This window comes from Balaenoptera physalus (genome assembly GCF_965194825.1).
Source record: "Balaenoptera physalus genome assembly, chromosome: 10".
NCBI classification, from domain to species: Eukaryota; Metazoa; Chordata; class Mammalia; order Artiodactyla; family Balaenopteridae; genus Balaenoptera; species Balaenoptera physalus.
Window position 1 is genome coordinate 32,120,071 of NC_138889.1, and position 144,179 is coordinate 32,264,249.

Genomic DNA, 144,179 nt, shown 5'->3' on the forward strand with positions numbered 1-144,179 from the left:
GACCTGGCATGTAACAGTGCTTCATAACTGTTGAATTACTGATGGGAAGACCTTTTTTTTTCAGGATCTTTCTCCCATCCCCACTCTGACCTTTGCATGGCCCCTGAGTGGCATTGTGTCCCTGGCACCTGGAGGGAGAGTTCAGCAACAAGATTTCACAGTATTGGTTTTCAATGTTCCACAAAAATATCTCTTGAACAAGGTTGATCTTCTTTTCAGAGTGTTGTCACTGCTCCCTCTCTTCTTCATAAATACGGGATGACAGATTGATCTTACCTTTGGTTGTGAAGTGAGAGTGGTGACTTGCTATTTAACCTTTTGTTTGGAACGTGGATCATTTCAGAATGAAAGGTCTGTACTTCCCAAGTGTCATTTTAATCAGAGGTGATTGTGAAATGAATGTGAATTCCATTCTCCTGTTGAGAATCCTCTAACCAGCTGCTGTGCACAATAATATCTTCTACCTCTTAGCACTTTATATTGTGTGAAGCCCTTTCGTATACAGTAATAAGAGCTCAACAAACGTTAGCTACTCTTTTTCTTTAATTCTGACAACAAAACTTGGAGGTAGTTATTAATGTCAAATTGTAAAGGCAGCTCAGACAGGTTAAGGGGATTGTTCAAGGTTAGAAGTTAGTAATTCAAGGGTAGGTATATGTATGTATATAATAATAGCTACTGTTTATTGTTGAGTGCTTGTTATATGCTAAGCAATTACTAAGAGCTTTACATGAATTATATCTTATAATTCTTGAAATGACCTCGTGAAATAGGTGCTATAATTATTCTCATTTTATATCTTCAAACATAAATGCATAAAGAAGGTAACTTGCTCAGAGTTGCACAGTCCCAGGTCCATCTGAATCTAGAGCCCACATGCTTAGCTGCTACCCTCTACTGCTTTTGTATCAGAATAAGCATGCATGTGAATGTTTGTCTGTGCACATTGTACGTTATTGTGTTTCAAAAAGCAGTAAAACACCTCATGCCGTTAGTAAGAGGCACAGCCAGAGCTGAATTGGGCCTTGTGCTCTTTATTATACCAAGGCTGCCTTTCTGATTGCTGTGGTTGCCACTTTAACCAACAGGCTCTGTGTCAACACTAGTTTTCAATTAGCTCTGATGATTGGGGCCAGGGAGAACACAGGTCACTGAAATCCAAAAATAACCCCTCAAAACTATTTTTTACAGTGTCTTGCATTCAAATATCCTGCCAAAACTGTTTAAAGTAGTCCTGGAGATGTGTCTGGCTTTACTTCATTTCCCCTCCTGTCGTTCCTGGAACAGAGGTTCAAACCGACTCCCTAATGACCAAAGCTGGACAACAGGGGGAGGCTGAGGGAGGGTGCTGGGGGAGAAAGAGACTTTAATGATATCCACATGACACTGAGTAACTGAGAAGTTTTTGGCTCCATTATTTGAATTTTTAAAAGTCTAAGAGAAAGAATGAGAGGAATGAGAGGAGAGGGGCAGGCGTGCATGTAAATGGGTGCCATGGGGCTCAATTGACCCAGGACAGGGTTTGACACTGTGTCCATGTTGACTGCATGTTTGTTGAATAGATGACTGACTGAATGAATGAACTATGGGGAATTGTTTTACCTCAGCTGACCTTTGCATGTATACAACACCTTGACTTCAATGAACATAACCCAGTCACCTGAAAGGGGGTATAGTGAACAGAAACTGCTTGAGAGTCCTAGTCATTCCTTGACTGTCTAGCATCCAATCCTCCATTCCTATTAACACCTGAAATCTCTTAGTAATCCCACACTGCATACAGTCTCAGAGTGAATAAGTGCCCTTCTCTCCAAAGGAAGACAGTGTGTCCCCTTCCTCTCTCTAATTCCCTGAGTCAGTGGCAGGCATGTGTGTTAAGTTCAGCCAATCAGACTCACTCTCTGGAATGTGAGTCTGAAGTGAGGGACATGGGGTCTCCAACTGGCTGGGGGGCATCATCTTCTCAGTAGCAGCAGATCAGCTTGTGGCTGCTGCATGATCTTAGCTCCAGACCCCAGAGCACTGTGGTGTCCACTCATGATCTCGCTCTGGGTTTCCAGTCTCCTCTTAATTCTGTGAGCCCCAGTTACTCTTCCAAAATATTTTTGGCTTAAGATTGCCAGACAATGGGCTTCCCTGGTGGCGCAGTGGTTGAGAATCTGCCTGCCAATGCAGGGGACACGGGTTCGAGCCCTGGTCTGGGAAGATCCCACATGCCGCGGAGCAACTAGGCCCGTGAGCCACAACTACTGAGCCTGCGCATCTGGAGCCTGTGCTCCGCAACAAGAGAGGCCACGATAGTGAGAGGCCCGCGCACCGCGATGAAGAGGGGCCCCTGCTTGCCGCAACTAGAGAAAGCCCTCGCACAGAAACGAAGACCCAACACAGCCAAAAATAAATATAAAAATAAATAAATTAATTAAAAAAGAAAAAAGACCTAAAGAAGAAATACATGGTGAATATTTAAAAAAAAAAAAAAAAAAAGATTGCCAGACATTTTCTGTGGATTGCAATCAAGAACTGTGACACATATGTGTGAGTACCTTGAAATGAAAGAGCAGTGAAAGAAAATGTCTATGGATTTAACCCTCACTGGTACCACAGCCATAAAAGTCAAAACACAGCACCCAGAGTCCCATCTTATTTTTTTTTAACCTTCTCGAGCAACTCTGTCAGACACATCTACTGAATTAAGCACAGCTTTGAAATCACTATACAATTCTCACACATAGAAATAGCAGGAGTTCAGCTTGGGCATCTGAGAGAATGGCTTCTATCGCTAGAAAACTGTATTGCTTCTTGACTCAGAAATTGGAAATTGTTCACTTGTAGTTCAACTTGAATATAGTTTAACAGAAAAGACTTGTTGCAGAAATCTTCTGCAAGCCTTTCTCAATCATGACCTTCCACAAATAACTCCTGTAATGTTTATGAGTGATTTGTGTTAGGGCAAGTTCAAGTGCAGATTTTGCTGGGTGAACACTCCCACCAGTCCTCTGGGACTTAAACAGGAAGCTAGAATTAGGAGAATCCCTCTTGTTAAATTGATAATACTTCCACAGGCCAGCCAGGAACCAGGTAATTGTAACAATATTTCTGGGCTAAATTCCAATCATTGCTGCTTCAAATCAGAAGGAATGGGAAAGACATCCTCAGGTTTTTAGAATTGTATTATCTGTGGTAGAGGAAAGTAGTTCAAAGAGATAATTAAGATTGCAACCAATTTTTTTTTTACCACTGGATTTAGTCTCAGTATCACTTAATGAAATTATATATTAAAAAAAAAAAAACTAATGTGTTGGACCTCCCTCCTTCCACTTCCTGTCTCCTTTCAGGTGATGGGATTATTGGACTCAGAAAACTAGATCATTGATTGTGTATAGTTGTATGTGTGGCTGGACCAAGGTCACAGTGGAGTGGAGGAGGGGAGGAGGGAAGCCAGGGAAGGTCTGAAAGGTCAAGTTCAAAGCAAGAAAGGGGACTCAAAGACGGAGATCTACACTAGTTATCAGTTTATTTCCTTTCAGCTCTAAATCCACCATTTATCACCTGCTTCTGCAGTAATGGACCTAGACCCTCATTAAGTATAATATTTCACTTTTGCAGATAGCATAAATTAGACTTTGTTCATAGAGAGCACTTGGGGTGGAAGGGTATTGCAGGAGGCAGGGCTTCTGTTTCTGGTTCTGGAGTGCTGCTGTTCTTTCTTTCTTGTTTGTATCACTTAGCTGCTAGTGATATGTATGAGGAAAATTCAGTGGCTTTCTTCCCCAGCCTCTTTCCTGGAGCTCTCAGACCTCTGTCAAGTTTGCAGCTGCTACCCTAACTCCTTCTCCATGAACCTCTCAATATGGACAACATGCACCCCAGGCCTCATGCTGCTCTGCTAGTGAGTGGGCTCCTATTCTAGACTTTTGTTTGCTGATCCCCAGCATCATCCCTCGGTACCCCAGAGAGTTGTCTCCTGCTTACCTGGTACTGGAGCAACTCAGGGAACTTCTCCATCCAGTAGATAAAAACCACACCTCAACCTCCAGCAAGGTGTAAGCCTTGGAGAGGGGACCTTCCTTCTAAGTTTGTTCTTTAGATATTCTTTCTCAGCCCTAGGGAATTCTTTAGAGTTCTCTTTACCATATTTACAGTCACTCCTCTATTAAAATGAGTAATGCTTTATATTAAACTTTACTTGTGTGGTTTCTGTCTCCTAACTAGAACCTGATTGATAAAGAATTGGTAGAGGGAGTAGTCTCACGAAGATGGGATTTGGGGATTGGATTGGTCATGCCCTTAGGCTAAAGTGTAGTGTGGAGCTCCTTGACAACAGGAAATAGGATACTAGTAATGGCATACAATGATACTATAATTACTCAAGTTATAACCTGTGCTTGATTTTGATAAAGTGCCAACTGAAACAGGTGCCTTAGGATCTCAAATGGTTGCTGCACTTGACTTTTATGGCAGTAATGATGACTACAAGGACTGTGATTTAGAACTGGTTTTTTTTCAATGCACTTCAGCATTTACAAAAAAGAAAATGGCATGCTCAGTTCCTTTGACTTCCAGCTTAAGTTATTGTCTGAGCACATCCATGACAGCTTTGAAAGGATCTCCTTTTTCTTATAGTTACGGCGCTATTATAGCTGAAAATAAAATGCAACACTTAATTATGTGGGTGGCTGAATTACAACAATAGTTTAAATTCTCAGTCTCGTCAAGTTTCTCATGTGAAATTTAGGACATTGATTAGGAAAGAATGGGATCGTGAAACTTAGAATGGGGACAACTGGTTGGACCTAGATAAAGCTGATAATCATCAGTCCCCATGTCATGCTGAGCCTCATTTCCCAAGGGAATTAATTTCCTCTTCAATATCTGAGAAGAATAGCCTACGTTTGCTTAAAAACCCTGTGATAACCTCACCTTGGGCAGAAACTTTGAAAATGGATTCTTATTCCCCTTAAAACACACCACAACCATAATCTGTTGCCATTAGATCCTTGGTCAAATCCCACCATATTCTTAGGGGCCAGGACACACTATAACCAAGGAGAAAATAGCTTGCATACCAAAGAATTGCAAGACTTTGCTATTACTATGAGTAGAAACTGAGGGGAAGATGTGCAAGAGTAAATTCTAAGGGTGTTAGACCAAGTGCAGCCCTTAGCTACAAAGACAAGGTGGAAATACTTACCATAAAGTATAGCATAGATGTACTAATAATCAAAATGCTTTGAGCCACAAGGATATTCAGCTAATTCAGCTAATTGATCATAGTGTGCCTAGGAATTAAATAGACTATAAACTATTAGTTTACTTCTTGACTCATATCATAGGAAAAAAGTCTTGATCTGGAGCCAAAACCCTGACTTGAGTCATCGCAGTGATTAATCATGGCCTTTCACTGTTTCCAGACCATAGTCAAGTCACAGACCCATAGTCTTTTGATTGAAGAAGAGGACAAGTAAACTTGATGAGGGACTCTATGCCATTGCTGCAAGTCCTACTGTAAAAAAATCCTGCAGCTATTCATTAGAGTGAGAGTGCTCTGGGGAATGATCCCCTGATCTTTGAGGGGTTATCAGACAATAGTCCTGAACTGACGCTAATTCCTGAGGACTCAAAATGCCTCTATGGTCCAACAATCAAAGTAGGGGATTATAGTGATCAAATAACAGATGGAACCTTAGTTCATATCTGACTTACAGAGGGTTCAGTTTAATCCCTAAATTCACTCTCTGACCATATGGTGAGGGTCATTTTGACAGGAGTGATGAAGTGAAAGCCCCTGGAATATCCCATCCTTACCAAGATTGTAAGCTAGAAGCAATACATCATTCCTAGGAAAATTTCAGAAATTAAAGTTGCCATCAAAGACTCGAAAATATCAGGGGTGGTGACACCTATCACATTCGTGTTTGACTCATGTTAGGCCTGTGACAAAGTCAGATAGGTCTTGGAGAATGATCAGGAACTATTATAAACTTAATTAGATGGTAACTCCAATTGCTGCTGCTGTTCCAGAGGTATTACCTCTACTGAAAAAAACTCAATGAACTCCGGCACTTGGTATACAGCTAGTGACCTGGCCAATGCCTTTATCTCCATATCAATTTACAAGAAACACAAGATGATATTTGCTTTTACCTGGCAAGGCAGGCTGTATACCTTTACAATCCTACATCAGTGCTGCATCAGTACTGCTCTGGAAGATAATACAGCCAGCAGAGATTTTGAGTGTCTTATTCCAGAAAACATTCACTGATCCTCTATATTGATGACATAAAGCTCATTAGATCTGATGAATAGAAATTAGCAAGTACTCTAGATCCTCTAGTAAGATGTGCAAAGTAGAGGATGGAAGAAAAATCCCATAAAAATTCAGTTTCCTGAAGCCTCAGTGAAGTTTCTGGTGGTTCACTGGTATGCAGCGTGTCAGCATTTCATTTCATCCTGAGATGAAAGATGAGTTTTTTTCACCTCACACCACTTACCATGAAAAATAGACCTGATGATTGGTAGGCTTTTTTGGATTTGGAAGACAGTGTATACCACATTTGAGTGTGCAACTTCAACCCATCCTCAGAGTCACTTGTAAGGCTGCCAGTTTCAAGTGGGGACCAGAGCAAGAGAAGGTTTACAGCACGTTTAGGCTAAAGTACAAGCCAAGCTACTACTTGATCCTTGGTCTTTGATCCAACAGATCCAATGATACTTGAAGTGACCATAACAAATAGGCATGTTGTATGGAGGAGCCTCTGACAAGCACCAGTAGAAAAATCACAATAAAGATCTCTAAAATTTTGGAGAAAATCCATGCTATCTTCTGCAGATAACTTTTCTCCTTTTGAAAAACAGCCTTTGACTTACTATCGGACTTGGTAGAAACTGAATGCCTAAACATGGAATATGAGGTGACCAAGGGATCTGAACTTATCCTCATAAAGTGGGTTATCTGACCTACCTAGTCATAAGGGTAGATGTCATCATGAAATATACGTGGCATGTAAAAGACTGAGCTCAAACATGTCTTGAAAGTAGGAGTAAGCAAGTAACTCAGACTCCTTCAACATCAACTCTTACTGCATTGCTTTCTCTACCTTAATTAATGCGTATGGCCTCTGGGGGTATTCTTTACACCCAGTTGACTGAGGAAGAAAAACCTCGAGCCAGATGGGTCTGTATGATATCATGGTACCACCAAAAAGAGGACAGCTGCAGCCCTACAGCCTCACTCAGGCATGGCTCTGAAGGACAGCGCTGAAGGAAAATCTTCCCAGTGGGCTGAACTTTGAGCAGTACATTTGGTGGCCCACCGTGTCTGAAGTGAGTAAGAGATGAGTAGAAGTGTGAATGCACACTACTCTTGAACAGTTGCTAAGTTTGACTTGACGGTCAGGGGCTTGAAAGGAATAGGATTAGAAACTTGGTTACAAGAAGTCTAGGGCTGAACCTCTCATAATGGCATAGACTGTGAAGATATTTATGTTTCATGGGAATACCCAACAAAGGATGTCCACTCCAGAGGAGGTTCTAAAAATAATGTGGGAAAAATGCCATGCTCTACAAATGTCAGCCTCTTTCCAGACACATTAGTGCTTGTTCAATGGGCCACTGAACAAAATGGCCTTGATGCAAAGATAGAGGAACTCAATAACAGATTTCTCCTTACCAAGACCTCCTTGGCTAAAGTCACGGCTGAGTGTCTAATTTTCCAACATTAAAAGCCAAAAGTGAGCCCCATATTGAGCATCATTTCCCAGGGTGACCAGTCAACCGTTAGCAAGTTTATTATATTTTACATTTTATATCATGAAGGGGACAGAGATTCATCTTCACTTTAATAGACTCATATTCTAGAAGTGCTTCTAGGAATCAAGGAGTAGGGGTGGCTCTTCTCACTATTATGCTTAATAACCTACTTTCAGAATTTTTGCTTCTCATCTGAGAAACTTTGAGCTCTGTGAATTTGGAGGTCTTAGTACCTAAAAAGGGGAATACTTCCGTCAGAGGACAAAATGGTGCTTCCATTGAATTGGAAGATGAAACTTCTACCTGGCCATTTTGTGCTCCTTTAGCCACCTGAACAAACAGGCAGAAAAGGAGTTATTCTAATTGCTGGAGTTACTGATGCTGAATACCAAGAGGAAATTGGGTTGTTCCTACACAATGAGATCAAGGAGGATTTTGTTTTCAATCCAGTGGACTCTCTGGAGTGCCTCTTACTACTTCCATGTCCAATAGAAAAAGTTAACAAAAACTACAGTAACAAAAAAAACCCCAAAAAACTATAATAACAAAAACAGGCAGGTCAATTGATAACTTAGACCCTCTATAAACTAATGTTTGGGCCACTCCACCAGGTAAATAAGCCCAACCAGCTGAGATTCTGAAGTTGGAGAAAATACAGAATTCATAGTGAAAAAAAGATGTAATTAAATATCAACTAGAGCCTTTCAACCAATTAGGGGAATAAGAACTATAGTACCTTTCATATTTTCTCTTTGCTTGTATGTTTATTTGTACAAACTGTTTCTTCTCTCTCTTTTTCCCATTTTTTATTTTAATACAAGTTATTGTGGGTTAATTTTAAATTTTACTCATTAAATTTTAAAATTTACAGAATATTCAGTGGTACCGAGGTAGAATTTGGGAGTTATTAATATAGTCAGATATAAATACAATGACTGTTGCAACTGTTCATCTCCTCACTTTTGGAAAAGGGTGAGAATTTTTCACCTTTAAGAAGTATAGCTGTATTTTTTAGGTTGAAATACAGAGTTGTTTAAATGTTGTATGGAAGTTCAAATGTGTGTAGAAGGGTACATATGGAATCTGAGTTATCAAAAGATGGGCTGTGACATCAATCAATTTATTGCTTTTCAATAGATTTTATCATACAGTATCTGCTCTGTGATAATAGAGCAGGACCCTTTAAGCATTTCTCCTTTGCAGCAAGCATGATGTTAAACTTTGTCAGTGGAGGGTGACGGAGGGATACTGCAGGACAAAGGAGTTTTTCTTCTTGGTTCTGGGATGCTGCCATGTTGTATTTTTCTTGCTTCTACCACATGGCTTCCAGCAGTGCCCAAGGCAAAAATCCAGTGGTGCTCCACTCTGACTGCTTGCCCAGAGCATGCAATTCCTTACAAGTTCACACCCCTTGCCCTAGCCCAGTGACTATCTCACCATGGCCCTCCTCACAGACACAACACTTCTCCAGTCTCACACCATCCTGCTGGAAAGAGGGCTCCGTCTATTCAGACTCAGTAAATTGAATTTTGCCTAGATAAATGGAATGTCCTCTGAACCAGTTTGAGGCATTTATCTGGCCAGTGGGTGTTTCAGCTTTACACAGTAAATCCACTCAGGCATGCTCTCTGGGCCTTTTATTCACTTATAGTCAACCGTATCAGTTCTGGCATTTCTACTTCATTTAGTGTGTGCTATCACTTTTTCCAAGTTTTCAAGGGACATTTTAGGAGCATGTTAGCACCAACTCGCAGGGTCCTTGCTAGGGTGTTATGTCCCATATTATGTGAGAGTACACTCATATCAATAAACTCTCCCTTAGCCAGCCTTATATTTAATTTCCCTTGACCGAGAACCCTCAAGATCCAGTTCCATATATTTTTTCCACTTCCTACCAGAATGTATTGGCCAAATTCTACAGCTCCTGCAGAGTATAATTCCTCTCTTCCCTTAGCAGACCCAGCACAGGCTTAGTTTTAGACTCTTGTTATATGTCTGGTTTCTGGGAGGGTATAAGTGAACCTTGTAAGACACCATCCTCATTTGAGGTCTTTGTATTATCTTTAAGGAAAGAGTGGGTCACTTCTATATACCCAGCACACTCAGAGAAATCTGGGAGTTCTCAAATGAATCTACACAGATATCCCTGTCCCAAGTCTCAGGGTCCCACTCCTTCCCTGATGGAGTCCTAATTTTGGCATAGGAAGTCTGTTGTGGTAGAGAGTTTGATTTTCTCTTAATTCTCACTACTTTCATGACTAAGTCCTGGGCCTGATCTTGAGTCTGTTCCTCTAGTCACAGGAGTAACTTAAGTGCTGCCAAAGAGTTCTCTCTTGCCTTCACATTCTGTCTTGAATTGGTGATTTATCACCCTGAGCCTATTATATCTCTTCAATTAATTATTGGTACTTAACACTCAACTCCATGGTTCTTTCTTATGGCTATCATTTCCTTCATCTTCCTTCGGCACTAGAAATATTATATAAGCCAATGAATCCTCTTAGACCAAAATCTTATCCCAGGTTACCACAAGTGAGCATTTTAACAACTGCCCTGTTACAACATTTCAGGGGCTATTCATTCTCCACCTACCACTAGAGATGGAATCTTCATTGCCAGTCAGCCAGTGAATGATCTATCTCCAAAATCCTACTTACAGTCTTCAGACTGTAATCCCATTTACAGAACCACTTCTGACACTTGGATTGGGTTCTCTGGCAACAGATACTGAGACGCTGAGATGGATAGTTGGTCAGGGATGTCGGGGGCAGGGAAGATGGGGACTCTAAGGAAACATAATTTTAAGGAAGTGAGGAAGGCAGGATTGGGAAGAAGGAGAGTTGCTGATTTGCAACTGAGGCCTCGGCTGATTCTGTTGAGAGCTTTGGAGCTGAGATGTCTCAGAGTGTCCCAAATTGAGTTCCAAGAAGGCCTTTTTCTCCCTACCTTAACATATTTTTGGTTGCAGGATGCTTCCTGGGTAAATGGTAAAGCTTTGGACAAAGCTGATCCCAGATACTAAGGATTCCAGTGAGAGATGTAGCTGAAGCTGTCAACAGATGATAGTCCCAGAAGTCAGGGACTGAGTGAATCAGATTTAAAGAAGGGATCTGGGAGGAGCACCACCATATTTACTGTTCCAATAGCTGCTGAGGCAGATCCTACTAAATTTGCTGCCAGTCTGGATCAGAAATTGTTCTAGAATAAGCCAGTAGCTTCCATGACCTTGGGGCCTGCAGATGAGTTTAGCTGGGAAAGGGGGGCACTGACAGCTTGCTTTATCTATTCCAAAATAAAAACCTATTGAGACAGAGTCATTGAATTCATTTAATTAAACTATGATTTTTACATGCATGGCTTTTGTATTCTTCTTTTTGCTCCTGCTGTTTGGAATGAAAAAACGAATGAAAAGAAAGAGGACAGAAGGAAGGTTGTTGGCTTACTGAGCACTGGGCTGTCAAGCCCTATCCCTGGCAACTCTGTTCTTTTGTAGGTAAAAGTACAGGTGGATATGAGTTCCAGGCCCACAACATGAATTACTTCCCTCTTGTCACAGTTCAGTGATTAATCAGACATAACTGCAGAAGAAAATGGAAAATAACTATAGGCACACATGACACATTAAATCAAGTTAGTTCATCCTGATTAGCATGGGTTCACTCAGAAGCAAATAAATTAGCAGTCACCTCTGGCTGAAACTGTGTTCATAAGCAGGGAAGTGTGAAGGATGTTATGACCATATTTGAAAGTATTGTTTAAATCCCTGAGATTAAAAAAATATCATCTCCCAAGGAACCTCCATATTGTTTTCCATAGCTGTTGTATCAATTTATTGAATACATTCCCACCAAGAGTGCAAGAGGGTTCCCTTTTCTCCACACCCTATCCAGTATTTATTGTTTGTAGATTTTTTGATGGTGGCCATTCTGACCAGTGTGAGGTGATACCTCATTGCAGTTTGTATTTGCATTTCTCTAATAATTAGTGATGTTGAGCATCTTTTCATGTGCCTCTTGACCATCTGTATGTCTTCTTTGGAGAAATGTCTATTTAGGTTTTCCACACAGTTTTGATTGGGTTGTTTGTTTTTTTGATATTGCGCTGCAGGAGCTGTTTTTATATTTTGGAGATTAATCCCTGTCAGTTGCTTCATTTGCAAATGTTGTTTTGCAACGACACTTGCAAATGTCATTTGCTTCTCCCATTCTGAGGGTTGTCGTTTCATCTTGTTTATGGTTTCCTTTGCTCTGCAAAAGATTTTGGATTTAATTAGGTCCCATTTATTTATTTTTGTTTTTATTTTCATTACTCTAGGAGGTGGGTCAAAAAAAGATCTTGCTGCAATTTATGTCAAAGAATGTTCTGCCTATGTTTTCCTCTAAGAGTTTTATAGTGCCTGGCCTTACATTTAGGTCTTTAATCCATTTTGAGTTTATTTTTGTATATGGTGTTAGGCAGTGTTCTAATTTCATTCTTTTACATGTAGCTGTCCAGTTTTCCCAGCACTATTTATTGAATAGGCTGTCTTTTCTCCATTGTATATTCTTGCCTCCTTTGTCATAAATTAGGTGACCATATGTGTGTGTGTTTATCTCTGGGTTTTCTATCCTGTTCCATTGATCTACATTTCTGTTTTTGTGCCAGTACCAAACTGTCTTGATTACTGTAGCTACCATATGACCCAGCAATCCCACTCCTGGGCATATACACAGAGAAAATCATAATTCAAAAAGACACATGCACTCCAATGTTCATTGCAGCACTATTTACAATAGCCAGGTCATGGAAGCAATCTAAATGTCCATCAACAGAAGAATGGATAAAGAAGATGTGGTACATATATACAATGGAATATTACTCAGTCATTAAAAGGAACAAAATTGGGTCATTTGTAGAGATGTGGGTGGACCTAGAGTCTGTCATACAGAGTTAAGTAAGTCAGAAAGAGAAAAACAAATATCATATACTAATGCATATATGTGGAATCTAAAAAAATGGTATAGATGATCTTATTTCCAAAGCAGAAATAGAGACACAGACATAGAGAACAAACATATGGATACCAAGGGGGAAGGGGGATGGGATGAACTGGGAGATGGGGATTGACATACGTACCCTATTGATACTATGTATAAAATAGATAACTAATGAGAACCTACTGTATAGCACAGGGAACTGTACTCAGTGCTCTGCGGTGACCTAAATGGGAAGGAAATCCAAAAAAGAGGGGATATATATATATACATATAGCTGATTCAATTTGCTGTACAGTAGAAACTAACACAACGTTGTAAAGCAACTATACTCCAACAGCAACAACAACAAAAGACAAAAGAAACATGACAACACTTGGTGATTAGTTGAATCAAACAGAAAAAAGTGGTGTTTGGAAAAAAAGAAATCTCCCAAGCTTGCAATTCTACAAAATTTCCACCCTGACCACCTGCAGTGACAGCCTTCTTAAGTTTGTGTGTACAAGGTCCTCTGCTGTGCAGCTGAGGTGTGAGGCCCCCAAGCCCACTTCCAGAATGACTGTCCTGCTCTCCTCCACAATCCAGGTAGCATTAAGTTGACTGCTCTGAAGGTCTGTTCTCTCTCCTGGATGTGAAAATCTTCTCCAGGGCCAGAACTAGGGTATGCAAGTGAGTCATTCACTCCAGGGACAAAATTTAGGGGGTCACCAATAAAACTCAGTAATTAAGACAAATATTTTTATTTTTAAAATTTTTTTTAAGATACCAAGGAGCCTTTATTCATACATCCAGCTATGTTAGCCTTTTTTTTTTTTTTTTTTTTTTTGGCTGTGCCTCGTGGCATGCAGGATCTTAGTTTCCTGACCAGGGATCAAACCCGCACCCCCTTCAGGGGAAGTGCAAAGTCTTAACCACTGGACCTCTAGGGAAGTCCCCAAGACAAATATTTTTAAAAATCAAAACTAAGGCAAAATTTTTATGGTGAATAAATTATCTAAATTTTAAATAAAGACTGAATCAATTTATTGATTTTAACTTTTGCCTGAAGCTAAAAGTATAGTTCATCATTGAACTGCTAAGGAGGAAGCATATCATTTCAAGGGACTGGATTAAATAGATTTCCTGCCTAAAACTGATGGTCTCTAGAGCAGTGCAGTGGTTCTCCAACTTCAGTGGACAGCAAGGTCACCTGAAGGGCTGGTTGAAACACAGATTACTCAACCCCAAACCCAAAATTTCCTAGGTGGGCCCCAATAATTTGCATTTCTAACAAATTCCAGACAATGGGAATGCTGCTGATGCAGGAACCACACTTTAAGAACTACTATGAGACAGTTATATAAATAATATGCCAATAGTGCCCATAGTAGGTGCTCATTGTAGAAAAATGTTTTTGATGAGCTGAGCAAGTGAATGAAATGTCATAATGCCAAATCAGCTAGTGAGTATATTCTGAGGGGGGTTTATAGATAAATTTCTTACCCTGTGTCTTTTTAAGGAGAATTTCACTCTCCACATGAGTGGGCTCGGGCCTCTATTGCCTGGTACAAGATGACCATCTCAGACAGATGTAGGAAACAGCAAAGCTCTGATGCCCATCCCCATGCTCCAGGGCAGGGCACAACCATGACAGAGATTGAATTTCAATTTGGCTCCAGAGGCCTCTTTTCTTTAATGCTTCCCTCCACAGATCCCCTACTTTTCCTGACATTCTTTATTTACATGCTACCCAGTCCCTTCCTACAGTGGTACCACCCAGACCTAGTCTCCTAGGCCACCTTTAGAGATAGGGTGGGCGTCAAGGTAGTAAAGCAGGGATGGAGGGAACAATTCACTTCAGGTCAGGCAAAAGGACATTTCAACACCTAACCATGGGTTAAGTTCTAAATTTCCAGACTCCATTAAAGTGTCAGTGCTATCAATTGCAGACCCATTCTTCAGGCTTTATTGATAGCCATTTCCAAGTTGCATCAGACAGGGGACTCAGAAAGGGATTATTTATAGTTGCACACACTTTAAGTAATGTTCTTCTTTTGATTTAGTCTGACAGTCCACGATTTTAAGACACAGTGGGGCACAACCTAAAAACATAAAGGATTGAGTCAATTAAGTAGAAAGGCCAAAGCATAAATTTAGAAATGTGAGAAAACATTAGCATTCATTGCTATTTTAAAATTTATATTCTTTCTACTTTTATGCCTACCTGAAAATCAGTTAGGCTGTGGGTTTATGTTGTTATATTTCCTATTACAATACTGCAGAGAATAGATATAATTCTGCGACAGTCTTCCTGGAAAAGAGACAAGAAACAATGTTCTATCAGCGAAATATGAATTCAAAAGAAGCCAGCGGAAATAGAGAGAAATAATCAGTTCCTTTCCCCCTATCTCTTCTTCTACCTCACTCTAACTGGAGGAAGATAAACAAAAGTCATACTCTGGACCCAAAGAGTTTCAGAAGGAAAGAACAAGAAGTTGTGAGAGGTGGTAGGAAAAAATCTAGTGACTCATCTGTTACTAGAGTTTTTCAAGCATAGGCTGGAGATACAAGTGAAGATACTAATTTGACACAAATTCAGAGGTTCGGCCAAGAGTTGTAACCGGTAAATGAAAAACCAAGGGGAAATTCAGGGAGTACTCTTCTCTCTGTATTACATCTCTATTCCTTATTGCACACCTGCTTCATTTTTTCTACTTTTGCAGATTGGCTCACAGAGGAAGGTAGATGTACTATCACTTTCAAGATTATCAACTCCATTCAAGAAACCAGTCCAGACTGAGGTTGTAGTAGCTTCATGCCCATTCTTTGTTATGGAGGAGGGTAGTCTGGTCCAGCTTGCTGGAGATGTTCAACCTAAGTCCAATCAACATCAACTAGGTAAGGAGTCATGTTGTACTCACCTAGCTACTTGGGGCTCTACTTGGTTTGGATGACAACTTATAGACAGAGGGGGAAATTCTTGGTCCTTGTGCTGAGAAAACATCCCCAAATTATCCACTACACTGTATGAGCACTTTGTAAGAATTAATATTTATGAGACTCAAGCACCAGATGTGATTTTCAACTAAAAAATCTCTCTGGTATCCTCTGATGCCATCATTCCAAGAATATGATTGACATGGAGATATGACAGGAATGCAAGGGAAGCACTTGGATTGTGCCTACATTAGTGACATTTTGAAGATTAATTAGATGTTTTAGTAAGAGCTTTGAAGATGAAAGGGGCTGGAAACCACAGTAAGTCTTCACTACCAATTCCTAGGAAAGTCGGTTGCGAGATGAATTAGTTTCAGGACTGTAATTTGTAATGACATTCACTGAAGAATTGCCTTCACTGTGTTTTACAGGATACCTTTCACCTCAGAGAAGACTTATATAAGGCTGAGAAACTAGAGTTCTGAAAGGAAAAGAAACAAGGATTTTAGTACTACCAAATAACCCTAAGATCGGTTCCCTATATACATTCAATATGCAATCAAGCCTTCAAAAATGGGGTGTTGGGGCTGAAACAATCCCTGTAGGTGATCTAGTCTCCCTTCTTCATTTTACAGCTGAGACACTTAAAGCCTGGATCTAGGTAATAGCATAACTGGTGTTATCATTTGGGTCTCTTAATCCCCATTTCAGTCACAAAGTGCAGAAAATTTCTCTATGTGGTGTGATTTGTGATTTGGGAGATTCTGGATAGTACTTTCTCAGCAATTTGAAAATATTTTCTGCACTAGCCAATTACTCATGCTAGGAGCCACACCAATTCTAATTCTTAACTTTCTATTAAGCACCACTTTCTACGGCTGGTTCTCTTTTAAAATGAAAGAATTGCAAGGACAGGTAACAAGTGGATTTAGCAGTTCATTATTACTTTCATTAGAATAATAAAGGAAATGGACTCAGAAATCATATAAATGGGAGACTGAATTTCAGCTCTACCACTCACCAGCTGTGGGACTTTTTACAAGTCATTTCCATTTGGTAGTGTCAGTTTTATCACCTGTAAAATGGAAAAAAGAATATTGATCTCATAGGGTAGAGAGGATTAAATGAAATAGTGCAGGTAAAGCCTGACCTGGCTCATAAGTTTTGAGGAAATAACATGTCAATGGTTAGCACTAAATAAATAGTAGGTGTCACCATTGTCATCATCATCATGATTATCATCATTTCTGTGTGTGAGTTTAATTGGAACAGTTTCTTCCCAGTGGAGGATGGGCCTGCAGTAATAAAGGAGGGAAATAAGAAGGAAAGTGGGTTGCAGAAAAGGGAGATTTGGAACACCAAAGAAAAACTTCATACTTCATAGTTTGGCAGATGATTAGTGTGGCTATGTTAACCAAACCAAAACTCTTATAGATTCATGGACTGAAATTTTTATAAAATCACTTGAGTTTAAGAAATCCTCAATGACACTTATGTTTATATCAAAGTTGCCATCAATCACTTTTCAATCATTTGATTCTTAAGAAATCTTTCAAAAGGAAAACAATATATAGCCTATGTTTTTATACAACCTGTGGAAGCAAAAGTGGTTATATATTCTTTTCATGGTGTTTTCACAAGCAAATGAAGTGTCTTTTAGAGCTTTTTTCTTAATTTGGGCACAGAAAGTTTTCAGGACGTCTTGGTTTCATTTTTAGCCAAGGATCTAAGAAACTACAAAGTGGCCCTGAGCCAACCACATCTGACTTCAGGAGCTACAGATATCTTGTGAAGTCTGCCCAAGGCCATTTCCTCACCTTGACATGGAACCAGTTGACCAAATCTGGTTTCCTTGGGAACCAGGCAAAAGAAGTTGAAGCTAATGCATTTTATTTATTTGATATTTGTTGATTCATATATCCAATAAACATTTATGAGTCACACACATATCAGATTTGGAATATATTCTGGGACCCCCACCGAAGCACTGGGTGTCTGGAATCATAAACACTCCATGAATCCAAGCTGCTGAATATTTCTTTGCTACACTTTCTTTTTTAAAACATCCAACTGCTTCTGTATTTTCCATTTATGCACATAGGACCTTCAAAAATGAAAACCTGTTGTATTTCTAGTTCTACACTGGCCCTCACTACCCTCTGTGGTTTCCAAACCTCTTGAGCTCTTCTGTTTGCAAACATCTATGGGACTCCTTTTGACCCTTTAGCAGAGTATATAACTAGAATAGGACAGAATGACCTCAACTCAGCCTCTTCCCTTCAGGCTTATACCCTGATCTTGGTCCTCTGAATCTTACCACTCTTATTGTGAGAAAAGAAAAGGCAAAAGAATGGAGAAAGAAATGTGTATTTATTTATGTTTCTCTGAGACCTAGAAAAATCTGGCTTAAGATATGTTCTCCATGCCTTCTCTCCTAGATTCTCTTCTGGTCCTATTAGGCCTTTCAGGTGTCCATTCTGGGCAGCAGGCATCCTACCACCTTAGTCAAATGTGAACAAAAAAATAAATGAGAAGGTAAGGCAATCCACAAGAGCCAAGAAAGCATTGCCCTCAGTTGTAATAGTAAAATTCTTACTTTCCCTACTAGAAGACCTCTCTGAAAGATTGATGTCCAGTGTTTGTCCTGGAAGTCCATTCAATTCTTAACTTATAACGAGGCCTTTTTCCTAGGTGGTAGAGCTGAGGAAGTTGACAGGGTATATAGAGAAAGCCTTGAGTTTTCTTTGAGAGTTAGATTGTGTGATTGGCCTATTGAAGAGGGCGAGGTGAGCATAAGAGAACAAGCTTGACAGTGGGTTATAATCAGATGATAAAGGGCTTTGTAAACCTTGCTAAGGGAGGTGGACTCTAGCATGTGTGTGATGGGAAGCTGTAGACAGTGTCTACATATTTAAGAAGGATAATCTTGGCAAGAGAAATTTATTTTAATAAATTACATCCATAAAAATGGCAGGTTTGATCTAGTCTATAGAGGCCAATAATTGATCCAACTGGCAGCTACTCCAAGATTAAATAGTTGAGTGGTTGGACCCTCCAGTAGAGGAGACGTTTTCCATCTATTGTGCCATCAAAGAGTCTGAAGTTGTACATCAGGAGAATCTGTGGCAACATGGAATGTGTACTGGACTAGGAGGGGGAATCTGAGTTTAAATCCTAGCTCTAGCATTCATTCCCTGTGTGACTGGGATTAAGTCATTTAAAATCCCTGGGTCTCAGGTTTCTTATCTGAAAAGTGAAGATAAAACCTGCCCTATAGAGCTTAGCTGATGTGTGGATAAATGAGATAATCAAGTGAAAATACCTGATAGGCGATTTGTAGATGAAGGCAGTGAAGGCTGTGCATCAGCTCTCCCTTCTGGCTGTTACTCTACCAGCTAAATCAGCCTCTCACTGAGTTTTTCCAGGGATTCTCTGGACAACAAAAGGTTTACTGAGAACTGAAGACTGATTCCTTTCTGTGCAAGGTTTACAGAAGTTTCCCAAAGCAGTTCTCAGCAAAATAATTTGGTAGACCACTAATTACTGTAAACTCTCTTGATTCCTATACAGTGAAAATTTTCTTCCCATTCCATCCACCTCTCAGTCTTCTAGTAATGATTGTTCTAACCACATGACTCAAATAGGACCTGCCATAGGGATTGAACAGGTGTGTATATGTGACAAAAACTGGGTTCCTGAATCATTCTCTAAAGTATTTCAAATTTGAGCCAAGGAGCAGGAGTCCCTTCCTTCTGGCTGGTGCCAGGAGTATTGTGAAGATAGTGGTCTACAGAGCATGACAAACAGCCAGCATGCACAGAGACACAGACGCAGTTTAAGGATAAAGCTTCCACATTGGTACTGGGTACCACTCTTGACTAGAGCCAGATTCATCCTGCTTTTCCTGTGATCTGGTTCACAAACCTATAACCTCTTTTAGTCTCACCCTTACTAGCATTAAATTTCTATTAGTTGCAAACTTAAAAACCCTTTCACTATACACCCCGAGTTGCACTCAGAGGTTTTATTGTTTATAATTAATTTTAGTGGGCTCTTACTGGCTGTTTCTGAACAAGTATGGCAATTTTAAAACATGGCCCTCACATATTTTGACATTTGTTTCATTAAGAAGTAGGGTTTATGTCCCCTTCTCTGGAGTCTTGGTGGGCTTCTGATTGCTTCAAACAACAGAATATGGCATAAGTGATGCTAGTGTTTCTCGAGGCTAGTCAGAAAAGTCCATGTAGCTTCTACCTAGTCCTGTGGAACATTTATTTTGGGGGAAGCCAGTCATCGTGGAAGAAGTCTAGTTATATTGAGACCACCATGCTTAGAGAGGCTATATATAGGTGTTCTTGTCAACGGTCCTCTCTGAGCTCCCAGCTGATAGCCAGTAGCCTGTGCCAGTCATACAGGTGAGCCACCTGGGAAGTCCAGGACTGAAGCCAAAGGACTGAAGCCCCACTGCCTTCTGGCTGCTACCACCTGAGAGACTGAGAATTGGCCAACCAATTTCTTTCCAAATTCCCGACCAACAAATCTGGAGAGAGAGAGAAAAGTTGTTTTAAACTCCTAAATTTGGGCAAATTCTTTTTTTTTTTAATTTTTATTTATTTATTTATGGCTGTGTTGGGTCTTCGTTTCTATGCAAGGGCTTTCTCTAGTTGCGGCAAGTGGGGGCCACTCTTCATTGCGGTGCGTGGGCCTTTCACTATCGCGGCCTCTCGTTGCAGAGCACAGGCTCCAGACGCGCAGGCTCAGTAATTGTGACTCACGGGCCTAGTCCCTCCGCGTCATGTGGGATCTTCCCAGACCAGGGCTCGAACCCTTATCCCCTGCATTGGCAGGCAGATTCTCAACCACTGCGCCACCAGGGAAGCCCTGGGCAAATTCTTATACAGCAATAGTAATCAGAGCCAATAAGTCAAAGACTTTGAGGCTCTGGGAGATTATCTGTAAAACCAATACTTACAGGCTCATTGTGAGAAATTGGTGACACCTGAGATGGTACCTGGACAGTGCCTCTCAATGTGTCTGTACATCACTGACTCTCAATAAACATTCCTTCTCTCCACCATCTTTCCATTAAGTGAGACGGTCTAAGTAAAAGAGATTTTACATGCTGTAGATGTTTAACCAGTGTTAGTTTTCCTTTGGAACCCACTGTCCCCAAAAATGTATTCCCAGAATACCCAGTCAATCATTAGTCTGAGGTATATTCATAATCCTTCTTTTGTTGTTGGATCATTTATCTAGAGCATTTTCCTCAGTGTTCACAAATTCTTACTGACTATCATGTCCACATTAATGTTCCATTTTCTTTAACCCTTTAATCAGTTACTTAAAGGCAGGGACAATGTTTGTTAGAATACTACTTTAGCTCCAGAAGTAGATCAACAAGTTATAAATGCTTGTTGAAATTCAAGACCAGATACTTGAATTTTCAACGGTAGGAGAAAATCATGTACCTCATTAAAATCAAGAACGTAGAGAAACATAAAATCTCACTTATATGTGGAATGTAAAAACAAACAAACAAACTCATAGACACAGAGAACAGATTGGTGGCTGCCAGAGGCAGGGGGTTGGGGGATGAGCAAAATAGGTGAAAGGGGTCAAAATGTTCAACCTTCCAGTTACAAAATAAATAAGTACAGTACAGTGACTATAGTTAATAATACTGTATTGCATATTTGAAAGTTGCTAAGATATTTAATTGTAAAAGTTCTCATCACAAGATAAAAAAATTTGTAACTGTGTATGGTGATGAGTGTTAACTACACTTATTTTGGTGATTGTTATGCAGTATATGCAAATATTGAATCATTATATTGTATTCCTGAAACTAATATGTCAATTATACTTCAATTTAAAAAAATATATATGCTTTTGTCTTCTGCAATCACCTTATTTATGAAATGACTATAAAAAGTTCCCTTTCAAGATGATTCTCAATGTTCATCAAGAGTTGCCATTCATTTTCCAAATAATAAAAGTTCTCAGGAGGATCAAATTAGATTTTTTGTCTTCCTGAAAAAAGAAAAAAAAAAAAAAACCCAAAACATAATTGTTCATTTTATCCAGTGTCTTCTTGTTCTACTAGTTTATGGATTTTTTTTTTTTGTCCAAGTTATGTCAAAGGAAACTATACTTCTCTTTGCTATCAAGTTAAAAAGAAAAGTATTCAAGGCTTCTGGTGATAAAACCACATTATCCAGAGACACTGACAGTAATCAGAACAACAATTCCTCTTTCTCAAGTAAAAAATCCCAGATGTAGAAAATCCCAGATATAAAAAAGAAAAAGAATATTTGTAAATAGACTAACATAATGATATGTCTCCCAGCTCTCTTTAACTCTTGGACACTTTAAGAAGTTAGAGATATTTCCTGATGGGAGAGGGTATTAGAAATCTATTTGTGGAATTTACTTTTCATGGTTCAATGATGAAAATAACAATAAATTCCACAGATTTCAAGTTGGTCAAGCATTTTGGCTTTGGAAAGTTAATCTCCTGAGCATGAGCTCTGCACATGCCTGGAAGGGCTCAGTACAACAATGACATGTGAGAGCAAAACATCCAGGTCCTGCTCAATTCTGACCCTCATATCACCAAATGGGATATGAGGGGTGGACGGGGAAAGGAGGATCAGAATTTATTTTTCTTGTTATTCTATTACAGCTCTTTCTTCTTTCTGTTATTGCTGCCAAAAGCTGTATTAATAGTACTTGGGCTTTTCAGTGTTTACATTAACTAGTCTTAATCAAGGAATCCTGATTTAACAGCATTCTTTCTCACAGACACAATTCAATGCTGGGATGGATCCTGGGGAAAGCACTGATTCAATAGGAGTGTTGCCCCCTTAGGTGCAGAGTCCTAGGGCTGGAAGGAATGAATACAACATTTAGCCTGCCTCTTGGTTTCAGGGAGCACCTTACCTAAAGCACCTCAAATATAGGATCATTTGCCTTAGTTTAGAAGATTTCCAGACACAGAGACTGAACAGCCCCCTTGCCAACTAAATTTAGTTTTACAGTCTTTACACCTAGCTTTATCTTCCCCTCCAGCGTGCTCCAGATAATAACTGTGTGCTCTAGTTTATGTTTTCTGCTTTCTTGCCCAGAGTGGATTTGAAGCCAAGTATGATTTCACATATGGTTGGTTGTTGGGTCAGCATTAAGTCACCTCTCAGACCTCTAAGTTAAGAAGTGCTAATCCCCTTAAATTTTCCAGGCATCCTTACCTATGAGAATCTGTTATACACATGTTTTACCTCTATGGAATACCTCACCATACAATATGGAATTCTTATTGACTAGAAGTATTGTTCCTACCTAGGGAGTCTACTTAATTTATACCTCAGTAACAAAAAACAATAATCATTTAATGGACACTGCTGTAGGCAGAATCTTAAGATGGCTGCCTACACCCACCCCCTCCCTCATACCTGCCTGTATAATCTCTTTCCCTTGAGTGTGGGTGGATCTGTGACAATGATGGGATATTACTCCCGTGATTAGGTTACTACTCAGTTGGCTTTGAGGTAACCAAAGTGGAGATTATTTTAGAGGTCCTGATCTAATCAGGTGAGCTCTCTCTGAAGTCACAGAGCTTGAAAGTATGAGAGAGATTCGATGTGAGGGATATTCTCCGTTTTGGGCTTTGAATATGAAAGGGACCATGTGATCCTCATCCTTAAGAGTGGCCTCTAGGTCTGAGAACAGTTTCCAGATGAAGCTAACTAGGATCCGAATTCTGCGAACAACTTGAATGAGCTTGAAAAGGAATTCTTTTCCAGTCAGGTCTCTAGAGGGCAATGCAGCTTAGCCAACACCTTGATTTTTAGCTTGGTGAGACCCTGAGCAGAGAAATCAGCCACGCAGTGCCTGGACTTCTGATTGACAGAATTGTGAGATAATAAATGTCTGTGATTTTAAGACACTAAGTTTTTGGTTATTTGTTACATATCAATAGAAAACTAATATAGGCACTCATCCATGTGCTGGACATTACAGTGAAGACATTCCCTATATTATCTCCTCTAATTCCTATAGCATTTCTTGAGGTAATTACTATGTCCATTGTTGGAACAAGAAAACTGAAGCCTGGCTCAGTGAACAGAAGAAGAAGATTGGTTCCTTAAATACCACAATTTTCCCTCTCACTTTATTTGAATTTCTAAGACCTATCCCCAAGCTATGCTCTTTCCTCTGAATTGCTCTTTCTGTCCTTATAATTTTATTCATACAGGCTGTTGCTGGTGCTTTGGTAAAAGTACTTTGATCCAAACCATTTGGATTCTTATAGATATGAGCCACTGAGGAGGCTATTTTCCATTTAACTGTGCTTTTAAAAAGTGAATGCAGACTTAGGTATTAAAATTATTAAGCTTAAACTCTTTCACAAAATATAAATTGAATAAGATAGCTCTGTCCTTCCTATTAAAACAAGAAAAGGCTAATGAGTGAACGTATTGGCCTACCGCTCCCACTGTTATTGAACCAAGCTCAGGTCCATTTGCCCAACATGCAGCAAAGCCAATCTACTGACACCAGGTTGTGGTGAAGGAAAGTATAGCATTTATTGCAAGGTACCGAGCAAGGAGAATGGGCAGCGTATGCTCAAAATGCCCGAACTCCCTGATGCTTTCAGAGAAGGAGTCTTAAAGGTAAGTTCAGGGGTGTGGGTTGCAGGCAGCCTGATCAGTTCATGCACAAGTCTCTGATTGGTTGGTGGTGAGGTAACGGGGTGATGTTACCGGGGTCAGCATACTCAGTCCTCAGGATCCAGGTGGTCTGAGTGCTGTGTGCTCATGGTCATTATGCCATTAGCTTCTTCCACCTGGCAGGGGTTTTAGCATCTGCAAAACAAATTATGGATATGGCTCAGGATATTACCTATAGACTCTGAGGATGAACTTATGTCCTTGAATTTGTTTTGTGGCTAAACTATTATTATTTTGTCTTTCTTGACTTTATTCTTTTGTTTCTGTATTTTTTCACTTCTCTGATTAAATCTGTCCTTTGGAAGGCCAAGAAGCTGAAGTTTTTTACAAATAGGAGGTGGGGAACATAGGGGGATCTGTCCCTGGGCAGGTCCCACAGGGTCCTGTTCAGTTTCACCACCTTGTCCCTACTAGCACTCACTACCTTCCCCAGTCCTACCTATCCCACACTTTGGGATGCTTTAATGCTACCTGTAGGCTTAGTCCCTACCTAACTCCAGTCTCCCTCCCAGGCACAGAAAACATAAGGACCAATGGAGTTGTGGTTTGAAACTTATAATCAAGTCAGCCTAGCTGGTGGACTTATTCTGACCCAGTACCCTGGACCAGTGAGTGAGTCTTTGTTTTCCTTGTGACCACATCTTTACCTTGTATTCAAGTTCCATTTATCAGATTACAATCTGGCACCATCATGCATTCCTTCAAGGAATTACTCTATCTTTACCACTGCCAGAAAACCAGTCTTTTCCTACCAAAATATAGGATTTCCAGAGAGTTTAAATAAATACACCCTTGCTCCCATGTGAGAGAGTAAGAAGGCAGAGTGAATTTGAAGAAAGAATTGAAGACTAAGGGTGGAAGGCAGGGCGTGAAATTTGGGAGAAATTGGATTATAAATATGAAGGCAAAATGGAATATGGCATTAAACTGAAATGGAAAGAAAGAACACAAGAGAAAATAGAAAACAAACAAACAAACCCTAACTTTCCCCAAAGAATAAAGAAAGGAGAATTCAGGGAAAACTGTGAGCACATAAGACATAGTAGCAAGGGCCAGGAAAACTTTATAGTATTTGAATTTTCTGAGTTTTATTTATCTGCAGTGGGGACTCAAAGATGCTACATATGAATAAGCAACAAGGTAATATGACCCTTTCGGAGGTTATTGTCAGTTCTGGAGTCAAATCGTTATAGACTCTGAAAAAATCAGATAAAGGTAATGAAAATTATGATAATAATATAATACTGAATATTTTAAATACTGTGTGTAAACATTGTTCTAGATATTTTAACTAATTTAATCCTAACAATGATCCTCTGAAGTTCTTACTATTATTATGCCCATTTTAAAGACTAGGAAACCAAGGAACTGAGAACTTAAGGAATTGACCCAAGGGAAACAAAGAACAGAGAGGAGGCCAATGCGGCAGGAATGTAGGAAACAAGTGGGAGATGATGGAAGATCAATGTGGAGAAGTGATGAGAGACAAGATTCTGGAAAGTCCTATAGGCCTTGTAAGAAATGTGGCTTTTATGCTGAGTGAGTTGGTAAATCATTGGTAGGTTTTGAGCAGAAGAATGATGTGTTTTGACTTACATTTAAAAATCATTCTTCTGGCTGCTAAGCTGAGAAGAAATTGTAAGTAGGAGTGGGGGTTGGGGTGAGGGGACATGGGGTGTGTACATCAAGAGCAGAGCCAGGTGGACCAGGTGGAGGCCACTGCAATAATCCACATAAGGGTAGTGGGGTGGAGGTGGCTTGGTCACTGAACTGATTAGGTATAGATTGACTATACTTGGTTGGATCCATCTGTATCTCTACTGACTAAATAGAGAGAGGAGGTGGTGAGAGATGGTATTTAAAATTTTTGTACTTTTATTGCAACTATGTGTTCCTTAATTACAACTTACTACCTATGGATAAATCTGGATGAGTGTTTTCTATGTACGTCTCAGTGACTTCACGGTCATCCCATGACAATAAATATGGCAATGCATAATTTACAAAGCAACTTCACATGAATTGTTTTGGAAAAAACCTGATAAGGTATGTATGTCAGTCACACATTACTCATGCCTCTTAACATAAGAGAAGACAGACATAGTGACCTTAGAGGTTAATTTGTCCAGTATCACATGAACTGTGAGTTAGAAGTCTGTGGTTTATCCATCAAAGCCAGCTTCCTAACTAAGCTTGTGCCAAGGACTATCTCAAGATGAAAATGAAAAAGGAGGCTACAACTGCCAGGATGAAGTCTTTGGTTTGAAAGTAAGATCACAGCAATCCTATTGCCTGGCATTTGGGAGAATGGCTACCTCCTGTATCCACCTCAGTTGGTTCTCAGCCTCTAAATCATGTGCATTAAAAGTCAGCTTTGGTACAAGTTGCGAATTACTATATAAAGGACCTATTAAAAGAAAGAAAACCCAGATAAACTAATAAAGTCTAATTGCAACAAAGGCGTCTCTTTTATGAGATGATTTTAAGTTGACACAGAAGAGCCTTCTGAGAAAGCTCACAGCATCTCCTCTGCTCCCTTCAGCTTCAAAAATCAGCTAAACATCTGCACCTTATTAGCTTTGATTTCCAATTCATGAAAACCCAACCTGTCATTTTTTTTTCCTTTTGCTCAATACGCAGTGACATCAACTCAGCCTTTTCTTTGTAAGTGGTCTTCTTTTCTTTGTTAAATAGATTATCACCTCTCTAATGACAGGGCCAAGACTAAGGTAAGTTTCTAATCTTGGGCACAAAATTTAAGGGGGTGTTAAAAAAACTAATAAAGATAGATAATATTTTAATGTGATATCTTTAAAATTAAAATTAATACAAAAACCCTTATAACAGGGAATAAAATACCAACATTTTAAATAAAGACAGTATAAGTATTATTGACTTCTCCTTCTGCCTTGGGCTTCTCTGTGGGTTGACACAGCACCAGTAAACAATGCTGCCTTCAGATGTTTTATGCTTCAATATTCTTTCTTCATGTAGTGTTCACTACAAGCCAGAGGTGATTTCTCTCATGTGAAGCTGAAATATAGGAAGAATAAGAACAAAGACAGGGGAAAGAATTGTGTTTTGTAGATATATTGAGCACCTCATGATTTCCCTTTAATTTGTTGCATTTTCCTAAAACATCACAAAGTGCAACCTGTCATCATCTTAATCTCCACCACACAGAGTAATACCAAGTAGGCACGACCTCTTCGCACTGAGGGCTGAGATGCTGCAATGAGGCACGTTAAACAAAATTGCTGGCCAGTATGGCACCACCTTGCTTATGCTCTGAATGCTGGAAGTAAATGTTGATTATCTGGAGATGATAATAACATGACTTTTGAATAAACGAAGCACAAACAGCAGTCATACAGTTAACACAAAACTATGACTGTCAGGCAATTGTTATACTTAACACAATCCTTGAGCCATTAATTAGAGTATAGAATTTCCTCTTGAGATAATGCTGATTAAAATGTATATACACTCTGCTGGAAAATAACTTCAGAGTTGATGTGAAAATAGCAAAGAGAGATTTCAAATAAATACCTTTGAAAGAAAGGGCATTTTTGTAAAGAGGAGAATACTTGTCTCCTTATCCTGCTGGGACCTGAGTCTCCCAGAGCCATTTTGTGGTTGGCTGGGCAAGTTTTTCCAAAAGAAAGAGAAAAAGAATGAAGAAGTGAGTCAGCTAAATTCTTGGCAGCTAACAAACAGAATTTTCTTTGGAACTGACTTTCTTCTTAATCTTCTGTAATCACAGATACATAGTTCAATGTGCTTTCATAAAATATGCATGTCATTTTCCCAGTAAACAGGTATAAGGGCAGACCTTACCAATTAGCAAAATCCACCCAGTGTGAATCCAGAAATCCCTGCAGCGTGAGTTAGCTGCACCTTTTTTAATTAAAGCTGGGTCTTTAAATACTGATTAAGCAGTAGGGCTAGGTAGGACTCGGGAAGGTGATGGAGGGGCTTTGCTGAACTGCTCACAGATGACCTAAAATTCAAAAAATGAGGAAGCAGCCAATGAGCCAGAAACATGGCTCACCCTGCCTTCTGGTCTAGCGCCTTGCTCTTCAAAGTGTACTCTGCAGACCAGCAGCTTCAGCGGAACCTGGGTGCTTGTTAGAATTTTAGACTCTCAGGTCCTACCCCAGACATGCTGAGTCACAGTCTGCATTTTAACTGGAGCCCATGTAATCATTATATACACTGGAAGTTTGACAAGTACTGGTCTACGAATGTTGTGCCCACAAGCCTGGGCTTTCAAGGCCATCTTTGTGACCAGGAGGAAATATCAAGAGAGTGGCATAATGACCTGCAACAGAAAGCAAAGGCAAAGCACAGGTGAGCCATTAAAAATTTCACACCCTTCTCAGCAAGGAGTTCACAGGGGTTATATAACCTGATAGGTAGGTATCTTTGTTAAAAGGGAGACTTTCTTTGTAGATAAAACTATTCTTAGATTTTTGGAAATTTTAAGAAAGAACATGTCTATCACTGAGGTTCAGTGGAGGTGAATGTTGGAAGCCACTTGGAGGACTGAGCATCTGAGAGGAAAAAAGGAGAAGGAAACATCTTCCAGTTTACTTGTGGCTGCAGACTGGGCCACGCCAGACTTGGCAAGTGACTATTCCCTATTGCATGGGATTTTACAGAGCCCTCCTGGTGGCTCATAGCTGGTATCTTCCTGAGAGTTTTCACACTTTTTCTACATGTACCATTAAACCCTTGGGTTTATTTTACCACATATAAGCCAACATAGGTTTCATACAAGTAAATATCAATGATAATAACAGTAGCTTCCATTTATGGAGGTCCTGCTTAATACCAGACACTATCCCACATGATTTAAATTATCTCTTTAAACCACAAGGCCCTGAAAGGTGGTGTTATCCTATCTTATAAATGAAGAAATTGAGACGCAGGTACTACTACGTCATATTCTGCCCCAAACCATGTCATTTGTCTTGAATAATTGGTTTGAACAAACAGGCACTTGTTCTCACTTGTTCCTCTCTTTCAGTAAGTCAGTCTTCTCCGTAGGTTGATCATCTTGACTCATCTTTGTCATCTCTTTCCCGACCCTGACCAATGACAGGCCACATCTTGCCATGCCCTGTCATGCCACAACCCTGGGTTCTTCCAAATAGGCAGTTTTCTTGCCTCCACTGTACTGAGGCAAAAAAAAAAATTTCTTTTTTTTTTTGACCACCACCACGATTTTATTCTTAAATAAATGCTCAGCCTAAGGCCAGGTTAGGCAGACAGGTGGGTGGAAATTGGAGGAAGGCAGACCAGGCCACCTCCCCTGCTGGGAGCAGTGGGGTCGCCCAGGTCAGCAAGGACACCAAGGAAGGCAAGCGGGGTGCACAGGGCGGGAGGGGCTGATGGAACCACTAGAGTCCATTCTGGGAAGGAACAGAAAGAACCCAAGTTTCCCACATTCTCGAGGGTGGTGCCAGAAAGCTCAGCGTGGTCCCGAGACTCCACGCCTCCTGCCCCAGGCTCCCCGTGCCCAGCTCAGGAAGTGTGGGATCAACTAGCCGATGGCCAGAAAGTTCTGTCACTGTCTTCCCAACAAGACCTCAGGTTGAGTGGCAGCAAGAGGAAGAGAGGGCCACATGCCCGCCACCCACGTTGTCCACAGAGATCTGTGCTCCCGGCCACCCAGGGTGGGTGCTTCAGGTCTACCAGGGCCTCCTCTGCCTGGCCCGCTGACATCCGAGTTCTCTCCACAGAGAACGTCATGGTTTGCCTCGCCCTGCCTGAAAGGCCTACCATCTCTCTACTATCCACTATCTCTTAGCTCATTTGCGAAAAAGAGATCTTATGACGACTTCAATGAATAAAAAAAGTCTTCCTTCTCTCTATGTCTACTATTGAGGTAAAAATCTTCTCTCACCTCCTGCTAATTATTCATCAGCACAGATGTACAGAATTTTGGAAGCACAATGATTCCTAAAGCAGGAAAAAAGAAAAAGTTATTTTACAGTAGTAAGTCAATGTCCAATTAGGATCAAGACTTTGGAGTGCCCTGACTTGTCCCTTTACACACTAACACAGATTCTTCCTTAAAAAATATCTAGTCTCTTCTAATCCTGGAATAATTTAGGGCAGTGTGTCTCAAACTTTTTCCATCAAAGCAGAGGAAGGTACATGCATAGCCACAGGAGATTGCTTAAGGCACTCTGGGAGCACAATCCCCAAAGGGATTCAATAAAAATGGGAAAATTTTTGAAACCAGAAGGTTTATCTTTTAAAACGCATGCAAATTGTGACTACTTTCCCATAACATGTCTTTATGTGATTCACTGTAAAACTGATTTAACTTTCATACCAGATTAAATTACCTAAAATTTCACCTCTAAGTTTTTGAGTGAAGTTAAAATTCCTGAATGATGTACTGTGTTTATTCTGTGACTTTTGTATCCCTGGCACACTGCCATGTATGTCCCTGAAAAGCCGAACATTAGGATGTTATGATCCCCTGATAATTTTGTTAAATAACTATTATGGAGAACAGGACAGTCATTCAAAAACGGATAAGTGTCTCTTTCAGAAAACTTAAGAGTAGTAGTGAATATATCTGTTACTTGGCTCCTGCAATCTTACCCTCTGTTTCCCAATTGGAGATACAGCAAGTAAGTTGAATCAGTGTCACTGAGGCAGGTGAGCTGCAGAGCGTCCCAGTAACCACTCTTCGGAAACAAAACCTCTTGTAACAGCTTCCTTCCCCTGATCCTTCTAGAAACCTCATGAGATCTTGTTGTGAATATCACTTTAAGAACCTTTTTTCCTGCCTTATGCAGCAGTGAGGGAAAGCTAATGTGTCAACTAGATATGTGTATGTGTTCTATTCAATAATCTTAAAGTAACAAATAAGTGCATCCATATGACTTCAACATTTCACCACAATCCTCCTTGCCAAAGGACTAAGTCCTGTCATGGAGGAGAAAGTTTGGAAATAGTGCTTCAGGACCACCCACTATCTCATTGTCAAGTGCTTTGTCACTTGGGAGGCTGGGCAATGATATCCAACAAACTTAGTTATGTCTTTGAGCCTTGTGACCTTTGTAATTCTTCTTGTTGATGAAAGCTATCTTTAGTTATGAAAAATTTTGCCAAATAACTGCTTTTGACTTAAGGCACTTAAATAATTCTAGCTTCAAAATTAATGAAAAAATGATTGAAAATGTCCTTAGAGTAATTTGGAAGACATTCTGCACATATATTTATATTTGGAAGAATAGTAATTTTAAAGCTAAATACATCTTAGGCCATAATTAAAAGTGTCAGACTATGAAACGATTAGTGCATTTAAGAAAGAAAAATTTAAAAAAAAATCTTTAAAAAATTGTGTCAGAATATCTTATTGGTACAAAATAAATGAGACAATAGAAACATAGAAAGAAATTTCCCTAATTTATAATGTATTTCTTTGTTCTGGAGATTTATTCATTACTGTGAATATTAGCCACATTTAATCTTTTTAATCATTGTTATGAGAATACTTTATTTATTTTGAAATATATCCTACTAAAATAAGTAAATATAAACACATGTACAGTTTAGAGAATCACATTAAAACACTTATGTACTCACCAACCACCAAAAAGAGAAGAATATTAGCTGTTACCTTGCTATGTCTTGTGCCAGATGATTCTACTCCCTCCCCCAGCTAACAATCCAATATTTTGTGTGTACATCAATTCCTTCCTTTAAAAAAAATGTTTAACCATTTGTGTATTTATGTCTAAACAATAGGCAGTTTAGTTTTGCTTGTTTTAAGCTTTATATCTGTTTGTAGTCTTCAGGGACTTGATTTTTTCTTGTTCACAAAAAATTAGGTTTCTAAGAATCATCCATGTTGGTGGGTTTAGCTGTGTAACATTCTATTGTGTGATATTGCAAATAAGAAATCCATTTATATATCTACTTTCTAATAGGTAGATATTTGCATTGATTCTAGTTTTTGCTATTATGAACTGTACAGTAGTAAAGACTCTCATATATGATTCCTAATCCACAAAAATTTCTCTAGAGTATATACCTATCGTGGAATGGTGGAGTCACAGAGTATACAAAAGTTCAATTTCACATGTTATTGTGAGACTGTTGTCCAAAGTGACTATTCCAACTTACCTGCCACTCCACCAAAAATCCAGTCCCATTGATCTGTATCTTTTATGGAACTTAATATTTTAGACAATTTAATTTTTTACCAATCTCTTTGGTATGAAATGGTATCTCATTATCTTATGAGTTTCTTTGGTTAATAATGAGATTGATCATATATTCATATGTTCATTGTGAAATATCTGTTCTGTTGTTGATATCTAGTAGGATGTTATCTACTTTTTATTGATTTTTTGGCTATATTGAGGTATAATTGACAAATAAAATTATAACATATTTAAAGTATACAGTGTTATGATTTGATATATGTACACATTGTAAAAGGATTCCCACAGCCAGATCAATACACATTCATACCCTCACATATTTATTTATTTATTTATTTTGTAGGAATGCTCAAGGTCTACTCTCTTAGCAAATTTCAATTATATGATACAGGATTATAAACTAGCATCACCGTGAACCACATTGGATTCTCAGAACTTACTCATCTTATGACTGAAAGTTTTTACCCTTTTACCAACCTCTCCCCATTTCTACCCCACTGTGACCCCCAGCCCCTGGCCACCACCATTCTATTTTTTCTATGAGTTTGACTTTTTTTTATAACTGATACCATGCAGTATTTGTGTTTCTGTGGCTGGCTTATTTCACTTAGCATAATGCTCTCCAAGTTCATTCAGGTTGTCACAAATGACAGGATTTCCTTCTTTTTATAAGGCTGAATAATATTTATACATATATATGTCATATCTTCTTTATCTGTTCATCTGTTAATGGACACTTATGTTGTTTCCATATCATGGTTACCATAAATATTGCTTCAGTGAACATGGGAGTACAAAAATCTCTTCAAGATAATGATTTTGCTTCTTTTGAGTATATGCTCAAAAGTGACATTGCTGGCTCATATGGTATTTCTATTTTTAACTTCTTGATGAACCTCCATTCTATTTTCCAAAGTGACTGTACCAGTTTACATTTCCACTAAAACAGTGCACAGGGGCTCCCTTTTCTCCACATCCTTGACAGCATTTATCTCTTGTCTTTTTGATGATAGCCATCCTAACAGGTATGAGGTGATATCTCATTTTGGTTTTGATTTGCATTTCCCTGATCATTAGCGATGTTGACCACTTTTTCATGTACCTGTTGGCCATTTGTATGTCTTCTATGGAAAAAATGTCTACTCAGGTTTTTGCCCATTTTTTAATTGTGTTATTAATTTTTTGCTTTTGAGTTGTATTAGTATCTTGTGTATTTTGGGTAATCACCTCATTGGATATGTGGAGTGCAAATATTTCCTCCCATTCTATATGTTGCCTTTTCATTTTGTTGATGTATTCCTTTGCTGTACTGAAGCTTTTTAATTTGATGTAATCCCTCTGCTAATTGTTGCTTTTACCTAGGCTTTTGGTGTCAAATCCAAAAAACTATTGCTAAGACCAATGTCAAGGCGATTACCCCCTGTGTTTTCTTCCAGGAGTTTTATGGTTTCAGGCCTTACATTCAAGTCATTAATACATTTTGAGTTTATTTTTGTGTATGGTGTAAGATAGGTGTCCAGTTTCATTCTTCTGCATGTGGTTGTCCAGTTTTCCTCATACCATTCAATGAAGATGCTGTTATTCCTCATTGTATATTCTTGGCACATTTGTAGAAAATTAATTAACCATATACACATGGGTTTATTTCTGGGCTCTCTATTCTCCTCTATTGATCTATATGTCTGTTTTTATGACAATACCATACTGTTGTGATTACTATTACTTTGTTATGTAGTTTGAAATCAGGAAGTGTGATGCCTCCATCTTTGTTCGTCTTTCCCAGTATTGCTTTGGCTGTTCAGGGTCCGTTGTGGTTTCATGCAAATTTTAGGATTGTTTTTTCTATTTCTGAAAGAAAATTACCATTGGAATTTTGGTAGGGATTGCATTGATTGTGCTTTGGGTAGTATGAATATTTTTAATATTAATTCTTTCAGTCCATGAACATGGATGATCTTTCATGTATTTGTGTCTTTTTCAATTTCTTTTATCAATTTTTATAGTTTTCAGTGACAGATACTTCATCTCCTTGGTTAAATTTATTTCTAAGCATACTATTTTTTTTTGATGCTATTGTAATAGGATTGTTTTCTTAACTTCTGTAACAATTCATTATTAGTGTATAGAAATGCAACTGATTTTTTGTTTTTACTGAGCATGCCCTCTTTAATTTAATTTAATTTTTTTTATACAGCAGGTTCTTTCTTTTTTGAATTTTATTTTATTTACTTTTTTATACAGCAGGTTCTTATTTGTTATCTATTTTATAATTATTAGTGTATATATGTCAATCCCAATCTCCCAATTCATCCCACCACCACCCCCCACCCCCACTTTCCCCCCTTTGTGTCCATATGTTTGTTCTCTACATTTGTGTCTCTATTTCTGCCTTGCAAACCACTTCATCTGTACCATTTTTCTAGATCCCACATATATGCGTTAATATACCATATTTGTTTTTCTCCTTCTGACTTACTTCACTCTGTATGACAGTCTCTAGGTCCATCCACATGTCCACAAATGACCGAAATTCCTTCCTTCTTATGGCTGAATAATCTTCCATTGTATATATGTACCACATCTTCTTTACCCATTCGTCTGTCGATGGGCATTTAGGTTGCTTCCAGGACCTGGCTACTGTAAATGGTGTTGCAATGAACATTAGGGTGCACGTGTCTTTTTGAATTATGGTTTTCTCAGGGTATATGCCCAGTGGTGGGGTTGCTGGATCATATGGTAATTCTATTTTTAGTTTTTTAAGGAAACTCCATACTGTTCTCCATAATGGCTGTATCAATTTACATTCCCACCAACAGTGCAAGAGGGTTCCCTTTTCTCCACATCCTCTCCAGCATTTATTGTTTGTAGATTTTCTGATGATGCCTATTCTAACCGGTGAGAGGTGATATCTCATTGTAGTTTTGATTTGCGTTTTTCTAATAATTAGTGATGTTGAGGAGCTTTTCATGTGCCTCTTGGTCATCTGGATGTCTTCTTTGGAGAAATGTCTACTGAGGTCTTTTGCCCATTTTTTGATTGGGTTGTTTGCTTTTTTAATATTGAGCTGCATGATCTGTTTATATATTTTGGAGATTAATCCTTTGTCTGTTGATTTGCTTGCAAATATTTTCTCTCATTCTGAGGGTTGTCTTTTCATCTAGTTTATACTCTCTTCTGCTGTGCAAAAGTTTTTAAGTTTCAATAGGTCCCTTTTGTTTATTTTTGTTTTTATTTCCATTACTCTAGGAGGTGAGTCAAAAAAGATCTTGCTGTAGGCAGAAATAGAGACACAGATGTAGAGAACATAGTATGGACATCAAAAGGGGAAAGCAAGGGAGCGGGTTGTTGGTGGTGGGATGAATTGGGAGATTGGGATTGACATACATACACTAATATGTAAAAAATAGATTAATAAGAACCTGCTGTATAAAAAAAAAAATCTTGCTGTGATTTATGTCAAAGAGTGTTCTTCCTATGTTTTCTTCTAAGAGTTTTATAGTGTCCAGTCTTACATTTAGGTCTCTAATCCATTTTGAGTTTATTTTTATGTATGGTGTTAGGGAGTGTTCTAATTTCATTCTTTTACATGTAGCTGTCCAGTTTTCCCAGCACCACTTATTGAAGAGACTGTGTTTTCTCCATGGTATATCCTTGCCTCCCTTGTCATAGATTAGTTGACCATAGGTGTGTGGGTTTATCTCTGCGCTTTCTATCTTGTTCCATTGATCTATGTTTCTGTTTTTGTGCCAGTACCATATTGTCTTGATTACTGTAGCTTTGTAGTATAGTCTGAAGTCAGGGAGTCTGATTCCTTCAGCTCCGTTTTTTCCCTCAAGACTGCTTTGGCTATTCGGGGTCTTTTGTGTCTCCATACAAATTTTAAGATTTTTTGTTCTATTTCCGTAAAAAATGCCATTGGTAATTTGATAGGGATTGCATTGAATCTGTAGATTTCTTTGGGTAGTATAGTCATTTTCACAATATTGATTCTTACAATCCAAGAACATGGTATATCTCTGCATATGTTGGTATCATCTTTAATTTTTTCATCAGTGACTTATAGTTTTCTGCGTACAGGTCTTTTGTCTCCCTAAGTAGGTTTATTCCTAGGTATTTTATTCTTTTTGTTGCAATGGTAAATGGGAGTGTTTTCTTAATTTCTCTTTCAGATTTTTCATCATTAGTGTATAGGAATGCAAGAGATTTCTGTGCATTAATTTTGTATCCTGCTACTTTACCAAATTCATTGATTATCTCTAGTAGTTTTCTGGTGGCATCTTTAGGATTTGCTGTGTATAGTATCATGTCATTTGCAAACAGTGACAGTTTTACTTCTTCTTTTCCCATTTGTATTCCTTTTATTTCTTTTTCTTCTCTGATTGCCGTGGCTAGGACTTCCAAAACTATGTTGAATAATAGTGGTGAGAGTGGACATCCTTGTCTTGTTCCTGATCTTAGAGGAAATGCTTTCAGTTTTTCACCATTGAGAATGATGTTTGCTGTGGGTTGGTCATATATGGCCTTTAATATGTTGAGGTAGGTTCCCTCTATGCCCACTTTCTGGAGAGTTTTTATCAGAAATGGGTGTTGAATTTTGTCAAAAGCTTTTTCTGCATCTATTGAGATGATCATATGGGTTTTATTCTTCAATTTGTTAATATGGTGTATCACATTGATTGATTTGCGTATATTGAAGAATCCTTGCATCCCTGGGATAAATCCCACTTGATCGTGGTGTATGATCCTTTTAATGTGTTGTTGGATTCTGTTTGCTAGTATTTTGTTGAGGATTTTTGCATCTATATTCATCAGTGATATTGGTCTGTAATTTTCTTTTTTTTTTTTTTTGTAGTATCTTTGTCTGGTTTTGGTATCAGGGTGATGGTGGCCTCATAGAATGTGTTTGGGAGTGTTCCTTCCTATGCAATTTTTTGGAAGAGTTTCAGAAAGATGAGTGTTGTTTGTTGGAAGATTTTTAATCACAGTTTCAATTTCATTACTTGTGATTTGTCTGTTCATATTTTCTATTTTTTCCTGGTTCAGTCTTGGAAGGTTATACCTTTCTAAGAATTTGTCCATTTCTTCCAAGTTGTCCATTTTATTGGCATAGAACTGCTCGTAGTAGTCTCTTAGGATGTTTTGTATTTCTGCGGTGTCTGTTGTAACTTCTCCTTTTTCATTTATAATTTTATTGATTTGAGTCCTCTCCCTCTTTTTCTTGATGAGTCTAGCTAATGATTTATCAATTTTGTTTATCCTCTGAAGGAACCAGCTTTTAATTTTATTGATCTTTGCTATTGTTTTCTTTGTTTCTATTTCATTTATTTCTGCTCTAACTTTATGATTTCTTTCCTTCTGCTAACTTTGGATTTTGTTTGTTCTTCTTTCTCTACTTCCTTTAGGTTTAAGTTTAGATTGTTTATTTGAGATTTTTCTTGTTTCTTGAGGTACACTTGTATAGCTACAAACTCCCTCTTAGAACGGCTTTTGCTGCATCCCATAGGTTTTGGATCATCATGTTTTCACTGTCGTTTGTCTCTAGGTATTTTTTGATTTCCTCTTTGATTTCTTCAGTGATCTCTTGGTTATTTAGCAACGTATTGTTTAGCCTCCATGTGTTTGTGTTCTTTACGTTTTTTTCCCTGTACTTGATTTCTAATCTCATAGCGTTGTGGTCAGAAAAGATGCTTGATATGATTTCAATTTTCTTAAATTTACTGAGGCTTGATTTGTAACCCAAGATGTGATCTATCCTGGAGAATGTTCCATGTGCACTTGAGAAGAAAGTGTAATCTGCTGTTTTTGGATGGAATGTCCTATAAATATAAATTAAATCTATCTGGTCTATTGTGTCATTTAAAGCTTCTGTTTCCTTATTTATTTTCATTTTGGATGATCTGTCCCTTAGTGTAAGTGAGGTGTTAAAGTCCCCCACTATTATTGTGTTACTGTCAATTTCTCTTTTATAGCTGTTAGCAGTTGCCTTATATATTGAGGTGCTCCTATGTTGGGTGCATATATATTTATAATTGTTATATCTTCTTCTTGGATTGATCCCTTGATCATTATGTAGTGTCCTTCCTTGTCTCTTGTAACATTCTTTATTTTAAAGTCTATCTTATCTGATATGAGTATTGCTACTCCAGTTTTCTTCTTATTTCCATTTTCATGGAATATCTTTTTCCACCCCATCACTTTCAGTCTGTATGTATCCCTAGGTCTGAAGTGGGTCTCTTGTAGACTGCATATATATGGGTCTTGTTTTTGTATCCATTCAGTGAGCCTGTGTCTTTTGCTTGGAGCATTTAATGCATCCACATTTAAGGTAATTATCAATATGTATGTTCCTATTACCATTTGCTTAATTGTTTTGGGTTTGGTTTTGTAGGTCCTTTTCTTCTCTTGTGTTTCCCACTCAGAGAAGTCCCTTTAGCATTTTTTGTAAAGTTGGTTTTGTGGTGCTGAATTCTCTTTGCTTTTGATTGTCTGTAAAGCTTTTGATTTCTCCCTAGAATATGAATGAGATGCTTGCCAGGTAGCATAATCATGGTTAGAGGTTCTTCCCTTTCATCACTTTAAATATATCATGCCACTCCCTTCTGGCTTATAGCGTTTCTGCTGAGAAATCAGCTGTTTACTTAATAGAGTTCCCTTTTATGTTATTTGTCGGTTTTCCCTTGTTGCTTTTAATAATTTTTCTTTGTCTTTAATTTTTATCAGTTTGATTATTATGTTTCTCAAAATGTTTCTCCTTGGGTTTATACTTCCTGGGACTCTCTGTGCTTCCTGGACTTGGGTGGCTATTTCTATTCCCATGTTAGGGAAATTTTCGACTATAATCTGTTCAAATATTTTCTTGGGTCCTTTCTCTCTCTCTTCTCCTTCTGGGACCCCTATAATTCAAATGTTGGTGCATTTAATGTTGTCCTAGAGGTCTCTTAGGCTGTCTTTATTTCTTTTCATTCTTTTTTCTTTATTCTGTTCAGCAGCAGTGAATTCCACCATTCTGTCTTTCAGGTCACTTATCCGTTCTTCTGCCTCAGTTTTTCTGCTATTGATTCCTTCTAGTGTAGTTTTCATTTCAGTTATTGTATTGTTCATCTCTGTTTGTTTGTTCTTTAATTCTTCTGGGTGTTTGTTCTTTACTTCTTCTAGGTCTTAGTTAAACACTGCTTACATCTTCTTGATCTTTTCCTCCATTCTTTTTCTGAGGTCCTGGATCATCTTCACTATCATTATTCTGAATACTTTTTCTAGAAAGCTGCCTATCTCCACTTTCTTTACTTGTTTTTTGGGGTTTCATCTTGTTCCTTCATCTGGTACATAGTTCTCTGCCTTTTCACTTTGTCTATCTTTCTGTGAATGTGATTTTCATTCCATAGGCTACAGGATTGTAGTTCTTCTTGCTTCTGTTGTCTGCCCTCTGGTGGATGAAGCTATCTAAGAGGCTTGTGCAAGCTTCCTGATGGGATGGACTGGTGGTGGGTAGAGCTGGATGTTGCTCTGTTGGGCAGAGCTCAGTAAAACTTTAATCTGCTTGTCTGCCCATTGGTGGGACTGAGTTCCCTCCCTGTTGGTTGTTTGGCCTGAGGTGACCCAGCACGGGAGGCTACAGGCTGTTTGGTGGGGTTAATGGCAGACTCTGGGAGGGTTCACACTAAGGGTTACTTCCCATAACTTCTGCTGCCAGTGTCCTTGTCCCCAAAGTGAGCCACAGCCACCCCCCACCCCGCCTCTGCAGGAGACCCTCCAACACCAGCAGGTAGGTCTGGTTCAGACTCCTATGGGGTTACTGCTCCATCCCCCTGGGTCCTGATGCACACCCTACTTTGTGTGTGCCCTCCAAGAGTGGAGTCTCTGTTTCCCCCAGTCCTGTTGAAGTCTTGCAATCAAATCGCATTTTCCTTCAAAGTCTGATTCTCTGGCATTTCCTCCTCTCGTTGCCAGACCCCCAGGTTGGGAAGCCTGACGTGGGGCTCAGAACCTTCACTCCAGTGGATTGACTTCTGTGGTATAATTGTTCTCCAGTTTGTGAGTCATCAACCCAGCGATTATGGGATTTGATTTTATTGTGATTATGCCCCTCCTACTGTCTCATTGTAGCTTCTCCTTTGTCTTTGGATATGGGGTATCTTTTTTGGTGAGTTCCAGTGTCTTCCTGTCAATGATTGTTCAGCAGTTTTGATTCCATTGCTCTCCCAAGAGGGAGAGTCACAACTGATTTTTGTATATTGATATTGTTTCCTGAAACTTATCCTGAAGTTATTTATTAGTACTAACAGTTTTTTGGTGGATTCTTTAGGGGTTTCTATATTTAAGATTATGTTATCTACAAACAGAACCAATTTTGCTTCTTCCTTTCTGATTTGGATGTTGTTTATTCCTTTTTCTCTCCTAATTGCTCTGACTAGAATTTCCAGTACTATGTTGAAAAAATGGCAACAGTGTGCAACCTTGATTTCTTCCTGTCATAGAGGAAAAGCTTTCAGCTTTTCACCTTTGAGTATGATGTTTACTGTGAGCTTGTCATATACGGCCTTTATTATGTTGAGGTGCATTCTCTCAATGCCCACTTTGTTGAGAATTTTTGTCATGAAATGATATTGAATTTTGTCAATTTTTTTTGCATCTATTGAGATGATTACCTCATTTTTCATCCTTCATTTTGTTAATGTAGTGTGTCACATGGATTGATTTGCATATGTTGAACTATCCTTGCATCCCAGAATTAAATCCCACTTGATCATGGTGTATGATTCTTTTAATGTACTGTTGAATTCAGTTTGTTAGTATTTTTTTCAGGATTTTTGCATCAATATTCATCAGGGATACTGGCCTGTACTTTTCTTTTCTTCTGGTATTTTTATCTGGCTTTGGTATCAAGGTAATATTGGCTTCCTAAAATGAGTTTGGACGTGTTCCTTCCTCTTCTCTTTTTGGGAAGAGTTTGAGAAGGATTGGTATTAATTCTTCTTTAAATGTTTGGTAGAGTTCACTAGTGAAACCACCTGGTTCTGGACTTTTCTTTGTTGGGAATTTTTTGAATACTGACTCAATCTCCTCACTAATAATTGGTCTGTTCAGGTTTTCTATTTCTTCATGATTCAACTATGTTAGGTTGCATGTTTCTAGATATTTGTACAGTTTTCTAGGTTATCTAGTTTGTTGTTCACTGTAGTTTTTTATAACCCTTACTATTTCTGTGTATTTTTTTTATTTCTTGCATTTTAAAATTTCATTTATTTGAGTCTTCTCTCCTTTTTTTTTAAAGTTATTCTAGCTAAAGTCTGCCAAATTTTTCCCCCCAAAATATCAGCTTTTAGCTTTATTGATCTTTCTACTGTCTTTCTAGTCTCTATTTCATTTATTTCTGCTCAGATCTTTCTTATTTTCTTCCTTCAACTAACTTTGGGCTTAGTTTCTTCTTCATTTTCTAGTTCCTTGAGATATAAAGTTAAGTTCTTTACTTGAGATATTTTTTTCTTTCTTCTTCTTCTTCCTTTTTTTTTTTTTTTTGACTCTGTTTTGATGTTTGTACCTTAGATAAAACATCCACCTCTCTTTGGCTTGATAGACTGGCCTCATATAAGAGATGGACCTCTTCAGTCAACCCAACCTGAGCTCATGGGTGTCCCTCAAACCTTTGTGATCGTCCAAGCCACCATCTTTGCTTTTAGTGGCTCCCAGTAGATCAGGATGGGTCAAGAACCTTCAGTGTCCCAAAGGCATGGGAAAATGCCCATATGACTATTCAGGCTCCTGGAGGACTATTGATTGCCTGACCCTTCCGCTCTCCACTGAAAGCAAATTTGAAGATTGACTTCAGTCAGGAGATGGGAAAGTGAGGGGTTAGATATGCAATGTACCCCTATCAGGAAAAAACTAGGTGCTGGTTGTTTTTGCCTCCTTACTCTGTGTTAAGCCAGGGGGAATAGTCACTGGAATTGCTTGTGTGCCCAAATAGAACCACGTCTTTGTTTTATGTGGTCTTGGGGAACTCATGGAATGTCTAGCCTCATCATCTCCCATAGGTAGGTGATTTGGGAACCAGTCTCTCAGGTAGCAACTGTAACAGTTGGGGTGTGAGATGTTTGGACAAGCTCTTTCCATGGAGAAGCTGGAGGTGTGCTTTTACTGTTGGAATGAGCAAGGGAGAGATAGTGGGGAACATGCTTACCAGCTCTTTCACGCTCTTGGGAGAATCCCAGTCAGCTCCCAAATGCAAGTTGATTAGGAGCCGGAAACTCAAGCAGTAGCTGGAAGAGTACAGAGTTATATTCTTTCCAGGGAGAAATTGGGAAACGAAGATGGGCATTTTGCCTGCTCCCTCTGTGCTGAGTCCTGGGGGGATAGCTTCAGCAACTGCTTGTGTGCTCATCTGAAAACTGTTTTTGTTGTTTATTTGTTTGTTTAATATGATTATATGGTGCTTGTAAATGCTGAACTCCATTTCCCATCAGAGCTAGGTAATTTAGGGTCCCGTCCCTTGGGTGACAGCCATAAAATTTAGATGTGTGAACAAGCTCCTTCTAGGGAGAAGATGGCAACTTGGTTTTATTGTTGGAGCAAGCCAGAGGGAGAAAGAAGGTGGGGGAAGTGCCCACTGAGTTTTTTTGGTTTCAATCAGCACCTAGTTGTAGTCTGATTAGAAGCCAAACCCTCGGGCAGTAGCTGAGTAAATATGTAGTCAAACCTCTTCTAGGGAAAAGTAGGGAGGATAGGTATTTTTGTCTTCTCCCTCTGCACTGAGGCCAGGGAAGATAGCCTCATGGAGTTTTCGTGCACCCATTTAACAGCTGATTCTTTGTTCGCTATAGCCCTGTAGTCAGTGCTATGTGATTTGAAGGTTCATCCCTAGGATGGCACCCTTAAATGATGCGGCACTAGATGTGTATTCCAGTCCCTTCACTCCTCAGAGAGAAACTAGGTGTTGGGAGTCCCCTCCCAGTTGTAAGGCTCTGTGCTGGGAGTGGGTTTATGGCAAGAGTGTGTTCTAGCCTTTCCTACCCATTTCAACGTGGGTATTTTCTCAGTTGCCTGATGTGTAGAAGTAACTCAGGTAGTTTCTGGATTACTCTCAGAAGGAATTGATCCATGTATAGCTGTATATTTGATGCATTTGTGGGAGGAGGGAAAGTCAGGAGCCTCCTATATCACCATCTTGGTGCAGTCCTCTTATTGATTTCTAATAGTTCTAGTAGTTGTACATTCTAGACACCAGTACTTTATTGATTACATGTTTGGTAATATGGCTTACATTTTCACTTCCTCTATAATATGTTTTGATGAACAGAAGCTCTTCATTGTCATGAAGTAGACCTATCAGTACTCTCCTTTATGAATTATGATTTTTGATTTTTATTTAGAAACCCTTTCTTGCAAAACCTAGAAAAAAATTCTCCAATGTTTTCTTCTAAAAATTTGGAAGTTTTGACTTTTGTATTTGCATCAGTAGTCAAATGAGAACTAGCTTCATATGTGAGTTTTCTATTCTTGCTCCTGTGGTCAATTTGACTATCCTTGCATCAAAGGATATCCTACCCACCAGTCCTAACTGATATAAGTTAATAACTCTTGATTTTTGGTGTGCTAAATTCCCCCAGTGTATTCATCCCTTTGGATATTCTCAGCCCTTTGCTCTTCCATATAAAACTCTGAATCATCTTATGAATTTTCTTTAAAAATCTATTGGAATTTTGATCAGAATTTCACCATGACTTTCAATAACTCTTCAAAATTTGACATCCTTAAGATGGAATTTTCTTATCCATGAATGTGAAACATCTTTAAATTTATTAAATATTGTTCAATGTTTTTCTTTAAAGTTTTATAATTTTCTGTGTATAGGTATTGTACATGTTAGATTTATTCTTTGATTTGCTAGCTTTGTTGCTTTTGTTAATGGTGTCTGTGTTGGGGGTCTTCAAGACCTCCCTCATGCTTGAAGGACTTAAAATGCTTAGAAGCTATTGTACTCATAGTTATGGTGTATTACAGCAAAAGAACACAGATCAAAATCAGATAACAGAAAAGGCACATGAGGCAAGGTCCAGGAGAAGCCAGACACAGGCTTCCAGGTTTTCCCTCCCAGTAGAAAATATTCAAACTGAAGCACGAAGAAAAAAAAAATAATACAAAAAAGCAGTAAAGACATGTAAGACATAGTGAAAACATATAACATGTTATGTGATTGGTGACCCAGAAGGAATAAAAGAATTGAAGAAAATACCTTATTTTTTCTATTTACTGAAAAAGTTTCTATACAATTGGTACTAGTTGTTTGATAAATAATTGATAGATTTTTCTGCACAGTTGTATCTGGTGTTCTATTTATAGGAGGCTTTTAAACTATGATTCCGTGTCTTTAATAGTCATAGGACCATTGACATTTTCTGTTACTCTAACTGTAGCCCATCTTATATTTTATACTCATTATCATTTAGTTTTAACTATTTTCTATTCTCCATTATAATTTATTCTTCGATTTGGAGATTTTAGAAGTTTTCTTTTAAACTTTCAAGGATATGGAATTTTCTTAGTTTTCCTTTTATTACTGATAGCTAAATTAATTTTCTTATACTCGAAGAATGTGCTACTGGATACTGACTGGAATATTTTAAAACTGTTTTTGTTTTAATATGTGATAAATTTGGGCAGAAGTTTCTTGTGTACCAGAAAGAATTGTCCAACAAATAGATATGATGTTTTTTATATGTCCATTAGATCACTTGTGTTACTTGTGTTTTTTATATTTTTTGTAGCATTGCTGAGTTTTGATCTGCTTCATGTATTGATAACTGATGTAGATAGGTTGAACTTTCTTACCATGATAGTGAATTTACCAGATTTTCATTGTAGCCTGTCAATTTTTACTTTATATATTTTAAAGAAAAATTTTAGGTATCCATAAGCTCTAACATTGAAATTATTTTATCTTCCTGGAAAACTGCACTTTTTATCATTATGGGCTCACTCTCTTTTCTAGCAATTATTTTTGCCTTAAAGTCTATGACCAGCCACACCAATTTCTTTATTTTAGTATTTATGTGGTGTATCATTTTTCATTCTTTCAACTTTTCTCTGTTCTGATTTAGACGTACCTCTTAGAAAGAGCACATAGTGAGACGTTGTATCTTTTTGTCCAGATTGACAAGTCTTGTCTTTCACTGAGACAGTTATTCTGTTTTATTTATTGTAATTATTTGAATTCATTGATGTAATCTTATTTGTGTCTATTAAGCTACCTTTCATAATTTTAATTTTCTTTTTCCATTCTTCTTTTGGATTGATTGTTTGCTTTTCCCCCTTAATTCCTTACAATTTGAATATTAAACACTCTATTTCTCTTCAAGTGTTTATCCTAAAGCATTTTGGTGCTCATTTAACTTTATGAGATCTAAAGTTAATATTTTTGTCCTTTTTCAGGAAACTAAAAGAACTTTAGATTGCTTTAACTCCTTTCATCCTCCTCCCATCTTCAATACTATTGCTATCCCATAACTTAGTTACGTTTTCGTTTTTCTCTGTAAAGCAAAAATTGTTTTTGCAGAGTTCATATTTGTTTTGATTTATGACAGGATTGCATTTTTAAGCTCTGTATTCCTTCTTTTATTTCAGACCTTTTTTGTGTATTCTCTTCCTCACCCACCCAAAAGTGCATGTCTACAAATCATGCTGTCTATCTTCCCTTCAATTCAGTGGACTAATGGACCTTTTTTTTTTTTTTTTAAATTTTTATTTATTTATTTATTTAGTTTTGGCTGTGTTGGGTCTTCGTTTCTGTGCAAGGGCTTTCTCTAGTTGTGGCGAGCGGGGGCCACTCTTCATCGCAGTGCACGGGCCTCTCACTGTCGCGGCCTCTCTTGTTGCAGAGCACAGGCTCCAGACGCGCAGGCTCAGTAGCTGTGGCTCACGGGCCTAGTTGCTCCACGGCATGTGGGATCTTCCCAGACCAGGGCTCGAACCCATGTGCCCTGCATTGGCAGGCAGACTCCCAACTACTGTGCCACCAGGGAAGCCCTGGACCTTTGAAAGCCAATTTATGGACCTTAGGTTAAGAGCTCTTGACATAACTAAAAATGATCTTTAATAGTGTACTTTTTGGTGTCTTAATTCAAATAAAAGGCTATTTTGTCCACAAAGCTGTTATTTGCAGAACCAGCTAAAGAAAAATTCAATGGATGGATTAGGTTGTTACTCCCATAACACTAGTCCCTTGAAAGGAAGACCCACCAAAGGAACACTGGGCCCCACCACAGGGTAGGGAGATTCCTGGAGGATTCCTCTGCACTGCCAAGAGCTGTTCTCTTCCATTCCTGCTGTTTGCCATTGGCAACACTTGAATACAACTATGGGACAAGGTAATGGTCTCTGAATTCCTACTATACAATTTAAACAGTCTTGTGGGTCTAGACTTGTGGGACTAGGGAAGTAGCCTGTGGCAATAACTAGACTGTTGTTTTTGCTTATTAGGTCATACGACTTACCCTGCATCTTTCTAGAATGTTGGAGTTCACAGCCTATGCCAACTCTTGATCAGCAGAGGCTACATGCATCCAGATACTGTGTAAACATTAATGGGCAATGGTACAGTTTAGTATTCTGAGAGAACAATCATATCCACCATCCAAATAGCTGAGTATATTTTTCTAAGACAAGGAACTGTCTTACAGCTGATTTTATGATTGAAGAAAACAGGAAAAAGAATGTGAAAAGAGAAGAAACTCCAAGGAGAGAAGAATGCAAGCTATAAGTGGTGTCTAGGAGGGCCAAAAGGTATGCTTATGTACTTATTATTCAGTAAAGTGCTGACCTGAATATCAAGACTTTGATCTTATTAGTGGTTCTAGTGCTAGCAGGGTGGTAGACTAAGGACAGCTGTGTGGGGTACTGAAAAAACATGGGCGTTGAAATCACTTGAGTCTAGGTTCAAGTGCTGGCTCTAGTATTTGTTGGTTTTGTGGCTGCTAGTAATTGCTCTAGCATCTCTTGGTCTTACTTTTCCAATTTGTAAAAGGGGGACAAACATATCTACCATGAGTGTTATGAAGATTAACTATAATGAAAGTAAAGGACTTTCAACACCTACCCTATGAAACACCCTCCATAAAAGGTAACAATTATCATTGTGTGACATTAGACCCATCACTGAATCTCTGTCTCTCTACAGTTTTCTAATTTATAAAATGGGAACTTAAAAAAAAAAAATCTCCTCTATTTATCTTACAAAAAGGCTGGGGAGGTATAAATGAGCTTGAGCACTTTGGTGACATTTTGGACAACTCCATTTAACAGAGTTTTTTAAGAATCTTGCCCTCACCTTCCCACTTCCCCCAAAAACTATCAAGTTGGATGTAAATGAATAAGTTGGTCTTCTTTAAATAATCATTCATTTCACCCAAACCTTAAAATACTATCAAATTTGACTATTTCTTTGGTAATTTTTCTCATATTTTTTATGGATATAGTTTCCCACATTTCATCATAGTATTTCCAGTCCAAGCCAGAAACTATAAAAAGAAAATATTTGGGGGAAAAAATCTTCCTGTGTAATAGTTGGTTTTCTTTTACCTCTTGAAAGTCTGTGTATATTTGAACATGTCAGCGAATTACCTGCACCCCATGATTTTCCTCATTGCCTCTCACAGCCATTGTAAACTACCCAGCCTGGAGTCAATTTCCCTCTGTACAGTTCTACATTTGCTTCAGGTTTCGTGTTTGCATTTCTTTTCAACTGAGTGTTCCAGTTTCTTCCCTTTAGCTGCTATGGTCAGGCAGTGTCTGAGATAGAACGAAAGGGACATTATAGCCAAAAAAATTCTGTCCCGAGCAGGGTTTGTGTACAAATCCCTCTCTCCTCTTTACCCTGGTGCACAGAGCTGGGAAATACAGCAGTCTCATGATCCCCATCATCCTCCCCCTTGAGCCTGAGAATGCAGCCAATTCTAAGCAGCCAGCTCCCAGCCTCTTGTTCCCCTGTACCACTGCCTGGCCTGTCTTCCTTCTCTAGAGACAAAGGCATTTCCTACAGAAGTACACATTTGGGGCACACTCAGCCCCAAATTATACTACTACAAATCCTGCTTCCAAAGAAGAATAAAGATAACAAAAGAAAAGAAAAAAGAGAAAAAGAACCCAAGTTGTTTTCTCTACCTTTTTATCTTGTTCATTTTTGGAAACAAGGAATGGTGTCTAAAACGTAAAACAGCCATTCAATAAATATAGTTGAATAAATAGACAATGTAAAGTAGAGAATGAAGTAGTGGGTTTTCTAAACCCCAACTATGGTGGATTCTGTGCACTGGATCATTTGGCATCCATTCCAATCTCATTCTTCTGTGTCTTCACAAAATGTAGAGGCTGGAAAGCTAAAAACTGCATTTCCCAGATTTCCTTGCAACTGGAGTTATAGATGTAATTTAGGTTCTACCAACCTGGTAAAATCATATGAGATTTGAATTTGAAACTCTGTTAAGTGGGGAGTTAAGAGGCATTTGTTTTGCTGATATAAACTGTGAGATGCAGCTTAGAACTGTGGTTAGCAGCTTCCTAATTTGATGGCTTGCTACAGCTCAAGTGGAAGCTTCCCCATCATTGGTAGCTGGAAGCTTAAAATACAGCCAGCTTCTATAACCTTCTATAACCTTTCCAATGATTTTGTAAGTCACCCAATACATCATAATAATCTATTTTTGCACCAACTATTGTCTGCAACCTAACTATTGTAGCATATCCACTGAAATTTATGACCTCTTTCACCACCTTACATCCATTTTTAATTTTTCCTTGTACAATGCCTGCCTTAATGGCTGGTCTGAAATGTACTTTATAGTATTGGACTTTTAGAAAAATAAACAATTGAATCTTTCCATTCATTCAGTCAATATTTGTAATCAATATTTTCCCAGAGCCCAGTAGCTTCTGGGTACAGCAAATGACACTTGGATATGTATATGTAAATTTCACTATTTCATTACTTCAACCTGTTTAATGCAGGACCTTACACCCCCTGCACCCCCCATTAATACTTCCTCTAGTCTGGTTCTTTGTATTTTGAATCCTCAGGCTTTTCTTCTACCTGGTGGTGAACAGTCCTCTTGTGTTCTTCCAATATGCTGTTTTTATCGACATCTGTCTTCTTTGTCACTTGAGGATAACATCCTCCATATGACCACTGCTTTCTACATGTGAACACTGATTCTTGCCAAGTCTAGGGTTTCCATGGGCTTCCAAAGTAGCCAGTTCTCAAAGTGCTATAATCCCTTTAATTATCACACTGTTGGAACAATAACTGCTCCAAGAATAAATGAGAGAATGCCTTTCTCCTTTAATCTGTGACATGATGTGTGACCAAAGCAAAATGACTTAAGCCCCATGTCTTACCATAACCTCCTGAAAACAGCTCCCTTCTCTGTAAAAGGATGAAATTTATGCATGAAGTTTGACAAGGGAATATATATACCAGCTATTCTCTGGTGCCTTCTGTCTTCTCTTCTTCTGAGCTTGTGCCACAATCTTCTCCTGCAGCCTAAAATAAAGCCCTTAAGACAAAAGTAAATATTATCTCAGGCCCATCTCTCCTTCATAAACTCCAGCAAAGGACAAGGCGTAAAACTTAAATCAGCACCATTCACTATTTGAGCGTCTACTTTGTGCTAGGCACCACTGATCCTCAGGTGAATTATACATGATTTTTACCCTTTAGGAATTTGTCATCTAGTGGAGATCAGTTAAAGAAACAACCTTCAAGCTGTACTATATTGCATATTAGATCAGGAAAACCCTTACATCCAGGAAGCGCCTGTCAGATTTGAGCCTCCGAAAAAAAACAAAGAAAGTTAATTTTCTTTACCCTGTTATTACCTTCGAAGTAAACATATCTAGCAGAGAAAAAAAGTTTTTAAGCACAAAACCTGAGAAAATAGATTTAAAGTAACACTACCTTTCAATGCAAGGGGTTAGGCTGTCTGAGATAACACAAAAGATGGTTTATCAGGTCAGACTCTTGTGAATTTGACATCCCATGCAGATTCAAGCTTTAATAATAATTTTAGGGATACAAGTAACCACAAAGCAGAGCCAAAGCAGAGAGTGATTCAGGATCACGACTGCAGGTCCCCAGGCCCTTTCTTACTGCATGAAGTTGTGCTTTGGTTCAGATTACCATAGGAGGTCTCTGAGTTGTGTATGCAGAGATATTACTTACAGAGAAAGGTGTTATTTCAGTCATGAAACATCTCCATTTTATATTCAGATAGGTATTTAAAGCAAATGACATTTCCAAGGAATTATACCTGATAAATTCATGTATTCTAGGTTTGTTTTCCATAATTAATTCTGGAGACATCAGATATATTTTGCTAGAAGTCTTCCTTTGATAAAGACTCTTTTGCAAGTAAATATTATTGTTTTCCAGGAGTTCTGTCAGCTAGGTTACCTTCTTTCTTTCTTGGAGGCATCTCCTCAATCCCACCACAAGCGGAGAGAAAGAATTGGAGACCTGTTCCTTATTTTCTTCTCACTACATACAGGACTTTCAAATCAGGTGGCCAAAGACACATTCTGCTGTGCTTCCTGGAGTTTAGGGATAGAACAATTTGGAGCTCATGCTCAGAAATGCCTAAAAGTAAGAGGCTACCTAGAGTTGGCCCAGAGGGGAAGAAGATGATTCAGAGGGAGAGAGTTATACTCCCAAAGGCAGAAGAAAAACTGGACTTGGTTGGAATCAAAGGAGACATTACCCAAAAGGGAAAAGATGCTTCCAACAGAGGGATCCTGTGTGGGGTAGACTGCCTGAAGCTGGAGGCTGAGGGGGAAGCCATAAGAAACCAGCTGAAGAAGTATCAAGGCATCATCCTCAGAGAACTTTAGGTACAAGATCTTCAATGGTCACCATTCTAAAAATCCACCTATCCAAGAGTACAAGTTAGTATTTGGACCTCTGTTGTGTGCAGAGGGCTCCAGAGTCAGATACACAGCTGTTCCAGTGAGATACAATCCTCCCCACCCCCTCCCTCTCTCCTCCGACTCTGTAGAGCCAGAGGCATCTGATGAATGGACAGGGAGCCCTGGGAGAGCAAGTCTGAGGAAAGAGAGATTGTCACACCCTCCTTCTTCACCAGGTCAGGAGCCAGCTGCGGGCAGGGAGTTTTAAATCCATGAGACTTTGATGATAGATAAATGATTAGGGTTTTTACATGATTGGTAAATACCTGACTGACAGTGTTATGGGAACTGTCTAAGATTTTATCTAGTTAAAGAGAGGAAAGAGCCTGCAGAGGGGGTTTAAAACAAAAGGTTTGAAAAATAGTAAAACTCTGTGCTTGCATCTGAGCAAGTTTTGATGATCCAATAAATGAGTTATACGTGCACACCAAAATATCCTTGATTCATTGTTATTTGTGTACAAGGGGTGTGTGTGTTTACATGTGTGTATAATCTGTGTGTGTACATAAGTTTTCCTTGTTTATTCCCCTTGGTGGTAGTGGGAATTAATCAGTAATCCACACCATGCTTGAGAAACTATACAGTTCTTTAGGCAAGAAGGTGTTTGGGAGAGAAACTGTATTTATTAATGTAATATGCAATTTATTCTCCACTTATGAGAAAATGATTCTTTAAATGAGAAAAAAAGTGTTCCTTGCTTACAAATAAATGCTGGATAATTTGACCTTTACCTGAGGAAACTTTACAGAGCTCAGTAAGCATTAAGACCCTTCCTGATGCATGAGTATTATCTTTTTTCACAGGTAGGAAAGAGCAGAAAGGATTCGGTCTGAAGATGATTTGCCCCAAATCCTCAGTCATCTTCAAGAGAAATAAAATCTATCGTTTCTTTGACTCTAAAAAATGTGCTTCAAAGAGATACACAAACACTTTTCTTTAATGCAAGTTTGATAAAATGCTATGTTTAGGTTTATTTTCAGTTGTCAGTTTCTCTTGGGCTTCTTTTGTTAAAGAGCTTTGATTCACTTTCTGCATCAGAGTCAACCATCTGCATACAGGTATCTCTCACTGGAACAGGCTCCTGTCACTTCCATTTTGCTGTCACACTTCCTATAAGTGCTCAGAGAATTTCAACATAAAATGATTCCCCTGTTCTCCAAGAAGAAAGTAGAAAAATCTATGCAGCGAGTAACAGGAGTTCTAATTATTTCTGTAGAAATTGACCAAAGAAGTAGGCCCAAATAATAGGAAAAAAAAAAAAAAAACACCTGATTTGCTAAATCTCAAAATTGATGATTGATAAAGGGCTGATGGCTGTTGATGTAGAAGGCTTTCATTTGGATTTATATGTGAGACCCCATTGATATCAATATTGACTAGTAAGCAAGGATGCAAATTCTAAAGATTAAGAAAACTGACAATTTACTTTCTTCAAAACAATACAGTATAAAAACAAAAACTTTAAAAGTGTATATATTTAAAGAAAATACTTTCAATCTAATATGTTATGAGAAAAAATTAGAAGAAAAGTGATAGAGAATCAATGTATTCTGCTTATTTTTATCCAGTAGTCCTTATCTCACAACTTAGAATTTCATTTTTAATATATTGAACACGTTAAAGGGAAAGAATAATTATATATCAGAATAATTATTATATCAGTTTCCAGGTTCTGCAGTTTTTCAGATTATTTTTTGTAACAATTAATATCTTTTAATCCATAATATGGATATTCCACAGGAGAAACTTTCATAAGAACTTATTACCCAATAATTAAGTATACTTTTTCAGATTCAAACTATGGAAACCCTGAAAAAGCTATTGTGCTAGGCAGAACTTTTGGTTTTTGATTAACAGTGAAGCAAATGCGATTGAAGCAGATTATAACATGTAATCACATATTGGCTGAACAGATGCTTAAGAATGTAACATCTGAAGCTCCCTACTTATCATTCACAATGCAAATTTAACAACATACAAAGTCTCGAGAGAAAAATACATTTTTGTAATGTTATAATCTCTGTGTCTATCATAAACACTGGAGCTTCCTTAAAAAGTGGAAAATGTTTAAATGATCTGTTAAATAAGAGGTGATGTTTTAATAAAGTAGGACATTGGCTAGATGAAGCCTATACATCTGGCTTAGTTTGAAAGCCACTTTTACATCTTCCCCTATTTGGATCCTTTTATTTGCTGATGGCATTGCATTCACCCTGCCATTTCCACAAACACACAAAAAAAGCATCTCATCCATTTCAAATCCTGTTGACTCATGGGGAAATGCCCTAGATTTTTTTTCTCACATCCAGATGCACTGTAGTACTAGTTGCTTCTCTTCCAAAAAGAGTTGCACAAATGTTGAATTTTGATATAGGTAAAAAGAAGAACAAGCTTAAAATTATTTTGCCTTCCCTAGAGCACTGCATGTGAACTAGATTACAACCTACGACTCTTTGCTGTGCGGAGGAGAGGTCATAACAAGAATGAATGTCACACTGTCCTAGCCCTCCAGTTCGATGAGCCATGAAGTGCATACACTGGACATGCACACATACATTCACTAAATATCCATGCTTGTATGTCTATCTGTGCATTTATAATACATGTGTCTCTATATGTGTCTCACAGAATTAATGAACTCATGTTTTATTCAATGGTTATTATAGATTTGCTTGGAAAGTTTTCCTGACACTGCAGCAACCAGGTCTTCTCCATTTCTACAATGCTCAGAAAACCTTAGGCCAAGACCATAATTATGGAAGTCCCATGTACAGTTAGTAGAGTGTTAACGCTCCCAAGGAAAGAGCATTCATTTACTCCTTCAGTATTATTTCTTGAGTGATCCTTTTGTGCCAGATGCTGATTGAGGTCCATTGTGAGCAAGGGGACATACAACACTGTAGAGGGGGCACTCAAACCCTGATTGAAATTATAATACCTAAGCACTGAGTTACTAGATGAAGTCATAAGCCCCCAGTCAACCCCACAGGAAAACATGAAAAAAAAGGTTACAGCAGATCAGGATAGCAGGACTAAAGTATCAATAATTTTCTAATCATCCTTGATTACAGAATGCTAAACAGTCTATGCACCAAGTGTGATCAGTGGTCAAAACTAAATTTGTTCTTGTATATTCATTATTAGTCGTAATGTTTTATTTAACTGTTTGATAAGTTCAGTTCATATGTCAGTGTGAAGAAGTTATCTCCAGCAAACTCCTTTTTGCCCTGAGCATTGAGGGAAGACTATCAGGTAGATTTAGGTTGTAATAGCTACACCTAAATCCACACGGCTCTAATAAGCATGGTCACTAGTCTAGCCTTGGGCAGACACAGACCCCCCCACACCCGGCCCCCAGGCTGGATCTACATTTACTTGACTATTGGTAGAAAGGAAAGAAAAGGTTAACCTTTTGACTTCCTATAAAAGGATGGTCATAAACTGAGTCAGAAGAGATCTAATAGAAGAGATCAATAAAGTGCTGGTGTGGATGGTGATAATAACAGTTTACAGATGCTTGGAAGCCCATGAGTCATCATCATTAATTTAGCTCCACATGCGTGTATGCGGAGTAATAGGATTCAGACAGGCCTCTGAGGGGAAGATCTATCATATTGATCGAGAGCAGCCGGCAGGAAGATGGGCTTTCGGGTCTCATGTCTGACAGCATTATGATGCAGTGGAAGACAATCGATGGAGCCCTCCCGTCTAGCTGGACTGCCCACTGCTTTGAACACAGCCTCACATTATGACCTCCTCACTCTCTGGTCCACTTTTAGCCTGAAACTCTGCATCAAGTCACCTGCCCCCTCTCCAGCCCTGAGAGCGGGCTTCTGTCTGAGGAGTAACAACCCTCTTTTGTGCTTTATGCTAATACATGGAACCCTACTTTGTTCTTTGGGCTTGGATTTCTCAAATTTCTCAACAAATTAAATGTCCATTTCTTTTAGAAATGTGGCTTTGCCCTTGGTTTCTGTCATTTCTGTTTCCTGCCAGGGCTTGAAAGCTGGCCTCTGAACCCCAGGTGGCTGGGCTCCTGCTCAAAGACTGTCATGCCTGCCTGCCTGCCTGCACTTCCCAATGTCACCTGGTGCTAATTCTCCATCACTAAACTCTGCCACTGGTTTGGGGGGTACCATTGCTTCAAGCCGGAATATAGATGCTAACTGTCTACCAAGTATCACTTGTGATTTAGAGCTGCTGTCACCAGACGCTGAATTCTGTGAAGTGTTCTAGGTGGTTGCTCTGCTTCCACAAATAGGTTGTCTTTTACATCTTTCTCTCTACCTGATATAGTTAACTAGGCCAAACCCAGTTCTGCCTTGGAATGTATCAATAAGAGGGGTAGGAGATGCAAGTTGTCCTTGACCTTAAGAAGGACCATTAATAACAGCAACTACAATCTAAAACATTCATTAATTCAATGATTATCTTTTATCGGCTACTACACGCTAGATGTTGGAATCAGAGCAACAACAGCAAAAAAGACAGGACTCCCACTCTCACGGAGCTTATATTTTTAGGCAAGCATGCACACATGCATGTGTATGATGTTGTTATTGAAAAGAGGGACAATCAAAACAAGTATTGGGTTATAAATAACACAATGTAGAGAGTTTAAAGAGCTACTTCAAACTGGGTGGTTACGAAGTCTCCCTGAGAAGGTGACATTTGAAGTGACATAAAGAAGCCAACCATTGGATGACCAAAGGGAACATATTTCCAGAAGGGGGAAAAACTGGGCAAAGGTTCAAAAACAGGAATGAACCTGAGGATCTGTGATTCAGATCAGAGGGGCTGGAGATAGTGGACAGGAAAGAAGTGATTAGAATGAGGCTGGATCTTGAGTGGCTTTATGAATCATGATGATAGAGTTTGAGTTAAATTTAAATACAATAGGAAGGCATTTGAGGATTTTAAGGAGGGCAGTAACTTGATTGCGTTATATTTCAAAACGAGCACAGCACCTCTGGGCAGACCGTGGATGTATATGAAAGTCCTGAGAGGCAGCTGAGATTCCTTAGGAGGTTATTGGATAGTCAAGCAAGAGGGATGGTGCTTTGAACTAGGCTATGTAAACATAAATGGAGAAAAGTAGAGGTAGAATCTGCAGGACTTATGGAAGGATTTGATGTGGGATCATAAATCTTAGATTGTTATCTGGAGCAAAAGGACTGAGGATGGTGTCATCTTCTGAGGATGGGAAAAACTGAAGGGAAAAGCAGATCTGAAGGAGAAAAATCAAGTGTGCTTTTCTGGCTGTATAGGTTTGAGTTGCCTGTTAAACATGATGTAACTATGAAGAGTAGGCAGGGTGTATATGAATCTGAAGGGCTGGGAGATGTAAGGGGTGAAGATGAAGCATTGGGAGCTCTGAAATAAGAGAGAAACTATATGTTAGTCTTTGACCCTGGTTCCTGACATAGAGCTCCTAAATCCCTTGGAATTTCCCGGGTGATAGTATTTTTTGTTTTAATGAGGTGACCCTTGGTAGTCTCCTGGATAGCTTCCAGATGGGAACTGATGATCAGAAAGACCAAACCATTATTAGATGCTTGGAACTTTCAGCACCATCGCCCATCCTTCTGGAAGGGGAGAGGAGCTAGAAATTGAGTTAATGATCAATCATGCCCAGGTGATGAGGTCTCCATAAACATCCCAAAATTACAGGATCCTGAGAGCTTATGGGTTGATGAACACATCTACATGCTAGGAGGGTGGTGCACCCCAACTCCATGGGGTAAGAAGCTGCTGTGCACAGGACCTTCCCAGATCTCACCTTATGTATCTCTTTATCTGGATGTTCATCTGTATCCTTTATCATATCCTTCATTATAAAATAGGTTGTTAAATATAAGTAAGTGTTCCTCTGAGTTATGTGAGCTGCTCTAGCAAATGATCAAACCCAAGGATGAGGTCATGGGAATCCCAGTTTATATCCTCTGGGTCAGAAGTACAGGTGACAACCTGGGACTTGCTATTGGCATTTGAAGTGGGGGGAGGGGAGAGGCAGTCTTGTGAGACTGAGCCCTTAATCTATGGGTAATGATGCTGTCTCCAGGTAGATAGTGTCAGAATTGAGTCAAATTGTAGGACATCCAGTTGGTGTCAGAGAATTGGTTGATGAGTGGAAAACCCACGTATCTGGTGTCAGAAGTATCGTGAGTGTGTGAGTTGAGGGAAAACAGAGGAGGAATGTGTTTTTTTTATTGTTTTTTGTTTATTTGTTTTTTTACAGGAACCATCAGCACAGAGGTGGCATTTACAGGCTCAGGAGTGGAGTAGGTCACAAGGGGAGAGTGTGGATAGAGAAGAGATGAGAAGGAGTCAGGAGAGACCTTTGAGACACACTAATGTCTTGAAGCCAAGAAGAGGAAAAGGAGCCTGAGAAGTAGTCAGAAATGTAAGGGAGCTATATTTAATAGGCCCTTATGTGCTAATTAAAAAAATTTTTAATGTATTGAGGTAACATTACATAAGTTTCATGTGTATGACATTATATTTCGACTTCTGTATACACTATAGCTTGTTTACTGTCAAAAGTTTAGTTTCTGTCAGCCAGCATACAGTTGATCCCTTTACCGATGTCTCCTTCCTCCCCAGTTCCCTTCTCCTCTGGTAAACACTACTCTGTTCTCTGTATCTCAGTGTTTGTTTTCATTTGGCTTGGTTAGATCATTTTTTAAAAAATTCCACATATAACTGAAACTTTTATGTAGGTTAACCACTTTAATCTTAAACTTCCAGAACTAGTTAGAAAGTGAAGTCTGTCCAAGCCCCTCCACTGGCCAGCTGTGTGACCTTGGGCAAGTCAACTAGCCTCTCTGTAACTCAGTTTCCTCACCTGTAAAATGAATTTATAAATATATCTACATCATAGGATTTATGGTTGGATTAAATGGATGAATATGTATAAAGCCCCTAGAACAGTGCTTAGGACCTTTAAAATAATAATAAACTGACTTATGACCAAGTCATTGTTTTTATCAACCATGGTGCCACAGTGTGGAAAACTGAAATATTTCATTTCAGATATCATTTCCACCTTCATTCCCCACAACCAAATCTTTTTATGAGATGCTGAATGTTAATAAAACTCACTTTACTTTCTTTCTTGTCTATGGAGTGACTAAGTATACTGTTTTCCCCTCAGAAAAAAAGGTTAGTTCAGAGTTGGAATGAGGTAAAAATGCTCATACAACTAGCCAACCAAATAATCAGCCCTCATATAAGTATATAATGTGTTGACCATTATTTTTTTAAAGGTATATACTTAAATGTTTTATTCATAGGTGCATGGGATTAAAAAGTTTAGAAGTCACTGATTTAGACAATGATGTATGGGTTTAGCTTTCCTACTGAGTATCTTGGGTTTTATCTCTGCCTGACCTCTCCTCTGCCCAAACTTCTCTCAACCTCCTGAAGTCTTTGTAAAGTGAAACAAATTGCAATAACTCCTCTGCATGTACCTTTGTATAAATATTTATTCCATATTGTTACATACTTGCTTGCATATTTTACATTTGTCCACATTAGTGTTGTCTTTCATTAGTTCTGGCTATTTAAAATACTAAAGATATTAATGATTAAATTTTCTTTTTGTAGTACCCTCCATAGGCAGTAAGCTAATTGACAACCCTGATGCTCTTTGCTTTTGTTCCTGGAGAAATTATTGTAGGATTACAAATTTCATTGAAACTTATTGATTCTCGTATAAATAATGCGTGCACTTAGTAGACATTGGGTATGTTTGGAGATGGCACAGTTTTTCTGGGATTAAGAGCGTTTTGATGATATTGACCTTGTTCACTTTATGTCAAAACAATAAATCACTTTCCTTAGGAAAAATTTTGCCTCAATCATTTAAATTTATTTGGTATTTGTTGAGATATAAAGAACCCACTTTCATACCACAAATTGTTCTAAATGAGATACCTCCTCCGTGTCTTTTCTGGCCAAAACAAATCTATAATTTCATGTCTCAATGGTTATGCCCATTTAAAAATTTTCCCATCTGGGGACAACCATGGTCTCCAAAACAGTACCACTGATTTTAACCCTCACTTCCTTTTTTTTCTAAATATAATTTTTTATTTTACATTGGAGTGTGGTTGATTTACACTGTTGTGTTAGTTTCAGGTGTACAGCAGTGTGATTCAGTTACACTTATACATATATCCATTCTTTTTCAGATTCTTTTCCCGTATAGGTTATTACAGAATATTGAGTAGAGTTTCCTGTGCTATACAATAGGTCCTTGTTGATTATTTTATATAGAGTACTGTGTATATGGTAATCCCAAACTCCTAATTTATCCCTCCCCTCATGTGTCCCCTTTTGTAACCGTAAGTCTGTTTTTGAAACCTGTGAGTCTGTTTCTGTTTTGTAAATAAATTCATTTGTATCATTTTTTTTTTTAGATTCCACATATAAGTGACATCATATGATATTTGTCTTTGACTTCATCTAGTATGATAATCTCTAGGTCTACCCATGTTTCTGTAAGTGGCATTGTTTTTTTTAAACTTTTTATTTTATATTGGAGCATAGCTGATTAACAATGTTGTGATAGTGTCAGGTGCACAGCAAAGCGACTCAACCATACATATATATGTATCCATTCTCCGCCAGACTCCCCTCCCATCCAGGCTGCCACATAACATTGAGCAGAATTCCCTGTGCTATACAGTAGGTCCTTGTTGGCTATCTTTTTAAAATACAGCAGTGTGTACATGTCAATCCCAAACTCCCTAACTATCCCTTCCCTCCACCTTTCTGCACCCCCCAGTGGTAACCATAAGTTCATTCTCTAAGTCTGTGAGTCCATTTCTGTTTTGTAAATACGTTCATTTGTATCATTTCTTTTTAGATTCTGCAAATAAGTGATATCATACGATATTTCTCTTTCTCTGTCTGATTTACTTCACTCAGTATGACAATCTCTAGGCCCATCCATGTTGCTGCAAATGGCATTATTTCATTCTTTTTTCATGGCTGAGTAATATTGCATTGCATATATGTACCACATCTTCTTTATCCATTCATCTGTCGATATGTTGACCATTATTGTTAATTAAAAAAATAATTGTTTTAAAAGCAGATTTATTTATTTTCACTATGTATATACCAAATATGGGACTCAGTCTCAATAAAATAATAATTTTTAAATGAAACATTGTCTATTAATTTCAAGTAAATAAAGCAATTCAAGTTAGGTTAATTAAGTATTGTCAAGAAAAGGAGTTGGGAAGCTACTTCAATAAATAGAGAAGAATGATTTGTATTTAGCATATTTGTTGTTCATCTGTAAATTGGTGTTTTTAATTGTTTTAAAGCAATTTGTTCTCTTCAGCAAATTAAATGTTCCCCTATGCAAGTGTTAGACTATTTTATTGGCAACTTTTTTATGAAACAAAGTTAGCTGCTGCTTAATTTCTATCCAAATTAATGAAGGTTTCTTTCATTTATGAGATTCTAAATCTTTTCTACTGGTGCTAAAATTAGGTTCTATTACTAAATTTGAGAAAGGAGGAGAATTTCTCTGTCCATAATTCCAATATCCAATTCAATAAATTATGTGAAAGGATTGTTGTTACTTTGGAAGAAACTGTGAGGAACATCTGCCAACACTAAGAGGTGACAGGTCTGACTATAATTTTGTCTGAGTATACCGCAGGGCATTACTCATCACAGACAACCTTTAAATGTCAGAAGGGAGGAAGAAAAAAGGGAAAGAAAGAAAGAGAGGGAGGGAGGAAGGGAGGCAAGCTGGGGAGGAAAGAGGGAAGGAGGGAGGCAGAAAGAAGGAAAAACAGTCTCCTTGATGAGAGTTTGGTTTGGAAGCACTAGTTTTTGAACAAGTTCAATCACAAGGGACTAGCTCAACTCTGAAAAGTTTCCAAAGTTAGGCTGATGGGCTCTGTTGAAATTCACCCAAGAATTGCACACCTTGCTGCTGAGGAGTCACACCAGATGTCCTGTCCAAGGACTAATAACATTTGTTCCTGTAGGCTACATCCATATGTGAAGAAGCAGAAGAGAGCATTTCAGAGCTGGTTAGTCAACTTTAAGTTATGCTTAGTGCACTGTATCGGGAATACAAAAGCATTTTCCAGATGGCATCATAAAGTCGGTTCATTTTTGCAGAACACCGTCTCATTTTTGAGAAATAGCCCCTTGTTTTTCATTCCACTTGGTCGTTTTAGAATTGCTTTCTCTTGCCATAAATGCAACACAAACTGGAGGGTCGGGAAAGATATCTGCTGTGTATTATGAAAAATGTCTAACAGACTGTGAGTTTTCAGCTGTGAATTGACGAGGTAGATGATAAGATATTGTCTTAACCACTGGCCAGGCCATCAAGGAGACAGAGTGCCAGATGGATGTTGGGATTCTACTTCCACCGTTAATGGTATAACCTTGTGTAATTCACTTAATCATACTGTGTTTCAAGGTCTACATATGTATGAGAGCTATTCTAACTCTCAGAAATTCCTCTGTGAGTCATCCAAGGCCCAGCTGTCACGAATTGTTTCTCTACCTGCTTATCTGCATGAACTCTGCTGTAGCCAAATTGTTCAACTCACTTTCTTCTAAATACGCCTTGTACTTTTCCAAATTCATGTCTTTCATCAAGCCATTTCCTTGGCCTAGAGTGCACTTTCTCTTCTTTTCTGTCTGGCCCAATACTACTTGTCCTTTTGAGGCAAGCCTCCTCCTTAATGAAGGCATGTGCATATTCATGTAGCTCTATGATGGGATTTTACACATGTAATCTCATTTAGTCCTCAGAACAGTATAAAGTAACTATTTTAGGCTTATTTTATAGGTGAGAATATGAGACTCTAATTAAATGCCGATTGTCCCAAAGTCTAAAGGCGTTATCAGAACCTGGACTAAATTCAGGTTTCTTGGACACCGTGAGTTCCTTCCACTGCTCCACAGTCTCCTAGTAACATTTCTTGTATCCTTTGTTACAGTTATTGTTGTTACTACTTTTATACTTTTTTAACATAAAAATTCATGTTTCCTTAAATAAATAGTAAATGCCTTGAAGAAAGGAATAGTATTTGCATGTTTCTTACACTAGAATGTAAGCTCCATGGGAGCAGAGAATCTGACTCTGTTATTCACTGTTCTTACTCTAGCTTATAGAGCAGACCCTGGCAGGTAGTAAACAAAAAATAAATATTTACTGAATGAATTTCTGTATGTCTCTTACAGCAACTGGCCTTGCACATAGAGGGTCTCAATAAATACTTGTTCTTCTTGTGCAATGAGACTGTCCTCCATAAAGATTTTTAGATTAAAATCTTCTTGGATATTTACAAAATGCTTTCCCTTTCCCCCTTTCCATGCTTGTTATTTACTTTCAGATATTGATCTTGTCTACTTAACATGGCTATTCTCAAATCATTAATTGAATCATTTACCCTACTCTTGGCTTCTCATGCTGACACCAAACACTGCCATGTTTGTCTCTGGTGATGTGGAATGAACGGCATATCATGAGATAAAAAGTTGCTTACTAAATATCATTTATTGAGTACTAATTGTCCCCATGCTAAGCAGCTCATTTATATTAGTTTACTTAATTCTCAGAGAAGAACAAAGATTCTTTTTACAGGATAGGAAACTAGATTTCAAAGAAATTAAGCAACTTGCTTACAACCACATAGCCAAAAAAATCATGAGCTAGGATTAAAGCCCAAGCTCTAAACCACTGAGCTCAGCTACATCCATCAGTCTTGTGATGCTCTGGGAGAGGAGGCTGAATATTCCCATAAACTGGTATGATCAAATTAGACAAGCCCTAACAGTAAAGTGAATAGTGGCACTGCATTTTGGGGGCTTGACTATTGGGAAAACTTCCAAGTCATTGATAGCCACACAAATATCAACTGTTTCTGATTGTTTTGTTACCATAGTCTGAGAAATTATTAAACATTGCAACTAAAGTTCCAGCTCTTAGTAATGTTATTTTGTTGGTAAAAATTAGGTTCTATTCATTAGTGAAAGAACATCATTAATATGTAACATTATTATCTCTAACTTCAACCTAGTAAAGGCCATTTTGAATATGGATAATATTTCACCAGCCTTATTTAGTAAGACTTCATCAGCTAAGTTGACTTTAGTTTTGGTTTGGCATTGAGTCACATCTTTTTGTTATTTCAGGGTGTCAGAATGAGTGAATCAGCAGTGTTCACTGAATATTTAAATATGAAAATAAAAACACAATGTAAAACATGACTTCTAAGTATTTGCAACAGCTTTCACAGTTGTTATAATTTTGGAGCTGGTGAAAGTTTAGTTGCTCTGTCTTCTAAAATGAACTGTATTTGGAACCTTGGCTTAGCCCATTTTTAATCTCTTCTGATAAGTACTGCTAAAGAAGTTATTATCATTGGTGCAGCATAATCAGACAAAGAGTGTTCTATGTTGCAAACTTTTAGATTTTTAGAATTCATATGCTATTTCTTTCTCTAGTACCTACCATATGTAACACTGGACAAATTTCTCATAAAACAAGTGTTAGTTTATTCAACTCTAAGTTGAAGTTAATATATAACTCAAATAATTTGAAAGGAATCTATAAACATACAGAGTGCTTAGAATTCCTTTAACCAAATCACAACGCAAATATTAGGTAGAAGATTGTGACATTATGATATTTTATCCATTTGATTTCTCATTTTGATATCTGTGTAGTATGGTAATGGATAACAGCAAACAGTAAATTTAGTTTATAATACCTGTTATGTATTCCAGATGATAGGGGAAAAACCTGGAGTGTAACTTAGGAAACAGTATTGTTGTTGTGGCTGTTGTGATATTAATAAATCAGTAGCTTCTGATAGACTCAAGCAGGGAGCTGACTCTTACTTTATTGTAGGAGTCTAAGGTCTCCTGATCTTCAGGCTTTGAATCCTTGCTTGGAAGAAGATTAAACAGTGCCTCATTTTATGGTAAATCAGTAAGTAATGATAAGTTATTTAAATGACTGCAGATTGCCTTTAGCTTTCTTCTTGAGTATATGTACTATAAGCAGATGAGTCTTTAAAAAGGAAATTGGACATCCTTTATTAGCAAAATGATACATTCATTACGTATTCACTAAATATGCATTGAATGCCTACTATGTGTTAAGCTCTATACAAGGTGCTGAATTTCAGTGATGAATCAGGTATGGTTCCTACCTTTAAAACACTCACCATCTAGTGGAAGAGAAAGATGCATCAACAGCTAATTTCAGTATGCATCCCAAAGTCATATTTTTTGTTGGAGGTGTCATAACCAGAAGAAATAATGTGGGAAACATGGCAATACACCCAAAAGTTAGATAAGAAGGGTTACAGAAGAAAAATCTATTATATAATAACAACGTTTAGAAAGTACAGAATTTATATATGGTAATCTTGATGCAAAAGGAGGTGGAGCAAAGAGTTGGACGAAGGGTAGAGGTGATGAGGCAAACGGACCTGGCCAATGAATGCACAGGTGGGGAGGAGCTATGGAGGGAACTTGCCTTCTGGTTTATGCAAGACAAAGCAGGCTTCAATATCCTGCAGGAAGCTGGTGACAAAAGAACACAGATTCTCCCATCCATAGAAACCTCTGGGAGAGCCAGCCAGAAGCCTCAGTCTCTTCCCCCAAGGAATCAGAGGAGAAAGGGGAGATCTAGGGGAAGCTGCAGGAAAGGCCATGGCCACCCCTAATATAATAATATAATGGCCTTGCTTACTCATCTTCATGTCAACTTCATAAGCCTTGACCAGGCTTATATGATGAGGTAATACATAACATAAATACCACAAAAATGTGGAATTTCTCTTGCATTTGCCTTAATCCTACAACATTCTCCTCTCCCTGACTGTTTTTCCTTAGCTGGGAGACATGCGGCTGATGTTGTCCAACGGTAGAGAGAGGGGGAACTGAAACCCCAAAATTTATATTCTTAATTTGAAGCTTAAATGCTTTGATCTAAGTGAGAGATATAAATATTTTAGAATAAAATGTTTGATAAACTGGTTATTTCCTCTTCTCACCAATGTTGCAATGTTTTAGTTTGGGCCTGCTGTTGCGACAAGGTAGAGTTCCTAAATTTCGCTTGCACATTAAATGGTGGAGAAATCACTGAGTGATTTGAGTCACCCTGGAGAAACCTACAGAAATAAGGCTCAAGGTAGAAATTAAGTCCAATTTAGGAAAACAGAGAAAGCCACATATTTTGCACACTAGAATTTGTGACTTGAGGGAGTTGCATCAGCTAAACTTACTTTCAAAAGTCAGTTGGGGGGGCTTCCCTGGTGGTGCAGTGGTTGAGAGTCTGCCTGCCAATGCAGGGGACACGGGTTCGAGCCCTGGTCTGGGAAGATCCCACATGCCGCGGAGCAACTGGGCCCGTGAGCCACAATTACTGAGCCTGAGCGTCTGGAGCCTGTGCTCTGCAACAAGAGAGGCCGCAATAGTGAGAGGCCCGTGCACCGCAATGAAGAGTGGCCCCCGCTTGCCACAACTAGAGAAAGCCCTCACACAGAAACGAAGACGCAACACAGCCAAAAATAAATAAATAAAAAAAAAAAAAAAAAAAAAAAAAAGTCAGTTGGGGGCCATATGTGATTTCATGGACATCCACAGCCAAAAATTTTTTCCATCTCTTTTCTGATGCCCTCAATTTTTTTAATGCAGTGATATGTGTTTCATTCTATAAACAGGGTCTTGAGTTAACTAGATAACAAGAGTTTCTATTACTATAGAATTAATTTGTCAGTCAATCAGGAAGGACTAGTGATTGATTATTAAGGTCTCTCCTATAAGAATTTATAAAGGGGGTTAGATATCAATACTTGGAGATTTGGGGTCACCAGTAATGAAAGTGTTGCTGGAAAAAGAGGCAAATGGACTCTCCAAGGGAGAATTGTTTTCTGAGGTGTTGTTGTAAACAGTTCTTCCTTCCATGATTTATGAAGATGTTTCCTTTAAACAAACTAATTTCTGGGCACTTGTATGTGAGAAAAATCGCTCTCTCTGCATTTTAGGTGCTGAAAAGTGCTTTAGGAGCCTTGCACAATTTGACTTAAACTTTTCTTTTTGTAAGTTTTTATTTGCTAAAGCTTAAAATCCCTCTCTAGGAGTATTTTTTGGAGGGGCTTTATAATAATTCATAAGTGAAATCCTGATTCCTTGCACATGAAATGCTGTAGTTATGGGAAATGATGCTATGCTGAAAAATGTGTCTAGGAATGCCCAGGTAGGTGTAAATAGGAATCCCACCCGATATCACACTGAGTTTTCTCCAGGAGGCAGGCATGCCTGGAGAACTCTTGAGGATGATAGACCAACCGTCTGTTTACATAGGGATTTATCTACATCAGGGGCTCCTGAGAAAGAACTCACTCTAAAGGAAAAGAGTTCATTGGTACTTTCACTGTTGTGGCACAGGTTCAGTCCTTGATCAGGGAGCTAAAATCCCACAAGCCGTGTGGTGGTGTGGCAAAAAAAAAAAAAAAAAAACAGGAAAAGAGTTCAGATTCAGATTCACAAGGTTGCCCTACAGACTCATCTAGTCACAGGTTGAGGGACTGCAGTCAACAGTGGATAAAATCTCAAAGAATCAACTCACTAAGATCTCTGTCAGACATTGATAACTCAATGAGGCAATGCTTTGTGGCCTCTGTAATGACACTTGGGTGAAAAACACGTGCCCAACCACAAGATGACTGTTGGAACCCAGAGAAGTTAAGCAATGGACATGGTAGCCTGGGCAGCAACCTGGGGAAGTCTGCGTCTGGAGACGAGAAGCTGTATCTTGCTTCAGCAGCTTCTCTTTGGTTGTGGTAGAAGATGGCAGAAACTGTAGCCATCACTCTGGGAGCTGGAATGCAGGAGAGGAAAATCAGCAACAGGGCCCAGTGTAGTAAGTGTGGTGGGTAAAAGGACTGATTCTTGAGTTTGAGTGAGACAGTTCTTTGCTTCTCTGTCTCCTCTGAGAAGAATGCGAAGAGATAGAGTCAGGGAATGGGGAGTGGGGACAAAGTCAAGGAAGGTTTACTTCAGATTTGGGCAGTGCATCCAAGTAAATTTTTGAGTTACACCTTGTTTGGGATCCTTTCAACTGGGGAGTCCTCTGAGGTAGTCCTGGAACTTTTATCAACTTCACCACCTTAAGGAGTTCTTTTAAGGTACAGGTCCACCACAGAGAGACCTAGCTGCTTAATTGTGGCTTCTGAGTGGGTAGAGAGTCGTGGTGGTCGTTGTTATTGTTATTGCTCTCCAGGTAATGGGTATTCAACGTAGAGGGAAGTTCACCCAGTGAAATAAAAAGAGTATAGGGGAATCAGGAGGCTTTAATTAGCCTCTCCTGGATTCATTTTCTTCACCTGTAAAAATAAGGTGATTCTTAACATGGAGTGTGCAACAGAATCATCTGAAGAACTTCAAACCAAAAACAGCAGCTACCCGAGATTCATAAATACATCCTAAGTTAGATAAAATGCATATTCATATTAAAAGAACTCCATAGGTGTGTCTACCCATTGGTTAAAGACCTGAACCAGATGTTTTTACAGGTTCCCTTCCAACTTAAAAATACTATTTTTCCTCATGTATTTGTATATATTGCTTGTAAGAGATTAAATTAGCACAATATATTTTAAAAATCTTATGAATTTGCCTGTCCTCTAACTTAATAAGTCCTTTAATAGAAATGTATCCCTCAGAAATTAGGTCATGTATACAAACATATGTATTCAAGAATAATCATTCTTGATTATAAAAGCAAACTGTTGAAACAACAAAACGATTAACAACAAGATCTTAATTATGAGATAAATTATGGTACATCCCTAAAACAAAATAATGTGTAGTCATTGGAAATTAAATTTTAAGAGAATAATTAGTGATGTGGAAAATGCTCATGATATACTATAAAATGAAGAAAAGCAGATTTTAAAGTATATGTGAGTATAATCATCTGTGATTATTAACATGTGTGAGAAATATGCTGAGGGAAAGAAGCTAGGCACAAAGGAGTACATACTGTGTGATTCTATTTATATAAAACTATAGAAACGACAATCTAGTTGATGGTGATGTAAAGCAGATGAGTGGTTGCCTGCAGCAGGGAGCAGAGATGGAGATGGACTGAAGGGACCGGGACACAAGGCACCTTGTTGAAGTGATGGGAATGCTTTTCATCTTGGTTGTGATGGTTACACAAGTGAATGCATTTGAACAATGGAAATTAGTACATTTTATTGTATGGAAATACTACTTCAATCAAAACTACAGACTGGGGCTTCCGTGGTGGCGCAGTGGTTGAGAATCTGCCTGCCAATGCTAGGGGACACAGGTTCGTGCCCTGGTCTGGGAAGATCCCACATGCCGCGGAGCAACTAGGCCCGTGAGCCACAACTACTGAGCCTGCGCGTCTGGAACCTGTGCTCCGCAACGAGAGAGGCCGCGATAGTGAGAGGCCCGCGCACCGCTATGAAGAGTGGCCACCGCTTGTCGCAACTGGAGAAAGCCCTCGCACAGAAACAAAGACCGAACACAGCCAAAAATAAATAAATAAATTTTAAAAACTACAGACTGAAACTTTGTATAAAGTTTTCTATAAAATGTTTTTTCTAAGTACCTAAAATGTTAACTGTTTAAAACAGGTAAACTATTGAAACAAAACCATGGAAACAATATTTCCTTTTTTACAAATGTATGTGTCTGTGCCTTAAAAACAAATTACAAGTATATAAATATAAATATATAACGTAGTTATTATATTTGGGTGGTGGAATTAGAGGTGATTTTTTTCTTTATACTCCTAGTCTTTCAAAATTTCTATAATGAACATTTTGATATTAAGAAAATAATCATTTTAAAATTCATGTTTAGATGATACTAAGCTGAACTCCCAAAGCACCGGAAGAATAGGTGAGCTAAGAGTTTAAAAAACCTAGTTATTCTTGTCTTAATCAAATGTGACCTTAAAAGACAAACAGAGGTAACAACAACATGGGTGCAAAGTGACCCAGTGGGAACGTGCACTTGAGGTAGTGAGGACACCAAATACACAAACACAGCGTGTTGGCATGTGTGAACGTCTGCTTCCTTTCACTGAGATGGGCAGTATCTTGGCCAGCTGTAGCAGGAACTCAGGCCTATTTTTATTTAGGAACTGAGCTCCTGCCGCCTTCCTGAGCTGAGCTGGTGCCCTGCTGTTGTCAGCCCGCTGTACTCCCCGGGGTCCTCAGCCCTCGGATCACTGGCCTGCACATCTCCTCGTCACAGGCCCTTAGAGCGCCCCAGGCCATAAAAAAGCAGAGGACATGCCAGAGATGAAGGAAATGACACAGGCAGTTGCTCTCGAACAAATAAGCAGAGGGGAAAAAAATATGGCTGGGAATCTAAACAAGGATGCAGGAGAGGAAGTAAACAAGCAAACAAAGCTCAAAGCTAAGATCTCCCAAAACAAAAGCCCAGCACCAAAGTCATTTCTAGGGGAAAATAAATATCTCCTCACGGAGACCAGGGGAAATAGAGAACTTCCTTACTAGCAGTGACTCAACAAATACCCTATAAACCCATTGATTGTGAAGTCCTGGTCAGCTCTCTGGGTCTGTTAGCTCCAGAAGAATGAGGTGGCTTAAGTCCAGACAGACCTTGGTCACTTAACAGGGTAAGCTTGGAATCCAAGCCTAGATCTCCCACTTGTGCTCTTGGGGGGCGTCATTCTCATAGAATACAATGAAAGGTGTCCACGGAGTGATGCAGTATGCTAATAATCACTTACTAACCCTCATCTGTAAAATGGGGTTCATTATCCCTGCTTCACATTCTGTGGTACAGCTCAGTGACATGATTACGTAGTACTACAGTTTCTCTGGGGCTCACTAACTTCTGGTCCAAATGAGATTACAATAGCAGTTTTATTCCCTCTTTTTTTTAAATTTATTTATTTTATTTTTGGTTGCGTTGGGTCTTCGTTGCTGCATGCGGGCTTCCTCTAGTTGTGGCAAGCGGGGGCCACTCTTCGTTGCATTGCTCGGGCTTCTTGTTGCAGTGGCTTCTCTTGTTGCAGAGCACTGGCTCTAGGCACATAGGTCTCAGCAGCTGTGGTATGTGGGCTCAGTAGTTGTGATGCATGGACCCAGTTGCTCCGTGGCATATGGGATGTTCCTGGACCAAGGCTCGAACCTGTGTCCCCTGCATTGGCAGATGGATTCTTAACCACTGCATCACCAGGGAAGTCCTTTATTGCCTCTTTTTAGCCCTCTGTGTTATATTTCATTAGGGGGATACTTGGGACTGCTTACATTTAAATTCTTAGAGGTTTTTCTACAGCTTTAACCATTTAGAGTTATATTTACTGATCTCTCTTTTCCTAGAATGTAGATATGACACCACCATATAAGACTAGAAATAGCTTCAGATCAAAGACAACCCATTTGTGTTTTAATTACTGCCCCCTTCAGCCCTAATACTTGGTTACCAGATCAAAACTCAAGTCGGACTCCATCTTCCCTTAGAGTGAGTTCTTGACTAAGAAACTCCTCAGTCCTTCATGTAATTGGACATCCATTGGGCATGAACCTTGGCTGTAGATGCAAAGTCACGGTGCCTGCCTGTGTCATTGTAAGCTCTCAGGAAAAAGAAGTTGTGGATCCCATTGTCCACTGGAAATGTGGGTCATGTGAATGAAAGACCAGGGAAAATACCCTCTTCTGAGAGCTCTTCCAAGGCTCTTCTCAAATGTCTGAACTGAGGATCCAGAGAGATTGTGAGGATTGAGGGGACAAAAGAAAAGTTTGCATTCTGTTCTTCTTTTGCAGTACTTGGTTAATAGTCATGTAGAAGCTCTAGGATTTATTCTTAACATATGTCAACTATTTATGCCAGAATTGGCCTCCCATTTAATATATTTTATTAAACACTGATCTTATGAGAAGATTAGAAAGTTTAACTTATTATTAAATTACGGTTAACAGACTAGTAAGGAAGCGTACATTTAAACTTTTGGGAGGGAAACATAGGTGGAAATCTAACACTTTCTTGCTCTGCAGATAACTTCAGGAATAATACCGTATCTTACATAATCATCTAGAGTCCAAGCTGCTGAAATATTCTGCTGCATCCAATCCCGGTGAAGAATGTGCTAGATGAGCCCCTCCAGCCCAGGGTCCAGAGCTCCCGGAGAGCAGGATGGGATGATTCACAGCTGTCCCTTGGTTCATCCCAGAGTCTGGCCCAAAGTGAGTGCTCAATAAATGTCATTACTCGATCTCCAGTGTTTCTTTTAGTGAGTGTTTGGGGTGGGCAGGGAATAGCACACACTAAAGGCCCCTGCCTCCTTGGAGAAGCCTGGTACAAATGGAAGTTTGTGATACTTTCAAAAGGGCAAGGAGTTGTAAGAAGTGCAGAGTTGCAGAAAATCTGAGCTATTTCTGACTATAATGTGAGGTAAAATAAATAATAATTGTCAAGCAATGCCAAAGAAGGAGAAAAATGTCAGAAATGAAAAAAAAAAATGTTCAATTTCAATGGCAAGGAGCAGAGGGGTTCAAAAAAGTGAAACAAATTACTACTGCAATTTAAAAAAAAAAACAAAACAGGTTAAAGTTTACAAACATTAGATGGGAAGATTAGCTCAATACAAGTTTACCAAAAGTATGCGGAAATCCTAGTGGTCTCAGGATGTCAGTCAGTAACATGCTGAGGCTGTTTTGTTTTGTTTTGTTCTTTTAATGTAACATGACACCCGACTATTACAGGATCAAAGATCTCGGAATAAATGCTTCCAATGTATTTGGAAATAATTATATATTTGTTGAAGACTCTTGTCCTATTTGTAGATGAACATCTAAGGGATATGAGAAAGAGCTGGACAGTCACTATTAGAAAACAAAGATACAGATTTAAGATAGCAAATCTAAGAATAAAACTGATAGAGAGTTCCTATTGTTTAACTTAGGAAAGTGAGGGCTGAGAGATGATTTAATATGTGTCTCCAGTCTATAAAGGGTCATTATCTGGTGGTTTATGACCAGCTGTTCTTTACCACCCTAAGGATGGAAAAGAGGAAATGAGCTTAAACTACAGGAAAATAAATTTAGGTTAGACCAAAGGGACTTCCAGACTAAGGCCTGTGTAACATTGCAAGCCTGAGCGGTTGTGGCATTTCCTCCCCTAACCTCGTCTGGGACCCAGACAGGCATTTACCCATCTGGGATGAATTCTATGTAGCCCAGAGGGGACAAGTCTTTGAATATTTTCAGACTGTAAATATTATTGAATGTCACTTTGATGTAACTTATTCTCTTCTGTCTTAAAGCTTTGGTCTGGATGGAAATCCTTCTTACGTCTTGAGTAAAGAGTTATCTGTTGATTTTACTGGTCCATGATTAATGGGAATGAACTTTCCATTGATTGACCACTAAGCTGTGGGCTTGTCCATTCACATCCTTCTGCCCTGTTACTCAAATATCATCAAGAGCTGTTTCTACAATAGAATCTGAAGCATCCCCTTGCTTGGGATCTTCCTATATCTCAAGGGCTCATAAAATCCCAAAGTCTTGGCAGGTTGTATGAGGTCTTCCTCAAGCTGGCTCAGTCAGCCCATTGACATACAACTCCTGCCCATCTTTCTTCTGTCCCAGCTATGCAGAGCCTCAGTCTCCAAGCTTGACATGGCACCTCATCATCCTATTCCTGTTCACATGCGTCTACTTCTCTATAGAATGTTGTTACTTCCCTTGTATGGGTGGCAAACTAGAAAAACTTCAATTCCACACAGAAATGTTTCAGTATTTCTGAAAGATTTTCTGTCTTTCCTACAGAAACCCATACTCTCCTTCCCCCCAAAAGTCCTTTGAGCACTTTTACACCCATGGAGAATTTAACATGGATTATGGTGAGCTTCAGTCTATATTCCCATCAAACTATAGTAGAGTTAAGAGCAAGAATGGAGATAATTTTGATCCCTTATGCCCAACTGACCAATAAATATTTGTTAAATAACAGGAAGAATGAATAAGTGAATGATAGGTAAACAATCGTAAAATTGTTCTCTAACATTAAGGGTAGAAATTGTTACCACTGGCAAAAACTAAAATTGTAGCAGAGTCATAGAAAAAAACTTGACAATTGCTTTCATTTTATTTCTACTTGTCATTCTAGTCTCAAACCAATTATTGGTTTACATTGGATACTGTGCTTGGATTAATGCTGTTAACAAATGAGTATTTGTTGTTGATACAAACTAGCATTTGCATTTGTAATGTTTTCCTGTCCTTTATTGACATTACTGATATCTGAGGTTTAGCCGACTTTTTATACATATACTCATACATAATAATCTTCCATGGAAACTAAAATATGTTTTTGTACCAGTTAGGCAGCACTTTTTGATGCAGTTTTTGAAAGTTGAATACGGGAAAAGTGCCTTCATTAGATAAAATTAAAAATAAAAATATTCAATTACACCTTTATTTAAATTCATTTTACTTCTGTTAAGTAAATATATACTTCCCACTATATTGAATTCTTAGACCTGGATGTTTGAGAAAAGGAGGGTAGGAAGAGGTTTCATGGAGGGTGTGGCATTTGAAACTGGTCTCTAAGGCTGGAATGGATTTCAATAGGCATTGGGCAGTGGGGTTTGGTAGGTAAATCCACAAATAGAGCAGAAGCCAGCAAGACAATTGACTGTGTTTTCAGAAAAATTAAGACTACAAGGCTAAGATACATGTAAGTCAGTCTGAAGAAAAGATAAACAGGACAGTGAACATGAGGATGAGGAGTTAGGGCTTAACTCAGTAGTTGATGGAGAGATGCTGAGGGTATTGGTTAGGAGAGTGATCAACAGGAGGTGGATGTCCTGAAATAGGAGAGAAGAGGTAGAGGAGACTGATCACCACAATCTATATGAGAAATGACAAAGGCCTGGATGAAAGCAGGTAACATTGGAATGATGATGAGGAAAGCAAGTCAAGATATTTTGTAGAGAAAGAATATAATCTGCAGGATTAGGCAACTGACTGGATGAAATGTGAAAAGGAACTCACAGAGAGAGTCCAAGAAGGGTCTGAGATTCCTACTGGGTTCTAGGGAGAAAGATGTCACAAATTAACACAATATGGAAACCACAGGGGAAGAGATATTAACTTAGGTTTAGGTCATAGGTCAAATGCAAATGGAACATGCAGATGGAACTACTCGGCACACATTTCTAAAGCTGGACCTCTCCTGGAGCTCAGGAAGCCAGGTTAGGGTAAAAACCTGAGAGTCGTCTTTATAGAAATGATGCCTGCAACTATGGATTCTCCTCTTTGTAGGACCCTATACTTTGTGAGAGGCACAATTTACTTCACTTCTCTTTTGCTAACATCCATGAACTAGATGATCAGCATTTTCAGCTCTATTTAAGATATGTGCTATAAGCAAACAATAAAATACATTTATGAAGACTTCAAAATATATTAAATGCTCTGTAAATGTAAAGTGATAATTATAGCTCTGTTCTGGATCATGGGCAAGTAGGAAACATTAAACTATAGGATGCAATGGTAATTAAAAAGAGATTAACTTTTTCCCAATGGCATGTGTGTTTGTGTGTGTGTGTGTATAAGAGTGTGACAGAGACAGAGAGAGAATGAGGGAATGAAAATGTATTTTTCAGTGCTCAGTGTGAAAACGCATCAATTTTCCTTTAGTTCTGAGGGTTGGGAAAAGTTCATGTTTTGTGTAGGGTTACTTTTATATGCTGTAGTCGTAATTTGGCACCTACAAGATAGTATTCAGATGTACACAATAAACTTGCGCTTTTTGAGCAATAAACTTGCTCCGTTTCTTTGCTTTCTTCTGATAGCTCTTCAGCTTGACATAAGACTTAATACCCAGGTGAGAAATTATAAAGTACACTTTACAAACTAAAGAAACTCAAGAAGAAGGATTTTATTCCTATTATTTGTTCTCTGTTCTTCGTGGCTTTATTTTTTCCAATTCTGAAAGTCTCAAGGTCAACTTTCTTTCATAAACCAGAATGGAATCATGGCTACATTCAGTGTTAGTCAGATGTCTGAGAGTGTTGTTTTTTACTATGGTTATATAAAACTTGTGTATCATTTGTTTCCTTTTACTACTAGCAAGACGTTTCTTTTATTGTATCTAAAAATCAACTTCATTTTCATTCATTTAATTTAATCACCAAGTTAATGATTATAAGTTTAAAAATACTTCTTTTCTACATGCAAAATATGAAAAATCTCTTGGCTGTCAACCTACCTGATAAGCTCGTTAAAAGATACTTACATTGTAGTGGAGGTGCCTAGCTGGCATTCTTAATAAGATCTATTTTGGAGTATGTCCCTTTAATAAGTTAAACAGGTACTTCATGAATAAATGAAATTAATTTAACAGTTCCTTGTGTGAACAGGGTTGCTTGGCCTTTTAAGGATTTCTGGCATTGCTGTGAAAGCCACTAAGACTGTAAGCTTTTCCATATGTATTTGATGATGAAAACGATGGCGATGATGAAAACGATGGCAATGACGTTTGGCCTGGGAAAACCATTTTTAAATGTGTTTAATAAGGATCCATCAATGACATTGAATGATCCAGAATGAGTTTCCAGTTCTCACATGACTTAAGAACACTCTTCTAGCACCATCATCTGGACAACCTCAGTCTTTCCAAAAATACAACTATTAGCAAAACACCGCTCTACTCATTTTCTTTAAAAACACAGATTATACTCTGGCTCTAGTGAGTAATTTTTTAAAAATTTAAGTATCATATCATCATTATTTATCATTCTTTCAGAATATCTGACAATTTTCTCACAGTACAATACTGAAAATGAGAAGTCAATAAAAATTAGGTCAAGAATTCCTAAACAAAACAATTGTTTCAAAATTTTCCCAGTTTTTAGTAAAGTTATCATAATGCTGTACTGCAAAATTTCATCTCACAATGGCTGATATGGCCTTTTAAGTTGAAGGCAATAGGTAGTTGGGGAGGAACCACAGTGGAGAAGCATCTCAAAGTAAACTGAATCTGTTTTGCGTATGCATTCATTTGTATTGTTTTTAAAATTTCCACATATAAGTGATATAATGCAGTGTCTGTCTTTCTTTGATATTTCACTAAGTATAGTAATCTCTAGGTCCATCCATGTTGCTGCAAATAGCAGAATTGCACTCTTTTTTATGGCTAAGTAATATTACATTGTATATATATATATATATATATATATATATATATATATATATATACACACCACATCTTCTTTATCCATTTGTCTGTTGATATACTGTATAGCACAGAGAATTATACCCATTATCTTGTAATAAGTTATAATGGAGTATAATCTGTAGAAATACTGAAGCACTATGCTGTATACCTGAAACTAGCATAATACTGTAAATCAACTAGACTTCAATTTTTAAAAAATAATAAAAGAAAAAAATAAATTGAAGTTGCCGTTCTCTATTTTTGCCAGAGGGAGGGAAAAGTAGAAGGGTCGGGGGGTGGAGGTGGCAGGAGGTTGTGTGGCAAGGCACTTTTTACCTAATCACTGTGCCATACAGAAGGCATGCCAACATACCCCTATGTTAATATGAAGATCAGTACTTTTTAAATTCAACTTTTTATTTTGCAATCACTGTAGATTGACGTGCAGTTGTAAAAACAAATTCAGAGAGACCCCAGGTACCCTTTAGCTGGTTTCCACAGAGGTAACATCTTGCACAACTATATTACAGTATCACAGCCAGGATGTTGACATTGATACAGTCAAGATACAGAACATTTACACCACCATAAGGATTCCTCATTTTGCTCTTTTATTGCCATCCTCACTGCCCTCCCACCCCCACCATCTCCTTAACTCTGGCAATCACTAACTTGTTCTCCGTACCTATATTTTGTCATTTCAGGACTGTTATCTAAATGGAATTGTATAGCATGTGGTCTTTTGACATTGGCTTTTTTCACTGAGAACATAATTCTCTGGAGATCCATCCAGGTTATGTGTGTGCTATTGGTGAGTAGTATTCCACCACTTGTTTAACGAATTACCCACTTAAGGACATACGGGTTGTTTCCAGTTTGGCACTATTATTAGTAAAGCTGCTATAAAATTCATTCACGGGTTTTTTGTGTGAACACAAATCTTTATTTCTCTGGGATAAATGCCTGGGAGTGAAATTGCTGGGTCATATGGAAGTTGCACGTTTAGTTTTTTGAGAAATTCCAAACTGTTTTCCAGAGTGCCTGTGCTAATTACATTTACACCATCAATGTATGAGCGATCCAGGGTCTCTGCATCCTCACCAGCTTTTAGTGTTGCCACTAGTGTTTTATTTCAGCCATTCTGATAAGTATGTATTGATATTTTATTGTGATTTTGATTTACATTTCTCTGATGGCTAAAGATATTGGACATCTTTTCATGTGCTTATTTGCCATCTCTATATCCTCTCTGTTGAAATGTCTTTTTATTACTTCCGTCCATTTTCAAATTGGATTGTTTGTTTTTTTGCTATTGAGTTTATATATATTCTAGATGAGAGTCCTTTATCAGACAAGTGGTTTGCAAATATTTTCTCTGTACCTGTCTTCTCATACTGTTAACAGGGTCTTTCACAGAGCAAAAATTTTTAACTTTATGAAGTTCAATTTTTAATTTTTATTTATGGGTCATGCTTTTGATGTCAAGTTTAAAAACTGTTTGATTAGCCCTAGGTTTCAAAGATCTCCTATGTTTTCTTCCAAAAGTTTTATAGTTGTACATTTTGCATTTAAGTCTGTGATCCATTTTGAGTTAATTTTTTTTACCTACTTAGGTCAAATTTCTTTTTCTTTCTTTTTCTTATGGAAGTCCAATTGCTGAAGCACCATTTGTTGAAAAAACTATCTTTCCTGCAGTTAATTGCTTTTGCACATTTGTCAAAAATCACTTGGAGACATTTGAGTGGATCTGTTTCTGGGTCCCCTGTTCTGTTCCTTTGATGTATGTGTCTATCTCTCATGCCAATATCATGATTACTCTAGCTATATAATAACTCTTGAAATAGGGTAAATCATCCTATTTTTCTTCTTATCAAAATTGTTTAAACTATTCTAGTTCCTTCGGGCTACCATATAAATTTTAAAATACTCTTGTGTATATCTACAGAAAATCTTGCTAGGATTTTGATAGGAAATGTGTTAAATCTGTATGCCATTTGGGGACAACTGACAGCCTTACTATGTTGAGGCTTCCAATCCTTTGACACTGTATTTCTTTACATTTATTTAGATCTTCTTTAATTTCTTTCATCAGTGCTTTGTAGTTTTCAGTATAAAAGTCCTGTGCATACCTTATTAGATACACACTGAAGTATTTAATTTTTGAGCAGTTGAAAATGTTATGCATTTTGTATATTGGTGTCAATGTATTTATTGCTAGTGTATAGAAATACATTTGATTTTTGTATATGGATCTTCTATACTGTGACTTTACTGAACTCACTTAGTTCTTGGAGTTTTTGGTAGATTTCCTGAGATTTTTTATGGAGACAATGGCATCATCCACCATTTCTTCCTTTTTGATTAGCATGTCTTTTTTTTCATTTTATTGCCTTAATCCCCTGGCTAGAACTTTCAGTATAATGTTAAATAAGAGTGATGAGAGTTATATCGTTCCTTTGTTTGTGATCTTAGGAGGAAAAACACTCGATTTTGCACCACTAAGTATAATGTTGGATTATAGGAGTGTAGGATTTTTGTATTTTTTCGTGATCAAGTTGAGGAAATTTTCTTTTCTACTTTTCTGAGAGTTTTCATCATGAATATTAAATATTGTCAAATGCTTTTTTATGCATTGATTGATATGGTCATATTCTTTAGCCTGTTAATATGTTGGATTACATTGGTTGATTTTCAAATACTGAACCAGCCTTGTATCCCTGGAATAAACAGCACTTAGTAATGGCATATATATATTTTTTAAATATATATCATTAAATTCTGTTTGCTAATATTTTGTTAAGGATTTCAACATCCATATACATGCATGATACTGGTCTGTGGTTTTCTTTCATTCTTTCTTGCATTTTGCAGGGGAAGAGATTATGTCTTTATCCAGTTTTGGTTTCAGGGTAATAATAGCTTCATAAAATGAATTGGGAAGTACTTCCTCTTATGTTACCTGGAAGAGATTGTGTAGAACTGGTGTTAGTTATTTTGTAAAGGTTTGGGAGAATTCTCCAGTGAAACCATCTGTTCCTAAAAATTTCTTTTATGGAGTTTTAAAGTTATGAATTAAATATCCATAATGGTTACAAATTATCTATTTCATATTGGATGAATTGTACTAGTTTGTGTTTTTGAGGAATTAGTTTTTGACTAATAGATTTGACAACTTAGCCTCTAAGTTGTCAAATCTATGCGTGTAGAGTTGTTCATAGTATTCCCTTACTATCCTTTTCATATATGCAGGATCTGCAGGAAAATTCCCTGTTTCATTCCTGATATTGCTGAATATTCTCTTCTTTTTTCTTTGTTCATCTTGTTGAAGTTTGTTGATTTTATTGATCTTTTCAAAGAACCAACTCTGTTTCATTTATTTTCTCTATTGTTCTGTTTTTTCTTTTATTGATTTCTGCTCTTATTTCTATTATTTCCTTCCTCCTGCTTATTTGGGGTTTATTTTGCACTTTTTTCTAGGTCTTGAAATAGAATTTATATTATAAATTTGAGACTTTTCCTATTATATATATATATGTCTATATATATATATATATATATATATATATATATATATATATATATCTCCATAAATTTTTCTTTCAGAAGTGCTTTAGCTGTGTCCCACAAATTGTGATGTCTCATATTTTCAGGCTCATTCAGTTCCATGCATTTTTTAAAATTTCCCTTCAGATTTTTTCTTTGACCTATGGATTATTTAGTAGTAAGTATTTTGGTTTCCAAGTGTTTGGAAATTTTTCTTGTATTGATTTATAGTTTAATCCCATTTTGGCCAGAGAACACACTGTATGATTTCAATTATTCTAAATGTGTTGAAGTTTGTTTCATGGCACAGGATATGGTTGGTTTGGATTTATATTCTATGAGCACTTGAAAAGAATGTGGATTCTGCTATTTAAAGATAGAGTGTACTATCAATAAGATCTTGTATTGTCAATAAGATCTTGTATCTTCAATAAGATCTCGGTTGATGATGTTGAGTTCTTTTATATGCTGACTGATGTTCTGCCTAGTTGTTCTATCAATTATTGAGACAGGGGTGTTGAAGCCTCCACCTACAGTTGTGGATATGTCTATTTATCCTTTTAGTTCATCATACATTTTGCAGCTCTGCAGTTTGTTGCATATGTATTCTTGGTGGATTGTCCCTTTTATCATTATATAATGTCCCCTTCTGTCTCTACTAATTTCCTTTGTTCTAAATTCTGCTTTATCCGATACTAATATAGCCACCCCTGCTTTCCTTTAATTAACATTTGCCTCATATATCTTTTTCTATCATTTTAGTAACCTTCCTGTATCATTATATTTGATTTTTTTATAGACAGCACATTGTTGGGTCATGTTTTTAACCTCCTCTGCCAATCTCTTTTTTCTCTTATCTTTTTCCTCCTTTTGTTATCCCTTTCATTTGTTCTGCCTCAGACACACAGACCTTGCTGCTTTTCCTAAACTGAATAAGCATCCTTCCTCTCAGGGCTTTGGCTTTTGCTGGTCCCTCTGCCAGGAAAGGTGCTTCCCCTCACATGGCTTGCTCCCTTATTCTTCTAAGGTGTGCCCAGATTCACCTCCTTATGTAAAAATAGAAACTTACCACTCTCATCATTTCCCTGTTCCCCTTCTCCAATTTACATGTCTCTTCAGTGGTGATTACTATCTAACACACAACATATTTTTCTTATTTCTTTTATTTACCATCTGTATCACCTACAATAATATAAGCTCTACTATTAAATTTCCTGTGCCTAGAGCAGGGCCTGGCTCACAGGAAATACTCAATACTTATTGTTGAATGAATAAAAGAAATTAAACAACTGGCCCCCGGTTGGCTCTCCAGTTTCATCTGTGCATTCCTTCCCTCTCGTTTGTTCTCCAGCAGCACTAACCTTCTTTCACATCGTCCCATGAGACATGCTTTAGAATCAGGCCCCAGGACCTCCATGTATGCAGCTCCCTTGCCTGGAGTCTGTCCTCCTCCCCATTTCCACCCTTGCTCCCCACTAACCAAACTCAAGCAGCAGCCAACACTATCTTGAGAAGCTTCCTCTGACCCTCATTCTAGGTCAGGTTCATCAGTGAGAGAGAGGCTTGTTTAGCATTGATCACTTTTTGTAATTGATATTTGTTTGGGGGATTATTTAATTAATGTGTGTCTCCTCCACTGGACATTAAGATCAATTCAGACAGAGACTATGTCTGGCTGGCTCAGCATTTTATTCCTAGCACTTTGCACAATACCTGACACATAGTAGATAATAAATATTTTCCAAGTGATTAAATGATAAATCAATGATAAATGAGTACTCATTTAAAAATTTTTTAGCTTCCAGGAATGATCAGACAGATTAAGAGTTGAAGGAGGAATACCTTTGTAACTGTTAGCTGTAGAGGACTCACTTGTCTACCGAAACTAAACCAAACAGATAAGAAAATGTTTGGGTAGGTGAATGTGAAGGTGAAGGGGGCATTGGCTCTCTTTTCTTTGTGAAATTCAAGCATCTGCTGAGAGTTAGAGGAAGTGGTATGAAGATACTCGTGTTTCTCATCCACAGCACTATTGACATTTTGAGCTGAATATTTCCTTGTTGTGGGGTCTGTGCTATGCATTGTATGATGTGTAGCAGCATCCCTGGCCTCTACCCACCAGATGCCAGTTGCACAGCCTTTTGCTCCACAGTTTGACAACAAAATTGTCTCCAGACATTGCCAAATGTTCCTTGGGGTGCAAAATTGCCCCAGATTGAGCACCACTAAGATAGATTTTAAGATGTTGAGAAGGTTTGAAAAAAAATATTATGAGAAATGAGAGTGCAAGAGAACCCATATATGAGAGAGAAAGTGTGACAATAGACGTACTGAATTAAGTATTGTGTAATGACAATTAGAAACATTTGAGGGCCCTGCTAATCTATAAGATGGTGAATTTGTAGTGCACCAAGGCATCGGTATATGTGATTACATTACTTTCTCCAGAAGTGCACAGCAACATGGATAAAAAGTGAAGAATGCAACTAATGCACTGATCTAGGCTTGGGATGTTTGCCAGCTAAATGCCAGTGAAGCAAAAGGATAAAAGAACAAGGCATTAAAAAGTTTGATCAGGCTTTTGCTAGATGTGAGTTACAAGGAGAGGTAGAGAGGGGCATGGCCTAAAATACCAGTTCCCAAACTTTGCTGCCTTTTAGAATATGTGGGGAGCTATGTAAAATCCCAGTGCTCAGGTCACACCCTATAATAATGAAATCAGAATTTCTGGGCATGGTGTCAGGCATCAGTAGTTTTAAAGATTTCTAGATGATTCCAAAGTGCAGAAAAGTTTGAAAACTCCTTGGCCCTTTGCATGAATCTCTACACCTGTGTTTCACAAAATGCAATCCCACAACCAACAGCATAGGCATCACAAGGGAATCTGTTAAAAATGCAAATTCTCAGGCCCTACCTCAGACCCAGCATTATTTTAATAAGACCTATAGGTGATTAATGCACACTCAATTTTGAGAACCATTACTCTGAAAAACAAAGAGAATATTTTGGTGATGTATTAAAGAAATTGTTTGGAGGTAATTCATCCCCTTTTTTGTCCTCATAGTATGTGGGAAGCGGAAAAGTAAATATCCTTGGGACTCTGAGGATAATATCAGTGTAAACATGATACATATTATAAAGAACAACTGGAGGGACAAAGGAGGTGTTGGTACCATCCCCTTTGGTGCCACATACCACGGGCAGGACATTCTTTTAGAATGTACGTCAGACACACACTTTTTGTTTTCTGTTTCCACATCAAAGATGAGTGCATTGTCCTTCCATATGAGAGGAAATGTAAGTAGGAAATGTTTAGCACGTTCTTTGTGTCAACTCACAGAGTTCCTGCTCGTTGTTCAGGCTTGTGAACAAATCCCGTAGGACACTCTCAGTTTGCCCCAGAGAGGATTGTACAAACTGGTGCCTCAGTTCTCATGCTTCAGAATGCTAGTGTCTGAGTTATTTGCAGCCTTAAGTATTTCCTGCTCGAACTTTGGGCTGGGGTGCGTGTGTGTGTGTGTGTGGTGAGGGAGTGAAGGTTTACCTTCTTAGAGAATCCTAGGGCTACTTTTCATAAGATGTGATACAGCCAAGTTGTTTTTCTTGTCTTTAATTATTTCCTTCTTTGCCTGGCTTGGAATCCTTCTACCTAGCTTTAGCAGTATCCTTCCTCATTTTCCTATAAGGGAAAAATTACTCTCACAGTCTCTTTACCTGCAATTACCTAAAGCCTCCAAGAAATGACTTTTAGTAGATGGCAGTAGAATATTTGAATACAAGTAAATACAGGAGCTTATCAAATAACATTCTCAGCATAGACCAGTTTTCATCTGAGAAGAAAAATAACAACTAGTGTAATGCCTGAGTTCAAAACTCATTTGATGAGAGATTTACTTGCAGTATATATGGGCAGGGGGAGAAGTACATTATATAAACTGAATTAAGGAACCAAAAAAAATGAGAATAATGGTCTACTCATCCAAACATAAAAATTAAACAGTAAAAAAAGGTATTTCCTTACATTTTTTCTTTGTCCATTGTATTTAGATTATGTCTGCAATGTTACCTTTACAACATTAAATGTTTCTTTTGTTTTACTTGCTAAAACGTACTATTTTTTTTCTTAACATCTTTATTGGAGGATAATTGCTTTACAATGGTGGTTAGTTTCTGCTGTATACTGAAGTGAATCAACTATACATATACATATATCGCCATATCTCCTCCTTCTTGCCTCTCCCTCCCACCTGCCCTATCCCACCCTTCTAGTTGGTCACAAAGCACTGAGCTGATATCCCTGTGCTATGTGGCTGCTTCCCACTAGCTATCTATTTTACATTTGGTAGTGTATATATAAATCCATACCGCTCTCTCACTTCTTCCCAGCTTACCCTTCCCCCCCTCCGTGTCCTCAAGTCCATTCTCTACATCTGGGACTTTATTCCTGTCCTGCCCCTAGGTTCTTCAAAACCATTTTTTTTTAATTCTATATATATGTGTTAGCATACAGTATTTATTTTTCTCTTTCTGACTTACTTCACTCTGTATGACAGTATCTAGGTCCATCCACCTCACTACAAATAACTCAATTTCGTTTCTTTTTATGGCTGAGTAATATTCCATTGTATATATGTGCCACATCTTCTTTATCCATTCATCTGTCAATGGACATTTAGGTTGCTTCCATGTCCTGACTATTGTAAATAGAGCTGCAATGAACATTGTGGTACATGACTCTTTTTGAATTATGGTTTTTTCAGGATATATGCCCAGTAGTGGGATTGCTGGGTCATATGGTATTTCTACTTTTAGTTTTTCAAGGAACCTCCATACTGTTCTCCATAGTGACTGTATCAACTTACATTTCCACCAAAAGTGCAAGAGAGTTCCCTTTTCTCCACACCCTCTCCAGCATTTATGGTTTGTAGATTTTTTTGATGATGGCCATTCTGACTGGTGTGAGGTGATACCTCATTGTAGTTTTGATTTGCATTTCTCTAATTATTAGTGACGTTGAGCATCCTTTCATGTGTTTGTTGGCAATCTGTATATCTTCGTTGGAGAAATATCTATTTAGGTCTTTTGCCCATTTTTGGATTGGGTTGTTTGTTTTTTTGATATTGAGCTGCATGAGCTACTTGTAAATTTTGGAGATTAATCCTTTGTCAGTTGCTTCATTTGCAAATATTTTCTCCCATTCTGAGGGTTGTCTTTTCGTCTTGTTTATGGTTTCCTTTGCTGTGCAAAAGGTTTTAAGTTCCATTAGGTCCCATTTGTTCATTTTTGTTTCTATTTCCATTTCTCTAGGAGCTGGGTCAAAAAGGATCTTGCTGTGATTTATGTCAAAGAGTGTTCTTCCTATGTTTTCCTCTAAGAGTTTTATAGTGTCCCATCTTACATTTAGGTCTATAATCCATTTTGAGTTTATTTTTGTGTATGGTGTTAGGGAGTGTTCTAATTTCATTCTTTTACATGTAGCTGTCCAGTTTTCCCAGCACCACTTATTGAAGAGACTGTCTTTTCTCCGTTATATATCCTTGCTTCCTTTGCCATAGATTAGTTGACTATAGGTGTGTGGGTTTACCTCTGGGCTTTCTATCCTGTTCCATTCATCTATATTTCTGTTTTTGTGCCAGTACCATACTGTATTGATTACGGTAACTGTGTAGTATAGTCTGAAATCCGGGAGCCTGATTCTTCCAGCTCCATTTTTCTTTCTCAAGATTGCTTTGGCTATTCGGGGTCTTTTGTGTTTCCATACAAATTGTAAAATTTTTTGTTCTAGTTCTGTGAATAATGCCATTGGTAGTTTGATAGGGATTGCATTGAATCTGTAGATTGCTTTGGATAGTATTGTCATTTTCACAGTGTTGATTCTTCCAATCCAAGAACATGGTATAGCTCTCCATCTGTTTGTATCATCTTTAATTTCCTTCATCAGTGTCTTACAGTTTTCTGCATACAGGTCTTTTGTCTCCTTAGGTATATTCATTCCTAGGTATTTTATTCTTTTTGTTTCAATGGTAAATGGGAGTGTTTCCTTAATTTCTCTTTCAGATTTTTCATCATTAGTGTATAGGAATGAAAGAGACTTCTGTGCATTAATTTGGTATCCTGCTACTTTACCAAATTCATTGATTAGCTCTAGTAGTTTTCTGGTAGCTTCTTTAGGATTCTCTATGCATAGTATCATGTCACCTGCAAACAGTGACAGCTTTACTTCTTCTTTTCCAATTTGGATTACTTTTATTTCTTTTTCTTCTCTAATTGCTGTGAGTAAAACTTCCAAAAATATGTTGAATAATAGTGGTGAGAGTGGACAACCTTGTCTTGTTCCTGATCTTAGAGGAAATGGTTTCAGTTTTTCAACATTGAGAACAACGTTGGCTGTGGTTTTGTCATATATGGCCTTTATTATGTTGACATAAGTTCCCTCTATGACCACTTTCTGGAGAGTTTTTATCATAAATGGGTGTTGAATTTTGTCAAAAGCGTTTTCTGCATCTATTGAGATGATCATATGGTTTTTATCCTTCAATTTGTTAATATGGTTTATCACATTCATTGACTTACATATATTGAAGAATCCTTGCATTCCTGGATAAACCCCACTTGATCATGGTGTATGATCCTTTTAATGTGCTGTTGGATTCTGTTTGCTAGTATTTTGTTGAGGATTTTTGCATCTATGTTCATCAGTGATATTGGCCTGTAGTTTTCTTTCTTTGTGACATCCTTGACTGGTTTTAGTATCAGGGTGATGGTGGCCTTGTAGAAAGAGATTGGGAGTGTTCCTCCCTCTGCTATACTTTGGAAGAGTTTGAGAAGGATAGGTGTTAGCTCTTCTCTAAATGTTTCATAGAATTTGCCTGTTAAGTCATCTGGTCCTGGGCTTTTGTTTGTTGGAAGATTTTTAATCACAGCTTCAATTTCACTGCTTGTAATTGGTCTGTTTATATTTTCTATTTCTTCCTGGTTCAGTCTCGGAAGGTTGTGCTTTTCTAAAAACATACCCATTTCTTCCAGGTTGTCCATTTTATTGGCATATAGTTGCTTGTAAGTAATCTCTCATGATCCTTTGTATTTCTGCAGTGTCAGTTGTTACTTCTCATTTTTCATGTCTATTTCTATTGATTTGAGTCTTCTCCTTTTTTTTCTGATGAGTCTGGCTAATGGTTTATCAATTTTGTTTATCTTCTAAAAGAACCAACTTTTAGGTTTATTGATCTTTGCTATCATTTCCTTCATTTCTTTTTCATTTATTTCTGATCTGATCTTTATGATTTCTTTCCTTCTGCTAACTTTGGGGGTTTTTTGTTCTTCTTTCTCTGATTGTTTTAGATGTAATATTAGGTTGTTTATTTGAGATGTTTCTTGTTTCTTGAGGTAGGATTGTATTGGTATAAACTTCCCTCTTAGAACTGCTTTTGCTGCATCCCATAGGTTTTGGGTCGTCGTGTTTTCACTGTCATTGTTTCTAGGTATTTTTTGATTTCCTCTTTGATTTCTTCAGTGATCTCTTGGTTATTAAGTAGTGTATTGTTTAGCCTCCATGTGTTTGTATTTTTTACAGATTTTTTCCAGTAATTGATATCTAGCCTCATAGCATTGTGGTCATAAAAGATACTTGATATGATTTCAATTTCCTTAAATTTACCAAGGCTTGATTTGTGACCCAAGATATGATCTATTGTGGAGAATGTTCCATGAGCACTTGAGAAGAAAGTTGTTGTTTTTGGATGGAGTGTCCTATAAATATCAATTAAATCCATCTTGTTTAATGTGTCATTTAAAGCTTGTGTTTCCTTATTTATTTTCATTTTGGATGATCTGTCCATTGGTGAAAGTGGGGTGTTAAAATCCCCTACTATGATTGTGTTACTATTGATTTCCCCTTTTATGGCTGTTAGCATTTGCCTTATGTATTGAGGGGTTCCTATGTTGGGTGCATAAATATTTACAATTGCTATATCTTTTTCTTGAATTGATCCCTTGATCATTATGTAGTGTCCTACTATGTCTCTTGTAATAGTCTTTATTTTAAAGTCTATTTTATCTGATATGAGAATAGCTACTCCAGCTTTCTTTTTATTTCCATTTGCATGGAATATCTTTTTCCATCCCCTCATTATCATTCTGTATCTCTCCCAAGGTTTGAAGTGGGTCTCTTGTAGACAGCATATATATGAGCCTTGCTTTTGTATCCATTCAGCCAGTCTATGTCTTTCATTGGGAGCATTTAATCCATTTACATTTAAGGTAATTATTGATATGTATGTTCCTATTACCATTTTCTTAATTGTTTTGGGTTTGTTATTGTAGGTCTTTTCCTTCTCTTGTGTCTGCTGCCTAGAGAAGTTCCTTTAGCATTTGTTGTAAAGTTGGTTTGGTGGTGCTGAATTCTCTTAGCTTTTGCTTTTCTGTAAAGGTTTAAATTCTCTGTCAAATCTGAATGAGATCCTTGACGGGTAGAGTCATCTTGGTTGTAGGTTTTTCCCTTTCATCACTTTAAATATGTCTTGCCACTCCCTTCTGGTTTGCAGAGTTTCTGCTGAAAGATCAGCTGTTTTAACCTTATGGGGATTCCCTTGTATGTTATTTGTTGGTTTTCCCTTGCTGCTTTTAATATTTTTTCTTTGTATTTAATTTTTAATAGTTTGATTAATATGTGTATTAGCCTGTTTCTCCTTGGATTTATCCTGTATGGGACTCTCTGCACTTCCTGGACTTGACTGACTATTTCTTTTCCCATATTAGGGAAGTTTTCAAGTATAATATCTTCAAATATTTTCTCAGTCCCTTCCTTTTTCTCTTCTTCTTCTGGAACCCCTATAATTTGAATGTTGGTGTGTTTAATGTTGCCCCAGAGGTCTCTAAGACTGTCCTCAGTTCTTTTCATTCTTTTTTCTTTATTCTGCTCTGCAGTAGTTATTTCCATTATTTTATCTTCCAGATCAATTATCCATTCTTCTTCTTCAGTCATTCTGCTATTGATTCTTTCTAGAAATATTTTAATTTCATTTATTATGTTGTTCATCATTGTTTGTTTGCTCTTTAGTTCTTCCAGGTCCTTGTTAAACGTTTCTTGTATTTTCTCCATTCTATTTCCAAGATTTTGGATCATCTTTACTATCATTACTCCGAATTATTTTTCAGGTAGACTGACTATTTCCTCTTCATTTCTTTGGTCTGGTGGGTTTTTACGTTGCTCCTTCATCTTCTGTGTGTTTGTCTGTCTTCTCATTTTGCTTAACTTACTGTGTTTGGGGTCTCCCTTTTTCAGGCTGCAGGTTCGTAGTTCCCATTGTTTTTTGTGTCTGCCCCCAGTGGCTAAGGTTGGTTCAGTGGGTTGTGGAAGCTTCCTGGTGGAGGGGAGTAGTGTCTGTGTTACGGTGGATGAGGCTGGATCTTATCTTTCTTGTGGGCAGGACCACGTCCGGTGGTGTGTTTTGGGGTTTTTGTGACCTTATGATTTTCGTCAACCTCTCTGCTAATGGGTGGGGTTGTGTTCCTGTCTTGCTAGTTGTTTGGTATAGGGTGTCCAGCACTGTAGCTTGCTGGTTATTGAGTGGAGCTGGGTCTTAGTGTTGAGATGGAGAACTCTGGGAGAGCTTTTGCCATTTGATATTACATGGAGCTGGGAGGTCTCTGGTGGTCCAATGTCCTGAACTTGGCTCTACCACCTCAGAGGCACAGGCCTTGCACCTGGCTGGAACAATAAGACCCTGTCAGCCACGCAGCTCAGAAGAAAAGGGAGAAAAAAGAAAGAAAGAAAAAATAAAATAAAAAGAAAGTCATTAAAATAAAAATGAATAATTATTAAAATTAAAAAAATTAACAAGTAATAAAAAAAAAGAAAAAAGAAAGAAAGAAGAGAGCAACCAAACCAAAAGCAAATCCCCCAATGATAACAAGCACTAAAAACTATACTAGGGCTTCCCTGGTGGCACAGTGGTTGAGAATCTGCCTGCTAATGCAGGGGACATGGGTTCGAGCCCTGGTCTGGGAAGATCCCACATGCCGCGGAGCAACTAGGCCCGTGAGCCACAACTACTGAGCCTGTGCATCTGGAGCCTGTGCTCCGCAACTAGAGAGGCCACGACAGTGAGAGGCCCACGCACCGCGATGAAGAGTGGCCCCCGCTTGCCGCAACTAGAGAAAGCCCTCGCACAGAAACGAAGACCCAACACAGCCAAAAATAAATAAATAAATGAGTAAATAAAAAACAAAAAACAAACAAACAAACAAAAACTATACTAAAAACAGAAAACAAAAAAAAAAACTGGCCAGACAGAACCCTAGGACAAATGTAAAAGCAAAGCTATACTGACAAAATCACACAAAGAACCATACACATACACACTCACAAAAAGAGAAAAAAGGAAAAAAAAATATATCTTTTGGGAAGTCTGAGGTCTTCTGCCAGCATTCAGTAGGTGTTCTGTAAGAGCTGTGCCACGTGTAGATGTATTTCTGATGTATTTGTGGGGAGAAAGGTGTTCTCCATGTCTTACTCCTCAGCCATCTTGAGGTCTCCTTTTTTTCTTTCTCTTCCCAGTACTTTTCTTCTGCTGATCATGCAAGTCTTATTGATGTCACTTTTGCCTTGGCAAGGTGGGTTTTGGAATGTGATTCAATCGTTTAAAATACTGTGGATCTTGTCATAAATCTGTGTTGGTTAGAGTCAGGTCCAGATCACTCTGAAACTAACTGGGCTCCTGGTACCGGAATCTACAACATTAAATGTTAATCTTCAGAGATGGTGTCATTTTTTATTGACTTTGATTCAGCACCTAAGTGCAAATCGTATGCATATAAATTCCTGACACACTGTAGAGTAGCATCTCATGACAGGATATTTTTCCAGCATTCTGAACTATCCAGAACACAAATAATAACTTGGAAGGATGCAAAAAGGGTGTCTGAAACAACTAAACAAGATGTCTCAAAGTGTCTGTCTAAAGTGGTGGTTCTCAATGTTTTCATCTTAATTCAAAAATAGTTGCAGACGTCCTAGGAATACTTTGTTATGTATTAAGCATTTGGCACCCAAGGAAATCCATAGTGCTTACTATGGAACTGGGAAGTGTTCTAAGTGTTCTACAAATTTAATTCATTTTATCCTCACAAAAGTCCTATGAGGTCGGTACTTACTATTGTCAAACTCATTTTACATAAGAGGACACTGAGACTTAGAGAGATTATGCAACTTAACCAAGTCCACCCAGCTGGAGAGTACAGAGCTGGAATTTAAACCCAGGAAATCTGGCTCCAGGGTCTGTGTGTTTAACCACACTGCTATACTATGCTTCCGTCCAATAATAAATAAAACAGACTATGAATTTGTTAGCAGGTTTAAATCAACTTTTAAATACACACATCTGAAAAGTAATAACATGTGTATAGTAAGCTGTCTTGCATGTAGTTTTGTCAGCAGATAGGGTAGGGGATCCTTGGAGAAAGAGAAGCAGGCATGGCTTTCTTGACATAAGAGAAGCCATTTTTGGCCTAAGCCATTTTGTGATCCAAGCCTGGCCACAATGCTTTTCCTTAAATAGGTCTTGGTAATTAATGATCTTAAAGGAACAAGGGAATGTGGAAACAAAGGACTGTTATCAGGCTAGAGAAGTAACAATAGCAAAGATAATAAATCAGTTGTAAAGACTCCCAGTCCTGATACAATGGCAAGGATTAGCCTGAAGCACATTATTGAGCTGTTTTGCAGAATCCAAATCCCCTTGAGTGCTCAACCACCAGATCAGCCTGAACTTAGGGAATGATGATGTGGACCTTTTCTGACCCTCCTGACTTCAGTCAACTAAAGCTTGGACTCTGTCACCCTTTGCCCCAATTCTCTGCTGAATTCTCCTCTGCTCAGGCCCCCTCATGAATATGCATGTGCCCTTAGCTTAAAAATTCCCCGATTTTGCTGTTCAGGGAGACACTGCTGTGGGAAAGATACCCAGTGTTCTCCTTACTTGCTGTGAGTAATACACCCTTCCTTCTCCTGCTCTTTGGCTTGGTTGTGGCTTCTGATCACCAAGAGGCAAACCCAGTTTTCCAGTAATAGTTTCATGGACCTAACTCTTCTGCCTCCCCCAACACTGACTGGAACCCACTGCACTAAAGCTCAGAGACATTACCTTCAGGAGAATTTCTTAAACCTAATGCAGCAGTTCTGTACTTCACCCTTAGACACAATTCTAATGAACTCATTCTAATGGAGCTGGTTTTCAACTCCACAGGAGATTAGAAGCAGAACATTTTAGTGGGCAAAACCCTTGGGTTTTGAAATCAGAATGCTTTGGTTTAATCTCTGGCACTGCCAACTGGGACACCTTACTCAAGTTACCTTACTTATCTAAACCTGATTTCTCACATATGAAAGGTTTATAGAATACTTATCCCATGTGTGATGAGGATTAAATGAGACAATGCATGCAAAGCACATGGGTACATGGTGAGCCCCCAATAATGGCAGCTGATAATGGTTCTGTAGGTGGTAGCAACAGTAGTAGTAATTATGGGGTCTATGAAAATATTAAAGATGCTCATTAAAAAAAAAAAAAAAAAAAGATGCTCATTAATAGCCTGGCAGCCTGACAGTCAAATGTCAAGGTCAGTGACATATATGTATTTTTTGAGCTTGGGTATATTCTTCAGAAACTCATACAGCTTTTGAAATATTCATAAAGGTTTTTTAGTGTACCATTTTATAAAATGGTAAACAGGAGTTTTTAAAGAGGTTTTTGAATCAGTTTTTGATAAATCATGTAGAAAATAGAAAAGAAATTTCTCTCACTGCTCTCAAACACAGGGAAGAAGCATATTTTTCTCACATCCCATAATTGCCAGAGTGACTGTTTCATCCACTGTCTGCAGTTTCTTCACATTATCCCCTCAGGTGGTATGTCAGATAATTTCTTTTGCAGTCTCCCAACATGAATTTTGGAATGCCAATCAAGGCCACATATAAAAGACAGAGGATCATATCAGATCAGTTTGCAGGCTGAAAACGAAATAATAGTAACATTTATTACCAATCAAATATGTATTTGCACAAATGATATACTTACAGGAATTATTCAAATATAAGATCTCAGTTGAGTTAAGAATGGAATCACTGCCGATCAGACACATCAATCACTTTTTCAACGGTATAATTCCTTTAAAAATTCCCTCATCTTCATGATTATGTAAAAGACATGCTTTTCAGAAAGCAATCTTTATTAATGAGCCATAAATATAGTCTCTTCACTGCCTGCTGCAGCATTTGGTAAAAGAGCCTGGTGAAGAAAGATTCAAATTCATGAATAGGCCCTTTAAAACCCTCATTATATGTGTTTTGTGATTAAATCTTGATTATTTCACCATTTATGAGAGGTGCATCAGCACAACTATAAGTTGCGTTTGTATCTTACTTCCATTTCCAATCCCTGACATGATCGTTAAAAGAGAAATCTGCTTAGTGAGCTTACCATGGAGAGTCAAACAGTCCCATACATTAGTATAATCTGATTTTATTTTAAAAATTGTTAAATAGGAGGGTAAAGGACAGAATTTTGCAGCTAAAGCCAGGTGCTTATCACCATGAAAAGGATTATCTTCAATTCTGAGAAGTGCTTGGCTTCATTTGGGATCAATAATTTTGTTGCTAGTGAGGAAATGATAAACACTTTCCTCCCTGGGGCAAGTGGGAAAGGGCATTCCTCAGGTTTGAAAGTAGAAAAGTCTCTTTACTCTTGAATTCTTTCTTTGTACCGTGGAAGGCATAATGCATAATCCTTAAGCACAAACACAAGAATTCCCTTGAATGTCATGTCAAGACTAAATTTCTATTAGGCCAGTTGATGACCTGCTAAAGTATAAAGTTAAGAATGTCAGTGAAGCAGTAGGATCCTATTGGAAAGAAAGTTGGGCTGAATCAACTGATTTGAGTTCTAGTCATACCCACCATTTACTTGCTGTTTGGTGTAAGCAATTTCAGAGGTATGAAGAGTATCTCAGTAGCATTGGCATTATTGTGGTTCATATAGATAGTATGGTCAGAAGAGATCATGGAACTGGCAGTCTAGAAAGGCATCGAAAAGAAAAAAGAATTTGAGCTGAATTTGTAGGATAGGTGTAATTCAAAGTCATAAATGTGGGACTTTATATTCAGTGAGAATATTTTGGAATGAAAGGCCCACGATAAGGGAAAGGTTTAGAGAAAGGTAAAAAATATCAGCAAATAATTATAGTTATATAGCAAAGAATTATACTTATTCCCTCAGTTATTTGTCCCTGTTTGCATTAGCTATTGAGTAAAATTCATTATTTAAGGTAATGCTTTTTGGCAACCTTGAACAAAATAAACATTAGTCTTTGACCCCAGAAGTCATTCTTTTTTTTTAAGTAAGTCATTCTTAAAGACTAGGCTCAAAAGACTCCATAGTTCTTTACCTGCTCAGCTTTGGTTCCACTCTCTCTGAAGGACATAAAAAGTAATAAAGTCATAGAAGATTTCATTCGCATCAGCCTCAATCTCACAGAGATCCCTAAGAATGGAATTTCTTTGGAAGTATCTAGGTTTAGGAACAGGTGAAAATGTGCTATATAGAGTGAGGTAAAACAAATAGTTGAAGATTAAGGCTACAGATAGTAAGAGGTTGTTGAAGGTCCAATATACTCTAGCATTCACTGTATGGTGAAGCCTTAAAAGTAGGGACTCAGAAAATGTTGGCTACCAGCAAATGTGATTGGCTTGTCCATCAGTCTGTGTATGTAAATTTTGTAAATTGATTGCAAATTGCATATGTGTAAATTGATTTGTTCTTGAATACATTGTGGTGTTTTTCAATTAACCATGCTAATCACCTTTTAAAAATGTTCTTACTCTATTTCCTGCTGCTTCATATATTTGCATCACTCATTTAACCCTGAAGTCACTTGACACTAGGAAGCTTGGATTAAAGAGTCTGTGAAAGCCAGATGGTTTCTCCAGCTAATTTCGCAAACATTTAAGGAAGAAATAACACCAATATACACAATTTCTGCAATAAAATTAAAAAAAAAAAAGAAAGGATACTACCCAATTCATTTTATGAGGTTGCCATAACCTCAAAAAGGATAATACAAGAAAGAAAAATTACAGGCCATGAATACAGATGCAAAAATGCTAATTAAAATATTAGCAAGTTAGAGTCAGCAATATGTAGGGTTATAATATCATGGTCAAGTTAGATTATTCCAGAAATGCAAAGTTGTTTTTAATATTCAAAAGTCTATCAATGTGATATGTCACATAAATAAAGGAAAAACATATGATCGTCTCAACGAGTACAAAAGAAAAGCATTTGATAAGGTTCAACATTTCTTCATTAAAAAAACCTCTTAGCAAATTAGGAATATAAGGGACCTTCCTTAATCCGATAAATGTTATCTGCAAAAAAGCTATAGCAAACATCATACTTAGTGGTGAAACACTGAAATATCTGCCCTTGTAATCAGTAAGAAAGCAATGATGCCTGTTATCACCACTTCTAATTCAACATTGTCCTAGAGGTCCTAGTCAGTGAAATAAGATGAGAAATATAAATTTGAAAAAGTAAGAATTGAAGAAAGAATGGAAACAAATGATATGACCATGTAGTAGAAAATCTAACAATCTACAGGTAAATTATTTGAAGTAATAAATTTTTAAGATTACTGAAAAAAAATCAATATAAAAAAATAAATTGGGGGGCCTCGGGAAGATGGCGGAAGAGTAAGACGCGGAGATCACCTTCCTTCCCACAGATACAGTAGAAATACATCTACACGTGGAACTGCTACTACAGAACACCCACTGAACACTGGCAGAAAACGTCCGACCTCCAAAAAGGCAAGAAACTCCCCCCATACTTGGGTAGGGCAAAAGAAAAAAGAAATAACAGAGACAAAAGAATAGGGACGGCACCTGCACCAGTGGGAGGGAGCCGTGAAGGAGGAAAGATTTCCACGCACTAGGAAGCCCCTTTGCGGGCAGAGACTGTGGGTGGCAGAGGGGGGAAGCTTCGGAGCCACGGAGGAGAGCGCAGCCACAGGGGTGCGGAGGGCAAAGCGGAGAGGTTCCCGCACGGAGGAGCGGTGCCGACCAGCACTCTCCAGCCCTAGAGGCTTGTCTGCTCACCCGCCGGGGCGGGCGGGGCTGGGAGCTGAGGCTCGGGCTTCGGTCGGATCGCAGGGAGAGGACTGGGGTTGGCGGCGTGAAAAGAGCCTGAAGGGGTTAGTGCACCACAGCTAGCCGAGAGGGAGTCCGGGAAAAAGTCTGCAGCTGCCGAAGAGGCAAGAGACTTTTTCTTGCCTCTTTGTTTCGCGGCGCGCAAGGAGAGGGGATTCAGAGCGCCGCCTAAACGAACTTCAGAGACGGGCGCGAGCCGCAGCTACCAGCGCGGATCCCACAGCAACAGGGGCGCAGAGGGAAAAACGGAGAGATTCCCGCACAGAGGATCGGCGCCGAGCAGCACTCAGCAACCCGAGAGGCTTGTCTGCTCCCCTGCCGGGGCGGGCGGGGCTGGGAGCTGAGGCTCGGCTTCGGTCGGATCGCAGGGAGAGGACTGAGGCTGGCGGCGTGAACACAGCCTGAAAGGATTAGCGCACCACAGCTAGCCGGGAGGGAGACCGGGAAAAAGTCTGCAGCTGCCGAAGAGGCAAGAGACTTTTTCTTGCCTCTTTGTTTCGCGGGGCGCAAGGAGAGGGGATTCAGAGCGCCGCCTAAACGAACTCCAGAGAAGGGCGCGAGCCGCGGCGATCAGCGCAGACCCCACAGCAACAGGGGCGCAGAGGAAAAAACGGAGAGACTCCCGCACAGAGGCTCGGCGCCGAGCAGCACTCACCAGCCCGAGAGGCTTGTCTGCTCGGCGGGCGGGGCTGGGAGCTGAGGCTCGGGCTTCGGTCGGATCGCAGGGAGAAGACTGGGGCTGGCGGCGTGAACACAGCCTGAAGGGGTTAGTGCGCCACGGCTGGCTGGGAGGGAGACCGGGAAAAGGTCTGCAGCTGCCGAAGAGGCAAGAGACTTTTTCTTGCCTCTTTGTTTCGCTGAACGCAAGGAGAGGGGATTCAGAGTGCTGCCTAAACGAACTCCAGAGAAAGGCGCGAGCCGCGGCGATCAGCACGGACCCCAGAGACGGGTGTGAGACGCTGGGGCTGCTGCTGCCGCCTCCAAAAAGCCTGTGTGTGAGCACAGGTCACTCTCCACATCGCCCCTCCTGGGAGCCTGTGCAGCCCGCCACTGCCAGGGTCCCGTGATCCGGGGACAAGTTCCCCGGGAGAACGCACTGCCCGCCTCAGGCTGGTGCAACGTCACGCCGGCCTCGGCCGCCGCAGGCTCACCCCGCCTCCTCTGTACACCTCCCTCCCCGCGGCCTGAGTGAGCTAGAGCCCCCGAAGCAGCTGCTCCTTTAACCCCGTCCTGTCTGGGCGGGGAATAGACGCCCTCAGGCGACCTACACGCAGAGGCGGGTCCAAATCCAAAGCTGAACCCCAGGAGCTGTGCGAACAGGGAAGATAAGGGGAAATCTCTCCCAGCAGCCTTAGAAGCAGCAGATTAAAACTCCACAAACAACTTGATGTGCCTGCATCTGTTGAATACCTGAATAGACAACGAATCATCCCAAATTCAGGAGGTGGACTTTGGGAGCAGGATATATTAATTTTTCCCCTTTTCCTTTTATTTGTGAGTGTATATGTATATGCTTCTGGGTGCGATTTTGTCTGTATAGCTTTGCTGTACAATAGCTTTATTTTACTTCACTATATTATAGCCTCTTTCTTTCTTTCTTTCTTTCTATTTTTTCTCCCTTTTACTCTGAGCCGTGTGGACGAAAGGTTCTTGGTGCTCCAGCCAGGCATCAGGGCCATGCCTCTGAGGTGGGAGAGCCAACTTCAGGACACTGGTCCACAAGAGACCTCCCAGCTCCACGTAATACCAAACGGCAAAAATCTCTCAGAGATCTCCATCTCAATATCAAGACCCAGCTTCACTCAACGACCAGCAAGCTACAGTGCTGGACAACCTATGCCAAACAACTAGCAAGACAGGAACACAGCCCCATCCATTAGCAGAGAGGCTGCCTAAAATCATAATAAGGCCACAGACACCCCGAAATATACCACCAGACGTGGACGTGCCCACCAGAAAGACAAGATCCAACCTCATCCACCAGAGCTCAGGCACTAGTTCCCTCCACCAGGAAGCCTACACAACCCACTGAACCAACCTTAGCCACTGGGGACAGATACCAAAAACAACAGGAACTACAAACCTGCAGCCTGTGAAAAGGAGACCCCAAACACAGTAAGATAAGCAAAATGAGATGACAGAAAAACACACAGCAGATGAAGGAGCAGGGTCAGAACATACCAGACTTAACAAATGAAGAGGAAATAGGTAGTCTACCTGAAAAAGAATTCAGAATAATGATAGTAAGGATGATCCAAAATCTTGGAAATAGAATAGACAAAATGCAAGAAACATTTAACAAGGACGTAGAAGAACTAAAGAGGAACCAAGCAATGATGAAAACCACAATAAATGAAATTAAAAATACTCTAGATGGGATCAATAGCAGAATAACTGAGGCAGAAGAAAGGATAAGTGACCTGGAAGATAAAATGGTGGAAATAACTACTGCAGAGCAGGATAAAGAAAAAAGAATGAAAAGAACTGAGGACAGTCTCAGAGACCTCTGGGACAACATTAAACGCACCAACATTCGAATTATAGGGGTCCCAGAAGAAGAAGAGAAAAAGAAAGGGACTGAGAAGATATTTGAAGAGATTATAGTTGAAAACTTCCCTAATATGGGAAAGGAAATAGTTAATCAAGTCCTGGAAGCACAGAGAGTCCCATACAGGATAAACCCAAGGAGAAACACACCAAGACACATATTAATCAAACTGTCAAAAATTAAATATAAGGAAAACATATTAAAGGCAGCAAGGGAAAAAAAACAAATAACACACAAGGGAATCCCCATAAGGTTAACATCTGATCTTTCAGCAGAAACTCTGCAAGCCAGAAGGGAGTGGCAGGATATACTTAAAGTGATGAAGGAGAAAAACCTACAACCAAGATTACACTACCCAGCAAGGATCTCATTCAGATTCGATGGAGAAATTAAAACCTTTACAGACAAGCAAAAGCTGAGAGAGTTCAGCACCACCAAACCAGCTTTACAACAAATGCTAAAGGAACTTCTCTAGGCAAGAAACACAAGAGAAGGAAAACACCTACAATAACAAACCCAAAACATTTAAGAAAATGGGAATAGGAACATACATATCGATAATTACCTTGAATGTAAATGGATTAAATGCTCCCACCAAAAGACACAGGTTGGCTGAATGGATACAAAAACAAGACCCATATATATGCTGTCTACAAGAGACCCACTTCAGACCTAGAGACACATATAGACTGAAAGTGAGGGGATGGAAAAAGATATTCCATGCAAATGGAAATCAAAAGAAAGCTGGAGTAGCAATTCTCATATCAGACAAAATAGACTTTAAAATAAAGACTATTACAAGAGACAAAGAAGGACACTATATAATGATCAAGGGATCGATCCAAGAGGAAGGTATAACAATTGTAAATATTTATGCACCCAACATAGGAGCACCTCAATACATAAGGCAAATACTAACAGCCATAAAAGGGGAAATCGACAGCAACACAATCATAGTAGGGGACTTTAACACCCCACTCTCACCAACGGACAGATCATCCAAAATGAAAATAAATAAGGAAACACAAGCTTTAAATGATACATTAAACAAGATGGACTTAATTGATATTTATAGGACATTCCACCCAAAAACAACAGAATACACATTTTTCTCAAGTGCTCATGGAACATTCTCCAGGATAGATCATATCTTGGGTCACAAATCAAGCCTTGGTAAAGTTAAGAAAATTGAAATCGTATCAAGTATCTTTTCCAACCACAACGCTATGAGACTAGATATCAATTACAGGAAAAGATCTGTAAAAAATACAAACACATGGAGGCTACACAGTACATTACTTAATAACGAAGTGATCACTGAAGAAATCAAAGGGGAAATCAAAAAATACCTAGAAACAAATGACAATGGAGATACGACGACCCAAAACCTATGGGACGCAGCAAAAGCAGTGCTAAGAGGGAAGTTTATAGCAATACAAGCCTACCTCAAGAAACAGGAAACATCTCGAATAAACAACCTAACCTTGCACCTAAAGCAATTAGAGAAAGAAAAACAAAAAAATCCCAAAGCCAGCAGAAGAAAAGAAATTATAAAGATCAGGTCAGAAATAAATGAAAAAGAAATGAAGGAAACAATAGCAAAAATCAATGAAACTAAAAGCTGGTTCTTTGAGAAGATAAACAAAATTGATAAACCATTAGCCAGACTCATCAAGAGAAAAAGGGAGAAGACTCAGATCAATAGAATTAGAAATGAAAAAGGAGAAGTAACCACTGACACTGCAGAAATACGAAAGATCATGAGAGATTACTACAAGCAACTCTATGCCAATAAAATGGACAACCTGGAAGAAATGGACAGATTCTTAGAAATGCACAAACTGCCAAGACTGAACCAGGAAGAAATAGAAAATATGAACAGACCAATCACAAGCACTGAAATTGAAACTGTGATTAAAAACCTTCCAACAAACAAAAGCCCAGGACCAGATGGCTTCACAGGTGAATTCTATCAAACATTTAGAGAAGAGCTAACACCTATCCTTCTCAAACTCTTCCAAAATATTGCAGAGGGAGGAACACTCCCAAACTCATTCTACGAGGCCACCATCACCCTGATACCAAAACCAGACAAAGATGTCACAAAGAAAGAAAACTACAGGCCAATATCACTGATGAACATAGATGCAAAAATCCTCAACAAAATACTAGCAAACAGAATCCAACAGCACATTAAAAGGATCATACACCATGATCAAGTGGGGTTTATCCCAGGAATGCAAGGATTCTTCACTATACGCAAATCAATCAATGTGATACATCATATTAACAAATTGAAGGAGAAAAACCATATGATCATCTCAATAGATGCAGAGAAAGCTTTCGACAAAATTCAACACCCATTTATGATAAAAGCCCTGCAGAAAGTAGGCACAGAGGGAACTTTCCTCAACATAATAAAGGCCATATATGACAAACCCACAGCCAACATTGTCCTCAATGGTGAAAAACTGAAACCATTTCCACTAAGATCAGGAACAAGACAAGGTTGCCCACTCTCACCACTATTATTCAACATAGTTTTGGAAGTGTTAGCCGCAGCAATCAGAGAAGACAAAGAAATAAAAGGAATCCAAATCGGAAAAGAAGAAGTAAAGCTGTCACTATTTGCAGATGACATGATACTATACATAGAGAATCCTAAAGATGCTACCAGAAAACTCCTAGAGCTAATCAATGAATTTGGTAAAGTAGCAGGATACAAAATTAATGCACAGAAATCTCTTGCATTTCTATACACTAATGACGAAAATCTGAAAGTGAAATTAAGAAAACACTCCCATTTACCATTGCAACAAAAAGAATAAAATATCTAGGAATAAACCTATCTAAGGAGACAAAAGACCTGTATGCAGAAAATTATAAGACACTGATGAAAGAAATTAAAGATGATACAAATAGATGGAGAGATATACCATGTTCCTGGATTGGAAGAATCAACATTGTGAAAATGACTCTACTACCCAAAGCAATCTACAGATTCAATGCAATCCCTATCAAACTACCACTGGCATTTTTCACAGAACTAGAACAAAAAATTTCACAATTTGTATGGAAACACAAAAGACCCCGAATAGCCAAAGCAATCTTGAGAACGAAAAATGGAGCTGGGGGAATCAGGCTCCCTGACTTCAGACTATATTACAAAGCTTCAGTAATCAAGACAGTTTGGTACTGGCACAAAAACAGAAATATAGATCAATGGAACAGGATAGAAAGCCCAGAGATAAGCCCACACACATATGGGCACCTTATTTTTGATAAAGGAGGCAAGCATATACAGTGGAGAAAAGACAGCCTCTTCAATAAGTGGTGCTGGGAAAATTGGACAGGTACATGTAAAAGTATGAAATTAGAACACTCCCTGACACCATGCACAAAAATAAACTCAAAATGGATTAAAGACCTAAGTGTAAGGCCAGACACTATCAAACTCTTAGAGGAAAACATAGGCAGAACACTCTATGACATATATCACAGCAAGATTCTTTTTGACCCAGCTCCCAGACAAATGGAAATAAGAACACAAATAAACAAATGGGACCTAATGAAACTTAAAAGCTTTTGCACAGCAAAGGAAACCATAAACAAGACCAAAAGACAACCATCAGAATGGGAGAAAATATTTGCAAATGAAGCAACTGACAAAGGATTAATCTCCAAGATTTACAAGCAGCTCATGCAGCTCAATAACAAAAAAACGAACAACCCAATCCAAAAATGGGCCAAAGATCTAAATAGACATTTCTCCAAAGAAGATATACAGATGGCCTACAGACACATGAAAGAATGCTCAACATCATTAATCATTAGAGAAATGCAAATCAAAACTACAATGAGATATCATCTCACACCGGTCAGAATGGCCATCATCAAAAAATCTAGAAACAATAAATGCTGGAGAGGGTGTGGAGGAAAGGGAACACTCTTGCACTGTTGGTGGGAATGTAAATTGATACAGCCACTATGGAGAACAGTATGGAGGTTCCTTAAAAAACTACAAATAGAACTACCATACGACCCAGCAATCCCACTACTGGGCATATACCCTGAGAAAACCATAGGTCAAAAAGAGTCATGTACCAAAATGTTCATTGCAGCTCTATTTACAATAGCCAGGACATGGAAGCAATCTAAATGTCCATTGACAGATGAATGGATAAAGAAGATGTGGCACATATATACAATGGAATATTACTCAGCCATAAAAAGAAATGAAATGGAGGTATTTGTAATGAGGTGGATGGAGTTAGAGTCTGTCATACAGAGTGAAGTAAGTCAGAAAGAGAAAAACAAATACAGTATGCTAACACATATATACGGAATCTAAGGGAAAAAAAAAAAAAAAAAAAGGCCATGAAGAACCTAGTGGCAAGACGGGAATAAAGACACAGACCTACTAGAGAATGGACTTGAGGATATGGGGAGGGGGTGGGGTGAGATGTGACAGGGTAAGAGAGTGTCATGGACAGATATACACTACCAAATGTAAAATAGATAACTAGTGGGAAGCAGCCACATAGCACAGGGAGATCAGCTTGGTGCTTTGTGACCACCTAGAGGGATGGGATGGGGAGGGTGGGAGGGAGGGAGATGCAAGAGGGAAGAGAAATGGGAACATATTGTATATGTATAACTGATTCACTTTGTTATAAAGCAGAAGCTAACACACCATTGTAAGGCAATTATACTTCAATAAAGATGTTAAATAAATAAATAAATAAATAAATAAATAGATAAATAAATTGTATTTCTACATGCTAACAGTGAACAATTAGAAATGCTGTTTAAAAGAAATATACAATTTAAAATAGCACCAATACCATCAAATAGTTAGAAGTATATCTAAGAAAGATATTTGGGAAGAAAATGGTAATAGCTGGCCTATTAACTATTCTCTCTCTTTTCCAGGGAAGCCCAGTAAAAAGGAATAATCATGTAAATCCCCTTGTAAACATAATGGTACCCCTACATCCTGGTAAATATGCTACTGGCATTTATTAGAAAGATAATTGAGAGTTCTTTTCTAATTAAATGCTTTTTATCATTATTTACCTATTGTAAAGAAACCTGGAACATATGGCTTTTTAAGAGCTTGACAGGCTGGAAAATGTTACATAAGCTGGGTAATTTGTTGAGTGTAAAATGAGGATGTCTCTGACCAAAATGGTCCCCTCTGCATAAGCAATATTCCACATGAATTGTTTAAACATCACATTTTAAATCTGAACCGGAACACACCCTACCACAGAAGAGGAAGAATCTTTGGAGAGCTGTGTTGATGGTTTTGGATTCCTGCAAAGGAAGAACACTTTGCCTAGTCTTATATTCTTTATTCTGTATCCTTTGAATTATTAGTAATGTTTGCTATTAAGATCTATAATTCATGTGAGTCTGAGCTGACGACTCTATCCTTATATTAGAACTCTATACAGCAAACTATAAAACATTATTGAGCTAAATTAAAGAAAACCTTCCTAATGGAGAGATTTATTATGTTACGGATTGGAAAGCTCAATATTGAAAATTTATTTATTAAATGCAGTGGAATCAGTGCTTCTAAATTTGTGTGTGTGTGTGTAAAAACTGAAAAGCCGATTTTAAAATTCACATGAAAATAAAAAGACTGAGAAGAGCTTAGACATTCTTTAAGAAGAAGGTGTCAGGGCTTGCTCTTCAGATATTAAGATTACTATAAAGCTGTAGTCATCAACACAGTGTGGGATTAGCTTAAAACTTTATGCATCACTGAAATAGAATTGAAGCCAAAAAACAAATCTACATATTTATGGACATTAGATTTATGGCAACCATGCAGAGCAGTGGGGAAAGGACAATTATTTCAATGAATATTGCTGAGACTGTGCAATAAAATAAATAAATATAGATAGATAGATAAACAAACAACAAACCTATCTCACACCACGTATGAAAATCAGCTCAAAGTGGATTATAGTCCTAATATGAAAGGCAAAATAATAAAAGTTGCGTAAAATAATACGACTATTCTCATGATTGCAAAATAGGATCAATTGTTTAAACAGGATATAAAAAGATGTATACATTTGACTGACCACATTACAATTAAGAACTTCTATTCATTAGAGACACATTATGAGAGTGAAAAGGCAAGCCACAGATGGGTAGAAAATATATGCAACTTAAACAAGCAACAAAGAGCTCATGTCAAGAATATAAGAATATAAGAAGAACTACAAAGAAAAAGACATCCTTATAAAAAGTGAGCAAGGGACATAAAAAGGCACTTCATAAAAAGAGGATATTTAAATGGCCAGCAAACATATTAAAAGGTACTCAACTCTCTTAGTAATCAGAGAAATGCAAATTAAAGCCACAATATGATACCACTGCATATGATCAGAATGGCTAAGATCAAAAAGAATGACAATACCAAATGTTGGAGAAAATGTGCAACAACTGGTACTCTCAAGTACATGTGGAAGCATGAAGTTTTACAATTACTTATGAAAAGAGTTTGACATTATCCACTAATGCTGAAGATCTTATACCCTATGACTCAGAAGTTCAGCTCCTAAGTCTAAACCCGACAGTGTGCACATATGTATCATAATGTATATACAAAAATGTTACACAGCAACATTATCTGTAATAGTCCCAAACTGAAAACAACCCAGATGTCCATTAACAATAGAATGATGAATTGTAATCACACAACAGAAAATCACACAGCAATGAAAGTGAATGTATTACTGTTAAATGCAATAGTGTTAATGGAACTCACCAAAATGATGAGTAAAGAGAGACAGACACAAAAGAATACATACTATATAATTTCATGTATAAAGCTCAAAAATAAGCAAAACTAAAATGGTTAAGTGTGACTATTTGGGTCATAATTTACAAATAAAACCTAGGAACCAAGTCAGAAGAATGAGGGGAGAGAAAGTGTCCTACCTAGCAAGGAGCACTGGGAGTCGGGGGTGGGGTTCTAGGTTGTTGGCAAAATTCTATTTCTTGACCTGGGTGGTGGTTATGTAAGTGTCCACTACACAGTAATTCATTAATGCAATTTTAGGCAATTTCTTTATAATATGCAATTTCTATATAATATTGTTACCCAAGTCTGTTAAAAAAAAAGAGAGAGAGAAACAGTTCTGTGAAAGACCTGGACAGTACACCAGCAATAATATTTCTCCAGCTAGAAGAACATTGGATTTGGAGAAATCCTTTGTAATATAAAGCAGGAATTCTCCAACTTGGCACAATTGACACTTTGGACTGAGTAATTGGGTAACTCTTCACTGTGGGAGACTGTCCAGTGCATTGCAGGATTCTTAGCAGCATCTCTGACCTCCACCCACTAGATTCCAGTAATACTCCCTCCCCCAAGTTGTGACAACCAGTTGAGAACAACTCATTTAAAAGAATCAACACTTGAAGGCATTGCTCTCTGTACTCTGGTTACAGATTTGTTTTTAGAGTAGTCTTCTTCAAGTATAATTGTTTGGAGTTTTCTGTTGCCTTACTTTCAGCATTCTGCTCCAATTTTCTCTGGTAATTTATTTTAAAATCCCCTGAGATGAATTTCTCTTTAATTTGTTCTATGGATATATGGACCCATGTGGATAGAGGAGCAGTCAAATTTCTCTTACAATTATTGTAAATTTTATGTTGCAAGGTTCAGAAACATTGCTCAAGTGGAGATATTTTAAAATGGAATGCAATTACAGAGTAAACTAGCTGATATCAGACAGACTCTAATCTGTCTTTATGAAACAGACAGATTGTCAAGAAGCCCTAGGGATTTATCCACCACTAATTATGATGAGGAATCCGGAAACAAGCGAATCTTTTCTCTCATCCATAGCAGTCTGTTCCCTCCCCCAGCACACACCTTCCCCCCAGTCCCTAACCCCATACCTTCTCTTACTTCCAAGTTAACAAAGACAGATTTTGGCAGTCGTAACTCAACCAGCCATTTCAATTATAGTTTTTAGTGAGCCACATCGAGAACAAAAGTAAAGGGTAAAAAACCACACTCAGCTGTGACGTTTTTATTGCTTTAAGTCATTACCAGTAACTGGAATCTGTATACTTCATTGAACTTTTGAAAGCAAGCTCATTTACAGCACATTCAGTATTCATTTTTGGGAAAATGAGTAACCAATTTTGCTCATTTTGTGCATTTTAATTGGTCGACAATTTCCAAACACATCTGTGGGGCAAACAATGATAAGCCACCCCCTTGCAACAAAAAATACAAACAGAATTTCAATTCGACTGAACATATTTCTTGTTTTCTGAAATAAAATCAAGTCAGTCCTCCAGTTCTTAGAGGATGAATTTTCTTCCAAATTTATGCCCTCTGATGGGCTTTTTCCTCTATATGTCTCCTCCACTTCTTCTTACACAAGTACAGTTAGCTGGGATCAGCACAGGGCTTCTGGACTGATAGTCCAGGGTAGGTGAGTCCAATAGCTTGGGCTCTTATAAGCATGATATTTCTTAATGACCTGTTACCCTTCATTTCATTTCCTGGTCAACCTACTTACAGCTCTAGCTACAATCCTTGGGAAACTTGGTCATCCTGGTTACCTTCTATGAGTTGCCAAATTCCAGTTCTAGAATGACATGCCTCTCTCCAGCCATTCAAACACTGAATTCCTCCCAGGTCAGGACAAAACGGGACTTCTAGCTTTGTGCATCTTCGTTTTTCATGGCATTCCTAAGGCTTTTCTCTATTTCTCAAATCTATTTCTTTTTAACTAACTCACTCCAAAATAGTAATTTAAATCATAATAATAACTGATATTTATAAAGCATACTGTGTGCCTGGAATGTTCTAAGCACTTTAAGCTTCACATCACACCTATGAAATTGGTTTTCATATTATCACCATTTTACAGATAAGGAAACCAAGCCACAAATGGGGTTAAGTTGCCTAAGGACACACAGCTAAGAAGTGATGAACCCAGGTTTGAGCCCTGGAAGTCTAGCTCTAAGCTGCAGTTTCTAAGAACCAGATTTCTGTTGTGGGCCTCCATAGTCACAAGTCCAAATAAGTCTCCTCTAAACTACTGTGGCTTGCTCCTTGTACATTACCAGGGGCACTTGTATTGCATGCCATGCTATTGACACTATCCATATCCTTGTCTTTTATACCCTAATATTTTATGATACCTTGGAGGGGAGAGACAGTGTCTTCTGAATTTTGATGTCCCTCCATCAGGAACTCAAAACATGCTGAAAGATATTTTGGCCACTTATGAAAATCTTTTGTTAATTGCTTCAAAATGTTGGCATATTAAAAATTCAGGTTATCTAATAGTTTTTTGGTGGAGTCTTTGGGGTTTTTTATATATGATATCATGTCATCTGCAAATAGTGAACATTTTACTTCTTCCTTTCTGATTCTAATGCTTTTGACTCCTTTTTCTTACTTAACTGCTCTGGCTAGAACTTTCAATACAATGTTGAAGAAAAGTGGTGAGTATGGGCATCCTTGTCTTGTTCCTGAACCAAGAGGAAAAGCTTTCAGCTTTTTGCCATTGAGTATGATGTTAGCTGTGGGTTTGTCATAAATGACCTTTATTATGTTGAAGTATGTTCCCTCTATACACACTTTGTTGAGAGTTTTAAAATCATAAATGGATGTTTAATTTTGTCAAATGCTTTTTCTGCATCTATTGAGATGATATTAGGACTTTTATCCTTCATTCACTGGTTTACAGATTAAAACCAATCACATTGGCTTACAGATTAACATCATCCTTGCATCACCTGGAATGAATCCTACTTGATCATGATGCATGATACCGTTAACATACTGTTGAATTCAGTTTGCTAATATTTTGTTGAGAATTTTTGCATCGATGTTCATCAGGGATACTGGCCTGTAATTTTCTTTTTTTTTTTGTGGTATCTTTGCCTGCTTTTGGTATCAGGGTAATGCTGGCCTTGTAAAATGATTTTGAAAGGGTTCCTTCCTTTTCAATTTTTTGGAATAATTTGAGGAGAATAAGTATTAACTCTCCTTTAAATGTTTGATAGAATTCACTTATGAAGCCATCTGGACCTGGATTTTTATTTTGAGGGAGTATTTTGATTATGATTCAATTTCCTTACTAGTAATTGATCTATTCAGATTTTCTTTCCTCATGATTCAGTCTTAGAAGATTGTATGTTTCTAAGAATTTATCCATTTCTTCTAGGTCATCTAATTTGTTGGCATATAATTGTTAATACTATTCTCTTATGAACCTTTGTATTTCCATAGTGTTGGTTGTAAATTCTCTTCCATCTCCAATTTTATTTATTTGAGTTCTCTCTTTTTTCTTGATGAGTCTGGCTAATGGTTTGTCAATTTTATTCCTCTAACAAATGAACTCAGTAAAATTTCAGGATACAAAATTGATATGCAGAATTCTGTTACATTTCTATACACTAATAATAAACTATCAGAAAAAGAAATGAAGAGAACAATCCCCTTTAAAATTTTTTGTTGTATCAAAAAGAATAGAAAAGCAGGAGATGAAAGACCCATACTCTGAAAACTATAAGACATTGAAATAAATTGAAGATGACACAAATAAATGGAAAGATATACCATATTCATGGATTGGAAGAATCAACATTGTTAAAATGTTCATACTACCTGAAGCAATATACAGACTCAAAGTAATTCCTATCAAAATATCAATGGCATTTTTCACAAAACTGAACTAAATAATCCTAAAATTTGTATGGAACCACAAAAGACCCCAAATAGCAAAAGCAATCTTGAGAAAGAAAAACGAAGCTGGAGGTACCATGCTCCTAGACTTGAAACTATACTACAAAGCTACAGTAATCAAATGGTATGGTACTGGCACAAAAACAGAAAAATAGATCAATAGAACTTAGTAGGGAGTCCAGAAATAAACTCACGCTCATATGGTCAATTAATCCATGACAACACAATGAGGAAAAGACAGTCTTGGGAATAAACAGTATTGGGAAAACTGAACAGCTACATGAAAAAGAATGAAACTGGACCACTTTTTACACCATACAAAAATAAATTAAAAATGAATTAAAGACTTAAATGTTAGAACTGAAACCAAAGAAATCCTAGGAGATAACATAGGCAGTATGCTCTTTAACATTGGTCTCAGCAATATTTTTTTGGGAATATGTCTCCTCAAAGGCTATAAAAGTAAAAATACACAAATGGGACTACATCAAACTAAAAAACTTTTGCACAGCAAAGAAAATCACCAACAAAACAAAAAGACAACCCACTGAATGAAAGAAAATATTTGAAAAATGATATATTTGATAAGGAGTTGATATCCAAAATATATAAAGGACTCATACAACTCAATACAAAAAACAAAAAAAACCTGATTAAAAATGGGCAGAGAACATGAATAGACATTTTTCCAAAGAAGACATACAGGTAGCCAACAGTAACATGATAAGATGCTTGACATCACTAATCATCAGGGAAATGCAAATTAAAACCACAACGAGATATCACCTCATAGATATCAGAATGACTATCATCAAAAAGACAAGAAACAACAAGTATTGGAGGGGATATGGAGAAAAGAGAACCTTAGTGTGCTGTTGAGGGGAATGTAAATTGGTGCAGCCATTGTGGAAAATAGTATGAAAGTTCTTCAAAAAACTGAAAATATATAGCATACAATCCAGCAATTACACTTCTAAATACTCAATAATACTGTAATAATAGTGTCATAACGTGTCCTTCTCTCCTCTTCCTGCATTCAGTTTATTCAGAATATACCACTTTCTTTATCTTTCTCTCCTTTCTTGTCTCTTCTTTTCCCTTCTTTTTTCCTTCTCCTTTTTTTCTTCTTCATCTCCTTCATTCTCTTTCTTTCTTTCTCTCTCGCTTTCTCTGTCTCCTCTCTTTTAATTTTTTGCCTTGGCATATTTTCTCAATTGATTTCAAATGCTGACAGCATTAGCATTAGGACCTGAATGATTCAGGCGACATTTCCCAAAGTTTGTTTTGCAGATTTTTAATAGTTGTCATGTGAAAAAAGGTGGGCAAAGGAGCAGGGTCCCATGGGAAAATAAATTTAAGAAATGCAGGGTTAAGTAAATATAAATAGGTTTACACAGAGAAGTCATTAATAACCCTGGAGCCATTATTAGGCTATAATATTCAAGAAGGGGAGACAGACTGTAGAATTTCCCATGTCTGTGTGACAATAGACTCCAATGGTAGGATTTGAGCATTATTCTGTGAGAAGGAGTAAGCATAGATTCAAATCAAAGATTTCATTTCTGGAGTCATTGATCCTGGGGTTTTAAATTTGCTTCTGCCATGAAATGACTGTATGATTTTGGGCAAATCACTAAACTAATATAGGAATAATTACACAGGATTGTTATTATAAATGAGTTCCTGAATTACCTAATAAATGATTTAAATTATTTATTTATTTATTTATTTATTTCTATTTAGAGCAGTGTGTGCCTATGAAAACAAGGCCTCAGAGAAAACCTTAAGTTACTAAATCTTTCTTGACACATCAAATTTTACAGTGACTGAGCTGGAAGGAAGCTGCCCTATTATGGCTAGCTTAGGTCAACATGTCTGGACTAGTTATGGTTGTTGAGAGCCAAAAATAATAGACAACTCACCCTTTAAGCCAGCAGCCATGGTTTCTTGACAATCCCCCAAACCAGAGATGATTATGCTGATTAGTCTTGACCTGGATCCATTAAGGAGAATGTCTAAAACAGGTTTATTTGCTTTGGTGTGATTCAAGATTTTTCATAAGTTTAGTTTTTTAAGGTATTTTTCAAGACGACCATGCTGTAAAAAGTAACCTTTTCATCCCTTTCAATACAGAAGAGAGAAACTGTGTGCCTGTAGTCAGTTCTGTGACTTCAGGGGCACAGACTTATAGTATTTTTTCTCATTACCACTTTCACAGATTGTTTTTTTTTCACTTATTTGTTAACTCTGGTCTATTCTTCAGCACTTCAGACTTACAAATTTCTCTAAACATATTAGTTACTAAGATATTAGTGAGAAAGGTGAGTGGAAGCCTTAAATCATAGCCTATCATGGTAGGGGGAAAACCAAGAATCCAGGCTGAGGAAAGAATTGAATTTGAGGGTCCTGGTCCTGTCTGAGGATAGCAAGCTCCCATATTGATGAAAAATCCCCACAGGCATTTTATCATTTTATTTCAAGGCAGGTTAGAGTAATCTGCTTTTAGGCAGAAAGACATAGATTTTAGTGTCTGTTTTTAAGGGATTGTCGATTAATAAATAGAAGTATTTGTTTTTGTCATCAAAGTTTTCCTCTCCATATTAGACAAGTCCCATGTGTAAGAGAACACCTTGCTGGTATGATGGTGCATCTTAATCTGTTCAAGCTGCTTAAACGAAATACCACAGACTGGGTGGCTTATAACAACAGAAATTTATTTCTCATAGTTTTGGAGGCTGGAAGTCCAAGATCAGGTGTCCATGACCAGGTTCTGGTGAAAGCCTTCTTCCAGGTTGCAGATTGCTGACTTCTTCCTGTGTCCTCACATGGTGGAAGGGGTGAGCTAGCTCTCTGGGGTCTCTTTAATAAGGGCACTAATCCCATTCATGCAGGCTCCATCTTCATGACCCGAACACCTCCCAAAGATCCCCTGCCTAATACCATCACATTTGAGGTTAGGATTTCAACATATGAATTTTGGAGAGACACAAACATTCAGACCACAGCATGGTCTAAGGCTGAACAAGAGTAAGAAAGACTCAATCTGGTTGATCATTCCCCAAAGAGGTGGCTTTGCAGATACTCTGACATACACTGCCAGACCTGTACACCTGATGTGCCCAGCACAGTGCCTTAGAAAAAAAGGTCAGTATCTTTGAGACTGCTGGTTGACAGTGTGAGAACCTGATGGGGAATGAAAAAGAATTTGGAGGATAATATTTACCCTCTGTGAGTCCAAATTACCCTCTAATCCAGGGATTGGCAACTTTTTCTGTAAAGGGGCAGATAATAAATATTTCAGTCTTTGCAGATCATTTAGTCTCTGTTGCAACAACTTAACTCAATTGTTGTAGCACAGAAGCAGCTGTACACCCACAAAAATGAATGAAGTAGCTAGGTTCCAATAAAAATATATTTAAAGTTAACACTGAAATTTGAACGGCATATAATTTTCATGTGTCAAGAAATATTCTTATTCTTGTGATTTATTAAAATCATTTAAATGTAAAAACCATTCTTAGCTCATGAGCTGCCCAAAGCAGGCAGCAGGCTGGATTTGACCCACCGGTCTTAGTTTGACAACCTCTGGTCAACCCTTGCTACTCAAAGTAGCAACATGGGTACCACCTGGGGTCCTATTAGAAATGTTGACTCTCAGGCATCACTGCAAACACTCTACAACAGAATCAGAGTTTTAACAAGATGCGCAGGTGATCCCTAAGTGAAGCACTGGTCTAAGCAACAGCGCAGACTGTCAGAGCACATGCTCCTCAGCCTTGGCTGTACATAAGATTCACCTGAGGAGCTCTTACATCTCTCTGTGGCCAGGGTGCACCCAGACCAATCAAATCAGAATCACTAGGACTGGACCCAGGCATTGTTTTTGTTTTGTTTTAAAGCACTCCAGTGATTCCAATGTATAGCTAAAGTTAAGAACTGCTGCCCTAGAGACTTTTAACCATCAGGGGCTTCCCTTGAAAGAATTTTCATTGGAAATGACTGGCAATTTAAAGGATGATATATTAGTCAGCTTGGGCTGCTATAACAAAATACCATAGACTGGGATGGCTTAAACAACAAAAATTTATTTTTCACAGTTGTGGAGGCTGTGAAGTCCAAGGTCAAGGTGCCACCAATTTGGTTCCTGGTGAGGCCCTTTTCCTGGCTTGCAGATTTCTGGCTATGTCCTCACATGGCCTTTCCTCAGTGTATATGTGTGTGGGGTGGGGGAGGAAGTATAGATCTTTCTTTTTTCCTCTTCTCTTCATTTAAGGGCACTAATACCATCATGAGGGCCCAACCCTCATGACCTAATCTAACCCTAACTCCCAAAGGCCCCACCTCCAAAACCATAACATTGGAGGTTATAGCTTCAACATATGAATTTTAGAGGGACACAAACATTCAATCCATAACAGATGATGAGAGCAAAAATCTGCTACTTTTTTGTAGTCCCTGGATGATTACTCAAAAAGTCACTGCAATCAGGACTTTACCATTTAAAAGGCACTTTCTCATTCATTTCTTCTTTTGATCCACTGATGCCTTACTAATTAGGTTGCTAGACACTACGGGTATTGCCCCCATTATTTACAGACAGGAAAATTAAAAGAGGTAACTAATGGACCCAAGTCCACCATGGTAATACATGGCAAAACTGTGTCTGCTGCCACTGAGGTTGCTGCTCTTCAATTCTGCTGGCAGCCAAATGGCCTTGAGCACAGAAACTGTTGCAAGGAAGGAAGGGAAGGAGGGGGAAATAGGAAGATAACATTTATTGAGAAATTGCAATGTGCCAAGCACTGTGCTAAGTGCCTTACATATAATATTCACAACAATCTTATGGGGGACTTTTAAATATCATTCCTTTTTAAAGATGAGAAGCTGAGACTCAGATTTCTCAAGGCTGCAAAGCTAGCCAATGATATAAGCAGAACTGAAGACTAGTCTTTCTAATGCTAAAGCCTGTTTTTTTTGTGTGTGTTTTTGCTCATTGCAAAACATAACTCATTTGTCAAGACTGCTACTGATTCTGACTTAATCCAGCATTTAGGTTTCCATGTAGAAAGGTAGAAGTTATAGATAATTTTAACACATCAGTCAATGAAGTGCAATACTATCTCCCTGATTAGACAAATATAAGCATATGCTCCTAAAATGGATTATTACCACAGAGTAATGTGGCAAAATGATTGCTGCTTGTAAAATGTCTACTTCTTTCCTACACAGGAGTTGGCATAATTTATTTTGCTTTTTTTCAGCCTTCCATGAGACATAACAGTAAAAGTTGCATTACCCAGCAAAGATTAAAAGCACCTGAGGATTGATACTGTCTGTAAATATAACACGTACCAGTAATGCTCATTGCTGCCTCCACCAAATGAAACCTGGGAATTAATAAGGCAAATGATTCATGAAGAAGTAGACCACAGACCCTGCTGTAAACAGAAAGGGAAAGCAGCACACATGTTTCCCCTCCTCTAACCCTCTGTACCTGTGACCCTGATTTCCTGGCCTAGTCCATCCCTCTCTGGGCCCTCTCCCCTAACACAGCTTCCCCCAGTTATTTATGGGGGTAAAATTATCGCAGATAAAAATGGGTAAGTAGAAGTAATCATTTTCTTGCCTCTCTCCATTATCTATTTCTACACAAGTTACAGCTAGATATTTGAGGTTTACTTACCAACCTACTCCCCTATACAAACATGCCTCGCACCCATGGACAGACACCGTGTTAGATGTTTGTGTTTAAAATAATTATCAGTATAATCATAATTTTCTAGAATAATGGTAATAATAATAACTACCATTTATTAGGTGTCTGCTCTACATATGTGCTATGTAATTTTCACAAAAAAGTAGAGATGTTAACTAAATTGACCAAGGTCTTACGGCAAACAGTAGTGTTGTGTTTGAGCCCAGCTCTGGCTGCTTCCAAGGGCAATGCTCTTTTCCCTCTGCATGCTACCTCCTGTAATCCCGGTTGCAAATTTGGGAACACCAACTGTGGGCCAGCCACCATAAAGACACTGTGTACATTCTCTTCAATGGTCATTGCAACCCTGTGAAATAAGTTTATGCTTCCCACTCAGCTGAGGTCCTTGGAAGCATTATTCACATCTTTTCTTTCCCATTTACATGTCAGAGCACATAAAATGAATAGTGTGACATCAGTCATTACAGGGAATATAAAATAAATCTTAAAATGGAAAACTATGCAGCCCTTAAAAATAATATCTTTGAACAATGTTAAATTTTTTAAAAAGTGACATTCAAAATTGTGTTTGAGAAAAAAGGAAAACAGAAAAATGGCTTAACAGAAATAAATGTCATCTTCCTTGTATATCTTTAAGTTTTCTGATATATTTTTAAATTCTCTCCATACACACCCCTGCATCTCTCTGACTCTGTCTCTTTTTTCTCTCTTTTCTGTTTGCTTTCTGATTGTTTAAATAAACTAAATGAAAATACTATCTCTGCCTGCTAAGGATTCAGAGTATAGTCAGGGAGATAAACACACACGGACACCGAGATGGTAGAAAACAAACTGCCCATTAGGCGGGTTTATGGGCGATGTGAACAGGCCACAAGAGGGAACGGACAGAACTGGGAGAGGCGGCCCCGCCCCTTAGCCTCACAGCCCTCTCATGGCTCCTCCCAGAGGTCCACTAGGACCCAGTACCAGAAAGTGAGCCCTGAGAGCCGAGCTGAGTTTTAGATCTGCTCTGGTCCTGTCGTCCGATTTGTCTTTGTTGATGGAGTTCAGGCGCCCTGCTGTGCTGACTGACAGATTTACCAGCTCCCTCAAGGTTTTTCTGTATTTCTGGCTCAGGAAAGTAAGGAAAGAGAAGTCAAATGATTTTGGATTTTCCCTCTTTCTGCCATCAGCCTTTTGGTCTTTTGTCATCTAAAACCACTGCCTTGCAAATACCCTCAACATTTAACTCATTCTCACTCAGCTGCAAATGAAATCCCTATGCCCTGGTTCCTTGTATGGAAAAAACACTTTCTAATGTACACAGATAAACCCTCAACTTTTTGTTGATTCAGGTTACATTGAACTGATTTGGAATTCTTAGATAAAAAGATGTAATACTTGCATTCAATTTGGATTTAGTATTGATTAAGAGGTCAAAGTTCACCTGTAGGAGACATTCTTTGCAATTTTAATAAGAGGGTTAAAACAGAAGAAATTTACACCGGGTACATAGCTTTTCATATTATTACATATAATGAAATCTAGATAAATTTTGTATTTTACATATTAAGAGAATAAGATTACAACCATTAACTATTTTTTTTTTAATTTCACAAAACTTTCATTATAATGTTGTCCTTTCCACTATCTCTTCAAACATGTACAGATAGTCTGTCTTTCTCAGCAGGTTGTAAGGTCCATGCAAAGAAGGACCACATTGCTGTAGCTACAGACTCTAGCACAGAGCCTGGTACATGGTGGGGACTCAGCTAGGACTGGTAATGAATGATACATGAATGAACGGAGAGAACTTATTTCTAGTCCACCTTGGTACTTATACTTTCTAGTACGAATGCTATGTGGTTTAATTTCTAATTTGTAAAATCCCAATGGAAGAAACTGATTTATTATTCTCACACACATTTATTTCCTTCCAGAATATAACTGAAGGGACACTCACAGTGATAGGAGCCATCCATATTGATGCACTGTCCATGTTACAGACATTGGGTTCTTTGCACTCACCCATATCTTCAGCACAGGAGGAAAAAAATTAGTGACTAATAGGGTACTTTTTTAAACACAAAGGTAAATTATGATCATTTCAGTGTCTAATCAATGATACCTAATATTACAATACAATAATATGATTGATATCTAAATGAAAAGACAAAAAATAGAGCTTAATTTTCCAAGATAGATATGGAGGAATAATAACAGCTGGAGAAGGGGCAAGGAATAAGCTTGTTGAGAGCATTACAAAATGTTAAGAATCCAGCCCACTCACTGCTAAATAATCAGGTCCCACAATGATCCCATGTCTATAGGGTCAGTTCTGGTGGAAGACTTCTGTGGTAGAGATGTACACTCATTAATAGATAGATCAATGGCAAATAGCTACAGGCTTCTCCTGAAAGATTGTGTGGTGGTGAAATTACCACATGCTGCACATATTGGGAAATGATGAACAAAGCAATCTTGAGAAAGAACAAAGCTGGAGATATCACACTCCTTGATTTCAAACTATACTACAAAGCTAAAGTAACTAAAATAATATGGTATTGGCTCAAAAACAGACACACAGATCCCTTGAACAGAATTGTGAGCTCAGAAATAAACCCATGTATATATGGCCAATTAATTTATGATGAAGAAGACAAGGATATACAATGGTGGAAGGACAGCTTATTCAATGAACGATGTTGGGAAAATTGGACAGCACATGCAAAAGAATGGAACTAGATTACTATCTTATGCTGTACACAAAAATTAACTGAAAATGAATTAGACTTGACTGTAACACCTGACACTATAAAACTCCTAGAAGGAAACCTAAGCAGTAAGGTCCTTGACATCAGTTTTGGTGATGATCTTTTGAATCTGACTCCACAAGCAAAGGCAAAAAAGCAAAAATAAACAAGTGGGACTACATTAAACTAAAAAGATTTTGTACAGCAAAGAAAACCATCAACAAAATGAAAAGGTAACCTACTAAATGGGAATAAAGATTTGTAAATTATAGATCTGATAAGGGGTTAAAATCCAAAATAGATTTTAAAAACTCATACAACTCAATATAAAAATAACAAATCCACACTGATTAAAAAATGGCAGAGAATATGAATAGACATTTTTCCAAAAAAGACAAACAGGTGGACAACAGGTGCATGACAAGATGCTCAGACTCACTAACTGTTAATGAAATGCAAATCAAAGCCACAATGAGATATGACCTCACATCTGGTAGAATGGCTGTTATCAAAAAGACAACAAATAACAAATGTTGGCAAGGATGTGAAGAAAAAGAAATTCTTGTGTACTGTTTGTGAGAATGTAAATTCGTGCAGCTACTATGGAAAACATTACAGAGGTTATTCAAAAATTAAAAGTAAAATAATTAAAAATAGAACTATCATATGATCTAGTCATTTAACTTCTTGGAATATATCTGGAGAAAATGAAAATGCTAATTCAAAAAGATATATGCACCCCCCCCCCATGTTTATTGAAGCATTATTTACAATACAAGATACAGGAAAAATTTAAATGTCCATTGATGGATGAATGGATAAAGAAGATGTGAGACAGATATATATATATCACATATTTATGTGTGTGTACACACACAATAGAATACTATTCAGCCATAAAGAAGAATGAAATCTTGCCACTTGTGACAATATGGATAGACCTGAAGGACATTATGCTAAGTGAAACAAGTCAGAGAAATACCATATGATCTCACTTATCTGTGGAATAAAAAAAAAAGGTTCATAGGTTTAGAGAACAAGTAGGTAGTTGCAAGAAGTAGGGAGAGGCCAGAATGAATGAAAGGGGTCAAAAGGTACAAACTTCCAGTTATAAAATAAATAAGTCATGGGTCTGTAATGTACACCATAATGACCATGGTTAATAGTACTCTGTTGCCTGTTTGAAAGTTGCTGAGAGTAGATCTTAAGAGTTCTTATCACAGGAAAAAAATTCTGTAACCGTGTATGGTAACAAATGTTAACTAGACTTACTGTGTCGATCATTTCACAGTATATACAAGTATCAGTTATCTTTGAGGCCCTTAAATTACAGTTGATTTAGACCCACCTAATCCTGATCTGCTATGGGAGTCTTCACTCCACCTGTGAATGGAGTGAGCTCTGTTGCTCTGGACCCAAGATTCTGCATGTTTGGAGACAGGCCTGGTGAGATGGAGGGTGCCATAAAAGAGCCATGGCAGATACCATAAGCTAACAAAGCCGGCTTTTCAATAACTTTTAGCATTTTAGTCCTATTCGGATATAATACCTGCCTCAGTTTCCCCTTTTGGTATCAAAGACATGTCTAGGCCCTTGCCTGCCCTTATGGGTATTTTTGCCTCATGTCCCAGAGCCAGTATATGCAACAGATTAGTTCACAGAAGTAGCAGAATCATTATTTCAGAAGACAAAGATAAGCCCAGTGGGTAAAAATTATAAGAAAGAATATTTTAATTTAGAATAAGGTAGAACTTTCTGACAACTCGAACTTTTCAGCAATGAAATGGATGTAGTAAGGAACAGCATTTTTATGCACAATGGCTAATTAAAAAAAAATTTATGAATCGCATATTAATTCAAATTGAAATTAAATCAGCTCTATTGATTCCTATAAGGGGATTAAAAGAACATATTATACACTCATGTGTATACATATACAGTAACGTATACCTTTTACCATTTAGCTACTTGATTAGTGAATAGAAGACATAAGCCAAAAAAATTACCAATGCTTTTAAGCTGTTAAAATGCTAATATCTGAAGACATCTAGTTCAATTTGCAAAACAGATGCATTTATATTGATAATTCATCTTTTTCGAGAACCCATTAAAATAAAGGTGAAGGTAAAAATCCTGTAGTTATCAAAGGGAATGAGGTAGGGCTGATCCCAGCAAGAGATTTCCACCAATTCCTGGAAGCTGGGAAGCAGCCTGTAGTCTTAATTGAAGAGGCTGAGCACAAGATGCCACCTCCTAGACCCACTGTCTAGGCAGGTGCCCTGCTGGAAAGAGGCAGCAGATCTACCTGGCAGCGATCAAGACAGACTTAATGTTCCCCTCAGCTTAACTATAGAAGACCAAACCTCACTTTTTCTTGGAGCATTTACTTTAGAAAACTTGCAATTGTAAATTTCTTCTTTCCCCTTGAGAGGTAAATCTTCCCCCAGCCTCTTGCCAGTTCTACAACCCAGGAATATCTTTCTCAAGACCTGGAAGCCATCCCTTTGAAATGTAATCATCAAGGAAGTTAGGGTCCCTATTTCCCGGTCTCCATAAGAGGGGAGGAGCCTCACTTGATAAGGCTAAGGACCTATTAGCAAACACAGATGACCTAATCACATTGACCAACCTCCTCCTTAATATTCTCCAGTAATTGTCCATTAGATCACCCCAATACTTGAAAACGCTCCTGCCTTTGTCTCAGGAGAGTTGAGTTCAATCTTTCACCCCTATTGCAGTAATCTTGATCCCTATTGCAAAAGCTTTTCTTGTCTGTTATCTCCAACTGGTGCAATTTTTTTTTTGAGATGCTTCCATTCTGGATCTCTCCCTCCTGTAGTGATGGAGAGTGAGTGCTGGATGAGAGGAAGATGAGTCATTTACACCTGAGCACCACTTTAGCCTACAGTTTCCCAGAAAGTGCTCTTCCTGAGCCATGCTCTCCTACCAGGGCTGTACATGGCCCCCACAGGTCCTCCTGCTGATCCCCGCATTAGTTCTTCTCCAACCATTGTGGGATCCAGCCCTGGCCTTGGCACCTACCCCAGTTCATCCTGCTCTGAAAAATCTACCTGCCTTGGAATTAGGAATTCCAGAAAGGCTCTTCCATACATCTAAGCGGTTGCCCCAGAGGCTCTTTTGTACTCATTCGTGCACTTGCATGTACTGAAAGGCTGTGGTTTGTTAGGTTTAGCCATATAGCAACGTTAGCAGGGCTATCTCCTTTAAAGTAGAAGAGCCTTTCACTAAGCAGGAGGCTGGCCTATGATGATAACCTTAAAATCATCCTCTATCATAGTTTAGCATGGCGCCTAGTACCTAAGAATGCATTATTTGGTAGAAATGAAAATGTATTATAAAGATTATGGAGTTAAGATTGCCAGCTGTACACAAAATCCATTCATACTCTTCCACTGAGACTAGGCACATAGCTGCCAAGCTTGTCAATGTTTCTTACCCTCCCATGCAGTTGGATGTCAATGCTGACTAAATTCTCACCAAAGGATTGTGAGTAAAAGGACGTAAGACATTGCTGTGTCTCTTCCACATGCTTTCACCTGTCCTCTGGCTCCACCCAGTTTCAATCATGCCTCAGGGGTTGGAAGAGCAATACAGAAATGCTCTAGGGATTGGCCCAACTATATGTTGAAAGGAACCCGAATCCCACAATGACCACAAAGGAGAAAGCCTCCCCATTAACTTGGACCTCTCATTTCAAAACTAGTACGGAATAAAGAAATGCAGAGGGAGAGGGTCCCAGCCTGGCAGAGGGTGCCCAGGTGCAGGGAGCCTGTGCAGGCAGGGGAGTGGCACAGCAGGGCTTTTCAGAGGGGGCAATTAACACTTAGGGTCAACCAGCAGTGAGCAACCCACCAGGGACCTAGAAGGAGCATCTGAGAGAGACCCGGCAAAACTTTCATTACAGTGAAAGTTCTTGACAAGGAATTATTGTCATCAGAACTCCTTGCTCCAATGTGTTTATCAAGGCATACAACATAGAAGTTGGAGAGTAACCAAAATATGTGTGTTAATTCAATAATAAAGAACTGAAGTACAAAAATAAAAAAAAGAAATGCATTTTTGTGGACTTGAAGTCACTGTATTTTGGAGTCTTTCTAAAATAGCAGCACAGATTTCAACTAAATAATTACAGAAATATTGGTGGATTTTCCAAGCTTGGTTCTGTAGCAGTGACAGGTGATATAGAACAGCTGCCCGGCCTCTCCATAGTGAAATTGCAGTTTAAAAGAATGATGAAAACACTATTGAGGACCTACTATGCACTGATCACTCTGTTGCGTGCAGTCACCAAATCCATTCAGAAAAGATAGAAGCACAGCTGGTATTCCTTTGTCCAGGTTTCCTAAGCCTTTGGGAATGGTGTGTTATTTTGTTTTTGAGGTGAATTGTGTAGTATTTTCTAAACAGGGGAGATTGGATCATTTCTAAAAAAGGATGAAGTGAGGCAATTGAAGGATAATTGCTGCCTGAAGGCAAATCAATAGAGCTGTGAAAAATTAGGGATCACTCAGCTCAGATCTCCTCTCTCACAATCTCACACTCACCGCAAACCAGGAACTCCAACTGAATGGAAATTGACTTGGTTTGTATTCACTTTGAGTATATTTTCGAGTACTTTGTTCATAAGTGCTGTAATATAAACTTGTTTTTAAAGGGAGAAAACACAGATCTAGCCTCTAATATTTTCTTGCTGGATTAATAATTTAAATGTCAAGATAAATTTCAAGATCTCTTAAGGGAAAAAATTAATCAGAAAGTAGAAGCATAGCATTTTACTCAGTAGCTACAACAAATAATAAAAATACACTTCATGTACACACTGCTAAATAACCAACAAGGAAAATAAATAAATAAAAATAAATTTTAAAAATCTAAAAAAATAAATAAATAAAAAATAAAAATATACTTCAGTTTAACATCAAAGCTCATTAAGTGTAGATATTTATAAAAAAGTATTTGAGAATGAGAAAATTTTCTTCTTCACTCATGTAATTACTTTTGTTTTTCTGCAGAATATCTATTGAGATTCCTTTTGGTGATGGCTCTCAACACCAAATTATTTCCTCTTAGTTGTTTCGTGCTTTTTGAAAAAATACATGCATTTTCACCAGGAGCAGGAGGTCATTTGTGGTAGGATGTGAAGGAAAAGATCTCCCCACATGGCACAGATATCTCTGAAATGGAGTGGGTGTAACAGGCCTGGATGTCCATCTCCCACTCACACCACATGCTCACCACAGGGCCTTATGCAAGTCACTTGACCCTTGTCAGATGGTAAATTGTCTCACTCATAAAAATGGCAATTATTCTGCACTAATGTTAACAACATTGAGAGGTTTGTGAAAGCAAGATACACAGTGCCTGGCAGATAGTAGGTGCTCAATAAATGTTTGCTGGTTTTCCTTTCTTCCTTCTTCCTTCTCCTGTCTTTCTTTGCCCCCTCCCCCTTGAGGTCATCTTTTTAAATATAAATATTGTCTTGACAGCTACACACATTAAGCTCATTCACACCTAATATTATTTGCCCCTGACCAGAAAGAGGTGGGACTTCATTAGGGTTGGAGAAAGAGATAAAGAAGAGAGATAACTGAGTTGAAAAGGGAGTCAGAATTGCTCAGAATGCAATTTACTGAATCATAATTGTGCTGGAAATATTGGCATCTTGGGACAAAACCAAACACCTGTGGTCTCTGCCATCATCCCAACTCCTGTAAGAGTAGATCACTATCAGGAATAAGAATTCGACAAGTTGAAGGACAATGATCCAGTGATAGTGCTAGGAGTGGCATCTGCTTCTCTGAGGGATTCACTCTTGCTTGGACCAAACAAGATACGAAAAAATTTCTCTTTTCTATTCCATCTTTTCCTTCCAGGTAAGGCAAAGTTGTGCAAGTAGCCAGGGATACCAGAAACAACTTTGTTGCCTTTCCATTTCATTCTTCATTGCACTTGCATAATGCTCCCCTCCCAGGACTACTCTCATAAACAAGTAAGGTCCTGGGAAAACATTCTCTCTCAAGGTTTACCTGAATTGGAACTTTCCTGATGCTGTGGGTTATGTATGTTCTGGATTTGCCTTTCCTTCCATCAGTAAATGGTGAAGTCTCAGAATGAGTGTGATCTTAGAATTAATAGAGATGGAAAACATGGCCTGCTTTGGCTGTAGTTCGTTCAGCCTAGGTAATAAGGAAGATTGCATCTTTGCTATATTCTAGCATTTCTTATTAAAGTTCAAATTCAAGATCTGGGACCAAATTCCCAATTAGTAATAAAATATTACCTTCACTTTCCTTTCTCCCTGTGCATGTATCTCCTTCAGGAACCCCTTGAGGAGGAAGGACAGTTTAACCAAGAAAAGATTTGGGTAGTCTTGAGTCTTCTCTCCTACTATCACTACTAATACCACTTCAAAATACCATCCTTTAATGTCACTTCTATAATTCCACCTAAGATTTTATTCTTTACAAGAACTTCAACCATAAAGAAATATTGTAAGTAGGTGTGACACTTGCCAAATTACATTTGAATTATTTTTTCATAAGTTTTATCACTAAGGGGAAAAAACTATATAAAAGCAGAATTGCAACCTTTGGATACAGAAGGCAGGTTGAATACAGCATCTACTTTCCCTTGTAAAACTTCAGTAAAATGACTATAAAGGGAAAAGTACTATCAGAAGAGGATAAACCATAAAATAAATATCCTTTATATAAAATAAAAAGTTAAAAGGAAAATTTCCCCAAACTAAAGGATAAGAGTTTCCAGACTGAAGTAACCCATTGTTTGCTCTGCTCAATGCATGAACATAACGTATACTGAGTCATGTCATCATGCAATTCCCAAACATCATGGAAAAGAAGAGGATTCTCAAGTTACCAAAGAGCAAAATGTAGATTCCCTGCAAAAGACCAGAAATCAGAATGACATTGGACTGCTCAACAGCAATACCAGCTACTAGAAGGCAATATAAAAATGCCTTCAAAATTCTGAAGGAAAATAGTTTCCAGAACAGAATTCTATAAGCAGCCAAATTTTCAATCAATTTGGAGAGTAGAATATAGACATTAAGGAAGGCAAAGTCTCCAAACAATTTTGCCTTCCTGCATCCTTTCTCAGAAAGCTAACGGAGAATGTGCTGCATCCCCTCAAAAAAAAGAGAACAACAATAAAGAGGGAGAATTAAAATATAGGAAATGCAACAAGGAGGAGAAGGTGGAAAATCCTCTGGATTATTATAAAGAGAAAACCCAGCATGGCAGCTGAACCCCAAGCCCAGGGAGAAACCAGGCTAGATTGAAACAAGTCAGAAGACACCCTTCTGGGGAGCTGAATTTAACAGAAAACCTGGTATCTCTGATTTAGACACTTGGCAAAGAGTTCACTGTTGGGTGAATAACTAGCGTATGGAAAAATAAACCAAAAAGAGCCAAAAAAATTTCACTCAAGGGAAAATAAAAGGTGTTAGGGGAAATAAAGTAGTAATACAAGCATGTTTTTAAGAGACATAACCAGTGGAAAAGGAAGAAGGTGGTTGTCCTTGGGAGGAGGTAAATAGGGCAGGGAGGGTTGTACCTTTGCCTTCTTTTTAAAAACCTTGTAGGGCTAGTTGACAATTTATGTGCGTGTATAACAAAAATAAACACAACAGCTTAAAATTTAAAATAAAATATACTGCATATATTTCAGTAAGAAGCATCTTGCCAGAGTGGACAAGGAGAGCTGCCTGTGTGGCTGTAGTGTCACACTCGGCACGTCCTCTGGTGTGGTCCTCTCTGGGAACTCAAGTTTCTGCCAGCTCGACAAGAGCTCTTCATGAAAGTTCACAGGGACTTCTGATGGCACCTTATGGAATACGTCAAGCATATCAAGAGTTTTAAAAATGTGACCCTTAATATTTGAATGGCGAACAACTTTGATATAAAAACTACAAAATATTTCCATATATTTATAAATGCATAAAATATTTACAAAAAATACATAAAAACTAATAACAAGGTTATCTCTCCAGGAAGAGGAACTGGGTATGTTAAGCACCAGGAAGAAAGGGACTTTTCACTGTGCATAATTAGTAACCAGATTTTCTTTAATCAGGTTCATGAATTGCTTTTCAAAAAATAAATTAAAAATGTAAATATAGGGGAAATTTTTAAGTTTTAATCAAAAATAAATCTTAGATACATATGTCTGTCTTCATCCGTTTGGTAGGTATATTGACAGCTATGGTGCAGAAGAAGCAGTACTGGGTTTGGAATAAGGAAACATCTATCTCAGTCTTGATGTATTAGTTGTGGCATTTGGTGGGGGGAGGGATTTAATCTCTCTGACACCCAGTTCTTCACATGTAAAATTTTTTTTAAATGTCAAAATGTCATGAAAAAATGGAATAATTTAAAATAATTAATAATACTTAAAAAACAGTTGGTAAACTTTATAGCACTTTAGAGACATAAGTGCATATTGAAGCTTAAATATACAATGTAAAGTAAAAATAAACTTTTAAACATTCACCTGGCCAAGTTCTTGTTCTATATAATAGCAGCAAAATGTGGAAAAATACAGACAAATGTTCATAATTTTAAAGTTGCTACAAACTAAAACTCCATAAATATTGTCAGCCCCACTGGGCTTTTCATACCAAGGGTGCCAAATGTAACCAGGAAGTCTGTGAAAAATTCATAAAGCTGAGAATGTCTCATTTCTTTCTTTCCTAATAACTTCAGCATTTCTAAATAACAAATCTCTGTTAGGTAAATATTTCCAGCCTTTTGTATGAGAACTGTTTGCCATTTGGCAGCCTCCAGAAGATTCATTTGCTCATAGATCACTCTGGAAGAGAATTTAATTTTGTCATATCAAAAAAACACTTTTATTGTGGATCATCCTCAGGGTATGTGAATCTATTTGTCATATAGAATCATGAGGTTTTAAATGAGATGATATAGGGAAAAGGTTTAGCATAGTGTTTGGTGAACAGTCACCATCCCACAAATAATATCTGTTTAAAGACTGAGGTCTATTGGGAAAGCCATTTTTAGGATTCCAGATGACTGAAGGATTACTATTCCATACCAGAAATATTGGGCTGGCCAAAAAGTTCCCTCGGTTTTTAAGTGGAAATAAAAGACACATTTTTCATTTTGACCAAGAACTTTATTGAACAATGTATTCACCGTTTTGTTCCACTACCTTCTGCCATTTTTCAGGCAATTTCATAATTCCATCTTCCCAAAACTTTTTATCTTTTTGATCAAAGAACTGTTCTAGGGGCCTTTTACAGTCTTACAGGGAATTGAATTTTTTTCCGTTAAGAGAATTTTGTAAAGACTGAAATAAATGGAAATCCGAAGGTGCAATGTCTGGTGAATATAGTGGATGAATCAGAACTTCCCAGCCAAGCTGTAACAGTTTTTGCCTGGTCCTCAAAGAAACATGAGGCCTTGCATTATCCTGATGGAAGATTATGCGTTTTCTGTTGACTCATTCCAGATGCTTCTTGTCGAATGCTGCTTTCAGTTGGTCTAATTGGGAGCAGTACTTGGAATTAATTGTTTGGTTTTCTGAAATGAGCTCATCATAGAGGACTCCCTTCCAATCCCACCATATACACAACATCACCTTCTTTGGATGAAGACCGGCCTTTTACTTGCCCCATGATCTCTTCCATTCCACATGATTCTACAGTATTCACTTTTCATCACCCATCACAATTTGTTTTAAAAATGGAACGTTTTTAAAAGTATGAAATTAGAACAGTCCCTGACACCATACACAAAAATAAACTCAAAATGGATTAAAGACCTAAGTGTGAAGCCAGATACTATCAAACTCTTAGAGGAAAACATAGGCAGAACACTGTATGACATAAATCACAGCAAGATCCTTTTTGACCCAGCTCCTAGAGAAATGGAAATAAAAACACAAATAAACAAATGGGACCTAATGAAACTTAAAAGCTTTTGCACAGCAAAGGAAACCATAAACAAGACCAAAAGACAACCATCAGAATGGGAGAAAACATTTGCAAATGAAGCAACTGAGAGAGGATTAATCTCCAAGATTTACAAGCAGCTCATGCAGCTCAATAACAAAAAAACGAACAACCCAATCCAAAAATGGGCAGAAGACCTAAATAGACATTTCTCCAAAGAAGATATACAGATGGCCAACAGACACATGAAAGAATGCTCAACATCATTAATCATTAGAGAAATGCAAATCAAAACTCACACGGGTCAGAATGCCCATCATCAAAAAATCTAAAAACAATAAATGCTGGAGAGGGTGTGGAGAAAAGGGAACACTCTTGCACTGTTGGTGGGAATGTAAATTGATACAGCCACTATGGAGAACAGTATGGAGGTTCCTTAAAAAACTACAAATAGAACTACCATACGACCCAGCAATCCCACTACTGGGCATATACCCTGAGAAAACCATAATTCATAAAGAGTCATGTACGAAAATGTTCATTGCAGCTCTATTTACAATAGCCAGGACATGGAAGCAACCTAAGTGTCCATCATCAGATGAATGGATAAAGAAGATGTGGCACATATATACAATGGAATATTACTCAGCCATAAAAAGAAATGAAATGGAGGTATTTGTAATGAGGTGGATGGAGTTAGAGTCTGTCATACAGAGTGAAGTAAGTCAGAAGGAGAAAAACAAATACAGTATGCTAACACATATATATGGAATCTAAGGAAAAAAAAAAAAAAGGTCATGAAGAACCTAGTGGCAAGATGGGAATAAAGACATAGACCTACTAAAGAATGGACTTGAGGATATGGGGAGGGGGAGGGGTGAGATGTGACCGGGTGAGAGAGAGTCATGGACATATATACACTACCAAATGGAAAATAGATAGCTAGTGGGAAGCAGCCGCATAGCACAGGGAGATCAGCTCAGTGCTTTGTGACCGCCTGGAGGGGTGGGATGGGGAGGGTGGGAGAGAGGGAGATGCAGAAGGGAGGAGATATGGGAACGTGTGTATATGTGTAGCTGATTCACTTTGTTATAAAGCAGAAACTAACACACACACACACAAAATGGATCGTTTTTGTTACGTTTAAGTAGAGACTCGCCTGCAGAAATACGGTCAAGAAGGTTTTTTTCTCTTATCTGGAACCCAAACATCAAAGCGATTAACATAACCACATTGGTGCAAATAATTTTCAGTGCTTGATTTGGATATTTTGAGTATGTCAGCTATCTCCGCGTGGTATAACGTTGATTGTTCTCAGTTAATGTTTCGTTGTGATCACTATCAACTTCAGCTGGTCTACCCGACCGTGGAGCATGGTCCAGCGAGAAATCTCCAGCACAAAACTTTGCAAACCACATTTGACACATTCTGTCAGTCACAGCACCTTCTCTATACACTGCACAAATCTTTTTTGGCATGTCAGTTGTGATTTTACCTTTCTTGAAATAATAAAACATAATATACCAAAAATATTGCTTTTTTCCTTCCATCTTCAGTATTAAAATGGTTACACAAAAATTCACCAATTTTGATAAGTTTTTTTAAAGTGCATGCTGATATGACAGCTGTCACAATATAATCTAACAAATTTTTTTCAAATGAAGTTAAAGACAACTAAGTGCTACTAGAGCCATCTTACGGAAAACCAAATGAAATTTTGGCCAATGTAATATATAAATATATGTAGAAAGAGAGGGAGGGAGGGAGGGAAGAAGAGGGGAGGGAGAGAGGAGGGAGGGGGTAGAGAGAGGGGAGGGAAAGGGGGAGTGAAAAGGAGAGAAAGTGAGAAGGAAGGGAAAGGGAGAGAGAGAGGGGAAGAGGAAGGGAGAAGAGGGGGAGGGGGATGGAGGGAGAAGGAGAGAGGAAGCAAAGGGAGGGGAGAGGGAGGATTGGGGGAGGGGGAGGGACAGAGGGAGCATAGAGGAGGGGGAGGGAGATAGTTGAATGTGTATTATATATTTACCTGTGACAATTACTTTTAGTTCAGGACAATATCAAGGAATGCCAAGGGTCATTTTTTCTACACATGATTTCTGTTTTATGAGCTGACTTTTGAACCAAACCTTTAGTTATGATTCCAAAGTAATTACCTGGTAACACATATCAGGTCAAGATATATCTAAGCAATTGTTTTAAAAAGAATGCTTTGGTTTTCTTTAACAACTTTGTTAAAAGTATACTATGATTTTCCAGCCCTTGCAGTTCAGTAGTCAAGTGAATTTCTGCATCCCTTTATGTGCTGGGAAGGCAACTGAAGTAAATTAGAAGTGGTGCAGAAATCCTTAGTGTATGTGCGACAGTTGGAAACAGTTTGGCACTTAATTAAAAGTCAATTATGAGTTCTTAGAGCATCCAAATCCAACTAATAATAATAATAATTGCAATCTGAAGTGGACGAGAAAGGCATGATAAACATTTACGCTGCAATTAATCATTTGGTTGAGATGCAATTTCTAAGACAGAAATCTAAAATCAATTTTTAAAAATTTACCCATATATATCAGGTCAGCCCCAATTTCCTTCTCACTGTCTTGGAAAATGAAGACGTCAACACAATTTTACAACTGACTGCGATAAACTTATCCTGATCTTGGACAAGTGTGGAGTCAATTCCAAGGATGGGGTCTGGGGCTTGGCTCCGGTGTGTGTAACTAGGTGCCCATGAAACCAAAGTCATGGCTCTGGATGTTCTGCAGGCCTCCCCAGTAACAGCTGCTGTTGATAAAGTTGAACACCTATGATTTATTATCACCTTTCCTTCCTGAATGCTCATAAGGCCTTATCACACAGAGCTGCGTCTCCACTAAGATCCTGCCTCTCTCTTACTGACACTTGTCAGCTCTCTCCCACTGAGGCCTAGCCTTTGGGATTTCAAGGTGACCATTCCACAATCATTAAAGGAATCTGTGCTTGTATCAAAAGTTTTCTTTCCCATAGTCTTTCCCTGTCTTTCACCTTTTTAAAGTGACTTTTTAGAAATAGCATACCTACATCTTTGTCTAGGTCAAAGAAGTGACTTTCTCGAAGCCCAGATCTTCATCTCACTCTCTGGCTAATTAATTTCACCATTGTCTGTGACCAAACCAAACTGCTCAGGCTATTATACAAGGCTGTCCATGTTCTGCCTCTGAACTTCCTGATCAGCTTAGTAGCAGACTATCCTTTTTATCCACTCAGAGGTAATCAACAGGTTGACCCCAGCCTACATGTGTGTGTCTGGTTGTCATAGTATTTTAGACCTGTTTCTTTAAAATGAATTTTAACCCCATCTACATGGGGCATGTACCCTTCTATCAATATGGCCCTACCACTCTCTCTTTTTACACTGTCCTGCTTTCTTTTACCTTGTAAACTGAATCCCAGGCAAATGGAAGGACCTCTTGTTCCCTGACACTGTTCTTTTTGTCACACATCTCCACGTGCCCAATTCTCTCTCATTTTCAAGGCCCAATTCCTTTCTCACCATCTTTCTTAAGCCTTTTTTGACACTCCCAGGAGAACCAAGTTCTCCCTCCTCCACTGCCAGTAGAACTTTCTGTGTCCATCTGAGGGACTTCTCTTCTGTATTAGTTCCCCATGGCTGTGGTAAGAAATGGCCACAAAATGGGCAGCTTAAAACAACATTTAAGAGATACATGTTTTCTCTCAGAGTTCTTGAGGCCAGAAGTCCAAAACCAATATTACTGGGTCGAAATCAAGGGGTCATCAGGGCCACACTTATTGCAGAAGTTCTAAGCGAGAATGCATTCCTTGCATCTTCCAGGCTGTGACTGCCAGCACTCCTTGGCTTGAAGCTGAACCACTTAAATCCCTGCCTCTGTGGCCATGTTGCCTCCTCCTCTTCTATGTGTAATCTTCCCCTGATTCTCTCTTATAAAGACATGTGATTACATTTAGGCTCACCTGAATAATCCAGTATCATCTCTCCATCCCAAGATTCTTAACCTAATCACATCTCAACGTCTTGGCCATTTAATCCCTGTTCACAGGTTCCAGCGATTAGGTCATAGACAAATCTATGGGAACCATTATTAATCTACCACACCTTCCCTACCTACATCCCAGTAATTCATGCACTTGCTCAGAGACCCTACAGGGACTGGAAAGCACCTGAAGGCAAACTCATAGTCTAGTTCTTCTGAGGATTTTAGCATATAACCTTGCACCTGGTAGGGAGTGAAATCAGGGGTGTTATTCAAAGTATTTAACAACAGGTGCAGTGAGGGTACCAACCACTCAGAACAACTGATGCTGGCTGCATGGAGTTTTAAGCCTTTAGTTGTGGGGTCCTGGGGAAGTACGTGTTTGTGTTGGGGTAGATGGTCCCCAAGGAGGAGCTAGGGCTCCTGGGGCTGTATTTGTGTGTTCTCACAACTGCTGTGGTGGCACTGTGTGTATTGAGACAGTATCAGCCTGAGAAATACATATTTGTTGAATGAATGGATAGATTAATGAATAACTAAATGAATAGTGGAGTTGTTCTAATATAAACAGGTTACTGGGAGAGACACTTTGGAATATAAGAACCTATGATTGCCCTTCAGATAGCACCATGACGGGGCCGCCCAATTCACCTGCAAATCACACTGGTGGTTCTCCTGAAGGAATTTTCATACTCTGTGAATTTATGGGACCACCTGGTCCTTTCTACCTGGCCAGGCCTAACATGCACACATGTGATCACAGGAGGGGATGGTACAAGAAGGAGCAGAGAGACCAACACAGCTTTATTCAACTGCTGCTGGAAAACCACTTGACATGCATTATCCTGATGTAGCAGCTGGGAGAATAGCATGAAAACAACTGATTGCTCTCCCAGGCATGGCTGAGGGAAATGAAGCTGAGGGTCAGTGAGTGACAGTCTCGTGCAATTAGGTTGCACATCCACAGATGGACAAGGTAATTACAAATGTTCAAGAAGTAGAATGAAAGGTCTAAACCAAACCAACAAACTGAACAAACAAAAGCAAAAAAACCAAAACCCTCAAAGAAGCTTTGTTAGAATTCGAGCAGTGAATAAATCTAAGACATTTAACAATTCTTCAAGTGTTTTGATATCAGAACTGTTTTCTAAAATGCCCAAAGTCAGAGTGCAAATTTAACCATGATTGACAGCTTCATTTTGATGAAGGAAGGACTCTTAAGATGCAATTGTCATTCAAAGTGGGAGGAACAAGCATTTGGCTGTTACTAGAAAACCTTGTTGCAGTCCAGTCTCTCCCACCACATTCACTGAGTTGAAAATGCTAATTCCATAAGCATAACTTGAGTACTGTCTCTTGATACTGGTTCCACTGCCACCACCTCATGACTTACCTCTTACACTCCCAGAATAATCTACTCACTGGTCCCAGACTCATCTGGTTCCAGCTCATCCCACCCAGCACTGAAAACTGCTCCTCCTAAGAGCAACTTCAAGCAACCAATCATCAATCAGTTCAAGGGCTTTCAGGGACTCCTCTCTGTGAGTCAATGAAGCATGAATCTCTCAATTGGGCATTTAAAGCCATCCTTGTTAAACAGACTCTATGCTTTCTCTCTCTCACATTTTTTCCTAGGTCTGGAAGTGGTCTTGCCAACTGGAAGAAATTCCGACCATCTTTCAACCTCCAGATGAATTATCCTCTCCTTCAAGAAGCATTCACTGGAGCTTCCTTCTTTATTCCCAGCCCCTGAATGGAAACTCTCCTTCCCTTGAATATCTATAGCATCTTGTTTTTATTTCAACCACTGAACTTAATCTTGCTCTCCTTTCCACTATACTAGGTTTTTTTTTTACAACCCTTTTCTTCTCTCCTAGGCTGTGAGCTTCTTGAGAAACAGAGATGTGTTGTTGTTTTGTTCTGGCACACACAACCCCACCCACTCACATACCACCACCATAGCCCTGCTCCCACAGAGCTACTGCTCTCATCAGACCCTATGTTCACAGGAAGCAAACTAAATTACTTAGTGCTGGTTGAAAATAGGCTCTCAGACAATGGGGCACCACAGAGCTCCTCAGTATTATACCTTGAACTCTTGAGGGCCGGGGCTTTATCTAGTTTATCCATCCTTATATGCTATCATTTATTTTGGTGCCTGGCATGTGGTGGGCATCACATCAATGTGTGCTGGGTAAAGGAATTAATGAGTGAGTGAGTGAATGAATGTATGAGTATAAGGTGAATAGGTAAATATGGAAAAATAAAGGTAAAGAGGTACCAGAAAAGAGCCCTGGGAAAGAAACGGGGCATGGGGATACAAAGGAAGGGGAGAGTCCTCCAAAAGTTAATGTCCTCTGCCCCCCAGTTTTTCTTATGGTCCTTCCCCTGCTTACCTTAGAGCTGATGGGAAAACATCCAATGTTCTGCCTAAGAAAGTGAGCCTGCTGGCTGGAGTTTATATAAAATATCCGGATGGAATTATTTCAATGCAGTCAGCCTGCTGTGTCTGCAGAAAACCATGGCCTAGAGGGTTCAGGATCCCACAGATGCTGCAAATGGTGCTCTGGCTCACACTGCAGCCCCTGCTCAGTGTCACACCATTCTCACCTTGCTTGAGGTTCAGAGTTGGGGAGCCACAATGATGTACAGCCAGGACAGAGGAACAAGGAAATCAATGCTTGTGGACCCAGGTAAATTGGGGGCACCCCATGTTGTCCAAGCTCACAGTGTTTTAAAAGATTAGATGAAGAAATTTACAGCAGGATGGAATAGGATCACTGGGGGATGATAATAGTGAAGGTTAATTTGTTCTGTCTGTTACAGGGGATAATTAAGCTGGCACATTTCACACTGTTACATTTGGATGAAGTAGCTTCTGATCATACACTTTTTAAAAAATCCAAGTAAACACAAAATGATTTCCAAACTGAAACACTGCCTGCACTCTGGGAACAGCTGAACTATTAATCAGTGAATTTGGACACCACTTAGTCATCTTCACAACATCTTCACAAGGTAGGAAGGAAGTGGCATACTGTCCATCTGGCCACAGAAAAGCTGAGGAATGAGCAACATGCCTGTTTATCCACTGGCAACTCCTGGGTATGAGTGCCAAGGGCATGAACAGACCTAGAAGACTTGGTCCCCACACAGTCATTCATTCAACAAAGATCGATTACCTATGGCATCAGACACTTTGGTTGGTGCTAAAGATATATCAGTGAATAAAACAGACAAAATGTCTGCTTTTAAGTTGCCTATATAGTATTGGGTTAAATATATAAAATCCAAATAAGCAAATAAATATACAGTAAGTGTTAGGTAATGATAAACCCAGTAGACAAAACTAAAGAGTGATGGAGGAGGTTTTTAGGTATTAACAGATAAATGTCAACAAGTGTGGGAAATCGAGGCATAACTTAGGCAGCATGTTAGTGTCAGGGAGTAGAACAGACAAATGATAATCTGAGGGTAAAGGGAGGGCGAGATGACTGCAGGTTGCAATATTCAAGGAGAGACTTCATGATAGAAGTGGACCTTGAACTCATCTTTGAACTAAAGCAGGCATAATGACTTAGAGGCTGGAGAGCAGAAAGTATTGTATCAACAGTAAGTAGTAAAACATGCACAGTACAAACTTCGGGAGTTTAAAAGAAAGGAATCATTCCAATAAGCTGATCTTTCTGGAAACGATTCTTGAGAGATTTACTTTAACATACACATGCACACGTGAACAAACACACAACACAGGCTAATTCTACATGATGCTAAACCAATGGTTAAGATATTGATCTGAATAAAAGAAGGAATGAATAAATTAGTGAATTATGTTCATATTTGAGGTCAGTTCAGTGTCAATGACTAGAAGAGCTTCTCCTGGTAGAATTCTGTGTAATGAACTTCCTTGAACACCTGCCCCATCCCAGAGCCTCAGGGCATACGATAGGTCTTTTGGCAATCCCAGGCTCTAGGGTATTGACAGAGGTTACTGGACACTGGGAACATGGTGCCTCAAACCTATTTGAATTTATCTTCTTTGAGAAGAAATTGTTTCATTGAGTTGTTTTTTCTTGTACAGTATACATTTTGCATACAGTGGGTATCTCATATAAACTTATCCTGAAGCAACACAGCTCTTAAAGAGTTGATAGAGGAAACTTGAGACATTTCTATAATGTATAGAATTTCTACAATGTTTCTTTTTACTTTGAAGACTTCTAGGTATGATCTATCTCTCCAGTCTTATCAACAAATTAAAATCTAAGAAAAGATATTTCTTGTATAGAACGAGCTCCTGAAAATTTGGGAATCATATGCCAAGTAACCACTATTTGTGTACGTCTATACTAGTCTCCAACAATGGCTTCTCAGTGAACCATGCATCCTGGTATTCATGTTCTTGTGTGGTCCTCTTTCCATGAATCTGAGCTGCTTCCCAATATGCTGAGGGAAAAGTGATGCTGAGGTGAGTTCAGAAGAAGCCTTGCAGTCTCTGCCTTGGTTTCTTGGAACACTCATTTTGATGGGAGCCATCCCCCATGTAGGAAGTCTAACTACTTTGAGATCCTCTACTGATGGGAAGCCATGTTAGCCACAAGGAGAAGCGGCATGGAGAAAGAGACCAGTCCAGCCCCAGCTACTCCAGCCGTCCTGGCCCAGGTGCCAGACATCCTGGTCCTAGTCCAGAAGCCATCTTGATCATCTTGCCCAGTAGAATATTTAGATGCCTCAAACCACAGCCAAGATCTAACTGCACCCATTTGAAAGACCCTCTGTGAGAATCACTCAACTAAGCCCAGTCTACCTACAGAATAATAAAATGTTAAGGTAGTTTACCATATAAAATATATATGACCAGAACAATACTACAGTGATATATGGTATGAAATACATGTTATGTATCTGAAATAATATATATGAAAACACTTAAAATTTTCAACATTATACACATTAAAGCAATTCTTTTTGTAAAGCAAATTCTTTAAAAATTACAATAATTGTTAAACATTCTTTAAGGTTTAAAAGTCCCTTTCACATATATATTCTTCAATTTAACCATTATAACAAATTTATGAGACATCATTAGTTCTTCTGGTATGGACTTAATATTTGTCACCCCAAATTCATGTGTTGAAGCCCTAATTCTCAATGTGATGGTATTTGGAGATGGGACCTTTGGGAGGTAATTAGGGCAAGAGGCTGGAGTTCTCATGAATGGGAATAGTGTCCTTATAAGAAGAGACACAAGAGAGATGATCTCTCTCTCTCTGTCATGTGAGGACACAGCAATAAGGTGTCTACCTGCAAACCAGGAAGAGGCCCCTCACCAGGAACTGAATTGGTGGGCTCCTTGACCTTGAACTTCACAGCCTCCAAAACAGTGAGAAATAAATTTCTGTTGTTTAAGCCATCCAGGCTATAGTATTTTCATTATAGCAGCAGGAATTGACTAACACCCTATCCATTTTAAATATTAGAAATTGGGCCCTATAAAGGGTAACTGGTTACTTATAGTAGCCAAAACCTAGAAATTCCTCAAGTGTTTATCAATAGTAGAATGGAAAAATAAATTGTACTGTATGCAAATAATACAATACTGCATAGCAATGAAAATAAATAATCTACAATGCAATCCAAAAATGTATGTCATTAACATAATATGAATGAATAAAGCAGAGACAAAAGAGTTCATACTATGTGATTCATTATGTAAAGTTTGAAAACAAGCAAAATGAATCAATTGTGTTTAAAGTCAATATAGTGGTTAAACTTGTGGGGAGGGGGTGGTTATTGACTAGAACAAGCCATGGGGAGGTGGGTCTTATGATGTGATGGTGATGTTCTGTTTTGTGATCTTGATGCCTTTTACTTCTACACTGTAAAAGAAAAGTCTGTGAAAACTAGTTGTGAATGTTAATTAAGCTTATTTTATATGTGTATGTATATGTGTATTATACTTTAATAAAAGCTTAAAAAACTGGAAAAAAAAGGGTAAATGATTTTTCTGAGCGTCCTCAGTAAGAAGCAAAGCATGTTTTCAAGTCTTGTTTCTCTGACTTCAAATACTGAGCATTTTTATTTCTGGGAGCTTGACCTCCCATTCAAGCTCTCAGTAAACTATAAGTAGTATATGTATAAAGTTATAAATACACTGCAACAATTAGGTCTCAATGATCCTACATTGTCCAAATGTAATAACTAATATTTATTGAGAGCTTACAATGATCCAAGCATTATCTAGTGCTTTGCATACACTGACTCATTTAAAACTTATAAGAATACTACGAGGTAGTTATCACCACCATCACTATCATCACCACCATCCTCTTCCTCATATCTCAGATGAGGAAACTAAGGCACAGAAATGTGAGACAAATTGACAAACATCTCAGATAGCTCAGATAGATCTGAGATTGGGACCCAGGCAATCTGAGCTAAGATCCCCTGCTCCTACTCTCTACACTATGTTTCCTAGTACTGAGAACGGTCTTCTGCGTGCCAGCCACCGGAACTGTCCCCTCTCAGACCTAGTACATGCACATACATAGCTCTGGGCTGCAATAGGTGTTTCAAGGCACCCCATTATTTTGGATCTCATTATCAAGAATCCTGTTGTGCAGCACTGTTCCATCATTCATTCATTCAAGCATTCACTCATTCATTCATTCAGCAAATACTTACTACATGCCAAGTTCTCTGGGGGGTTTCAGCAAGTGTGGGCCCAGGTCTCCGCACAAGAATCTCACCCACTCCATCTTGCAACGTTGTACAAATATGTTCCTGCTCTCTCTGTGGTGTCTCCAACCAGCACAGACCCTTCTTTCAGTTCATACAAAGCACTATATATTCAGTTGCATTTTATTTCTCCTTACAACAAACCCTTGAGGAAATAGTCATTATTATTGATTCCCCTTTACAGGTGAGAAAGAGTTCAATTTTTACTTTTTTGGTCAAACTTCTTCATCAAAGTATCTCTTATAAAAGTTTTCCCCCAACAAGGAAGCAACCAGCACAGGGAGAGGAGCTCAGCCCAGGGTTTCTCAGCCATAGGGTTTTGGTACACTGCTTTATTGCCATCAACCTTGGGAGTGTCATAAGTAATTTGATATTAATAAAGTACCAAAGTTTGCAAGTAATTGATCTTTAAAAAATAAATGTGCTTGGCTTCAAAGTTATCACTATGAGAAACCAACTCAAACTTGCATCTCTATGTTTTCTTTAGTAGAAGTGTAAGGACCAGCGCTACAGCTCTGAGCATTGCTCCAACATGAAATCTCTGTACCAAAGCCCGGAGGAAGCTGCTGTCAAGACTGGTAGTTTGTCCAAGGCCACACAGGGTCATAATCAGGACTAGAACCAGATCCTAATTCCATAGTCTAGGGTTATTATTTTTCTTTTTAGCTCCATGACATCCTGTCACCCTTTCCTACCGAAGATGTGCCTTTTAGAGTCAGAAAACTGGTTTTAGCAGGGTGGGACCAGGGCCAAACTGGGCCAGGATGGGTCCACCTCTATTTTTTGGTCACACTTTCAAAAAGACTTCTCGTAACATAGCACCAACAATTACTGCCAGGGCCCTCCTTCCAGTAACTCCCAAGCTCTACGATGCCAAACCTCACCTAAGATAGCACATTCCTGTCTAATTATCTTTCACCATTTCAAAGCAAACATCCCTGAAAAAAAAGACTGGCCTATAACTTGTCAAAATGTCTTGTGAGCATTTCTAGGCATTCTGATTTAAAAAAAGAAAAAGAAAAAATTGCTGCTGTCATTTTCATGCAACTATGCATAAGTTGAAAGTATAGTGTCGAATATCTGAGCCCTGAAGGGTTTGAGGCAAAACCAGGAGGAACAATCAAGGAGGAGATTTTTTATGGACCTCGGCTCATTTACATTCTGCTAATTTACTGAGACAAAGTGAACCCTGGCAGCTAATGAGACGGTTCTTGATGCTGGAGTATTTTGCGTGAATGAAAACCTGCCAGTCTGTTTTTTGAGAAAAATATGCTTCTAAAGACAGAATTATTTAATATTAGATGCTTAAATCCATACACTTAAAACTCTAAAAGTGAACATAAAACATCTTAATTAAATCGGTCTCTCTGCAAAGGACTGAGCAATGGCTTTTGGCCCCGGAAGGGCTGGTATTGAATTTAGTGCCTCTTGCAGAATTGAAGTCTCTATAACCCCACACTGCTGTGTCTGTGGGTTTGGTTGCAAATGTGAATTATTTGTGCAGAAGGCCTAGGGAATGCTGTTATAACTTAAATAGTTTTAGATCTACAAAGAACAAATGACTAGAATGGATAAGATTCCCTGTTGTCAGACACTGTGGCTTGGAACTCAGACACAGGGAGATGGTTGGGAGGGGGAGGTGGGATGCTTTCTTTATATCCTTTATCTTTCTGACTAAATGAAAGGTATAAACAGAGGATTCTGAACTGATTGGCATGTTTATGCAAACACAGGAAGCTAGGGGACCAAACCAATGAAGGGATTTTACAGTTTTGTTTTTTTCCCCCAAATAAATATAAAAGACAGAGGAAATGCTGATAAAACAGCCTTGATAGCTTGCCTCCAAATTTAAAGCAAGACACTTTGCCTCGCATAATGCCCTTTGTTGGGAAGTACTTTGCAGGAGGTAATTGAACTGTTACTTATAGTAGGCTGGGACCACACATGTTTGCTTACTCTGGCCCATTACTCTACAAGCTTGTCCATGATCATCCTGCCATATTTGTCCATATTTGGCTCCCAGGATCTATACCAGGAGCCTTATTCTAAGGCAGATTGCCAAAAAAATAGACCCCAGAAGCCCTAATCTAGAGTGTTCTGGTCTGTAATTATATGAAATTGAAGTGGGCAGACAGAGGACTTAAGAACTGTATGTCTAATGTGTAACTGAATTGTGTTTTTGCTGAATAATTGGTATGGAAGCAATCAAGGGTTTAGCTGGGACAGTGGGGTTTCTGGCCTCAGCAGCAGGCTCTGGGAGTGCCTTCATAATGGCTTCATCCTCTACACATGTACAGAGCACAGTAAATCAGATATTTATAAGTCAGGGTTGCCTGTGTTGGGGGCATGTAAAAATAGCATTTATTGAGTACTACCTGTGGGTCAGACACTGTGCTAAGAGCTTTGCATACATAATCTTCTTTGATCCTTACCTCAATCCTCTGTGATATGTCTTCTTATTAATATTCCCAAGACAAAGCAAAGTTAGAAAGGTTAAATAATTTGTCCAGTATGACAGAGCTGATAAGTGGCAGAGGCAGGATTTGACCACACAGTGTCAGACCCCAGGACCTTCAGAGTGCTATACATAGAACACCACTCCCAGGTATGCACATCCAGGTGGGACTAGCCCCTAGACATCAGGATGACTCACCCTGGAGGTCACAAAGCAAGATGCATACAAGGCTGGAATCAAGGGACAGATCCCAAAAGCCAGTTTTCAAGAAATGTAATTTAAATGCTTGAGGCAATAACATCTTGCTTGATCATGCTATTTTTCAGAGTTGGCTACCTTTGGGTAGAAAACCCATGACCCTCACAAGAAGGACATTTCACAGGCTTTTGGAGTAGACGGGGAAGGTGGTCACTGTCTCCTTCTCATCTTCCTCTTCTCCAGAATGCAAATGGTCAACTCTCACAGGCAGGAAGATAAATGCCTCGGGGTCAAGTAAGATAGAATCAGGCTGTGATCCTGGCCCCTCAGGAAGCTTAGGGGAATATACCTCGTTCTGAGGTGAGAGGAGTGAGCTCCCCACCTTTCACAATGTACAGTCATATCGTCTCTTGGCTGCTTATGTGATATATTCATGCTCCCTGAGCTGGTTTGATTTTTGTTTGTTTGTTTAACGTTTTATGTTTTATTTTCTCGATATCTATTTAGAGGTAATGTCATTGTGACAATTTATTATCAAAAATATCCTCCATGTCGATGAGATGAGATTCAATTTTCATGACCTTTCTATCCGCCATACTCTCTGGTCTCCAAACTCAATTGCCCAGCCTACCTTTTGAATTATGAGGCTAGTTGATTCCATGCTCAATGTTCATTTCATCCCTTTTCTCCCCATACTTACCTCATTTATACCCAATAATACAGTATTTCGCATACCTGGCAGTTGCACTAGGCCATGAATTCCTTTGTTGGATCCAACCAGACCTTAGATTATTCATCTTTAATAAGGCTCTAGCACCTAGTACATACATACTGTGCTGGATACATAACTCATCTCTCTCTCTCTCTCTCTCTCTCTCTCTCTCCAATTGTTAACAACAGCAATTAAATATAATTCATGAAGATCTAGCATTCTTTAAGAATTTCTGTGTTTTAACCTACTAATGAAATATAAAAACCTGCTCACCACCTACCTAACTTATATCTAAATACCTCAAGCCCCACAAAACCAGGAAATTCCGAAGCTCAGGTTTCTGGGGCAGTACTGAGTATGCCATATGTACATCCTGTGCATTTACAATCAGGTCTGCATTGCTCTTTGATGAGTTTGTCTGCCTTTGTTCAAGTTTGTCCCAAGCTAAGCACAGTGGGTATATATAAAAAACTGAAAAACAAATTATTAGACTTTAAAATATGCAATATGATTTCCTTGATTTCCTCATTAAATGAATATTTTACTACAAAGTATCTTTAATCAAACTACTTCATTTGGCTGCCCTAAAACTAAGGATGTTAAACAACAGATTTTGATATTAAGTAGAGAAGACAGCATTAGTTACTGAATGCCATTTCCTCTCTCACGCATTTCTCTCTTTGGAGTGCCCATAACTCTCTGTGAATATTTCTAGCACAGGTCTTCTCACATAGAGTTTAACTTACCAATTTTACATATTAATGTATATACACCTCACTAGACAGTAAACACATCAAGGGAAGGAACTTTATTTTACTCATTTTTGTATCTTTCAGCATCTATTATTATAAGAATAAATAAATGTTAATTGGTTAAACAAATGAAAAGTTTTTAAGTCAATTTTAAAAATTAGTTTTAAACTAATCAGTTAAGTTTGAAATGTATATTCTAAGTCATTTTCATATTTTTGAGCACAAAAAGCATGAGAACATTTCTTATAAAGGAGAAAGCAGGATTGCAAGTCACCGGACTTGGACCCAGTCCCACTTAATTTATAAAACTCTATGGTAACTGCAGCCCACACTGACCTTCTTTTCCGGAATTCTTGGTGTACTTCGAAAGAGTATCACCCAGTTTAGCACAGAATTCTTCTTCAATTATTTTTTTGCCTGTGCTACTTTTGCCTTCTGAACTAGACTATAAAATCACAGCAGATACTCCAGAAGTACCTGGTGAATAATGAGTAGGGTGACCAATTCTTCCTGGTTTTAGCATTGGAAGTCCTCTGTCCCAAGAAACCCTTCGGTTTCACACAAACCAGGACAGTTGGTCACCCTGAGAGTGGATGGATTGTTCAATTGACTAAATGACTAATTTTACAAGTCCTGTTGACCACTGACTATAAAGTGTTTAGGTAGTGTCCATAACCACTCTAGTCTTCCTCCTATTGCCAGACATGTGGGTGTGGGAAACATTGACAAACATGCAGGTATCTATTCTAACACTGATATTTGGTGGGCTTTTTACTGAGTTAAAACACACATTTTTTTTATTTTTAGCTATGCATGATCTGCAGGTTTGTATCAGTTTCAGTCAGAGTTGGCCTCTATCAAGGCATTCTTAGTAATACAGAACCTAAGAAATCATCTGATCAAATTTTGATTGAGTGAAGCCTAGCAAGATGAAGTGAATTGACCAAAATCTCCACAGAATTGTAAGAAAGGTTTCCATATATCCCTGGGCTTATGTCTCCCAGGCCTGTACTTCCTTGCCCTTCAACCCCCAGCACCGACCCCTACCCATACTGTGTGAGTTGGGGTTAAATCCAAATCTCATTCCACAATTTATATTTTATCGGACATCTTTTTGTACACTTGGAGGAGACCTAGGTAAATTGAATAACTCCCTTGAGATAAATGTAAACTAATCTGTAGTAGGTCAAAC

At 38.4% G+C, this 144,179-nt stretch overlaps 1 long non-coding RNA gene across 1 annotated transcript; it reads left to right on the forward strand.

The window, feature by feature from the left end:
• The first annotated feature begins 3,831 nt into the window (after positions 1-3,831).
• Positions 3,832-79,871, forward strand: LOC309636701. The gene is made up of 3 exons (XR_014250149.1): positions 3,832-28,714; positions 47,226-47,328; positions 57,737-79,871. It is a non-coding gene; the product is annotated as an uncharacterized lncRNA (long non-coding RNA).
• Positions 79,872-144,179: the final 64,308 nt, after the last annotated feature.